Consider the following 144,179-nt stretch of genomic DNA (forward strand, 5'->3'; position numbering starts at 1 on the left):
ACACAGACAGACACAGTGGAGAAACACCCCCCCCCCCTTTTTTTCTATATAGACAAAGTAGGGGAATGATAGAACCCTGGTCAGCTTTTAATGGTGGAATTTCCTTTATCTGGTCTGGTAAAAGGGTGGGCTCAGAACAGAAGTGATAGGAGGTTTCTCTTCCTAATGGAGCTCCACATAACAGGAAAAATCTCATAGGGTTCTAACCTTTCCTCATGCTATCCAAATTTAGTAAAAAAAAAAAGTCTTGGGTATAGATACGCTTTAAACGGTCCCCAAACTAAGCAGATCCCTAGATATCAATTTTTTAGCATAGGTGAACAAGCAAAGGAAACGTGTGATTGGTTACAATTATTGATTTTATTTTACAAAATAGTGACACATTGTTTAAAAGAGAACATTTAACATGTGTAAGTCCTGCAATGCAGTAGGTTGAATTATTAAACCTACTGAAAAGGACTATAATAAAAGGCACCCACACAACCTAAACACCTGCTCCACTGCCATCTGTTCTATCATTTAAAACATAAGGTAGATACAAACTTTTTAGGTGAACATCGAAATATTGTATCAGTTAAAAGAGTTTAACAAAATAAACCAAGAAAAAAATGCTCTTCGGTCATCTGTTTATAGACATCACAAGCTTGTTCATATCAGCTAACAACAGCACTCCATGCTCCTCAATTACCTGCATCATGATGCTGGAGAAGCTTCTCTTTCATACACACACAGGGTGGGGGCCTTTTAAGCAAGAGGTCACCACCCCTTATCCCCCATTGGTTGTTTGATGAGAAAAGAAGCTCGCACAGCATCAGCAACTCGGTGCTCTAACAAACTGTACAAAGTGAATTACATGTTACATGTTACATTCAATTACAACAAAAAAGAAAGCATTAGGCACTGTATAAAAAGCATCTCATTTTCTCCTTGTAAATAAAGAAAAAAAAAACAAAAAACAATCCATAAAAGTTATGTCCTCATCTTTCTCCTTTACAGTTGTAAGCTGGGTAGTGCAGAGTGCACTGTAAACTGTTTTGACATTGGTTGGCACAGCTGGTGAAAACTTTATAGGTTTCTGGAACTTGGAAAAAGTATTTGTCTCAAAATTTCTATTCTCTGTTCCTTCCAGTTTTGCCAGTCTGTCGTCTTCGCTGGGCTTTGCTTGTCCGTCTAGTCGGTCGGATTGATTGCTTTTTGACATCTACGTTCTTAGGCGGCCGTTTCTGGGGCTTGCGCTGACTGCGAGCATGCAATGTCTTTGTAAGGCTGCAGATTCTGAGGGCAGCACAAAGCTCATTTCAGTATAAACCCAAATTTCATCATTTCAAAAGATAAAAAATGTTTGCCAAGTTAAGGCTCTTACTCAAGGGCATGTAGAAGGGGTTATGGCTGTGCTGAGTAAAGTATACCTGCATTTATAGCTCCCAAGATTTGGAGAAGCTGAGTAATTCTTACCATAGACATGCATTACAGAATATTCTGTAAGCACATTAACACTCATATGCACATATTTCTTTGACTGTAAATTTCTATGTTTGCAGAAATATGTTCATTTGCGTGTGCATTAAAATGCAAGTACTTAGTGTTTATGCATAAATAGAAGATTCTGTAAAGCACATCTGTGGGTAGAATTAAGCAGCAGCTGTGGCTCCAGTGCACCACAAATACAGGCATATTTTACCCTGTACGGCCATATATCGATATATGCTATTTGGGGGGGGGGATAAAATAAAGGTTTATACATTTACACACATTTACACACACGAATAAAAATGTATAGCAGCAGCACTGGTATGTGTAAAATGTTAAAACAAAGTAAAACAAAATGTTTAGCAATGTTTAGCAGAAATAACTATACTTTCACCAAAAACAGAGCTACAGCCAAGCACTGCACCCTATATCCCAAATACCTCTTTGACAGAAGTGGGTCTCCAGCTTTCTTGGGCAGAGGAGCTGTGAGTTTGGCTGAAGAATCTTCCTGGTTGTCATCATCATCCTGAGGAATTATAACAGAGTACAGGGCTTTGCATTACTACAAACACATAATACGTGATGGAAAGAGTTAACATGACATGTTCTTTTTCTAAAGCTGAGCTCTGGTCTACTGTAAAAAAAATTAAAATCAGGAGCTACAAAAACTGCAGCTGCTGACCTAAAAAAAAAAAAAACCCCCCAAAAAAAAAAAAAAACACAATAGCCACTCTCCTGTCCCCTCATCCCAGCTGGGTTCACCGGACCTACTCTGTCCCCGGCATCTTAAGTGTGGGCACTCGGCAGTGACAGCTTGCGGCTTCACAGCCAGGTGCCCAATGCGCATGCACGAGCAGCTCTGCACATTGTGAATGGTCCTGCAGTCTTCTGGGACCTGTCAGAAGAGAACCTTCGCTTCCAATCACCTAGGCGGTCAGAGCATAAGTTGGAGTGGGTACCTGCCACCCCGCTCCCCAAAGGTGCCAATCCTTAATGGGGAGTGGGGTCGAGTCGTTAAAGCAAAACTTACCCTTTTGGGTGGAGTTCCGCTTTCATATGAATCAAAAGCTTATTTTTTTAATAGAATAGGTAAACAGATCATTTAGATTTTCTTTGTACTCATTGGGCAGGTTTTCCTTCTCTTTCTATTCTGGCGATGGTGGTTACCAAGGCATGAACAGAGAAGAAATCTCCTAATTTGGAAACATGCAGCAATAAAAAACTGACTGATCTTCTGATCCTTTTATGCTCCATCTAAAACTAAATTTAAAAATAACATGTCTGGAGTACTATTTTAAGCTTGGCAAAATGGGTTCAGTCTTTGGTGTAGAAGATTTTGTAAGATGCATGGCAGTATTATTGATCTGACCAAACGGAAGTTAAATGTTGCTTGTACACATATTTCAAGACACAACACTTCTGTACCTTTACACACATACAATCAAGCTGCTAATTTGTACAAACTCATGTACAGGTCACTGTTCCTATTCTTGAAAAAATATAAAACTAAATAAAACTAAAGATAAAACCCAAACTTTACTTTCATCTGAAAAAAAAAAAAAAAAAAAAAAAAAAAAAAAAAAAGAGCTTAATCTCTCATTGCCAGCCCAAAGTCACATGCAAAACACACCAGGTTTAACTACAGCCAGATAGCCTGCTTCTTAAATGGCATTAGTGTTGAATAGAGAAGGGAATTATGTGTTTTTGACATTGTGTCCCATAGGGGAGATTTGCCTTTGCATCCTGTCCTAGGGACACAACAGTAAGTGACATGAAATCCTCTCAAACATTAGTCACAGAACAGGTGCCCCCAACTGTAAAATTTCCCCTCAGCTACTGAAACAATTCCCTCCACTTTCTATACCAAAAACAATGGTCACCAGATCAAATAAAAATGGTAAATCTTCCGAGCAGGGACACGAGCAGCAAAACCCTGACAGGTATTTTAACACTTCCTCACTTAGAAAAACTATAAAATGATTGTTCGGTTTCTGACCTGTAGGAGGCTGCACACAACCAGGCAACTAACTTTTTATAGACAGCCAAGAATGGCTGCCCCTTTACTTTATTTTTCCCATGACAGAACTATTTTTTTAAAAATATTTAAAAAAAACTCTGGGGTTGATTTTCAGAAGAAATAGAGACTGTTCACTTAGCAAAAAGTTACAGTTTACGAAGCTTAGATTAAAAAAATAAACAAAAAAAACCCAAACTGGATGTTTCTGTGCTCACTTAAAAAAAACAAAAATAGATTTAAAAACCCTAACCACCTTCAGCCCCAAGCCTATTTGGGCACTTCTATCCTACATGTAAAATTCTACTTTTTTGTCTAGAAAAGTACTTGGAACCCCCAAACAGAGTTTAAGCAGAGGCCTTAGAGAACAAAATGGTGGGTGTTGCAATTTTTTATGTCACGCGGTATTTATGTAGCGGTTTATCAAACAATTTTTTGGGGAAAAAAAAAAAATACACCTTGATGAATTTTAATGTAAAAAAACCACAATATAATACCCAATTGTTTGGTAAAGCTTAAAGATGATGTTACAGCAACACTCGACATGACACGTTTTAAAATTGTGCACACTCGAACGGCAAAAAAACTATGGTACATTAAATTATCTATAGACAACACTTTAAAAGCGTTTATAGGTTACCATTTTAGAGTTACACATGAGGTCTGGTGCTAGAATTATTGCTCCAGCGATAACATTTACAGTGATACCACACATGTAGTGTGAACACTGCTTACATGTGTGTGCGAGAGCTATGTGTGCATTTGTGCGCAAGCACAGGGGCTCTTTAAATTTTATTACTTACATATTTTTTTATTTTTACACTGTATTTTGGAATTTTTTCTCCAAAATTTTCGGTCTTTTGTTTATATAATAAAAAACCCAGTGGTGATCAAATACCACCTAAAGAAAGTTATTTGTGTGAAAAAAAATTATATAAATTTAATTTGGGTACAGTGTTGCATGACCAAGCAATTGCTAAAGTAGAAAATTGCTGAATAGCAAAAAATGCTATGGTCATGAAGGGGGTAAAATCTTCCAGAGATCAAATGGTGAAAAGTGAACACAGGTTCCCTTTATTTATGAACATTCACTTTGCTAACAAAGTAGTGGCGCACTGTGAGTGTTTGTTTTGTAATTCCCAGTTCAGTTTTAAAAAAATGTTCAGAGAGCTCCCTTTTTTGTAAAGTGTATTTCAGCTTGGTGACTTAACAGTAATACGTGGACAAGCTAAATTATAATGGTACCAACTAGAAATTAAAAGGATATGTCAAGGAAAGGCAACTTAAAAAAATATTTGCAGTACATATACAAATCATCTTGTTTTAACCCTTTACCCTCCCTAGCGGTCTGATTATGTCCATATTTCTGTGCTCAAAGCGGTACATTTTCTTGCATGGAAATAAGTATTTTTTTTATTGTAGGCCTGTAATTTTTATGAATAACTCACTGAAATCTGTCCGAACAAGAGTCTAGTCTGGGCAGCACAGTGGTTAAATGGTTAACACTTCCGCCTGGCAGCACTAGGGTCATTGGTTCGAATCCCAACCACGGCACCACCTGCCTGGAAGTTGCATGTTCTCCCTGTGCCTGCGTGGGTTTCCTCCGGGTACTCCGGTTTCCTCCAACACTCCAAAGACATGCTGGTAGGTTAATTGGATCCGGTCTAAATTGGCCAATGTATGTATATATGTAAGTTAGGGACCTTAGATTGTACACCCCTTGAGGGTTAAGGACTGATGTGAATGTACAATATATATGTAAAGCGCTGCGTAAATTGACGGCGCTATACAAGTACCTGAAATAAAGAAATAAATAGTAAACATCCCGGGTAGGATAAAACTTGAAACATGAAATCATAAATTAGAATTTAATAAATAATCATAAAAAATATTATAATATAATATATAATAATAATAAATTTAATTCAATAATATAATCAAACCAAAAACACTGAAATTTGAAATATAGCGCCAAGTTTGCACATCGCTGAGCAAAGTCGCAAAATTGTTTTCAGTGTCTGATGACGAATTTCCCCACAAGTCATTATCACTCAATTCTGCAAGTGGTTCTGATTTACTATCGCTGTTCTCTAGCTGGTCTAAAACCGCTTTTGACCTAAAGGGACACTTTTTGGACTTTTCTAAGTTTCCAGGCACAAAGAACAGTCAAAATGCAGACAGGGCACAGGACAAAGCATTAGGGACAAAATGTATGTGAAATGGTTTGATACAGTAATGTTATACTATGTGATTTTAGTGAATGTCACTTTGTCATTTTCAAATTTCCTGCCGTTCCGTCCCCCGTACATCCCGACGCTCGCAAGGGATGGAACCCAGATGACAGATGCTGGCATCCACCGGATTACATTGCCGGGGACACTGCAGGAGGGACATCGGGGAAGCGCAGGACAAGGCAAGTGATCGAGGGATCGTGGAGCAACACCACATGGTAAGCCCGAGTGTAGCTTGGGGTTACCGCTTGTGGTACTGAAACTTTACCCCAAGCTACACTCGGGAATACCGCCAGGGAGGTTAAAGACCCTGCAAGTACAAAAAAAATAGGCGTTGAGTGCATTTCTGGCAGATTAAAATGTAAGTCCTGTGGAGGGCTGACAACACAGGCAGCAATGTCTTAGCCTGAGGGCTAATTCACAAACTGTGAGGTGACGGTATACTGCATTGTGAAATGCCTGTCACTGCAAGGACACACAGAAAACAATTGTTTCATGTGTGTCCCCATTCACACTGCAACGCAGCCCATGGTTGATATGCTATATTTTATTGCACCACATTGTACAGCAGCTGTTCACTCTAGTATGAACCCAGACTGAGTGTTGTCAGCCCTGCCCAGTGTTTCGTCCTGAACTACTCAACTACATTCACTCTCAGATCTCCAAAACATAAAGACTAAATATTCTGTAGCAATAGCAAGACTGACAGCACTACCACTGTGTTCATTATCAACCAAGGTACAATACCTTACTAGTACCCTGCTGAAAGCCTCTGCAAGCTGTAGTAATGTGAAAGTTGATGTGTTTCAGCCCATGCAGGCCTTAGTCATAAGCCATGACCAAAGCCTGCATGGGCTGAAACATGTCAACTATTTTTCTTGTATTTTATTCCCACATCACATTTTAAATAAAGGCTGGATTTTAACCTCCCGAGTTGCTGGCTCTTTTGAATATCTAATTATTCTGTGGTCCAAAATAAGAAATAGGAGGGCTCTAAGATGACACACAAAGTTTGTATGTATCAAGCAGATATAACAAAATGTTTCCAATGGTATATTAAACACATAAAAGGGAGCAAATAGGAGATGATGCTCTTTGGGGATTACAAACACTTTAACCTAACGGTTAATTGAAGCTATTTCAGCACTTAGATGTTCCATCTACTGAGCTCTCTTCATGTCACCCCGTGAAAGGTATTCCATTCTATACCATCAGGGAGACTTCCTTCCTACATAAGAAGTCATTCTTCAAAAGAGTGTTACATTCCAAGACAGCGGCCATAAAGGAACAATGCTATGCACACTGTGTGTTGTGGATATAAGAGATAACCAAATGAAGTCATCAGGAAATGTTTATTAGGAGGTGTGGGTTTCTTCTACATCTCCATACACTGGAAACTCTAGCCAAGAGATACATAACCTGTCCTGTATAGACACAACAGTCAAACTTGCATTCTTACTTTGTTTTCATAACTGTAAGAAACACGGAGTTGTTTGAAAGAAATTTAATAGAGAGCATAAACTAAAATCAACAGCGGCTGTTCCCATACAGGGCAAAGTAATAACATTTTAAATTCTAGCCCAGAATTGGGCTTTAGGATAACACAGAAGTGTGAAGAAAACACAGAACAGCTCTGAAATTCTTAGTTCAGCAGATTTTGTTTTTTTGCACTTCTCAAACATTAGAAATACAGTGCCATACTATGGGGAATGAATGTACGTTGCCACATCCTGTATCGATATGTTCAGTCTTACAAGTACACAAAGGGTCAAAAAACGGGGAGACTTTAAAGGCTCCGTACTGAGGCAGAAAAAGTTATGTTAAAAAAAAAAAACATACAAGATGTTATTAATCACATAAAACTTTAGCTCAGGTATCTGGCAACTTCCACACTATTGCAAAAAAGGATCACATTGGTTATTGGCCTAGTGTGGCCCTCGCCTTTTTCCTGAATATTCCATAGCCCGAGACACCGTACTCTGAGCTAGTTGAGCTGGGGGCCAAGCGGACACAATTGGCCAGCGGTAACCTCATGGTGCCCTGGGTGGAACTATATGTCTGACAACTCTGTATTGTGACATTTCCATACAGTCCCTGAAAAAGCACCACTCTGAGCTGCAAAATGCACTGGACTTTGTATAGGATTTTTTTTTTAGCACTTTCTAGTGTGATTCCTTTTGCAGTAATGTGGAAGTTGCCAAATACCTGGGCTAACATTTTATGAGATTATAAAATTTTGTATGCTTTTACATTTATGGTGTTCTTTTTTCTGCTTTAGTATGGAGCCTTTAAAATCGACCCTTTTTTGCCACGTTGTGTACTTGCAAGACTGCACTTATCAAAGAGAAAAAAACAAAAAACACTTCCAAAAATATATTAGGCTCCATACACACTGGGCATTTTAATAACACTGGTAATGTTAGCTGTGTATAGTCATGCCAAAAACGTGAGTTTTTTAGCATTTTTGCATTAGCGTTTAGCCGCTTTTTTTGAGTTTGTGGTTTTTAGCATTTTGGATTTGTTTTTAATAAAAACGTCCCTGCCAAAAAACATTTATTACAGTCTATGTGTGCATGGACACATAGGATAACATGCTGGGGAGTTGACTGGCTGTAGAAAAAAACGCCAAAAGCCAACAGCAGCTGTAAAAATGTCCAGAGTGCATGAGGACTTAGATCAGAAGAGAGCAAACAAGAAGTTCATTCTTGGGGTTTACACACACTTTCACCCTTAGCGATAATATTCTGGTGCTGTTTACAAAATATAAGTGGACACTTTTTTGGCTTCAGTGGGAACCACCATTCCTGTGGTATGATTTATATACAGCTCCATAGGGAAGTTTCAAGAAAGACACCTCCTGTTTACTAGTATTTTGTTACTAACTATATATTTATTGAACCAAGAGTTACCATAAGATCATGGGTTCTGATTAGATTTCAGGCCTGAATGGTATCTAGTTAATGACTTTGGTGCCTAGTTAATGATTTTGTAACCTTTGAAAAGAAGTCTGTAAGATAAAAATTGTTCTGTTTACACAATTAGTGCATTTTAATAGGGTTTCTAGCGATTCTATTAGAATGTAAATGCTAACCCTAACTGAATGAAATTTACTTTGCTAGAGCACTGTGCTTCGAAAAAAAATCAACATTTTAATAACAATAATAATAATAACAGTTTAGTTTTTTTTTTCTGTGTAAATAATACAGTTTCGTTTTCTTTTCTGTGTTCTAAGATGGCGGTGGGAGCGGACACGCTTTAGGAGCTCCTGCGCTCCTAGCCCCAATCCGCTGCCATCCGGGCCGCAGTGGACCCCGGCGGGGCCCCTAAGACACTCCCGGCCCAGCCTGACCACCAGGGACCACTTCTGGACCTTTTCCCGGAGCTCCGGGAATCGCGGGCTACCCGCGCACCCAAAGCCGCGGCCTCGATTTTTGCCGCGGCCGAGCCGCGATCGGACCGGGTCACCGGACATCTACCCGGACCGTCTCCGCTCTGCCCACCGGGTCCCGCCGACCTGCCTGCCTGCCCAGGGCCCTCCCCAGTAGTTCATAACACTGCCCCTGACTACCTCACCAACCTGATCCCCAAGTACCACCCTACCCGTACCCTTCGCTCTTCACAGGACCTCCTTCTATCCTGCTCCCTGGTCTCCTCCTCCCATGCACGACTGCAGGACTTCTCCAGGTCCTCCCCTATCCTCTGGAACTCACTGCCCCAATCCATCCGACTGTCGCCTTCCCTCCCCACATTCAGGCGCTCCCTCAAAACCCATCTCTTCAGGGAAGCCTACCCCACCCTCACCTAACAGCTGTTCTCCCTCATTCCTCCCACCACTTCATTCCCCTCAGCCACTTCCTATTGTTCCACTACCCCCTCCCTCCTAGATTGTAAGCTTGAAAGAGTAGGGCCCTCTTACCCCTCGTACGCTGTCTGTTTTTGTTGTACTGTGCCATGTATTGTCCCCCCTATTGTACAGCGCTGAGCAAACCCTTTGGCGCTATATAAACTCGATGTAATAATAATAATAATAATAATAATAAAAAGAAACCTTAAATCCATTTTTTTTTACATCCTTTCTTGCTGCAGTCTCTTTGCAGGCAAAAAGAACAATACATCAAAATGCATATAATTGCTAATGGGCTCGTTTCACAATTTTAATTAACTGTGGCACAATGGCCTATGAATCTATTAAATAAAAATGTGCAATATGCCAGTGTAGGGATAGCAACCTTTGAGAGGTAGAGATCTACCTGAACAATATGGAAGAGATAAAACATTTTCAGGGTGCGGAACCATATTTTTAATGGAAAAAAAAAAAAAAAAAAAGAAGAGAAAGAAATTAACTTGCAAGGCCCAAATAAAAAGTAAAGAAAGCACGAAGTAAACTCAATTATATTGAAAACAAAGAGTGCTGTAAAAATAAAAACAGCCTACCTAAAGCATTATTAAATCTATTATAAATCTAATATATTGCAGCTTACCAATCATTAGATGTGGTGGCTGCAATAGTTTTCTTTTTTAAGCATTTTCCCTCTGTTTCCACCTGGTAATCTGGGCAGTAACACACCACCTGTTTCAGAAAGATACCACTTTGGATGAAGGAGAAAAGGAGGCCCCTCTGGACAGAAGCATTGTCTGGCTGGGGGGAGGAGAGTGTTAGATGCACTGCAGATTTAAAACTAACAAACTGAAGCCAAACTCCAGCTAACACTTTATAGGCAGTTACAGCAGGATTTTTTCCTTTTGGGATAAAGGTTTTAAAAAAATAAAGATCATTGTAAGCACTTCTATCAAAGGTAAATCATTTGTCTCAGCCCTGTAACGGATACATCTTGTTCTAGAGCTTGCTCTTTTGAAAAACAGTCTTACTGGTCATATCACCAGGTGAAAATAAAAGAAAGCCTAAAAGAGAAAACTAATGCAGCCATCACAGCAAAGAATTGGTTCTCTGTTATATAATAAATGTTGGGTTTTGGGTTTAATACTGCTTTAAAAAAGATAACTTCAATGAGAAACATGGCATTTACTTTCAATAACAATTTCTTTCATGAGCATTTTGTCACCCCCTAGTCTGATTCATATGATCACCAAGAGGGCAAAACAACTGGTACTGCAGGCTGACTTGCTTGACAATTATTAGGCCAGGCTTTCTAGGCTGTGTTCTGGACAGTGGTATGTATTGGAAGTGTACAGGGGTCAGTAGTATGTAGGGCAGAACACAGGGAGACAGCAGGGCAGAGAGCAACAGTCAAAAGTCTGTAGCACAGAAGTGGTTTCCTCCACTTGCAGAGTGGTGCAAGGAAGCACTGATGACACGCTGTCTGTTTTTCCGCACTGTCCTCTGTTAGTCTTCCTCTCTCATCGATCCCAGGTGATGTCACATACAAGTACTTGGGATGGACAGGAGAGGAGGGTCAGCAAGGATCAGTATAGGACCCTTAAATATGTTGCTTCCCTGCGCCGCTCTACACTTAGGAGGGGACTATATCAGTCGGATCAGCTAGGTGGGGATGCATTCTACTCATCACCCGACTGTGATTTAAGAGGTGGACTGTGACCAACAGCTTGCCGACCCACAATGCTAATGTCAATTTTAAAAGGTGCAGACTCCAAAAAAAAAAAAAAAAAAAAAAAAAAAAAAAACTTATCTTGCTCTTGGATTTACTACCTTACCTGATCTAAAACAAGCATACAGTCAGGTCCATAAATATTGGGACATCGACACAATTCTAACATTTTTGGCTCTATACACCACCACAATGGATTTGAAATGAAACAAACAAGATGTGCTTTAACTGCAGACTGTAAGCTTTAATTTGAGGGTATTTACATCCAAATCAGGTGAACGGTGTAGGAATTACAACAGTTTGCATATGTGCCTCCCACTTGTTAAGGGACCAAAAGTAATGGGACAATTGTCTTCTCAGCTGTTCCATGGCCAGGTGTGTGTTATTCCCTCATTATCCCAATTACAATGAGCAGATAAAAGGTCCAGAGTTCATTTCAAGTGTGCTATTTGCATTTGGAATCTGTTGCGGTCAACTCTCAAGATGAGATCCAAAGAGCTGTCACTATCAGTGAAGCAAGCCATCATTAGGCTGAAAAAACAAAACAAACCCATCAGAGAGATAGCAAAAACATTAGGCGTGGCCAAAACAACTGTTTGGAACATTCTTAAAAAGAAGGAACGCACCGGTGAGCTCAGCAACACCAAAAGACCCGGAAGACCACGGAAAACAACTGTGGTGGATGACCGAAGAATTCTTTCCCTGGTGAAGAAAACACCCTTCACAACAGTTGGCCAGATCAAGAACACTCTCCAGGAGGTAGGTGTATGTGTGTCAAAGTCAACAATCAAGAGAAGACTTCACCAGAGTGAATACAGAGGGTTCACCACAAGATGTAAACCATTGGTGAGCCTCAAGAACAGGAAGGCCAGATTAGAGTTTGCCAAACGACATCTAAAAAAGCCTTCACAGTTCTGGAACAACATCCTATGGACAGATGAGACCAAGATCAACTCGTACCAGAGTGATGGGATGAGAAGAGTATGGAGAAGGAAAGGGACTGCTCATGATCCTAAGCATACCACCTCATCAGTGAAGCATGGTGGTGGTAGTGTCATGGCGTGGGCATGTATGGCTGCCAATGGAACTGGTTCTCTTGTATTTATTGATGATGTGACTGCTGACAAAAGCAGCAGGATGAATTCTGAAGTGTTTTGGGCAATATTATCTGCTCATATTCAGCCAAATGCTTCAGAACTCATTGGACGCCGCTTCACAGTGCAGATGGACAATGACCCAAAGCATACTGCAAAAGCAACCAAAGAGTTTTTTTTAAGGGAAAGAAGTGGAATGTTATGCAATGGCCAAGTCAATCACCTGACCTGAATCCGATTGAGCATGCATTTCACTTGCTGAAGACAAAACTGAAGGGAAAATACCCCAAGAACAAGCAGGAACTGAAGACAGTTGCAGTAGAGGCCTGGCAGAGCATCACCAGGGATGAAACCCAGCATCTGGTGATGTCCATGCGTTCCAGACTTCAGGCTGTAATTGACTGCAAAGGATTTGCAACCAAGTATTAAAAAGTGAAAGTTTGATTTATGATTATTATTCTGTCCCATTACTTTTGGTCCCTTAACAAGTGGGAGGCACATATGCAAACTGTTGTAATTCCTACACCGTTCACCTGATTTGGATGTAAATACCCTCAAATTAAAGCTGACAGTCTGCAGTTAAAGCACATCTTGTTTGTTTCATTTCAAATCCATTGTGGTGGTGTATAGAGCCAAAAATGTTAGAATTGTGTCGATGTCCCAATATTTATGGACCTGACTGTATAGCCAATGAAGTTTAAAAATGTCTGAACTGCTGTCCCCATTTTGTTTTCTTCAGTGCCATCCCTGGTCTGCGAAAGCCCTGCTGCTTAAAAAAATTTCAGCAATGGCAACTCCCATATTTCTTTTCTTAACTTTAAAGCAGCTGTGTGGACATTTCTGACAAGTTCTACATGAGATTTTGCAGGTATCAAAAGGTGTCATTTAATAACTCCTGATTGCACACAGTCGTCCTCTGCTAAAAAGGTTTCTTGACTTTAAACTATTGTTTTTAATAAGTCTTTGTAGTTCTGGGGTACTCTAAAGCCTGAGAAATGCATAATTGCTCGAAATACTGGATTATAGATAATGTTAGGCTTGACTCCTGACTAAAAATACAGTTCCACAGCTGTCCACTGGAGGGCACAGTTACACCAATGTCTTGCATAGAGACAGCAAAGGTTACAAATATTACAACAAATATTACAAGAAAAATAGAACTAAAGAACTATTAGTGCTTCCGCAAAAGGGGTTGATCTGAACTGCTGTCCAGCCTTGGGGAAATCTATATATTTTTATATGCCTTCATCTATTGCTATTTATGTATTATCTGCAATATCTAAAATGTTACATGTTCCAAGTGAAACACGTCATGTGTCTGTACTGGTATTGCTACAAGTCTGTGTTTGCAACCTATTATCTAACGTATGGCACTGTTTAATATGTTGGTGCTTTATAAAGGGTATTAATCATATTGCAGATATGAATTTGTGCCAAGTGACACACTGTTTAAAATGTTCCCCTTAAAGAAGATCTTGGGTCACAGCATACACTTTCATTGTATAACATCAGCATTGTAATAGCCATACCATCTCCTATGGATCACAGGCATGCACTTAATTCAGCACTCTCCTGTAACCCAGATTCAGTCGAAAGGCAACTGTTGGCTGTTGTCACAGAGCCAGTTCAAGCTTCCGCCGGATGCCTGACTCGCAGCAGTCTCACCCTCCTAGCATGCTGCTTGGAGACTGGCCAGCTGCTCCCATTTTCCCCCCGCAGCCTGGCATTCCAACGAACGTGGAGGGTAAACAGAGCAGAGTTGGTGACCGACAGTGACCAATGTTTGCTCACTGAAGACTGAGAACCAAGCGATCTGCAGTCTTTGATTGCTCAGTTCTCTGTCTTTCAGGCAGCTGGAGGCTGATGCTGCATTCACCTAGATGAGTATGATTGTTTTTTTATAACCCGCACTTCTCTCTTAAAGAATAACTAAAGGTAAGTCTTTTTTTTCGCTTTGAATAAAGTGGAGAGAGATTAGAAACACTCTTAGATTTTTATTGCTGTCCGTGTCCCCGTTAGGGAGATTCACCCTCTCTGTTTGTCCAGTTTACTATTATCATTGAAAATGCAAGTAAAAGAAAATCCCAAATTTTGGGCTGTCCCTAGAACAGCAACAGAAGAAAAATCCTCTTGTGACCTGGGGGATTCAAGGGAATACCTTCATTCTGTTTGGCCATAGGACAGAAAAGTGAAGGTAAATCTCCCCAATGGGACACAGAAAGCAAAAATACTTTAAATAAAAATCTCCTGTCTGCTGGCCATCTCTTTCCAACAACCTCCTGGATTCCCTGCATGCTTTACAGCAAGGGTCAGTTGGAATAGGAAAGGGACATCCCCCAAATTGTTCCCACAAAGTTGGTATGCGGACGCCTTAAGAGTTCCCTGCACTGGAATTAAGGGACTAAACCCAACCCCTGAAAAACAACCCCACACCATAATCCCCCCTCCACCAAACTTTACACTTGGGACAATGCAATTAGGCAAATACCGTTCTCCTGGACACCGCTAAACCCAGACACGTCCATCAAATTGCCAAACAGAGAGGTGTGATTTGTCACTCCAAAGAACATGTCTCCTCTGCTCTAAAGTCCAGTGGTGGCATGCTTAACACCACTGCATCCGACGCTTTGCATTGGACTTGGTGATGCAAGGCTTGGATGCTGCTGCTTGGTCATGGAAACCCATTCAATGAATCTCCCTATGCACTGTTGCTGTACTAATCTGAAGCCCACACTAAGTTTGGAGGTCCTTAGCTATTGACTCTGCAGACAGTTGGCAAATGCTGCACAATGTGCACTTCAGTAAGCGCTGACCCCGCTCTGTCATTTTATGTGGCCTACCACAGATGAGTTGCTGTTGTTTCCAGTTGCTTCCACTTTTTGATAATACCACCAACAGTTGCCTATGGAATAATTAGTAGAAAGGACATTTTACGGATGGACATATTGCACAGGTGGCAACCTATCACAGTACAACGCTTGAATTCACTGAGCTCCTGAGAGCGACCCATTCTTTCACAAATGATAGTAGAAGCCGTCTGCATGCTGGAAAAGTGTAAAAGTGGGGAAGGGAGGGTTTGAGCCAAGGAGGGGTATGGGGAGACAGTGTGCCAGATGGAATGGATTCAAACCAAAGACCCATTGTCCAGGCTTTCAGGGTGGTAAGCATAGATGGGGTTAAATTGTACATTTAGGTTGCAACCACCAATACGCTGTAACCAATTGAGAAGCGAGGTAATACTTGTAGCACTTGGGCGTGGCCAATCCTCCCCATGAAGAGGGTCTGGTAAGGGTAGAGAAATTATATCTAGGTGGCTTAGCGCCCCATAAAAAAAAAAAGAAGCAAATGGCTGATTTGAACTGTGCAAAACATTTTTGGGGGAGCCATTGAGGTGAATTACAAAACAAGTGCATTTTGGGAGAATTTTCATTTTAAGCAAATGAATGCAGCCAATTAGAGAGAGGGGGAGATTGCTCCATGCCTTCAGTTTACCCCTGACCTCATCTAAGACTGGAAGTAAATTAAGTACCTTAAAATCAGAGGCATTATGGGAGACCACTATCCCCACATAAGTGAATGTGTCCATCCACTGCAGTGTAAGAGCCCCAGAGGACGACTGTTGCACCTCAGCATCCACAGGTAACAATTGTGATTTATGCCAATTAATATGCTGGCCTTTAAATTCTCTAAAAAAATTTAAATCATCTGGAGCTCCTTGTAGGGAGGGCCCTGCATCGTTCAAGAATAGGAGAAGGTTGTCCGCGTAAAGCACTACCCTCTCAACCAGCCCACCTGTAGGCCTCTGATATTAGGAGAAACTCTGAGGGCCTCAGCAATCGGTTCTATCGCCAGAGCAAACAAGGTTGGAGAGAAAGGACAGCCCTGTCTCATACCTCTGTAAAGGGAAAAAGGTGATGAGATTAGGCCCCCCCAACCGCACCCAAGCCCAGGAGTTGTGGTAGATAGCTTTCAGCCAGTCAATGAAACAGAGGGAAGCCCATCCTCCTCAGCACCTCCCACAGATATAGCCATTCAACAGTACCAAAATCCTTCTCTATGTCAAGTGTAGCTATCATTCAAGTGTAGCTATGGTTCATATGTTGCGCATGAAAATTGGAGAATAACCGGCAGATATTAATATCCGTAGATCTGTGCGGCATAAAGCCTGTTTGATCCTCGTCTATGAGGGAGGAGATAACATTACGTACCCTAGCATTTAGCATTTTAGTAAGGATTTTAAAGTCACAAATGAGTAAAGCAATGGGCCGGTAGCAGGCACATAGAGTGGGGTCTTTCGCTGGTTTGAGAATAAGGATTATGTGCACCTCTTGCATAGATAATGGTAAGGATCCAGAGTTGAGGACAGGTATTATATAAGGAGGCCAGCTGCGGAGCCAATAATTCCACATGTTCTTTGTAAAACTCAATTGGAAGGCCATCAGGGCCGGGATATTTGCCATTAGAAAACGAACCTATAGCAGCCATAACTTCCTCCGAGGTAATCTCGTGAACCAGAGGAATACGCTTCCGATCGGACAACCAACCTAACGCTAAGGGATCCAAAACGGAAGCCAGTGATGCTGGGCGGACGTCCGATGAGAGAGAGGAAGAATATAACAGTGTAGAATAGGATAAATTCATCTTATATGGCTTCTTGTGCAGAAACAGTTTCCCCAGAGGACTTACGGAGCTCAAGTATGATAGTAAGTGGATGTTCATGCTGTGCCAACATAGCCAGGAACCTGCAATTTTTATCTCCCTGTTAAAAAAAAAAAACTCTTGCCTGCAACTGCTTAGGGCAAATTGCGTTACCCCAGACAGATGAAGATGGAGTTCCCTCCTTATCGCCATAAAATGGTCAAAATTGTCGGGTGAGGGGGACTCAGAATACCGTCGGGCACTGTCCTCTACCAAGTCTTGCAGAGTAGAGGTATGGGCAGATTGTTCTGCCTTTATAGCAGCTATGGTATAAATATACAGCCCTCTAGTCGATGCCTTAAAAGGCATCCCAAATGATGTCTGGAGAAGCAGAACCAACATTAGCGGGCCAATAGTCTTCTAAAGGCAGATGTTCTTGAGAATTAGGGTGTCGGATCCACTGAGGGTGTAAGCGCTACAGAGCTCGGGAACGTAGTTGAGTAGTGCACACCTTAAGAAAAAGGGGACAATGATCAGACAGACCAGCGGGTAAAAATTTAACCTCCCGCAGATCAATAAGGTGGGATGGGTTGGTGAAAGCCAAATCAATTCTGGAGGTTTTATAGGTAGTGGAGAAGCAGGAATTTGCTCTAGATTCAGGGTTCTTCCAGCACATTATCTTAGTAAGTACAGCTGCCTGGGCCCACGTGGAGAGATCAGTAGTGTAGGTTGATGAGGGAGTAGGTCTGTCCAGATCGGGGGAGAGGGTGGCATTGAAGTCTCCCATAAGGAGGAGTTTAGCAGGGCAAATGAGGGGTCAGCTTCTCCAGCAACATGTACAAAACTTCTACCTTAAATGGAGGTGATAAATATACATTTACTATGATACATTTCTGATTAGATACAGTAAGTACCAACAGCACAAACTTGCCCTGTGGATCAGTGACAACCTCTTCTATCACACAGGAGAGGAATCATCATCTAATGAAAACATACACCGCTCTAGAATAGGAGTATGTGGCATGAAATGCCTTTTGGATCCAGGGGCGCTTCAAAGCTAGAGTTTTGCTGCCCATCAGATGCATTTCTTGTAGCATAACTATATGGGGATTATGAGTTATAAGATATTGGAACATAAGAGCACATTTGTGTTTGGAGTTTAAACCTCTCACATTCCAGGAGAGGACAGAGGTGTTGTGTAGGTTTACTATAATAAACCTTTTCCTTCACCTATATTCCAAAGCCCATATATGAAATAAGATCAATAATATAAATATACCCTATTCCAATCAAATCAAATAAATGCTCCAAAATATAAAAAAAAATAAAATAAAAATGTCCAAAAGTAATAAAAGTCCAATAAATCAATAGTCCACCAAAAATATCTCAATCCAGTGTGCTGAACTTTCAATTTTCATTCCAAACCTTGTGATACCTCAAAAGAAAATAAACTACAAAAGTGTATTACCTTCTAAATATCAAATAAATGTATATACCTTAATCGTATGTATATACTAAATCAGTGCAAACAATAAATAAGTGCACCAAAAATATAATCAGATTCAATTGAGTGACACGTGAATCATGCAAAAATCATTCCGTGTACACTCCAACAATAAGTGAAAATTACGTGAAAATAGTGTACACTACAAACAAACAAAAAAACCTTTGAATTATTTAAAATTATAAAGAAAAATAAATATCCGATATTAAAAAAAAAATACTGTGGACATCAGTAAAGGACCATCTACTGGACTTCAGGAGAAAAGTTAGGAAAAATGGAAATCTTGGAGTTTTCGTAGATCAGGTCTGGCTTGCTCCTCGCAGCTGCAAGGAACATGTCTCGATCGCAGTAGTTGAGAAGTTTAACAAGAACAGGCCATGCTGGAGCACCTGGAATCGTTGGGGCTTGGGGGACTCTACAGGCTGTCTCAACCACAAATGTGGGAGGTAAATCTTGCAGGCCTAGGAGATTGGTGAGGAATTGCTCCGCAAACTCGGCAAGTTTAGAACCTTCTGCCCACTCAGGAATACCCAACCACATGTAGGTTATTACGACGGAGTCCATTCTCCATGTCCACATATTTCTCCTGGAGGGCTTTCACTTGTCACTGCAGTGCACGAATCTCCCTAGAATCTGCGTGCACTGTGTCCTCCACGGTGGGATTTGGCCTCCGAGAGTCTCTCCAGAACTTCTCCATAACATGGTGGATGAGGCTGATATTCGTAGACTGTTTTAGAGGTGAGGGTCTCTTTGCAGGAGGTAATATCTACAAGAAGATCAGCGGTGCTCAGAGCAGCATACTCCATATCTGCTGAGGCAGTATGCGTACCCACAGAGACTAGTGTGAGGAGACCTCATGCCCAAGACTGCCTCCGGCGGCGGAGTGCGGGAGGAGCCCGCCGGAGCTTTGATCAGTTTGGGCTTACCTGGAGACATCATGAGACGCCGGAAGATGTGCCCTAGGGTAGCAATTTGATGGCGCAGGATGTTAGCCAAGATCAGGTAGGAGCGGATCTCAGGCTGAACACGTCTTCCTCGGTACAGATCCCGGCCAAGCCGCCCGTGCCAGGTGATATTTGACTTCTACCAAGTTGTTCAGGTAATCCCCACCCCTGCTTTACATCTTCTCCTCTGTGGTTTACTTATGATTTTTAAGGGCTACATATCCCACGGTACCTTGCTGCCTGCAAGCTGTGATTCCTGTACTAACACTGCCTCCTGAAATTCCTCCTCTCAACACCTCTGTAGTTCAAATGATAGGCTCTGTGAAATGTGTGAAACAGCAGTGCCACTCACAGGGCAGAGTGAATATGTGTTACAGAATACAAATTTTTCGATTGTTCAGATAATAGGAGTAGGCTAGAAATCATCCAAATACATTGTGGCATTGTCACATTGGGAGGGTGTTGCTAATGTAAAGGGGGGGGGGGGGGGAAGAGAGGAGTGAATACAGTAATGTAAAGGGGACACTGATATAAAGGTTCCCCCTTATACAGTAACCCCCCTTACCTTAGTGTATTCACTCTGCGAAAGGTGGTCTGTGGTCACTAGAGTCCCCTCTATATCAGAGTTTCCAGAGTTCCCCTTTACATCAGAGGTCCCCTTGCACTGTATGAAAGAATCCTGCAGACTCTTATGTAAGGGGGGACTCTGTGCTGGTTGGGTTATATTAACCTGACCTTCATGTGAATGGAGAAATATGGTTTTTGACTTTTGTTATAACTTAAACACATTTGTACTAGCACTAGTTACATGTTTGTAGCTTACATATTGATATTTGCACTTAAAACAGGAATGTTAAGTAATTTTTGAAGTGTCAATAAAAATGTGGCTGTCAGTATATTTCATGATTTTGGTCAGAAAAAAAACATTTTTGGTGCCATTTGTAAAATTTGGGCATCCTGTTAGTAAATTTCACTTCGGTGGTTGGCAACACTTCTCCCAGGAAATAAAGGTGGTGGAGAGGACCTATTTACAGCACAAACATACACAGAACAGATACATCAAGGAACATACACTCCAAACAGTATAGAACATGACATACAGTGGGGATCGAAAGTTTGGGCACCCCAGCTAAAAATTTGTATTAATGTGCATAAAGAAGCCAAGGAAAGATGGAAAAATCTCCAAAAGGCATCAAATTACAGATTCGACATTCTTATAATATGTCAACAAAAGTTAGATTTTATTTCCATCATTTACACTTTCAAAATAACAGAAAACAAAAAAATGGTGCCTGCAAAAGTTTGGGCACCCTGCAGAATTTATAGCATGCACTGCCCCCTTTGCAAAGCTGAGACTTGCCAGTGTCATGGATTGTTCTCAATCATCATCTGGGAAGACCAGGTGATGTCAATCTCAAAGGTTTTAAATGCCCAGACTCATCTGACCTTGCCCCAACAATCAGCACCATGGGTTCTTCTAAGCAGTTGTCTAGAAAACTGAAACTTAAAATAGTTGACGCTCACAAAGCTGGAGAAGGCTATAAGAAGATAGCAAAGCGTTTTCAGATGTCAATATCCTCTGTTCGGAATGTAATTAAGAAATGGCAGTCATCAGGAACAGTGGAAGGTAAAGCAAGATCTGGAAGACCAAGAAAAATATCAGACAGAACAGCTCGCAGGATTGTGAGAAAAACAATTCAAAACCCACGTTTGACTGCACGATCCCTCCAGAAAGATCTGGCAGACACTGGAGTTGTGGTACACTATTCCACTATAAAGAGATACTTGTACAAATATGGTCTTCATGGAAGAGTCATCAGAAGAAAACCTCTTCTACGTCCTCACCACAAAAATCATCGTTTGAACTTTGCAAATGAACATACAGACAAGCCTGATGCATTTTGGAAACAAGTGCTGTGGACCAATGAGGTTAAAATTGAACTTTTTGTCCGGAATGAGCAAAGGTACGTTTGGAGAAGAAGGGGCACAGAATTTAATGAAAAGAACCTCTGTCCAACTGTTAAGCATGGGGTTGGATCAATCATGCTTTGGGGTTGTGTTGCAGCCAGTGGCACAGGGAACATCTCACGAGTAGAAGGAAAAATGGATTCAATAAAATTTCAGCAAATTTTGGATGGTAACTTGATGCCATCTGTGAAAAAGCTGAAGTTAAAGAGAGGATGGCTTCTACAAATGGATAATGATCCTAAACACACCTCGAAATCCACGGGGGATTACATCAAGAGGCGTAAACTGAAGGTTTTGCCATGGCCTTCACAATCCTGACCTCAACATAATTGAAAATCTATGGATAGACCTTAAAAGAGCAGTGCGTGACAGACAGCCCAGAAATCTCAAAGAACTGGAAGACTTTTGTAAGGAAGAATGGGCAAAGATACCTCAAACAAGAATTGAAAGACTCTTGGCTGGCTACAAAAAGCGTTTACAAGCTGTGATACTTGCCAAAGGGGGCAGTACAAGATATTAACTCTGCAGGGTGCCCAAACTTTTGCAGACACCATTTTTTTGTTTTCTGTTATTTTGAAAGTGTAAATGATGGAAATAAAATCTAACTTTTGTTGACATATTATAAGAATGTCTAATCTGTAATTTGATGCCTCTTGGAGATTTTTCCATCTTTCCTTGGTTTCTTTATGCACATTAATACAAATTTTTAGCTGGGGTGCCCAAACTTTCGATCCCCACTGTATGTAGCAAAGAAAATTCCATTGGTCATGTGATATATGTATACAAGAAGGCATATAGTTAGATTGCTTAGTATATTAAAAGTAAACAGCTGGTAGGGGGTGCTGCAGCTCTTAGTTGACTTCTAAAAGCGTCCTTGCTGAAGAGTGTATGCAAAGTATTTTCAACAGTACAGGTCAGCAATGGCAGCATCCATATGCTTTTAGTAAAAAGTAAAATCCCAGTGGTTCTTAAGTACAGCTAAAAAAGGCTCTGTGAAGAGTACTTGTCAGAGCACAAAGCACACTAAAAAATGTCCTGGACATGAAAGATGTAACATGCTGGTACTGACGTGGTTAAACTAAGAAAGTGTCCATTAACTACTTCCCTCCTGCCATATAGTCATTATATGGCATTGGGGTGGTTCTTTACTCTGAGGGAAACCAGGGACACTCTCCCAGGAGCGCTTCATGACACAATCCTGTGACCACCGGAAACTGCAGATCACAGTGCTCGGTATGCAGCTGGTTAGAACGATCAACAAAAACAAAACTGTCATGAATAGCTTCCATTCATATACAGGTGTACCTCGATTAACATAATTCGCGGTTTACAAATGAAAATCCACTGAAAAATAATGTCTTGGTTTACACATTTTTTTCATAATACAAAGTGTATGACGGTGCCGATTTTTATATCCAATTGCCGGCTTTTTTTTTTCTTCACTATAGCTCACAAAATTAGCTGTCACTTTCCCCGAGTTAAAAGAAAATGTTTCTTTTAAAAAACTAAAAGGAAACATTGTTTCTTTGAACTTGGGGAAATAAACTAAAAGGAAACTTACTTTCTTTTAGCTGGGGGAAAGTGACAGCTGAATCTCAGCTATAGTGAAGAGAGAAAAAAAAGCCAGTAATTACATTTAAAAACCAGCACTATAATAAAATAAAAAAGCCTTTTTTTTTTTAAATTCTTTTTTCGTGGTGGTGGCGGATATCGTGATTGATGTTGGATCTACTGCGAGGGACATTCTTTTAATAAAGGACATGTCAAAGAACCGTGTCATGTCTTTTCACACTACACTTTTTTTTTTTTTTGTGAAGTAGCGGGACCATGTACACCATACTCATTCACATAGGGAAGGGGGGCTGGGAACTCGGGGCCCCCCCTTCTTAAAGGGGGCTTCCAGATTCCGATGATTTCCCTACCCGCAGACCCCAACCACCTGCCAGGGTTGTGGGGAAGAGACCCTTGTCCACATCAACATGGGGACAAGAAGCTTTGGGGGGGGACCCCCCTTGCCCCAAAGCACCTCACCATGTTGAGGGCATGTGGCCTGGTATGGTTCAGGAGGGAAGGGGGGGGGGGACCTCGAACCCTCCCCTTTCCTGCCCTGCCAGGCTGCATGCTTAAATAAGGGTCTGGTATGGATTTTGGGGGGGCCACGCCATTTTTTTTTAAATTTTGGAGTGGGAGTTCCCCTCAAAATTCATATCAGACCCAAAGGGCTTGGCATGGATGGGAGGGGGGACCCCACGCTGTTTTTTTATTTATTTTTTTAAATTGCCGGCAATTCTTTTACATTCAGCTGTCAGTGGGGAACCCCGCTGACAGCTGAAACATTAACACATGGTTGTCAATACTAAAATACCACGACTTGATAAAATAACTCATGCGGTATTTTATCAGTGTTTACTTTTTTCTGACCTCTGGAACGGATTAATTGGTTTTCAATGTATTCCTATTACGCTATTCGAAAAGTCCCTCAGAACAAATTAGATTCGTAAACCGAGGTATGCCTGTAGTTACATCGTTATTCTGGCTGAAAAAAGACAAAAGTCCATCCAGTTCAACCATTAAAAAAAAAAAAGTTATAATCCCATACCCACAGCTGATCCAGAGGAAGGCAAAAAAAAAAACCCAGCAAAGCAAAATCCAATTTGCTCCTGCAGGGAAAAAAATTTCTTTCTTATCCCCTGTGAGGCAATCGGATATTCCCTGGATCAACTTTATCTATAAATGTTAGTAACCAGTTATATTCTGTGTATCCAAGAAAGAATCCAGGCCTTTTTTAAAGCAAGTCTATTCCACAATTTCACAGCTCTGACAGCTTGCTTACTAATATGACCGATCACATAGTACAAGGCCATTCACAGCAGCTTTGTACAATGTGATAGCTGTAACCAATCACAGCATCACAATAGTAAGCAAGCTGTCATGAATGACAGCCATTCATGACAGTTAAAACAATTGCTTATAACAGTGATCATCACTGTTATAAGAAATTACTGTATAAAAAAAAAAAAAAATCCAGATTACCTTCCCAGAGTAGTAGTGTCACTATGGTAACACTGCACTACTCTGGTCACAGTATGTAACAAAAAAAAAATTTATTTTTTTTTTTACAAATTGTCACCAGTCAGTATCCCTGATCACCACCACACCCTTCATATGATGATGCTGTACTGCACTGGTGACATAAGTTTAAATGAAAAAAAAATATTTAATTTCTTCATTTTCCAAAAATTTTTTAACAAAAATTACAAACTTCAAAAAACTCACCATGCCTCTTACTAAATACCTTAGACTATCTACTTTCCAAAAAGGAGTTATTTGGGGGTATATGTATTGCCCTGACATTATAGGGCTTCAAGAAATGAGATAGGCCGTCAATACATAAGGACAGATCAATTTTCAAGTATACAGTATATACCTATGTTTGTAGATTAACTTTCACACAGACTAAATATACACGGATTTGGGTTATTTTTCCTAAACTCATTCGAAAGGTGATAGTGCTGAAAGCTTAAAAATGCCCTGGGCAGGAAGGGGTGAAAGTGTCCAGTATTGAAGTGGTTAATGGAACCCCCTGATTTAAACTGTAATCCCTCACATATATGGCTCATTACAACATTGTGACAGTTAATCCTTAGATATGGGAGCTTTTAGCACAGGTCACACAATTCAGGAGGCTACATCAGGGTATTGTGCTGTACACAGGTACAGGACGCTATGCTATGGTAACACTGCAAGCAAATATGGGGCAGAGACTTGCATCAAAATATCACAAAAGCCTATAATTTGCTGTGAAGGCGGTGTCCATTGTTAACCCCTTAGCACCGAGCGTATGCAAATTAGTGGTCCCACTGGACTGGGTTTTTTCCCATGGGGCTGCTAATTTGCGTACCTGTCTGTGTGCTGGGAGCGCGCCGCACAGCGCACTCCCAACACAAAGAACGGGGTGTCAGTGAGAGCCCCGGGTCCTATTCTAACGATTGGGATCCGGAACTCCCGATTCCGGGTCAAATGATTGTGTGACAGTCTCTGATTGGCTATCACAGTGATCAGTCACTGTGAAGCCCCCCCCCACTTTGTTTTCTCTCTCTGAATGGAGGAGATTGATATATTGTATCTCTCTCTCTGTCCTTTCAGAGAGGAACAAAAAGTGTTTGTAAAAATAAATAAATAAAAATACCTAGATCAAGGTTTGATCTAGGTCAGTGCCAGAGTTAGTGTTTGGGTCAAGGTCAGGGTCAGTATTTTATTTATTTTTTAAATTTTAAATTAGTATCAGTGTCAGTTAGTGGCAGGATAAAAAAACAAAACCAAATGAGCACTATTCTTTCTGGGCCGTATTACGGGTACAAACAACTAACATACACATGTGGTATTGCGGCGATTGTCAGTTTTTCTTTGAGAATAAAAAACAAACAAAATAAATAAACAGGAGATATCCATTACCAATTACCACCAAATGAAAGCCCAATTTGTTCGGAAAAAACAAGGTATAATCCACCTGGATGCACAAAGTAGCTGTGATGATATGTACAGTTTTGCTAACACATCGGCTTTAAGATCTGTTTTACCCTTAGGCGTGAAGGGGTTAATTATTTGGGCTTATGCAAACATCCCCCACGCTTGTGAAATCTATTAAAACCCATAGCACATGACTAATCAAAGATGGCTTTATGATTCTCTGCCATAGCCAGTGTCAGTTGCAGCCCCATGTGTTTTATAAACCTTACGTAAAACATTGTTTACACTGTATTAGAATACACTATGCAAGCTTAAAAGCGGTTTTAAACTCAAAAATAAAAATGTAAAAATTGTTGCAGTTTACCAATCTATAAATGTGGTGGCGGCATTTGTTTTATTTTTTAAGCTTTTTTTCCTGTTTTTATTTTCACCTGGTGATCTGGCCAGTAACACACTTTGTCTTTGAGTGTCTCCACTCTGGAGGGAGGAGCACCAGGGTTACACTTGAACAGCAGCACTGTCAGTCTGAGAAGGTAGTGTTGGATGTACTAAAATAAATTAAATAAATAATAATAAATTAAATGTGGAGCTCCACACAAAAGGGGAAGTCCTGCTTTAAGGACTGGTCCCCTGTTCCCCGTTCAGGATTGGCACCTTTGGGGAGCGGGTACTGGAAATTCACAGGTACCAGCTCACACTTCCGCTGCGATCGCCTAGGCCATCGGAAGCGGAAGCTGAAGTGTATTCTGCTACATGCCTTTGGTAAAATAAAATAAAAATCCCATGAAGTGTATATTAATTGGTCTGTGCAAAAGTTATAAACTATGGGATAAATACTGGAATTTAAGCAACTATAGACGCTATACTGTAATGGTAGGGATCAGCAACTTATAGTGGGACTGCCATAGGGTGGCAAGCAATCTGGCACTAATGGGCACTATCTGGGAGGTTGATTAACTGACACTGCTAGTGGCCGAATCACCAGGTCAAAATAAAGGGGAGGAAAAAACTAATAGAACCATCAAATTGGTAAACTGCAAAATTTCAGTTTTTGGGTTTAACACTGCTTTGAAAAATAATGCCCCCAAGGGCTCATTCACACTACTTGTGGCGACTTACGTTTTTTTCTTTTTGCACTTGAAAGACAGGTCTCAGCAAGGGCATACAGAAAAACAATTGTTTTCTATGTGGCCCACTCACACCTCAGAAGATTGGAAAGGTATGGAAAAATGTAGCATATCATTGGGAACTGAGTTTTTTTTCCCCATCGGGGAATGATTACATCTCAGGGAAATGGGTAAAAGATAGAAATGCACGGTTGAAAGATATTGTAGATGAAGGGAAATTATGTTCCTATCATGAATTAAAAAGAGAAAGAATGTTTATTTTTCCACATTAGATGAATAGCATTTAGGACGGAGGAAGGCAATAGGTGATGGGAGTAAAAATGTGTTTTTTTATTGTTTGTTTTTTTGTAAAAGGTTTATTATGATGATTTTTTTAGTGAATAAAAAACTTAAAGATAATAAAAAAAAATAAAAAAAAAAAAAGAAAAGAATGAAATGTCACTTAGTGACGTATGAGTTAGTCATTCAAGAAACAAGCCCAGTTTTGCTGAAATATACAGTGCCTTGAAAAAGTATAAATACCCCTTGAAATTTTCTACATTTTGTCATGTTACAACCAAAAACAAATGTATTTTATTGAGATTTTATGTGACAGACCAACAAAAAGTGGCACCAATTGTGAAGTGGAAGGAAAATATATGGTTTTCAAAATTTTTTACAAATAAATATCAGAAAAGGGTGGCGTGCATTTGTATTCAGCACCACTGAGTCATAAAGGCTAGATTTGTGGAGTGCACAACTAATAGTTATCCACAGCTCAGGTGAGAGAATGTGTTCACAGGATCTCTGTAGCACCTCCAGAGTGACCATGGGCTGCATCTCTGATTAATGTTCTCCTTGCCCGGCCTGTCAGTTTAGGTGGACGGACATGTCTTGGTAGATATGCAGTTGTGCCATATTCTTTCCATTTTCAGATGATGGATTGAACAGTGCTCCGTGAGATGTTCAAAGCTTGGGATTTTTTTTTTTTATAACCTAACCCTGCTTTAAACTTCTCCACAACTTTATCCCTGACCTGGCTGGTGTGTTCATTGGCCTTCATGATGCTGTTTGTTCACTAATGTTCTCTAACAAACCTCTGAGGGCTTCACAGAACAGCTGTATTTATACTGAGAATAAATTACACAAAGGTGGACACTATCTACTAATTAGGTGACTTCTGAAGGCAATCGGTTTCGCTAGATTTTAGTTAGGGGTATCAAAGTAAAGATGACTGAATTCAAATGCATGCCACACTTTTCAGATATTTGTAAAAAATTTTGAAAACCATTTATCATTTTCCTTCTACTTCACAACTATGAGCCACTTTGTGTTGGTCTATCACATAAAATCCCAATAAAAAAAGATCCGCCTTTAACAACTCTACCCAAACACAAATTCAAACTTCAATGGACTCGCTGGTTACAAAATCCTAACTGCTCGGTACAACTCTGATACTATGCATACCACTGCATTACCCACCACCTTTAGACTGGTACCCCCTTTCTCCACCCAGTTACATTTACCCCCCACCCGTTCCCTATCCCCCTTATTCCATACCCCATTATCACCTCATACACCTTACCAAGGTTCTACACAAATCCAAGACTACCTCTGATGTTAATGCCTTAAATCCTGCTATTAGCCCCAGCCAATTGGTGTCTCTATCATCTTGATGCTGTATAGATACATTTGCTATTGAACCGAATACTCCTATGTTCTGTTCCTGAAAATCTTCAATAAAAATATTGAAACATAAAATCCCAATAAAATACATTTACGTTTTTGATTGTAGCATGAAAAAATTGGAAAATTTCAAGGGGTATGAATCCTTATTCAAGAAACTGTATATAAAATGAAGTAGGCATTCAGCTCCCTAAGAACCCACGAGACCTCTACAGTAAGAATTATCTACCCATTCTTCGAGAGTTAACGAATGATTTAAACCGATGGAACAAACCTATCTTTTCCTGGTTTGGCAGAGCCGCTATCCTCAAAATGAATGCTCTTCCGTGACTCCTCTACCTATTACAAACTATACCCATCCACCTACCTCACAATTTCTTACAGGAGCCTCTGCTCCAATTTCCTGTGGAATAATCACAGACCACAAATTAGTTACGCTAGACTGGCGCTTCCCAGACACAAAGGGGGAATAGGCCTACCCGACATCCAGAATTATCTCCATGCATGCCATCTATCCAGGATAGTAGATTGGAACACTCATGTCACTGTTAAAGACTGGGTCTCTCTCGAGGCTCCTTTCTTACCCATGCCTCTTGCTTACTACGGCTTGGTTGCATGTTCACCATACTCAAGAAGCAAAGACCCACCCTTTAATTTACCCAACCCTTCGCATCTTTAGTACTATTTGCAAAAGTTCCAAGTTGATTTCATCGGTTCCAGGGCCTCTTACCCCTCTACGTCAAAACCCTGATTTTCCACCAGGCTTACACCCGCGATTCCTCAAGGACCATTGGCGTTTCAAAAAGATGATAGCCCACCAATTCTTTAACAGAAACACAATGCTTTCCAGGGAACAGATAGCCTCCAACCTAGGAACAAACCCTATACCACCATGGCTATACCTGCTTGTACAAAATTACCTACACTCACTTGATAAAAACCGACAGGTGTCTAGACTTCTGACCCCATTTGAGAAATTGTGCTCTAAACAATCGCCTCAAAGTCATCTAATCTCCACCATCCACTCTCAACTGAGCTCCGACCACCCTTCTAATAGTGGCACAGCTTACGCAGCATGGGAAAGAGACCTCTCGATTTCTTTCACTCAAGATGACTGGGAACGCATTCATCTGAACACACTCAAAGGCTCGGTAAATGTATCCACCCAAGAAAATGGTTACAAAATTCAATCATCCCACTGGTATCGCACCCCTGCTCTTCTCCACAAATTTAACCCAGATACCCCTGACACTTGTTGGAGATAAGAGGAGGAGGGAACCCTTCTACATAACTGGTGGACATGTCCTAGAATTAAACACTGCTGGTCTGAAATACACCGAACTACCTACACTTTAGATTTTAAGCCTGCTCAGTTCTTACTGCACCATTCCTCTCTTCCCCAGTCAACCTATTTTAAGTCTCTAGCCATGCACATGGTTAACGCAGCTAAACAATATCTTCCAGTTCACTGGGGGTCCCCACAACCTCCGACTACAATGGCTCATCCGCATACGTAAAATAGTGGAAATGGAAGAACTCATTTTTATTGCCCGGAGACTCTCCTGCCAAAATTGCTTCTAAATGGGCTTGTTGGACACCTTTTCAGACAACCAAAGAGTTCGCTCTATTGATTGACAAACCTTCGCCCCAATAAAGACATTACAGCCCACCTATAAGACCACCCGTATATAACTGGTTCTCTCCAGGCTACTCCTCTCTGAGGAAGGGATTGAACGTTGGGATCCTATCTGGTTGCGCTCCTTCCCCTTCACCTCACGGCCTTCTATGGTGTGGGGGGGGGGGGGGGGGGGGGGGTGATGCTTCGGCGTCCGGCGGAGAGGGCGAGAGACACATGCTACCCCCCTCTGTCATCCTTCCTCGATAACTTAAGTTATGTTTCGAAACACTCATCTTCCCCCTCCGCCTTCCCTACTCTTCCCCCCTTCCCTACCCCTCCCTCCTCTCTCTCCCCCTGCCCCCCCATTTTTTTTTTTCTTCTCTCTCTCTTCCCTTTCTTTTGCTGGGATGGTGCTTCCGGCATGCTAAACTGAACATTTCATACCTGACCTAGAATCACATTATCAATCAACGTACCTCAGTGTAATTTCTCCACATCCACCGTTCTCAAATATGTTCTCTTATGTCAATGATTCTATGTTCTGGTCTATCATGAATCTACGCACGATATTGACAATAGGTTCTTATGACCACAGTTACTCAAAACCTGTTTATTTTTTGTCCTTCTAGATACACATTTTCCTCTTAGTTCTCTAAGTTGTTGTTTGGGGTCTGCCCCCTCATTCTTCTGTTTTCAACTTCCATGCCAAGTTGTTTTTTTTTTTGCTCTCTTTTTGTCTGACTTACTCTCGTTATAAGGCTAGATGCTTTTTACCAAACTGTTGTATCGATACAACCCATGCTTTTGTCTATGTTTATCGATGCTCAATAAAACTTTATTGGAAAATAAATAAAAATGAAGCAAACCTCTATGCTGCCAGGAGGCAGAAGACCTACTCCAGACAGGTCCAGATCACTAATTGTTGTCACGGTTACAGTGTGATTGGGATGGTCATACAAAACAGACTCTGTTTTAGCAGTCACCAGCCTCTCTACTTCATCAGCTTCCTCTGAAAAACAAAAATCATAAAAAACTGAATATAACACTATACACATATAAACAGATTTCTAATACAGGAAATAAAATGGTCTCAAATATGGAGTGAGCCTATAATATGTTAGGCCAACATTTAGGGTGAGCTGTAACATTTGTTTACACATCAGAACTTGTCAAAAACTATGCGCCTAGAGTTTCCTAGCGCTCAGTATTTCTCATTGTCCATTACCTGGCAGAATTTCTTCCTATATGGTCCAGGCAGATATTAGAGGTATGGAAGATATCAGCCTGAACCTAAATCTTATTTATTTAAAGAAGTAAGAGTATACTTTAGCTTCATCCTATTGCTTATGAGCTGCTAGTACATAAAATCTTTCCAGCCCTCTGAGAAGTGCACCCTTACGGTTAAAATCAAGGTAAATACCTATGAGAGGGGCTACAGTCTTCTCTGGATTTTCATGCTGACAATCTTGTTGGGATCCATCCCCTTTCCTTCTACAGTGTTTGATGGATATCGACTCTGGGCTGTCTGCTTGCTCCCGGGACTTCACATGGCACATCTCCTCTCTCCCTTCCTCATCCTCTCAGACAGGTCAGATCGATTCTCTTACAGACACCTTTTACCTGCACACTGTGTAGCTGGATTCTATGCTGCACATCTGTTTTTATCTGGGAACTTCAAAGGTCAGAACTGCAGAATAGAAGGCAGCTACACAGCGAGCAGATAGAGGCTGTAAGAGAATCAATTTGAGCTGTGTGAGAGTAGGGGGGGGGAAGAGGGGGAAAAGAGCTGAGCTGCCTGAGTCCAAACCATGTACAGTGCTGGGATGTGAGAAAGAGCCCACAAGACAGAGCATCCATGGAGGATGGGAGGGCCACAACTGAAATCTGTGGTGAGCACAGCTGACCCCAACACCTCCCCCTAGATCCAGCCATGCCCATGCCACTTATGTATCTTTCACTTTTACGTACAGCAATGGCATAATGCCTGAACTTGTTTACTCCTCATGTGTTTGTCTGTTCAGTAGGCATGGCCATATCTCCCAGTGGAGGAAGGACAGGAAGAAGGGGTGGATTGCTGACGTTGCAATCATCTCCATCTAAACTTTCAAATAGCAAATGGACCATTGCTGGGACCTACATGACAGATGAAGTGCCTCTGCTGGGAAAACTAGAGGAATAAAAGCCGAGGCATGAATCTGGTAATATTTGTTATTTAGCCTATCCCACACTTCTCCTTTAAAGAAGAAAATCAGCGATGAGTAGAAGCACATTGCTATAATGGGTACTATCTGTATACTTTTATGCTGAGGGAAGAGGATGAAGGTACAAATATCAGTGGCTGACAATTTTAAACACTTACTTGCAGTGTGTTTCCTTTCCATAAATGATTTTTATTTACTTACAATATGTCACTTAACTAGAAAATCTGACTACTGCAGAACAGTCAACATGGCCCAGTATGTCAGCCCACCCCTTGACTCTCTACATAAACTTTTAGGTAGCTTCCAGGGAAAGAGTGAAGGGGAATACCACAGAGTGTCACTTGAGTGACAGCTCTGAGTCTGCTGGGGGTTACAGATATTTTCAATTACTTGCAGTGTTCTTCCTTTCCATAAATTATTTTCATTCACCTGCAATGTACCTTTAAACCTACTAGACTTTGTGATGCTGCAAGAGTTCATTCCCCAGCACAGCCCCCTTCCTCCTTGCATATCATAGGCTTTTAGCCAACAGTAGTCAAGTCATACTGAATCGGAGCTGTTCAGTAAATGTTGAAGACATTTTTAATACTAGCCATGCCATGAGCTGAAGAACCCTCTCAGTACTAGCTTCCTCCTCTTCTGAGAGTCTTTAATTGTCCAGCATCCCCACCACTCCCTACATAACGATTTGATAGCTGCTGGGGGAGGAGCAAGAGGGAATACTACAGATTGTCACAAAAGTGACATCCAAGATGGCAGTGCCCAGCTGCAGTCTCAGGCTTTTGGATGTATACACAATGAAGGTTTTTACAGGTACAGCATTGTACTTGCATATCGTAGGCACAAGTTCAACCTCAAAAAGTTTACTTCTGCTAGAGCACTACAACCCTGTCACCATTATAAACCCCATGCTATTTCCACCTGGAAATAGAATCTTCCCTCTTTTGCCGCTAGAGTTTAATAAACTCAAATGTGCATTGCTACTGTAGTGTGCACCCAAGTAAATTCAAATTACCTAAGTCTATGCAAAACTAAAATAATGTGAATTTTGAATGTAAATGCCTTATCTTGGAAAAAGTACAGGACTTGTCACCATAGACTGTAGAAGCCTGCATATAAAACAAAATGTCTATGACTATAAGTTTGCTTATACTGTACAATTAAGACTTTAGGTTTTGGTGAAAAGAGGAAAGCTTGTTTCCAAAAACACTTTTCTTTCCTATGCAACTTTTGTGGTGAAAGGTTCAACTTAAAATAAAGTTATTCCAACTACTGCTTTAATGTTTACAGATTGACAGCAGACACTATGTGCAGCGCTCACACTATCACTTTATGCCATTTGTTTTGCATTATGTTGATGGACAAACAACTATCTTAACTTGTGCTGCAATCACAATTTACATGAAGTTCAAAGCTTTGTTTAAATAACAGAATGGGTATATGAAGGAATTTTCTTAAAGTGTTCTAGAGTCTAGTATCTCCTACCATCCCTCCGTTCCAGTGCTGAAGCCTCTGTAAGAATCTTTAGCATTTAATATTTTCAGGAGGGTAGGTGCCTCTAGCCACCATTGTGCAATGTGGTTCCACACTTCATCCCCTACATCAGTACAAGGTCTAGCAGTTGAGGAATGAGACGTTAAGCACCAGCAAGCTGGTGGAAAATACTACCTACTGGCAAATAAAATCTATCCAAGATGAAAACAATTAACACATTAAGAGGGATTTATTTAAGTCTTTAACCACTTAAGGTCTGCCCTACAGCAGTAATACTGTTACAGGGCGGACACTCTATGCAAAAATCACGTATATGTATGCGACTTGCGCTCCTGCTGTGATCGTGGACCGGGGGCGCGCACGCCTATGGTGCCGTGATTCGGTGCCCGACAGAACAATCAGCAGATTCAGACCAGTGATGTTCAGCCTGGATCTGCTGATTGATCCCTGGCCGATCACACATCATCCTGTACCTGTGTTTACATTTACACAGGTATAGGAAACGATGCAATCTTCTCTCCCTGGGCACATTCCATCCCAGAGAGAGAAGAAAGAAGATCCATGCGAGTAAAAACAGCACACACACAATAAAATCACACATAGGTCACATTTAACCCCCTGATCGCCCCCCGTTAACCCCTTCACTGCCCTGTCACCAGTGTCATTAGTACAGTGTACAGATTTTTTTTACTGATCACTGCACTAGTGTCAAGGGCGACTTATTATTATACAGTATTTATAAAGCGCCAATAGTTCGCTCAGCGCCGTACATTACAAAGGGGGACAGAACATGTGACAGAACAATACCAATACAATGTGATACACGAGGGGTTCGAGGGCCCTGCTCTTTCCAGCTTACAATCTAGGAGGGAGGCGATGGTGGCACAGGAGGAGATAGCTGTGGGGGATGGAGTGGTAGGAAGAGTGGAGGAGGTCGGCAAGTTAGCAGGGGGTGGGGTAGGCTTCCCTGAAGAGATGGGTTTTCAGGGTGCGCCTAAAGGAGAGGAGAGTAGGTGATAATCTGATGGGTTGGGGCAGGGAGTTCCAGAGGATGGGTGACACCCTGGAGAAGTCCTGGAGGCGGGCATGGGAGGAGGAGACCAGGGAACTAGAGAGAAGGAGGTCTTGTGAGGAGCGGAGTGTGCGTGCTGGGCGGTATATTGGATATTAGGTCAGTGATGTAGTTCGGGGCAGTATGGTGGACAGCTTTGTACGTCAGCGTTAGGATTTTGAATTTGATCCGTTGCGCAATCGGAAGCCAGTGGAGGGATTGGCAGAGGGGGGTGGCGGAGACAGAGCGGTTGGAAAGGTGAATGAGTCTGGCAGCCGTATTCAGGATCGACTGAAGCGGGGATAGCCAGCGGCGAGGCAGGCCAGTGAGGAGGGAGTTGCAGTAGTCGAGTCGTGATATGATGAGAGAGTGGATGAGCTGTTTAGTGGTTTCTGGGGTTAGGAACGTGCGGATTTTGGCGATGTTGCGGAGGTGGAGTCTGCACGAGTTTGTTAAAGATTGGACTTGGGGCTGGAAGGATAGGTTGGAGTCCAGAATGACACCCAGTACTCTGGCCTGCAGGGCGGGTTTGATGGTAGCGTTGTTGGATGTGACGGAGAAATCAATGGGGGGGTGGTGTCCGGGCTGGGGGGGGAAGACAAGAAACTCGGTTTTGGAGAGGTTCAATTGGAGAGGTTCAGTGGAGCGACATCCAGTCTGATATGTCGCTCAGTAGGTGTGTGATTCGGGCTGAGACCAAGGGGGTGAGGTGGGGGGTTGAGAGATAGATTTGTGTGTCGTCGGCATAGAGGTGGTAGTTGAAGCCATGAGAGTGTATGAGTTGGCCAAGGGAGGAGGTATAGATGGAGAAGAGAAGGGGCCCAAGGACAGAGCCTTGAGGGACCCCAACAGAGAGGGGGAGTGAGGGGGAGGTGGTAGCATTATAGGTAACGCTGAAGGAGCGTTGTGACAGGTAGGATGAAAGCCAGGAGAGAGCAGAATCTCTGAGGCCGAGGGAGTGTAGTTTTTTGAGGAGGAGGGGGTGGTCGACTGTGTCGAAGGCCGCAGAGAGGTCAAGGAGTAGGAGCACTGAATAGTGGCCATTAGCTTTGGCGGTTAGCAGGTCGTTGGAGAGTTTGAGTAAGGCAGTTTCGGTGGAGTGTAGGGGACGGAAGCCGGACTGTAGGGGATCGAGGAGGTTGTTGTCGTTGAGGTGAGAGCATAGGCGGGTGTAGACTAGGCGCTCGAGGAGTTTAGATGTAAATGGGAGCAGGGAGATGGGTCTGAGGTTGTTCGGGTCATTGGGGTCCAGGGAGGGCTTTTTAAGTATGGGGGTGATGTGTGCATGTTTCAGAGGGGAGGGGAAAGTGCCTGAGGAGAGGGAGAGATTGAAGATGTGGGTGAGGGAGCGTAGGATGGAGGAGGAGGAAGGTCGTAGGAGTTGTGAGGGGATAGGGTCGAGGGGGCAGGTGGTGAGGTGGGCATCAGAGAGGATCTTGGAGACTTCCTCGATGGTAGTAAGGTCAAAGGTGCGGAGTGTGGGGGGAGCTTCAGTATGAGGAATGTAGGGTGGGGTGGAAGAGGAGGTCAGAGCAGTGGTGGGGCCGTGAGAGAGGGGTGATGAGGGGGTAGCTGAGTGAGGGTGAAGGGGGTTGGAGAGAGTTTGAGCAGCGACGAAGTCCCTGCGGGTTATGTCGAGGGGGAGGGGGGATAAGGGGGTAGCTGTGTGAGAGGGGACGGGTTGAGAGGGTGTGTGAGTTGCGGCAATGTCCTTGCGAATTGTGTCAATCTTGTTTTTGAAGTGATTGGCAATCTCAAGGGCAGTGAGTGAGGTGCTGGGTGGAGGTGGGGGTGGAGAGAGTAGAGAGTTGAAGGCAGAGAAGAGTCGGCGAGGATTGGAGGAGAGGGCCTTGATGAGGGTCAAGAAGTAGGCCTGTTTGGCAGCATGGAGGGAGGAGGTGTAGGTGTGGAAGGCAGATTTGTAGCGGGTGAAGGCTTGTTGGGATTTGGTTTTGCGCCATAGTCGCTCCAGGGCACGACTATGTCGTTTGAGGGTTTTGGTGTGATCAGTCTGCCAGGGCTGGAGCGGTCGGGGTCTGATGTTGCGTGTGGTTAAAGGCGCTAGTGAGTCAAGGGCTGTTGAGAGCGCATTGTTGTAGGCGGTCAAAGCCAAGTCAGGGCAGGACAGGGGGAGGATGCGGTCGTGGAGTTGATCAGCTGCAGAGTGGAGGGAGGCAGGGTTAAGGTTGCGGAGGTTACGGCTGGTAGTAGTGTGACATTTGGAGGGGTAGGCGTTGGAGGACGAGGAGATAGAGAAGGTGATCAGGTTGTGGTCAGAGAGAGGGAAGGGGGTGTTAGTGAGGTTGTGGGGAGCGCAGCGGTTGGAGAAGACAAGGTCCAGGATATTTCCGTCGGAGTGGGTGGTGGATTGTATGCACTGTGCAAGTGCAAAGGAGGAGGTTAGGTGGAGGAGACGGGCTGTGTCTGGGTTGTCGAGGTTGACAGGGATGTTGAAATCCCCAAGGATGATGGTGGGTAGCTCAGAGGAGAGGAAGAAGGGTAGCCAGGAGGAAAAGTCATCCAGGAAGCGGGGTATGGATCCAGGAGGCCGGTATATCACAGCAATCTTCAGGGGGGTTGGGGAGAATAGTCGGACGCAGTGGGCCTCGAAGGAGGAGAAGGATAGGGAGGGGGGGTTTGGGAGGACTCGGAAGGTGCTCTGCGGTGACAGGAGCAGACCAACCCCACCACCTTTACGACCGTTAGGCCTGGGTGAGTGGGTCCAGGCGAGACCTCCGTAGGAGAGTGCAGCAGGGGAGGTAGAGTCAGTGCGCTGGATCCAGGTTTCCGTGATCGCTAGGAGGTTGAGGGAGCGGGAAACAAAGAGGTCGTGGATGGCGGTAAGCTTGTTGCACACCGATCGGGCGTTCAGGAGTGCACATGAAAACGGGGGGGAGATTTAAGGGAGCAGGGGGACAGATACTAAGTTGTGGGGGTTGCAGTAGGACGTGGAGGTGGGAGGGTGTTGAGCGGGTGAGGGAGGTAGAGGGCCAGGATTCGGGGAGATGTCCCCCGCGGCTAGGAGGAGGAGAAGGGTGAGAAAGGTGGCATGGGAGCGGGATATGCAGGAGCGTGAGAAACTACTAGTGGAGGTGTTGGGGTCAGTGGGAGAGTGGAGTAATAGGAGGAGGTGGTGGGTGCCATAGAGGGGCGAAGGAAGCAGTGAGGACACAATATACAATTGTTTGGGAGGGGCAGAGGGATATAGTGAATGGATTTTGGGAATAAAGGAGAGGAAAATGAGAAGGAGGAGTGGAAGAGGCATTTTGGGGAGGTGAAGAGAGCAATAGTAGGGAGATGATAGTAGTGAGGGGGAGATGTACAGGTTGTGGGGTGGAGCAGAGGGGTAAAGAAATGAGATTTAGGAACAGAGGATAGTAATATGATAAGGAGAAGAGGGGCGTATTATATAAAGGTACACAGAGTGGGTCTCAGGCATGTAAGAGGTTTCCCAGGGTGTTTGCTTGCAGTCTTCCAGCATGCAGTAGAGCTTCTTGCTGTTTGTCTTCCTGCTGCTTAAGTTCTCCTGCTTTAGTTCAACTGCTGTGTTTAACTGCTTCTTCTATGCACTCCTTCTAAGCTGCACTCAATCTGAAGCAGCACCCCCATCAGAGACTGTGCCCCCCATCAGAGATCTCCCCCATGAGCTGATCTAAATTTATAGGGAGATGCTCAAATGAGCATTCAACTCCACCCCAATTAGAAGCTGATAAGGATCACATGAATAGTGGGGGATGATTCTCAGGAAACAGACAACAATCGTAAAACGGGTGCAGCTAGAGGTGAGCACTGGTCAACATACACAAATATAAATACACCATTTGTTCTGAATATAGCAGGAGTCAATGCGTTTTGGAGTTAAGAGTGGAGGTAGGAGAAAGGTGCATTTACCCAGGAGGAAGGCAGCAGGAGTCAATGCGTTTTGGAGTTAAGAGTGGAGGTAGGAGAAAGGTGCATTTACCTGACTTCAGATAGCGTTAGCGTTCCTCCCAGATAGTAGACACCCAAAGAAATTTTATAAGAAGCATGGTGAGTATTTTGAAGATCTAATTTGTTGCCACAAGTTTTTGGAAAATGAAAAAAACAAAACAAAACAAAACCCAGAGGTGATCAAATACCACCAAAAAAAAAAAAAAAGACAAATTTAATTTATGTACAATATTGCATGACAGCACAATTGTCAGTTAAACTAGCGCAGTGATGTATAGCCAAAAATGGAGTAAACTGCAGTATCTATACCATAGATTGTAGACGCTATAACTCTTACAAAGCAATATACACGTATTGGGATTTTTTTTTTTACCAAAGACATGTAGCAGAATACATTTTGGCCTACATTTATGACTAACTTTGAGTTCATTATATATTTTTTATAACCGAAAGTAAAAAATATTGGAGTTTTTTTTTCCCAAAATGTTTGAGTTTATTTTTTGTGGTATAAACAAAAAAAGACCAGAGGTGATCAAATACCACCAAAACAAAGCTCTATTTGTGTGAAAAAGGACACAATTTTCATTTTGGTAAAGCGTTGCATGACCGCGCAATTACCAGTTGAAATAGTGCAATGCTGTAATGCAAAAAGTGGCCCGGTCAGGAAGGGTGGTAAAGCCTTGGGATGCTAGTGACTGGCCAGCATGGTTACTTGGGTAGTAATGCTGCACAATAAAAACCTGTGGCATTGTCCAAAGGCAGGCTGGGTCCACTCACTGGCTTGTTAACAATTTTGGGGCAATTTTTAGGCATTTTGCCAAGGCACCCCCAAGGAACTCAAAAGGCACCCTGGTTGAAAAAGGCTGGTCTATAGTATAGAGAAGATTTGTCTTACCTAAAGCTTCTTCTCTTTCCTTAAGCATCTTCATGTATTCTTTGTGCCTCTGTCAGAGAAGAAAATAATCTGAGCAACAGTTGTGGAATAGGAAACTAGATGGTGTCTCAAAAAAATGGAACTGCTTGAATATTTTAATCCAATATATCTACTGTACAGTGTCGGGTAAAACACACTTTAACAAAAGGTTTTTTTTCCCAGATTTAAAAAATACAGGGATTTTTGCTTTGGACCCTGCCCTTTAGTAACAAAAAATGTTCATTCCACAGTGCCCAAAAAGGAAAAAATTCCAAGAGCAGAATCTACAAAGACTGGAGCAGCTGTGTATGGCAGCCAATCAGCTTCTATCTTTGATTTTCAGAGCTTAAAGTGATATTGTCTTGTTTTGTTAAAAATAAACATACTTACCTGCTCTCTGCAGTGGTTCACACAGCAGCCCTGATCCTCCTTTTCTCTGGTTCCCCGCCACCACTCCTGGCCCCTCCCTCCTGCACCCAAGCAGGTGCACTCCTGAGCCACGGCTCTGCGTGTCCATTCAGAAACAGAGCTGCAGCTCAGCCCCACCCCCTTCTGATTGGCTCACTGGCTGTGATTGACAGCAGCGGGAGCCAATCAGGAGTGAAAGTGCCTGGAGAGTCCAGGGTCTCATGGACATTGCTGGATCGAGAGGAAGCTCAGGTAAGAATAAGGGGGACTGCTACACACAGAAGGTTTTTACCATTGAATGCATTAAGGTAAACACACTTCAGCCTTTGGAAACAGTTTAACTGAGATTTCAAAAAAGATTTAATCACCGGAGTACCAAAATGATAAGACACAGACACACACACACAGACACAGACACAGACACAGACACACACAGACACAGACACACAAACACACACACACACCTAAGAACAGCTATTTAAAGTGGTTGTAAACCTCAGACATCAACTATGAAAAAAGCACATCCTTGTATACGGTGTACTTGTCTCTCTCCAAAGCTCTGAGTGTCATCTCTCTAAGCTTTCTTCTGTCATCAGCATGAATCACTTCTGGTAGCTTTTCCCAACACCAAGAGTTAAAAGGTGATGGAGGAGGGAGCTACAGCACTTAGCCTGTAACTCAAAGGTCTTATTTAGCTTATGGTTGGGAGGCGGCAAAAATGCGCGGTTGAGCCGCGTTTTTGCCAGCCGTTCCCAATTAGCTGCAATAAACAGCGGACGGTGGTGTTTACATGCCGCAGCACCTTCGCTTTATGCTTACAGCAAATTTGACTACACATCTAAGTCAATGGGATGCACGTGGTTGTGGCCCATTTGTTGGCAAAAAAAGGGGTTAAAACATGTGCCTGTCAGTAGCCTCTGGAGCATGATCCAAATACGAATCAGGCTCTGGAGGCAAAGAAGATTTAGAGGCATGTCTAAATCTACCCATGTTGGTACTCTGGGAGCAGAGATGTGTCCCTACCCTTCAGTCAGGGCTCAGAGCTATTGGCTCTTTGAAGACTTGAGATCCCCATCCCTTGCTCCTAGATCAAAGAAAAAAAAATCTGTGCCTGGCACCCCACCTGGGTGATTCTGTCAGAGGACTGCATCCTCACCACTGGGACACAGGACCAAGGTATTATAGCTAAGTATCACACCTACGACTAGGTGACACTAGCCTAGGTGCCAAACTGGAACTCCTTAATTCCTAAACTCTTAAACAAAAATACAGGTTTTTACACACTTCAAAAATAGGGACAGTCCCCATGTGAATAACAAAAAATACATATTGGGATAAACATCCCACACTGATTAGGTAAGAGCTTGATCCCATTATTTTGTTATTACAGCGATCTATTTAACAGTAAGCTCATCAACAGCAAGGCACCCAGGCAAGCAAGGGAACCCACCTCAGACAGTCCGGCACCCTCAACCCTGAATACACAAAGTCCATTACACATGCTGTCTTTCAGGTGTCTGCTTTAACTTGTATAAATCTGTCCATCACAAGACAAAACTCATACAATATTCCAACAGTCTGAAAAAGTGGAATTCATCTATCTTCAGATATTTCTTGAGGAAGATTGTTGATAAATATTTCTCTCTCTCAAGTAGAGGAGATTCTCCAACCCAGTCCGCAGGAGTGCCCCATATTTCCTCTAACCATTAACCTGTATAATATTAATATTACACCTTTCAGTCTACTCCAGAAGGGAAGCTTTATTGTCTTTATTCAGAAAATGTATCCAAGCTTCACTCTCAGCGTTCATTATTATCCATCATCACAGACTGATCCACTCTCTCCATGTGATCAGAAGCTGAATTGAGCTCTTTTCCGTGCTCTGAACGGGAGAAACAGACAAAATCCCCGATCTCCTCCATGGGCCATAATCAGTGGGTAGAAGGCTAGCCCCTGGTTCCCTCCAAAAGCCCCCGCCCTGGTTAGGTTTGTCACAAAATAGTTTTCCATTTGTGGTTTCAGACCAATCTATAGAAGAAATTAATGTAGATAAACAGGTACAACTCAAGGAGGAGGATTGGTTTCATTTCTGTGTAGCACGTAATGCTGGTCACTTCACTGGGTATATGTAAGGGGTTTACAACAACTTTAAACGTGCAGTGATTATGAGATGTCCTAACTACAAAAAATAAACCCATGGAAATAAACACTGGTATAAACATATCTTACCTCTAACTTCATCCTTTTTTGCTCCTCTTTTATTTTCTTTTTTATTTCTTCCACAGCAGCTTTTCTTCTTTGTACTTTCCTTTTATGGAAACCAGTCAAATATTCTCTATGCAAAACCAAAAACTAGTAATTTATATTTCTGTGGTTGCTGGCAATTTGAATCATATAATATTTATAAAATGTTAAAAAATGTGCATAAATCACAGGTGTGTTAAAAAGTAATTCCACTTTTGTTGAGGAAAAAAAAAAAATACATTCCTGTCTGGGTGATCAATGTACATTGCAAGGATTTTTAACAAATATTTTTGCGGATTCCTACATTTTGGTATTCTGAAGAATGAACGGTTTGTGCCCATGTGGAAAGTACATCTAATGGGAGTGGTTTTATAATTATCAATAAGGTGCAGCACTTGCAGGGCTATAAAAGGAGGAAAACTGTAGGGATTGCACCCCTTTAGAAGTGATTTGCTATTGAGAGTATCCCACCAAACTGTCATTTTTGTTGCAGGGGATGCGTGAAATCTGACTCGTATCTTAGTGCAGACTTCTGGGAAAATCAATGAGCCAATCACGCAAACAGGAAATTATGTTTCAGGGGGGAGTTCTGTGCACATTCTGTGTACAGAGCACCTCCAGGTAGCCGCATTGCATTTTACAGAAAATTACAGCACTGCAGATTGAAAAGGAAATTTTTTTAACAACATTCAATTACAATATAACTTGTGTCACAATATAACACTGTCCCAAATTACATCACCGATCTTGTCTCTAAATATCACCCAAACCGTACGCTCTGCTCCTCGCAAGATCTCCTACTCTCTAGCTCCCTTGTCTCCTCCTCCCATGCTCATCTCGAGGACTTCTCCAGGGCTTCCCCCATCCTCTGGAACTCCCTACCCCAATCTATCAGACTATCGCCTACTCTGCTCACTTTTAGGGGATCTCTGAAAACCTCTCTCTTCAGGGAAGCCTACCCCGCCCTCAGCTAATACTGGAATCCTCTACTCTTCCAACCACTCCATCCCCCACAGTTATTACCTTTTGTACCACTATCCCCTCCCTCCTAGATTGTAAGCTCCAAGGAGCAGGGCCCTCAAATCCCTGTTGTATTGAACTGTATTGTTACTGTATTGTCTCCCACCATAATGTTAAGTGCTGAGCAAACTGTCGGCGCTATATAAATTCTGTATAATAATAATATTAATACTTATATATGCTATATTATTTTTATTTGCTATTTTTTCCCCACAAAAGTGGAGCTACCTTTTAATATTATTCTGCCTTAGATTAGACTAATAAGTTTACGCAGAAATGACACCTGTCTACCCAATGCTTTTACTTTCCTAAAACCATCAATCTATTTTCCAGTCTGCCTACATATACCCACAACCAAAAAAAAATAACATTCAAAAGTGTTTTGGTGGCCATACAGGTTTCAATATTGTTGCATTCGTATCTGTTTCCACTAGGCAACCTCATAACCTGATCGATCAAAAATATGAACAAATTTATGACTGAAACATCCCTGGCTGATTCTTAATCAAGTCGAAGGCTTGGTTCACACTGGATGCGATTTAAAATCTGAAGATTTGTTTGAGATTTCCCAAACTATTTCTTGTGTTTTCCATTGCGTTTTGCAGTGATTTCTATTGTAGTCTATATGTGAATTCGCAACAAACTGCAGAAAGAGTTAGAAAAAGAACTATTTTTGAAATCATGCTGCAGCAAATCGAGTATGTTAAGACTCTCACAGTCTAAAGGTACAATTTCAATTCCCAAATTGAAAAACGCAAGAAATCGTTGGGTAATCTTCACAAGTTGCAAACATATCTTCAGAAACATGGTGAAGTCGCAAACAAAATGCGCAATTTTAAATCACATCCAGTGTGAACCAAGCCTAAGTCCTGGTTCACACTGGATGCAACTTGTAATGCGATTTGCATGTCCTGCAACTTGCAAATAGCATGCCAAGTCGCACCCTATTGTCCGCAATTGGAGGGTCATATCGGTGCGGTTCAGACTTGGTGGGAGCTACACGGATTTCAAAAGTAGTACATGCACTACTATTGGTGCGATTTGCATAGACATCTGTATCAGATGTCTTGCAAATCACACCTGAAATCAGCGGGTCCCACGACTGAAATTGTGCGACTTCACTGTAAGTCGCACAATTTCAAAGTCGAGCTTGATGTGAATGGAGGGTATTCTACATTTGCACAGGAGGCTAGCGCCAGTGTGAATGACAGTGCCAGGAACCTGCCGATTCCAGCACCAGTTGCACCAACCTGTGACCACTAAGCCCTGTTACACTTCAATGATATGGCTATCCACACAGCCAGCGATTACCTGCAGTGATCACTGATGGAAGCACACAAGTGCAGCTAACCGCTCACAGGTGACAAACAGGTGCAGCTAACCGCTCACAGGTGACAAACAGGTGCAGCTAACCGCTCACAGGTGACAAACAGGTGCAGGAATGAGCAGATTCTTGCTGCAGTCATTCGCAAAAGCAATAATCACCTGCATGAATGTAGCCTAAATTGATCAGAAGGGATGTTATGGCTGTTCAATTGGTATCCGATTATTTTGATGACCGCATATTATTATTATTATTATTATTATAATACAGTATTTATATAGCGCCAAAAAGTTTGCTCAGCGCTGAGCATTATAGTGGGAGACCGTACATGAGAACATACAGTAACAATACAATACACGAGGGGTTCGAGGGCCCTGCTCCTTGGAGCTTACAATCTAGGAGGGAGGGGATAGTGGTACAGGAGGAAATGGCTGTGGGGGATGGAGTGGTAGGAGGAATGGAGGAGATCGGCAGTTAGGCGAGGGCGGGATAGGCTTCCCTGAAGAGATGGGTTTTCAGGGTGCGCCTAAATGTGAGGAGGGTAGGTGACAGTCTGATGGATTGGGGTAGTGAGTTCCAGAGGATGGAAGACCTGGAGAAGTCCTGGAGTCGGGCATGGGAGGAGGAGACCAGGGAGCTAGAGAGTAGGAGGTCTTGTGAGGAGCAAAGAGTACGTGTTGGGTGGTATTTGGATATCAGGTCATATCAACTGGATAATAAAATTACAGCGTATGGCCACTATTAGGTAAGAAGCTATTAACAGCTTGTCCAAAGCAAAGGATTATAACAATATACAAGCTGCCTGGTGCAATACAGTGACTAAAAGGTTAACAAAAAAAAAAAAAAAAGTACAGGATACATATATACAGTTGTGTTCAAAATAATAGCAGTGTGTTGAAAAAAGTAAATAAAGCTTAAAATCCATCTAATAGCTTTTATTTCCATACACTCAAATGCATTGGGAACACTACACATTCTATTCCAAATCAAAACATGAAGAAAAATATCAAATTTGTGTTGTTCCTCTAAAAAAATTGAAGAAAAGTGAATATTACACTGTTCAAAAATAGCAGTGTTTGTATTCTTCTTTACAAACTCAAACATTCACTATATAAACTGAAAAATGTTTGAAGATTTTGTTTTCCTTTGAATGACTTAATATTTAGTTGTATAAGCACTGTTTCTGTCAGGAATCACGCGATGCACGAGTCTGCACATGCGCAGGTGTCCGACAAGACATGCTGGGCGGGCTATTTAAACCAGCCCTGCACAGACACAAGTTGCCGTTTGGTCTTATTGCTTCCTGTTGCCGACCTCTGCATTTGATCCTGACTCTGCTGATTGTCTCCTGCTTGACCCGACCATTCTTCTGCCTGATCCTCTGTACCACGCTGCCCATTAATTGCTGAACCCGGCTCGTGACCCTGACCATTCTCTGCCTGCTCCTCCGGTACCTCGCTGCCCGCACGTTGCTGACCTGGCCTGCCTGACTACTTCTTACGCTACCCTGACGATCCATCCATCCCGCACGGATCTGTCCCTGTTACCAGGCCTGCCAGCCTCTTCATGCCAGGCTCTATTTCCCACACACCCCTGACGGTGCGCTCTACCACTGCCGGACGTACTCGGGGGTCGCAACCTGGTCTCAGTCTGCTCCAAGTCCATCTCCACCATCAGGGGCCCTGGTGAATAAGCAGATTGGAACTTAGACCCCGCGCCCTGAGGAACCCCGCGCTGTGGGTTGCTAGAGACTCCGCCAGGCGGTGCATGACAGTACCAAACGGCCAAATGTCGGAGCCTGGAAGAGGACCATCCCCGTTGGAGGACATATTCCAGCACTTGGCGGCACTGACCCAAGCAGTAAAGACGCTGCAGGAGGGATATACCCATTTGGAAGGACGGATCCAGGACGTTAACTACATCCACCCCTGCATCCCTGGACTCGGGTCCCTCATTGTCGGCCGTAAGTCCCCCGGAAGCGCCTGCCGGAGCAGCGGCCTCTATGCCTTTACCGGAACCTCATGTGCCAATACCGGAATGGTTCAATGGGGATCGCACTAAATTCAGGGCCTTCTGCAATGCCTGCCAGCTATATTTCAGTTTGCAGCCACGGACATTTTCCACGGAATCCGTGAAGGTGGGATTCGTTATTTTGCTGCTGCAGGACGAAACCCAGGCCTGGGCCCACTGTTTACTGGAGACCCGTCAACCACAGTTGGAGTCGGTATTGACCTTCTTTGAAGCTATGGCGCTTCTCTATGATGACCCACAACGGACAGCATCGGCCGAATCGGCCCTACAAACACTCCAGCAGGGTCGCAGGGCAGCTGAAGAATATGCTGCGGAATTCAGACGCTGGATGGGGGATACGCAGTGGAACGATGCGGCCCTGCGCCACCAGTTCCGCATAGGTTTGTCCGAGCCATTGAAGGATGAATTAGCCAGAGTGGGCATACCAGCACATTGGAGGACCTCATCACTCTGGCTATCCAGATTGACCGACGGTTGCGGGAACGCAGGATGGATAAGTCCGGCCAGGGTCAGAGGCCTACATGGGTGTTACCCTGCATCCCAGTGCAGGCCGCTCTGCCGACTGGGAATCGATACCCGGAGATAGACGCGCCTGAACCCATGCAAGTGGGGTTAACTCGTTCCTCATTGACATTCGAGGAAAGCCAGAGACGCCGACTCAACAATATTTGCCTGTTCTGTGGGGAAGCGGGCCATATGGTACGTTCCTGCCCAGCAAAACTGGGTAAGTGTGCATCTGTGTTTTCTTCCGCATCTTCCACTTTCGTTAATAGTTCTAACTACTTAGCAGTACCTCTTTCCAGCTTCCCGGAAGGACCGTATCAGCGACGGCAATCGTTGATTCTGGAGCCTGTAGTTGCTTTGTAGATCTAGGTTTTGCAGCACAGCATCAGATCCCCCTACAAACCAAAGAATGTGAATTGAATATCTTTTTGGCCGATGGGTCCCGAATCAAGTCAGGGGTGGTAGACCGGGAGACCCTACCTCTCTGTGCTACAGTGGCTGGTCACCATCAAGAGTTCCTTCGTTTGGATCCCATCGCATCCCCTCGGTTTCCAATTATTCTGGGGCTTCCTTGACTACGGGCACACGACCCCCAGATTAATTGGAGAACCGGTACTCTTCAGATCAGCTCCCCATACTGTCAGTAGCATTGCTGTCTTCAGGCTCCTTTAGCTCCACGCTCTCTGTTATGCTTGGACACTGACGCAGAACTGACACAAATCATTCCCCCGGCCTACCACAGCTACCTCAACGTGTTCAGCAAACGAGGAGCAGAAAACCTTCCCCCACATAGGACCTACGACTGCCCCATTGACCTGCTTCCAGGATCCGAGGTGCCCTTCGGGCGAATTTTTCCCCAATCAGAACGAGAGTTAGGGGTACTTAAGGAGTATATAGATGAGAATCTCCAAAAGGGGTTCATCTGCCCTTCTACGTCTCCGGCTGGGGCGGGGATTTTCTTCGTTGAGAAGGATAAATCCCTAAGGCCCTGTGTGGACTACAGGGAACTAAATAAGATCACAGTAAAAAACCGTTACCCACTTCCCTTGGTACCAGAATTATTTCAGAGGCTCAGGACAGCATCCATTTTTACAAAATTAGATCTAAGAGGGGCTTACAATTTGGTCCGTATTCAGGAGAGAGATGAGTGGAAGACAGCCTTCCGTACCAGGTTTGGGCATTTCGAGTATTGGGTCATGCCCTTCGGTCTGTGCAATGCCCCAGCCACCTTTCAACACTTCATAAATGATGTGTTCAGAGATTTTTTGGACGTTTTCGTGGTCATCTATTTAGATGACATCCTGATTTTCTCTGCGTCCCTGGAGGAGCATAGAGGTCATGTTAGAAGCGTGTTGGGGCGGCTCCGTCAGCATGGGCTGTACGCAAAGGCAGAGAAATGCAGCTTTGAACAACGCAGCATCTCCTTCCTGGGACTAATCATCTCTACTAAAGGAGTAGCCATAGACCCCCAAAAGATCTGCTATTTTGGAATGGCCGGTGCCGGCTGACAAGAAGGGTGTGCAGCGATTCATTGGCTTCGCCAATTTATATAGAAAGTTTATCAAGAACTTTTCAGGCCTCGTGTCCCCCATCACCCAACTCACCAGACAAGGGGTGCGTTTTAGGTGGACACCTGAGGCACAGATGGCCTTCGAGTCCTTAAAGAGGCTGTTCACCGAGGCCCCCATACTGAGCCACCCGGATTCCTCGTTACCCTACATTCTGGAAGTGGACACGTCTGAGAACGCGGTAGGGGCTGTGCTTTCCCAGAGGAAGGGCGTCAAGGAACTGATGCACCCTGTGGCCGCCTTCTACAGAAAACTCATCTGCGGAGAGGAATTATGATATTGGGGACCGGGAACTTCTGGCCATCAAGGCAGCATTAGAAGAGTGGAGGTACTTACTGGAAGGAGCCACACACCCAATCCTGATCTTCACTGACCACAAGAATCTGGAATATCGGAGGACGGCGAAGCGCTTGAGGCCACGTCAGGCTAGATGGTTACTCTTTTTCTCAAGCTTTGTGTTGCATATCACATACAGGCCAGGATCAAAGAACACAAAAGAAGACCCTGAAGAAACCCACAAACCGGACACCATCCTGTCTACAGGGAATTTCCTTGCTCTACAGACTGAGCTACAGTCCCAGCTACAGGATGCGTCCGTAGGATGCCAAGTCCACCCGAGGTTTCTTTACAAAGTAAGGAAGAACTTTTGTGGAAGGAGGGACGGATCATGGTGCCCGAAGAAACCCGTACCGCAGTCTTGGGCCACTGCCATAATCACCCTCTGGCTGGCCACTTCAGGGTACGAAAGACCTTGGAACTGCTGCAACGTGTGTTCTGGTGGCCAAGCATGACGAAAGATTGTGAAGCGCACGTGAAAACCTGTGCAATCTGACAGAGGAACAAGCCCACCAGGAGCAAGGCCTGGGGTCTGCTATAATCCTTACCAATACCTAACAGGCCATGGGAGATGATTTCCATCGACTTCATCGTGGAACTTCCACCATCCCAAGATCACACTGCCATTTTCGTGGTTGTGGACCGCCTGTCCAAGATGGCCCACTTCCTGCCCCTGAGAAACACGCCATCGGCTGCGGAGACAGCACAAGTCTTCGTGAGGGAAGTGGTGAGACTTCATGGGGTCCCAAACGACATTGTCTCAGATAGAGGGGTCCAGTTCACTTCTAAATTCTGGAGAACACTGTGCAAGACCCTGGGAATCAAGCTGTCGTTATCATCGGCATATCATCCACAGACCAACGGGCAGACGGAACGCACAAACCAGACTCTGGAGCAGTATCTCAGGTGCTACACCTCTTTCCTTCAGGATGATTGGCTGAATCTCCTGCCACTGGCCGAATTCGCATACAACAATGCAAATCATTCTGCTACCCAACAATCTCCATTCTTCGCCAATTATGGATTCCATCCCACATTTCTACCCGACACAATTCCGGAAAGTCCAGTGCCAGCTACACAGGATATGCTACAGTTTTTCTCAGCAAACAACAAGGTCTTACAAGAAGCTATCACAAAGGCCCAAGAAGATAATAAAAAGGCCTTCAACAAGAGGAGGAGAGGCGAACTCGTTCTGCACCCTGGGGACCTGGTCTGGCTAGCCACAACAAATCTGAATATGTCTTGCCCATCAAGAAAATTAGGACCAAAATTCATGGGTCCATTTCAGGGTGAAACGAAAGATTAATGAGGTGGCGTACGAACTCGTACTTCCGGAATCTTTTAGAATACACCCAGTCTTTCACGTGTCCTTGTTGAAACCCGCAACACCGGATCCATTCCCAGACTGGAGGTCTAGACCCCCGGAGGCCATAACCATTGACGAGGAAGTAGAATTTGAAGTAGAGGCAATCATAGATTGCAGGAAAAGGGGCGGGCAGACAATTCCTGATTAAATGGAAGGGTTATGGTCCAGAAGAGAACTCATGGGAGCCAGCCAAAAACGTTCACGCCCCTAGACTTGTCCAAGAGTTTTTTCGCAGCCACCCACAGAGGAGAGATCAATTGGGCAGCCGGAGGCTGCCCGTGGGGGGGGGGCAATGTCAGGGATCACCGCAACGCACGAGTCTGCACATGCATAGGTGTCCGACAAGACATGCAGGCAGGCGGGCACTAGGACCCAGGCGTGCCTGTCAGCTATGACGGCGCTGGCAGGCACTAGGACCCAGGCGCACCTGTCAGCGCCGGGCAGGCTATTTAAACCAGCCCTGCACAGACACAAGTTGCCGTTTGGTCTTATTGTCCTGTTCCTGTATTCTGATCCTGTGAAGCTTCCTATTGCCGACCTCTGCATTTGATCCTGACCCTGCCGATTGTCTCCTGCTTGACCCGACCATTCTTCTGCCTGATCCTCTGTACCATGCTGCCCGTTAATTGCTGAACCCGGCTCGTGACCCTGACCATTCTCTGCCTGCTCCTCTGGTACCTCGCTGCCCGCACGTTGCTGACCTGGCCTGCCTGACTACTCCTTACGCTACCCTGACGATCCATCCATCCCGCACGGATCTGTCCCTGTTACCAGGCCTGCCAGCGTCTTCACGTCAGGCTCTATTTCCCACACACTCCTGACGGTGCTCTCTACCACTGCCGGACGTACTCGGGGGTCGCGACCTGGTCTCAGTCTGCTCCAAGTCCATCCCCACCATCAGGGGCCCTGGTGAATAAGCAGATTGGGGCTTAGACCCCGCGCCCTGAGGAACCCCGCGCTGTGGGTTGCTAGAGACTCCGCCAGGCGGTGCGTGACAGTTTCTGAGAACTGCTGTACATCTGTGTTGCATGGAGTCAACCAACTTCTGGCACCTGTGAACAGGTATTCCAGCCCAGGATGATTGGACTACATTCCACAGTTATTCTCTATTTCTTGGTTTTGCCTCAGAAACTGCATTTTTGATGTCATCCCAAAAGTTTTCTATTGGATTAAGATCCGGGGATTGGGCTGGCCACTCCATAACGTCAATCTTGTTGGTCTGGAACCAAGATGTTGCACGTTTACTGGTGTGTTTGGGGTCGTTGTCTTGTTGGAACACCCATTTCAAGGGCATTTCCTCTTCAGCATAAGGCAGCATGACCTCTTCAAGTATTCTGATGTATTCAAACTGATCCATGATCTCTGGTATGCGATAAATAGGCCCAACACCGTAGTATGAGAAACATCCCCATATCATGATGCTTGCGCAACCATGCTTCACTGTCTTCACAGTGTACTGTGGCTTGAATTCAGTGTTTGGGGGTCGTCTGACAAACTGTCTCTGGCCACTAGACCCAAAAAGAACAATCTTACTTTCATCAGTCCACAAAATATTGCGCCATTTCTCTTTAGGCCAATGTGCTCTTTGGCAAATTGTAACCTCTTCAGCACATGTCTTTTTTTCAACAGTGGAACTTTGCGGGGGCTTCTTGCAGATAGCTTGGCTTCACATAGGCATCTTCTAATTGTAACAGTACTCACAGGTAACATTAGACCTTCTTTGATCTTCCTGGAGCTGATTGTTGGCTGAGTCCTTGCCATTTTGGCTATTCTTCTATCCATTCGAATGGTAGTTTTTCGCTTTTTTCCCACGTCTTTCAGATTTTGGTTGCCATTTTAAAGCATTTGCGATCATTTTAGCTGAGCAGCCTATCATTTTCTGCACTTCTTTATATGTTTTCCCCTCTCCAATCAACTTTTTAATCAAGGTATGCTGTTCTTCTGAACAATGTCTGGAACGACCCATTTTCCTCAGAATTTCAGAGAGAAATGCACTGTAACCAGCATGTACAACATTTGCTGCCTTCCTTAAATAAGAGGAAATTATTCTTCCTTAAATTCCTCACTAATAGAACTCCACACTGCTATTATTTTGAACATGCTCCTTTCAATTAGTGATTCAATTACACAGAATCAGCAGCATGCATGTCATGTCTGTTGGATTTCTATTACTCTACTACACCTGCTAGTAAATAATTTGCCATGTAGAAATATAATTTCTACCAAAAACAATGATTGATCAGGTTAGTGATGTCTGACTGCTATTATTTTGAACACAACTGTACATATATAATTTATTTATTTTTATCCGAAGGGATCAGCACTCTACAAGCTAAGTTAGATGGTATGTTGAGAGCGCCCCAACATCACAGGAAGGAATGTGGTGCTGCTGATGCTCGTCAACAAATTTACACATGCGCAGAGTGCTCTCCCTCCCCCACTGAGCTCAGCGCTGCTGTAGCAAGGGGAGGACAGCTTGCTACGCATATGTGGATTTTGTCAAGAGCAAACCTCTTGACGTATCCTTATAACTGGACAATTATGGTTCATTCAAACAGGTGGCAGCCCTTGCCACCCCTCAGAAAAAAGTGTTTCAAAGTGGATCACTTTTCACGCAGCTTTAAGTATGAAAAGTTGAAATTGATGAGGAACTGAAAAATCTGCACCACGCTTTGCACTGACAATTCTAGTTTCCTGTAGAAGGTAGAGTGGGAATACTATTTATGTAGAAATTTTACTAATTTAAGAATCTGCAAAACTAATTTGTTATAACTAAAGTTCACCACTCACCTTCTCTTCTCCTCATCAAAAACCAGCTCTCGTCGGCTAGAAGAAACTTTCTTATTTTTTCTTTTCCCCATATTTTTTACCAGTAAGCAAAAAGAACAATACTTCCTTTCCAGTTAGGATATCTAAAGGAAAAAAAACAAAAAACAAAAACAAAATCAGAAACATATACATTTAGAGTGGAGTACCAGTGCCAACTGCTTTCTTGTAATATTCAGCTAGAGGTAAGGGTCAATACCTGTCAGGTTTTTATTGCTGTTCTTATCCACCTTAGGGAAAAATCCATCCTTTGTCAGTTGCTTCCCCCCCCCCCCAAACAAAATATACATACATACATATATATAAATATAAAAAAAAAAAAAAAAAAAAAACTCAGTTTAGGAGTGACTGTCCTTGGGAAAGTTAAAGTAGCATAAATGTTAACAGGGGTGACAGTTTGCTATAGAACTGTACTGTAGAAGCTACAATTTTTTTTTCCCCATTTAAAAAGAATACGGTCTTCACATTTTGTGTTTCATCTCAGTGCAGCTGAGCTCTCCTGGCTACTTCTGGTTGCTTGTTGTCTATATTGCTTTGCAATGTTTGTTGGTTTGGCTGCAAATAATTGTCCATATCACAGGGTGACCATGCAGGTGAACAAAAGAGAGACAGAACATTTTACCTTGAAGCACTACACTGCTCTGGTAACCTGGTAGTGACAACAGTGGATCATGTCTGTGCAGTATGGTAGATTGTAAAAGTGATCTGGGTGTGCAGCCAGCAAATGGACCCTCCCAGGACCGCTGGAAGCATTTAGGATGGAGAGCAAGCTTTAGGAAATCGAAACAACCAATACCAACCTCCCCCAGCTGAGACTTAGCCCCAGGAGTGCTCAGATCTGTCTAGCACCACCAACAGATACTAAATGCAGAAGTATATACAGATGCTCTGTCCCTCTCCTTCAGCTAGTGACAGGGGACACATTAGGGTTCTATATATTTTATGTGTTGGGCCCCAAATGTCAACCCCATCTTAAAGTCTAACTAAAATTTAAAAACTACAGACAGACATTTCTTTGCACATGCAATGTGTCTTTTGCAATAAAATCCACTTACCTCCCTGTTTGTTATCCCCTGTAAAATGTACACTGAGCTGTGCATGTGTAGCTCAGTTTATTTTCTGACACACTGCCTATATGCCGGTATAACTACACTCCTGAGCATGCATAGGAGTGACATCATCCTGTTCTGGTTAAGGTTAGTTCGCGTTTGATCCGTTTTGGTACATGCATTTTTGCAGCATTTTTTTATTTTTCTTGTTGCTAGGCAGATTTAAAACGCATCAAAAACACACTACATGCTTTTCTGCAGTGTCTCCATTGAATTCTATAGAACAAAAAACTTTTTGCGTTTAAAAAAAATCCTGACCCTTTCCAAAAAATGCATCGGGTGAAAATGTGGAGATGTGAACCTGTCCCATAGGAAATCATGTAAATGGTCCGTAGGGCGTTTCTGCAAAACGCTGCGGAAACCACTTAGGTGTGAACCTAGGTTTATCAAGACAGCTGAAGACCGGAACCCAGAAGAGGCCGGAGACAAGATGGCAGAGCGGGACTTAACAGGAATCATTCTGTTGGAATTAAGGTACTTTTACCTTTAGGGCCAGTTTACAACACAAAAACACACTCTGGATGCATTCCAGATATGTTTTTGCTTACAGTTCACACCACACTCCATTTCAGTGCATTTTTGCTATGTTCCAGTACAGTCCTGTGCAGAAAAAATGCAGCATGTTCTACTTTTATTTCTGCACTGGAAACTGACTGGAACAGACTAAACTGGTGTGAACTAGGGTCATTGGAATACATGGAAAACACTGTGCAAGCATTTTTGATGCAGAAAAAAACAAAACAAAAACACACTGGACTGCATCTGGTGTGAACCAGCCCTTAGTTTCACTTCAAGCTGGCTATACACTAGAGAAATTTTATTGGAAAACTTTCATTTCTATATAGTTTGTTTGATTTTCAAACTGTTAGAGCGGTAAAATCAATGTTCATTTTTTACCACAGTGAGACAAAAAAAATCAAAGGAGCAGAGAGGAAAATTTTTCTTGAACAAATTAATTTCTAAGTGCCAGTTCATATATATGCAGATTGGATGTGGTTTGAACCGCATCCGACCTGAATATGTGAAATAACATTGCTTCCTATAGTACCTGTTCACATATGTCCGATGCACTGGGAGTGCGGATTGAAAGAGAGCCCTGTCCAATTTCTAAGCAATGCCATTCAGCTCAGGTGCAGATTGCAGGCTATTGACTTCTGTGGGAACCGTTTCTAAACTGCACGTCATCAGTTGTGAATAGAATAAAACCCTGACCTGAACTAAACCCATCCTGAACCGCTGAACAACTAATGTGTCAGTTAGCTGTGAAACTTGAGCTTCAATCTGGGAACTTGGTTTTTTCTTTGTATGGAAAGGTTTTTTTTTGATTTGTTAAACTGTTAACTTTTTAAATAAAAGAATTTAAAAAAAACTTGAGCTTCAATCTGCATCGCACCTGTGAATCAATACTACATGTGCTTTTCACTCCAGAAATTACATTCACTTCAAAATCAAAAGTTAAAAGCACTTTTGAAGGATATTTGGAAAGTCATTGAATATACTGATGAGAATTTTGGTATTTTCATTCATAAATATACTATACAGCTTTAAGAACTTAAAAACGTGCTTGTCATCTGCACATCATGTAAGAGTGAGTGGACCTTTCACTTAAATCTCCAATAGGGATTATAGCTCAGGCATGTTCAGATAAACACCAAGCCCACCTGAGCTATCCCGTGGGGACACTGTGGACCACCAATCATAAGTGGCCAAGACATCCCCCAACAACACATATACAAGTGGCATGTATGCATGTGATTGTGGGATGGGTCATGCCTCAGCAGCTTATGACTGGTGGTGCACAGTGATAGCTTCCAGGCAGGATAGTTCAGGTGGGTTCATCCCTGGTCCTCCCCACTCCTCCTAGCAACTTTGTAACATCGAACACATATGGTGATGCATCCCTCCAGTGCAGGGGCCTACACTGGTCACATAGGAGAAACACTATGGTGAAGCCAGGGATGGCCTTGATCTGTATATATATCAGGGGTCTCCAAACTTTCTAATCAAAGGGCCAGTTTACGGTCCGTCACACTTTACGGCCAGACTGTAGCCAGCGGGAGTAAAGAAATGTCAGTGGAAGCAATAGTGACCCATCACTGGTGTCACTTGGAGGAATCGTGGGTAACAGTAAAAAGGATCTCCCAATCATCGGTGTCACTCGGAGGAACGGTGCCCCGACGTCGGTGTCACTCGGAGGAACGGTGCCCCAACGTCGGTGTCACTCGGAGGAACGGTGCCCCAACGTCGGTGTCACTCGGAGGAACGGTGCCCCAACGTCGGTGTCACTCGGAGGAATGGTGCCCCATAATTGGTGTCACTCGGAGGAATAACGTCTCATCGTCAGTAATAGTGTCTCATCGTCGGTGACAGTGGGAGCAATGGTGCCCCATCGTCGGTGTCAGTGGGAGCAATGGTGCCCCATCGTCGGTGTCAGTGGGAAGTATAGTGCCTCATTATTGGTGTCAGTGGAGGGAATATAGTGCCCCATTACTGGTGTCAGTGGGAGGAATAGTGCCCCATTACTGGTGTCAGTGGGAGGAATAGTGCCCCATTACTGGTGTCAGTGGGAGGAATAGTGCCCCATTACTGGTGTCAGTGGGAGGAATAGTGCCCCATTACTGGTGTCAGTGGGAGGAATAGTGCCCCATTACTGGTGTCAGTGGGAGGAATAGTGCCCCATTACTGGTGTCAGTGGGAGGAATAGTGCCCCATTACTGGTGTCAGTGGGAGGAATAGTGCCCCATTACTGGTGTCAGTGGGAGGAATAGTGCCCCATTACTGGTGTCAGTGGGAGGAATAGTGCCCCATTACTGGTGTCAGTGGGAGGAATAGTGCCCCATTACTGGTGTCAGTGAGAGGTATAGTTCCCCATTATTGGTGTCAGTGAGAGGTATAGTGCCCCATTATTGGTATCAGTGGAGGGAATATAGTGCCACATTACTGGTGTCAGTGGGAAGTATGGTGCCTCATTATTGGTATCAGTGAGAGGTATGGTTCCCCATTATTGGTTTCAGTGGAGGGAATATAGTGCCCCATTATTCGTGTCAGCGGGAGGAATGGTGCCCCATTATTCGTGTCAGCGGGAGGAATGGTGCCCCATTATTCGTGTCAGCGGGAGGAATGGTGCCCCATTATTCGTGTCAGCGGGAGGAATGGTGCCCCATTATTCGTGTCAGCGGGAGGAATGGTGCCCCATTATTCGTGTCAGCGGGAGGAATGGTGCCCCATTATTGGTGTCAGTGGGAGGAATGGTGCCTCATTATTGGTGTCAGTGGGAGGAATGGTGCCTCATTATTGGTGTCAGTGAGAGGAATAGTGCCTCATAATTGGTGTCAGTGGGAGGAATAGTGCCTCATTATTGGTGTAAGTGGGAAGAATGGTGCCCCATCGTCGGTGTCAGTGGGAGGTATGGTTCCCCATTATTGGTGTCAGTGGAGGGAATAGTGCCCCATTATTGATGACAGTAGGTGTAATAATACCTCAAGGGCTAGATAAAAGCAAAGGACCGAATGCGGCTGAGACCACCGATATACATCATACGTCAGAACACACCATGAGCACCTGAGACCAGAAACCCTGCACCAGCCCTGCAAATACGTGCCATGTGATTCCATTCACTAAGTGGCTGCCCAGGGAGAGAACATTCTTTACAAGTAAAGTGACTAACAAGATCCGACAATCAGCTGTGTACCCGGCACCCGTATACCGCCGGGGAGTCTCAGCCTGCCACACTATACAATGCAGCCCCCCCTCCCCCAGGTTACCCAGCACAGTGCGCCACTCACACACACAAGTCTCCAGCAAACTCCTCCAGCCAAGCACGCACACACACACGCGCCCGCTACCCACTTCATGCTTTACGGCGATGACGTCACATGAACGCGCCGAGCTGTGAGATATAGGGGGTTGCCATTGTGGCATGTTTTGTTACAGACTCGTGTTTAGTTCAGCTTTGTAGTGATACACTCTACACCTGAAAGCTTTATTTTAACATCCAAACGCTTTTCCAAAATTAGAGCAGAGAGGAGTAATGGTGTTTTGCCAATAATCCTTATTCCTCTGATGGAAGGCCAATCACTGATATCTCCTGAGTCAGTTGCCACCTCTTCCCTTTAAAACCATACTGAACACATATTAAAGCAGAGCTCCACCCAAAAGGGGAGGTTCCCCTTAAAGGCTTGTTCCCCACTTCCCAGTAAGGATTGGCACCTTTAGGGAGTGGGTAGCTGAATTTGACAGGTACCTGCTCCTAATTCTGCTGCGATTGCCAAGATAATTGGAAGTGGAAGTTGTCCCTCCACGTTGTCTTCTGGGACACGTGATGTCCCAGAAGACTACAAGACCATTCACATCGCGCATGCGCAGTGAACACCCGGCTGTAAAGCCGCAAGCTGTCACAGCCGGGTGCCCACACTGAAGGTGTCGGGGACACCATGGGATCAATGAACAGGTAAGTGTCCGTTTTTGTAGCTGCTGACTTTAATTTATTTTTTTTTAATTTTGACTCATTTTTAACAATTAGTCTCATTGTAATGTCCACCCATAGTGCTGTTATGTTGCAGCTACCAAGTGACTACGTCATTAGTCTGGCCCATTGACACCTGGGATATCTATGTCATCAGTCCCAGGAGTCTTCAGGCATCTAACAAGGGTATTATCTCAAGATTTCCTGAACGGAACTCACTATAAGGTTGTTATAACAACAGGGCAGGAACGTTCGCTGACTCCGCCATTTCTATAGCAACCTTATAACTACAAAGTGCACCACCCAGTGTCATTACTGCACAGGCGCGAGATCGGGAGGTGCATGCTGTGTAGCCAGCTGCACGAAAACCTAGAAATGAAGGCAGGCTGGCTTCAGCTGCCCACATCTTTCATGGCTGCAGCCAGAATTCAGGGACAGAAAAGAAGACAACTCTGTTTGTAAGTAATTTGAATGTGGACATGGGCAGCAAAATTGATTGGGGTTCTTGTGAATTGAAATGGTAGTAAACTCTTCTTTAATAATTTTACCTACAGGTAAGCTTATAATAAAGTTTACCTGTAGGTAAAATTAATATCTCCTAAACGTGAACCGTTTAGGCAATATTAGCCCAATTTGATATTCCCAGGCATGTGCTCTGAAGAAGCAGCATGCCCGTGCTGTTCCTTCAGAGCACTGTGCCGTGGCCCAGGACTCCTGCACACATGCGTGGTAGTGATGTCATCGTGGCTCGACCAGTCTTCTGGCTAGAGCTCATGAACCCAGAAGACTGGGTGAAGATGGAAGCCCCCGGGGAGCTATGACAGCGCTCTGCTGGAGAGCTTTGTTTCAAGGTAAAGTCCTTCATAGTGTGCTAGTATACAATGCATACTAGCACAATATGCCCTTTACCTTGCAGGGTCTTTTTTTCATGCAGTTTGCTACTGCTTTAAAACCATCTTGATGATATTATTACACTGCTCAAAAAAATTAAAGGAACACTTTTTAATCAGAGTATGGCATCAAGTCAGTGAAACTCCTGAGATATTGATCTGGTCAGTTAAGTAGCAGAGGGAGTTGGTAATCAGTTTCAGCTGCTTTGGTGTTAATGAAATTAACAACAGGTGCACTAGATGGGCAACAATGAGATGACCCCCAAAACAGGAATGGTTTTACAGGTGGAGGCCACTGACATTTTTTTCCCTACTCATCTTTTCTGACTGTTTTTCACTAGTTTTGCATTTGGCTTGGATCAGTGTCACTATTGGTAGCATAAGGTGATACCTGGACCCTACAGAGGAAACACAGGCAGTCCAACTCCAGGATGGCACATCAATACATGCCATTGCCAAAAGGTTTGCTGTGTCTCCCAACACAGTCTCAAGAGCATGGAGGAGATTCTAGGAGACAGGAAGTTACACTAGGAGAGCTGGATGGGGCCGTAAAAGATCCTTAACCCATCAGCAGGACCAGTATCTGCTCCTTTGTGCAAGGAGGAACAGGATGAGCACTTCTAGAGCCCTACAAAATGACCTCCAGCAGGCCACTGGTGTAAATGACTCTGACCAAACAATCAGAAACAGACTTCATGAGGGTGGCCTGAGGGCCGACGTCGTCTAGTGGGCCCTGTGCTCACTCTCCGGTACCATAGAGCTCGATTGGCATTTGCCATTGAACAACAGAATTGGCAAGTCCACCACTGCCCCCCTGTGCTTTTCCCAGATGAGGGCATGTTCACCCTGAGCACATGTGACAGACGTGAAAGGGTCTGGAGAAGCCGTGGAGAACATTATGCTGCCTGTAACATCGTTCAGCATGACCATTTTGGTGATGGCTCAGTAATGGTCTGGGGAGGCATATCTATGGAGGGACGCACAGACCTCTACAGGCTAGACCAGGGGTGGGCAAACATTTTGACTTGAAGGCCGCAATGGGTTCATATATTGGACCCGGGGGCCGGACCAAGAGTAGATGAATGATGTGTATGTGTCATCCATAGTAAGTATAGTAATATTCCCCCATAGTAAGCATAGTAATTAATCCCCCATATAGTAATTCATCCCCCATAGTAATTCATCCCCCATATAGTAATTCATCCCCCATATAGTAATTCATCCCCCATAGTAATTCATCCCCCATATAGTAATTCATCCCCTCTATAGTAATTCATCCCCCATATAGTAATTCATCCCCCATATAGTAATTCATTCCCCATATTAATTCATCCCCCATATTAAGTCCCCAAGTCCCCCCTGTGTCAATTCACTTACCTTTGCTCCACGCGTTCCTCTCGCCGTGTTCCTGCGCCGTTCCGGTGTAGCATGAAAATCTGTCTCCTATGAGGATCTGTCCCCCTCGACGTATCTGCGCATGTGCCAGTTTCAGGCATTAGCAGCCGATCGGCGATCTCCGGCACATGCGCAGATACGTCGAGGGGGACAGATCCTCATAGGAGACAGATTTTCATGCTACACCGGTCTTCAGGGCGGACTGTGAGAGGAGCCTAGTGGGAGCCTAGCTCCGTGGGCCGGATTAAAAGGTCCGCCGGGCCGTAGTTTGCCCATTGCTGGGCTAGACAATGGTCCCGAGTAGAAACCAATTGCTGCACAGGATGCTCCCATATGTCTTCTTAATCCTCAGAGTCCAAATCAGGCACTGTCACGATCGCACGGTCGCCGCCACCAACATGCAACAATCGCACGACCGCGACTAACTAATACGTCACGCCCGCAGCGTCAGACCCCAGACCTTCTCACCAACTCGTGACCGAAGGACCGGCCGATCTAAAACCGCGGTGTGACGCACGTAACAAGGCCACACCCAGCTGCACCCAGCACAGCGATTGCCCAGCTAATGGTCTGCAATCTGTGCCTGCAGCCTGAATGCGCTTGTTATTGGATCGGGTTAATTACACAACTAACCCTCTACTGCCACCACCACTTTTGTCGGAGACTGGGAAACTCCCGTTATCAAATATACACTATAATGATTGAAAAATTGCCTGTCCAATACGGTCACCGCAGGCCGATTGGGCAGAGGATTAAACAAACACAGTAGCGTCTCTTCAAAGGCAGGAATTCGTGAATTGCAAGTAAGCGCTTAGAAACAGTTTAACACTTTCAGAAAGAAAGATTTATTACTAAAAGATTCAAACAGGTGCAAAAAAATATTTACAAAGAGATGTCACAAAAAAAAAAATATAAATATATATATATATACATATAAAGGTACAGCAAAGAGCTAATAGGAAGGAAATTAAAGAGTTAAGTTACTTGGCAATATGCCTTGGTTTGTAAGCAGATCCAAGTGCAGAGCAGGAAGGGTCTTTGATCTCCTCTATTACGATGTTACACTCAGGAGATCTGTTACACTCTAACTTGCAGGCTTGCTAGCCTGTCTCTTTTTTAAAAAATCCCTCTGAAAGGGGGGTTGCTCTGACTACGCTGTTTGGGAGGAGTCAGTGGGGAACTCTGAATTAGAGCCAACATTTGTCATAATCCATGACATGAAACATCGGGGGGGGGAAGCCTGACTTGAGGAATGTTCAATTTTCTTTCAAGTCCGGAGAGAAGCTATCTTATCTTGATTATGATGGGGGAGAAAGTTTACACTTTCCCAGACTGCTGGCACCAACTAGGGATGCCTAACCTGTGGTTGACCCCCCCCATCTGTCAGGAGATAAGTTTGCCTCACAGGAAGGGTGGGGGTAGGGAGTGTGAGGAATAAGGAATACTTCCATTAAAAGAAAAAGGGTAACTCCGCATACAACTCTGATGAGCTAGTTTGCTACAGGCACCTCTGAGTGCCATTATGCAAAAAGGTGCTCAAGACCCACATGGACTGACAGGTTCAAGGCTTTGTAGATAGAGGAGAGGGGTTTCTTCAGGGAATCATCTCATAGGCGTGACGTAGTTGGATGTATCTAAAAAAATAGGAGTTGGAAGAGCATAATGAACCTTTAAGGAATCAAATGTTCTGAGCGTGCCACCCTCACATATCTGTTGTAAATACTTAACATTTTTTGATGCCAAAACCTGGGGATCAGGAAAGAGAATTCTTTTAATGAGGGGTTCAGCCATAACGGAGCGTGAGGTGACCAAACTAGGGGTTCTATAGGAAAGTGCAACCACCAGGCTTTAAGGACCGCTCTCGTAGCCATTGTAAGGGGAGATGGTGTGGCTGGACCCCTGTATAGTAGGTTACGAAGGGCTTCATAAGAGCCCATGAAAGCTGCCTCTAATACCACAGCTGCATTGGTCTCATCAGCTGCTATCCAGTTGTGCGATTGAGAAAGTAACACTGTGAGGTAATAAGTATATAAATCCAGGCAAGCCAATCCCCCCCAGTCCAGGGTCTCTGCAACACCCAAATTTGAATCTTGGCTGCTTCGAACCCCACAGGAAAGAGACCACTGCGGCATCAAATTGTTTGAAGTATTTCCATGGAATCCAAACCGGAATATGCCAGAGTACATAGAGGAAGGAGGAAAGGAGTTTCATTTTGACTAAGTTAATCTTACCTATGAGGGAGAGTGGAAGGTTAGTCCATGCTGCCATACACTGTTTTCCCCTCAAAAATAACAGCAAAAAATTCAGCTTACAGAAGTCTAAGGGGTTTGATGAGACCATGATAACCAAGTATTTCACTATGGAGGCCCACTGCAACGGGATGTCTGAGTTGACCTCAGCCCTGACAATGACGAAAAATCAGAAATCAAGGCTGCCTTAAGGGATGAACCTGGGTCATGGATAAATAACACCGAGTCATCTGCGTACAGAGCCACTTTCTCGATAATAGTGCCCACCTATATGCCCTGAACCTCGGGGGACATCCGCAAGGCCTGAGCCAAAGGTTCCATAACCAACGCGAAGAGGGCAGGGGAAAGAGGGCATCCCTGTCTTGTCCCCCTACCCACAGGGAAGGGGTCAGAAAGATTGCGACCTAGTTTAATCTGGGCTTGGGGATCACTATATAAAATGCTTATCCAGGAACTAAAATGTTGGCCAAAGCCCTTCAACTCTAACACTTTAGACATATGAACCTAGTTGACAGAGTGAAACGCCTTTTCCACGTCAAGCATTACCATCACCCGGGAGGATGACTCCGCCGAAGGGAGTTGGATATGTGACAAAACGCGTCGCAAATTAATATCAGATTTCCCAGGGACAAACCCAGTCTGGTTTATACTTAGGAGAGAAGGAAGGTGTTTCCTCAACCTCTGTGCTAAAATTTTGGTCAGAATTTTTAAATCATAATTCAATACTGATATATGTCTTTAGGGGGATCCTTACCAGGCTTCGGCATCAAGACAATATGAGCCTGATATATGGAGGGAGGGCACCCTGAGCAAAACTTTCCCTGAAGAGATCATAAAGATGCTGCACCAGATCTGAAATGTGTAATTTATACCAGTCACCAGGCAATCCATCCAGCCCAGGGGTTTTATTAGGTGGGATTGAATGGATAGCTGCCTCAATTTCAGGGATGATGATTTCTTTGTCAAGAATTTAGAAACCATATTGGCCACGTTGAGTCCTAGCACTGAGGTGATGCTGGTGAAATCCTTCCTTGCAGTTTTAATGGCCGAGATATATTGCCTTCGTTTATAAGCTTTAAAAGCATCCCACACTAGCAGAAGAGAGGTAGACTAGTCATTACTCTCTTAGAACTGAGAGCAGGACTCAAATGACAACTCTTGAACTTTTTCATTGCGAATCCACTTAGGATCCAGTCTCCAACATCCCGGGTGTTTCCCGCTTCCCAACCTCAACGTCAACTCCAATGGGGAATGATCAGAGATACCTGCCGGTAGGTAAGCAGCTTTGCTCCCCTATTCGGATAATGAACCAGATCCAAATGCAAGGTCAATTCGAGAGGCCGACCTATGAGTTGCTGGGAAACATGAGTAGTAACGTACACCAGGATGTTGAAGCCTTCACAGCTCAGCCAAACCAAAGGCTTGGGACCATATCTCCAAGTCCGGACAGATGGTTTTCCTAGGATTCGAGGAGTCTAAGGAGACGTTGAGTACCGTATTAATATCTCCAGCAATAATTACCTGTGACCTGTATCAAAGACAACCTCTCCTGTACCTTATATAATACCTCAGCAGAGAAAGGCGGTGGCAAATAAACAATGACAAAAGCATATTTCCTTTTGCGAATCTCTAGTATTAAAATAATAAATCTGCCCCCAGGATCTAAACATACCTGCACTACAGTACACTGTAAGGATTTTCTCAAGAGTATGGCTTCCCCTCTTGCATAGCTAGAATACGTGGCATGGAAGGCCTGATGTACCCAGGCCCTAGGGAGGGATAATATGTTATTACCCAGGAGATGAGTTTTCTGCAAAAAAGAATATGTGGTTTGTGAGATTGGAGAAATTTGAACATTAGGGACCATTTGATCTTATGGTGTAAACCTCATACATTCAGTGAGATCACACTAAACCAACTAAGTGATCAAAAAAGGGAGGAGAGGATGGAGGGAAAGGCCAGTAGGGGAAAAAGGCCATCAGCCTGTGAGGGGGGCCACCAGAACCCTTCACTGACCATAGAAACTTCAAATCCCGCCACAACAGAAATCTAAGGAGCGTACGGTTCTCATAATCAAATTTAAACATACTTATCTTAAAACAGTAGTAGAACCACCCTACTGACCGGTAACCCCAGCAATGGACCGGTCAGTTTTATACCCGTAACAGAACTTAAAGTCCTTCCCTACAATAGCACCTAGGCTATAACGAGCGGGCAGTCTCAAGATCCAGACGTCTTCAGGGAAGAACTGAGTGGGGGAGGTGGGGGGGGTTATATCATCAATTAGATGGGCCAAGGTCAAGGAGTTCCAGAATAGAATTATGGGTTATCCACAGAACATTTGAGGGAAGTAGCACGAACAATCCTCCATTCTCATGGGATGGGGGTTCAACGGCTAGACCGCAACTGTTATGAAAACCCCAGGCCATGGCCAAGCTTCATCCGGAGCTTGAAAGAAAATGGGATAGTTGCCAAGAGGGTAATCCAGAAAGATAGAATGTCCGCTATCAGAGAATGAGACTTCGTGGAGATAATGTAAGGTAGAATGTGAAGTAGTGCAAACAAACAGGCACGACAGGGAACCATTAGTTACCGCAGAGTAGAAAGCCATCCATCTGCTTCAGTAAGAGAGTCAAAAAATCGGGAAGATCCCTCATACTGCACACAAAGGCAACTGGGATATAACATACTGTATTTGATATTTTTGTCACGAAGGCGTCTGCGAATATTGGACAAATGATCGTCCATTTTTTTTTTTGCATGCTAGTCTCATATCAAAAGTGAAGAGGTTACTAAAGTTATGAAAATTCTTGTATGACAGAATAAACATTTGGAAGTGATGTAATGTATTGTAATGTATTTTCAAACAAAAACTCTACTGGTTAAATGAAAATTGTACAATCTGGTATCATAGAACAAAAATTTTCATGCTTTTCCCTTCAAGTAATTACGGATGATTGCTGTGTACTAACTATCAGATTATCGTATGATTGCTTTGAAAGCAGCATTTATCGTATGATTTTCTGATCATGTGTACTGGGCTTTAGTGTCTTATGGGCAATACATTAGCCTCAGAACCGGTGTAATTAATATGTGTTCGGTTGCAGTGGCAAACGCAGAACTAAAGGCAAAAGTTGTTGTTTTTTTCACTTTGGATATAGTAACAGAGTTATAACCCCGTCAAAGTTTTATTTCCACTATCCACCCCATATTTCAATAAAGTTCAATAAAAAAGAAAAGTAAACTGCAATGTGCCAGAATTGGTGCACAGTTTTTTCCCTGCACACTCCAGCAGCTGTGCGATTTCTTTCTCTCTCTCTCTCTCTCTCTCTCTCTCTCTCTCTCTCTCTCTCTCCTTCCTTCCTTCCTTCCTTCTCTCCTCTTTCCCTCTCTTCCCTTCTTATTTCCTTACCTCCCTCCCTTCCTTCCTTTCTTTGTCCCTTCTCCCTCCCTCCCTCCCTCCCTTCCTTCCTTTCTTTGTCCCTTCTCCCTCCCTCCCTTTCTTTGTCCCTTCTCCCTCCCTCCCTCCCTACCTTTCCTTCTTTTTTTTAAAAAATGAAGCATGTCTGTTTTCATGGGGCTTCAACACTTGTTAGCCACTTTCATTGATTTCATTGGTAATACTCTGTAACCGCACTTTACCAACACTTATAGCATTTATGGAATGTTAATGAAGTGCCAGCTGCGCATTGAGTGAAAGGCAGTGGAGGTTCCTGTATCTTAGAATGCGCTGCAAAATAATAGAGAACTAGGACAGAGCAACTCCAGACACTTTTTGGTTGTACAGAACAGCTGTTTAGTAACACCATTTGCTTCTCTGTGCAGGCAAATACATCAACCAGCCAGCAATACTGACAGTGCCAGGCAGGAGCAGAGGCAGAGAGCAGTAATGTCAGTGGCAAAACTATTTGTTTTAGATACGTTGAGCTGGACCAAGGCATGCATCAAAGAGGTCAAAGTATATGAATCCATCTTGTTCACAAAAATGTCTGCTATCACACCACACCTCAAAGTAGGTAATTTCCACTACATAATTTCCCTTTAAGCACTTCACAGTAGAAAAGCAATATTTTCATGCCCATTTATCAAGCATTTGTTTAAGCTTTTTCAGTGCTTCAAAAACACAAAATACTCATAATACTCACACTATACACACATGGAGCAAAAATATATTTGAAATATATTTTAAAAATATTCTTCCCAAATATATTGACATATATTTGAAATACTACAATTTTTGCCATAATCAATATATATATGTGTGTGTGTATATATATATATATATATATATATATATACTGTATGTTGAAATGCATTTATGAAAATGCATATATGACAAATATTTTTAAATATACATTTTTACATATACTCTTGGTCTTTAAACATACAAATCTATATTTTTGGAATGCATTTACAAATATATGTAAAAATATATGTTAAAATGACTTTTTTATATGTTAAAAAATTTTGAAGAATATATTTAAAGAAATATATTTTAAAAAATATTTTTCATATATTTTGTCATATATAAAAAACGCATTTCAACATGCAATATGTATATGTGTGTATATATATAAATATATATATATATATATACTGCATGTTGAAATACTGCATGATGGGTGAAGAATTCCAGGGTAGTAGCAAAAAAGAGTGGACTGACTCGCAGTCCTCTCGATGTTAGTGGTGGCTTACTTGAGACCGAATATTTTTGGAGGTCCGGAGTAGAGTTGTCACCTCATCCCTTTAAAAACACGTATTTATTACACAGGTTCTGTGACTGGTTAAGATGGTAATTAAACTCACCTAGTGCCTTATCTACATTAATTTAGCCTCAGAACCTGTGTAATTATTATGTGTTTGGTTTTAAAGGGATGAGGTGGCAACCCTAGTTTGGAGTGATATTTGGGTGGGAAACAGACCTCCACTCCTGACTACAAGGACTCTGGTTCCTACAGGGCTAAACTGCCTCCAGGAATCATCACAAAAGACAGGAAGCTCCTAGTCCCAGGGGGTGAAGTAGGAGTTGTAAGGAAATTTGGCTGTGTACTACAAGTGTGCTGGAAAAAAATTGACAAAACAGAGGCTGAATGCTGCTAATCCTTCGGTAAAGCCCTAATATGAACTTTTATATTTTTAATATTTTTATTTGCGCTGAAGATATGCAGACTTTTGAGTTGTGTGCTCTGAAGTTTTTATTTGCTGCTGGAAGCTATAGTTTGTTTGATAGAAAAATAAATGCCTTTATGCCTAAACAAATGGCTTTGCACATGGTCCCAAGGAGCTTTACCCCTGAACGTTACAATGTGTGTATATATATATATATGTGTGTGTGTGTGTGTGTAGCGCCCCCCCAGGTTTAGCCATTTAGCCAGGGGGAGCTAGTCAGGTTTTTAGGCAAAGGCTGAATAGCAGCCTGGGATGAGTCAGCCTGGGTTGAGTCAGCCAGGTTACTCTGGGTCGGGGCTGAGGGCTCTGAAGGCAGTGAGTGGGGGTGAGAGGGGGTCCAGGATGGGGCCTACCTACGGGCTGGTGCTGGAAAAAGCAGTCTCCACTGTACCACCGGTTCCAGGAAGGATAAACTGAACAGCAGGGAAGGAGCCACCCCAGCAAAAGCCCTGAAGGCAGCCATCTACCCACTGAGCTATCAGAAAGGACAGTGTGAGTAACATTACATCCCCTGAGCTGGATAAGGGGATAGGGCAGTCAGGTGGAGAACCCAGCTAGCTCTTCATCTGGGACTGTTTCTTAAATTGGCAGTTTCTGGTTCCCCTTGCACAGAGATATCCTTAGGCAGCTGGGTGAAGAGGAGGATTCATCTGGGGTCTGAGGAGGTACATCAGAGAGCTGGAGAGTTATTTAAAGGAGAGACATTTTGTCCACGGACTTGTACATAGCTGCTAAGGAGTTTGTCCTCACAGTTCACAGTTTCCTTGGGCATCCCATATACCACTCATCCCTATCCAAGTTCAAAACCCCTTAATAAAATCAGAAAACCAATCTCAAGGACTGTTTACTGTCTTCAGAGTGCAGGTGTGTTGCCTGGCTGTGCAGAGCTGTAGGAGGACCAAAAACTCAGGTTCCAGGTTTTCAGTACAAAACATTTGTACCAGAAAACTTCTGTTTTCTGCATGCTTAATTTAATTCTTATATTTACATTTAAATCTCCGCAATTTGTGGAATATGCAGACTGCCACAGATTACCAATGGGTCACAGACAGAGGGGTTGTTACTTAATTTGTGACTGACTATTATTATTATTATTATTATACAGTATTTATAAAGCGCCAATAGTTCGCTCAGCGCTGTACATTACAAAAGGGAGACAGAACATGTGACAGAACAATACCAATACAATGCAAAACATGAGGGGATCAAGGGCCCTGCTCTTTCGAGCTTACAATCTAGGAGGGAGGGGGTGGTGGCACAGGAGGAGATAGCTGTGGGGGATGGAGTGGTAGGAAGAGTGGAGGAGGTCGGCAAGTTAGCAGGGGGTGGGGTAGGCTTCCCTGAAGAGATGGGTTTTCAGGGTGCGCCTAAAGGAGAGGAGAGTAGGTGATAATCTGATGGGTTGGGGCAGGGAGTTCCAGAGGATGGGTGACACCCTGGAGAAGTCCTGGAGGCGGGCATGGGAGGAGGAGACCAGGGAACTAGAGAGAAGGAGGTCTTGTGAGGAGCGGAGTGTGCGTGCTGGGCGGTACTTGGATATTAGGTCAGTGATGTAGTTCGGGGCAGTATGGTGGACAGCTTTGTACGTCAGCGTTAGGATTTTGAATTTGATCCGTTGCGCAATCGGAAGCCAGTGGAGGGATTGGCAGAGGGGGGTGGCGGAGACAGTGCGGTTGGAAAGGTGAATGAGTCTGGCAGCCGTGTTCAGGATGGACTGAAGAGGGGATAGCCAGCGGCGAGGCAGGCCAGTGAGGAGGGAGTTGCAGTAGTCGAGTCGTGATATGATGAGGGAGTGGATGAGCTGTTTAGTGGTTTCTGGGGTTAGGAACGTGCGGATTTTGGCGATGTTGCGGAGGTGGAGTCTGCACGAGTTTGTTAAAGATTGGACTTGGGGCTGGAAGGATAGGTTGGAGTCCAGAATGACACCCAGTACTCTGGCCTGCAGGGCGGGTTTGATGGTAGCGTTGTTGGATGTGATGGAGAAATCAATGGGGGGTGGTGTCCGGGCTGGGGGGAAGACAAGAAACTCGGTTTTGGAGAGGTTCAATTTAAGGAAGTGGAGCGACATCCAGTCTGATATGTCGCTCAGTAGGTGTGTGATTCGGGCTGAGACCAAGGGGGTGAGGTGGGGGGTTGAGAGATAGATTTGTGTGTCGTCGGCATAGAGGTGGTAGTTGAAGCCGTGAGAGTGTATGAGTTGGCCAAGGGAGGAGGTATAGATGGAGAAGAGAAGGGGCCCGAGGACAGAGCCTTGAGGGACCCCAACAGAGAGGGGGAGTGAGGGGGAGGTGGTAGCATTATAGGTAACGCTGAAGGAGCGTTGTGACAGGTAGGATGAGAGCCAGGAGAGAGCAGAATCTCTGAGGCCGAGGGAGTGTAGTTTTTTGAGGAGAAGGGGGTGGTCGACTGTGTCGAAGGCCGCAGAGAGGTCAAGGAGTAGGAGCACTGAATAGTGGCCATTAGCTTTGGCGGTTAGCAGGTCGTTGGAGAGTTTGAGTAAGGCAGTTTCGGTGGAGTGTAGGGGACGGAAGCCGGACTGTAGGGGATCGAGGAGGTTGTTGTCGTTGAGGTGAGAGCATAGGCGGGTGTAGACTAGGCGATCGAGGAGTTTAGATGTAAATGGGAGCAGGGAGATGGGTCTGAGGTTGTTCGGGTCATTGGGGTCCAGGGAGGGCTTTTTAAGTATGGGGGTGATGTGTGCATGTTTCAGAGGGGAGGGGAAAGTGCCTGAGGAGAGGGAGAGATTGAAGATGTGGGTGAGGGAGCGTAGGATGGAGGAGGAGGAAGGTCGTAGGAGTTGTGAGGGGATAGGGTCGAGGGGGCAGGTGGTGAGGCGGGCATCAGAGAGGATCTTGGAGACTTCCTCGATGGTAGTAAGGTCAAAGGTGCGGAGTGTTGGGGGAGCTTCAGTATGAGGAATGTAGGGTGGGGTGGAAGAGGAGGTCAGAGCAGTGGTGGGGCTGTGGGAGAGGGGTGATGAGGGGGTAGCTGAGTGAGGGTGAAGGGGGTTGGAGAGAGTTTGAGCAGCGACGAAGTCCCTGCGGGTTATGTCGAGGGGGAGGGGGGATAAGGGGGTAACTGTGTGAGAGGGGACGGGTTGAGAGGGCGTGTGAGTTGCGGCAATGTCCTTGCGAATTGTGTCAATTTTGTTTTTGAAGTGATTGGCAATCTCAAGGGCAGTGAGTGAGGTGCTGGGTGGAGGTGGGGGTGGAGAGAGTAGAGAGTTGAAGGCAGAGAAGAGTCGGCGAGGATTGGAGGAGAGGGCCTTGATGAGGGTCAAGAAGTAGGCCTGTTTGGCAGCATGGAGGGAGGAGGTGTAGGTGCGGAAGGCAGATTTGTAGCGGGTGAAGGCTTGTTGGGATTTGGTTTTGCGCCATAGTCGCTCCAGGGCACGACTGTGTTGTTTGAGGGTTTTGGTGTGATCAGTCTGCCAGGGCTGGAGCGGTCGGGGTCTGATGTTGCGTGTGGTTAAAGGCGCTAGTGAGTCAAGGGCTGTTGAGAGCGCATTGTTGTAGGCGGTCAAAGCCAAGTCGGGGCAGGACAGGGGGAGGATGCGGTCGTGGAGTTGATCAGCTGCAGAGTGGAGGGAGGCAGGGTTAAGGTTGCGGAGGTTACGGCTGGTAGTAGTGTGACATTTGGAGGGGTAGGCGTTGGAGGACGAGGAGATAGAGAAGGTGATCAGGTTGTGGTCAGAGAGAGGGAAGGGGGTGTTAGTGAGGTTGTGGGGAGCGCAGCGGTTGGAGAAGACGAGGTCCAGGATATTTCCGTCGGAGTGGGTGGTGGATTGTATGCACTGTGCAAGTGCAAAGGAGGAGGTTAGGTGGAGGAGACGGGCTGTGTCTGGGTTGTCGAGGTTGACAGGGATGTTGAAATCCCCAAGAATGATGGTGGGTAGCTCAGAGGAGAGGAAGAAGGGTAGCCAGGAGGAGAAGTCATCCAGGAAGCGTGGTATGGATCCAGGAGGCCGGTATATCACAGCAATCTTCAGGGGGGTTGGGGAGAATAGTCGGAGGCAGTGGGCCTCGAAGGAGGAGAAGGATAGGGAGGGGGGGTTTGGGAGGACTCGGAAGGTGCTCTGCGGTGACAGGAGCAGACCAACCCCACCACCTTTACGACCGTTAGGCCTGGGTGAGTGGGTCCAGGTGAGACCTCCATAGGAGAGTGCAGCAGGGGAGGTAGAATCAGTGGGCTGGATCCAGGTTTCCGTGATCGCTAGGAGGTTGAGGGAGCGGGAAACAAAGAGGTCGTGGATGGCGGTAAGCTTGTTGCACACCGAACGGGCGTTCAGGAGTGCACATGAAAACGGGGGGGAGATTTTAGGGAGCAGGGGGACAGATACTAAGTTGTGGGGGTTGCAGTAGGATGTGGAGGCGGGAGGGTGTTGAGCGGGTGAGGGAGGTAGAGGGCCAGGATTCGGGGAGATGTCCCCCGCGGCTAGGAGGAGGAGAAGGGTGAGAAAGGTGGCATGGGAGCGGGATGTGCAGGAGTGTGAGAAACTCCTAGTGGAGGTGTTGGGGTCAGTGGGAGAGCGGAGTAATAGGAGGAGGTGGTGGGTGCCATAGAGTGGTGAGGGAAGCAGTGAGGACACGATATACAAATGTTTGGGAGGGGCAGAGGGATATAATGAATGGATTTTGGGAACGGAGGAGAGGAAAATGAGAAGGAGGAGTGGAAGAGACATTTTGGGGAGGTGAAGAGAGCAGTAGTAGGGAGATGATAGCAGTGAGGGGGAGATGTACAGGTTGTGGGGTGGAGCAGAGGGGTAAAGAAATGAGATGTGGGAACAGAGGATAGTAATATGAAGAGGAGAAGAGGGGTGTATTATATAAAGGTACACGGAGTGGGTCTCAGGCATGTAAGAGGTTTCCCAGGGTGTTTGCTTGCAGTCTTCCAGCATGCAGTAGAGCTTCTTGCTGTTGTTGTGTCTTCCTGCTGCTTGGGTTCTCCTGCTTTAGTTCAACTGCTGCGTTTAACTGCTTCTTCTACGCACTCGTTCAAGCCGCACTCAATCTGAAGCAGCACCCCCATCAGACTGTGCCCCCCATCAGAGATCTCCCCCATGAGCTGATCTAAATTTATAGGGAGATGCTCAAATGAGCATTCAACTCCACCCCAATTAGAAGCTGATAAAGATCACATGAGGAGTGGGGGATGATTCTCTCAGGAAACAGACACCAGTCGTAAAACGGGTGCAGCTGAAGGTGAGAGCTTTATTCTCTCTTGTGAAGAGGCAGTTAAGGGGGGATAAGGTTGCCATGTATACTGTACAGTTTTATTCATATTAAGGTCATCACAAAGGACAAGGGGGCACTATATCTGAAGGAAAAGAGATTTAACTCTTACGTACTGTAACAGTGCAGGGCCCTGTCACAGGATAAAAACAGGTAGAAGTGGTCTGGTAATGGACACAGGGTCTGCACATGTGTGGAGTGCAGAACGGCGGAGTGTAGATTTTGAACTGCTGTTGCAGGTTTCTCTGGATTTTGATATTTCTGGATGGGGCTCCGTAGTTTGGAGATATCAAAGTGCCTTGAGAAGGAAGAAATCTCCAATCCAATAAATACAAATGATGTAGCACTAAATAAATACTAACATGCTCATATAAAACAAATATAAATAATGTAAATATTACTAATAATACCGTGTTAACATAAAGTGAAAACAGTGCAACACACAACAATAAATGTGGAAGGGTTCCCCCAACTAGGGGAATCAGACAAATGTGGGCAATATGATCCCACTTGAAATAAAGGTGCAAGTGTACACACTCAGTGAAAATGATAAATGTCCAATCCAAATGATAGTCCACACGCTATACAAATAATAACTCGTGATCCACAACAATGACTCGCGTGTAAAAAATACAGCACAACGTGAATCTAGTGCTAAACAACTTGTGAATCCACAGATAGCCAAAGTGCCCCCTCACCTGCTTGCAGTGACCACAAGGGCCAGCTCGCTTTAGGGAAAAATGCGCTTTTCCAGGAATAATCTTGTCACCACCAAATGGACCCTCCTGGATAATCCTACAGGCCAGTGATCCTCCTGATTTCTCCAATCCCCTGGTACTTTAAATGATAATTCACCCATACAGGCTCATGGCAGAAATAGAGATCCTCCATAGTGTGAATTCATTGGCTGAGAGATTTCAACATTCCTTCCTCCATTCCCAAACTTCAAGGCCCTCAGAAGTTTGGGAATGGAGGAAGGAATGTCCGGGCCAGTGAGGATGTCTGGAATCAAAGGAGTCTGCCTGCCCAAGGTTGCGACCAGTGGTTTCGAGAGCGGTATCCCATGGCAATGGGAGAGAGCAAGTCATTGGGAGTTCTTCTCCAATGGTGAATACGAATGAAAAGTTACCAAGCCTCCTGGCTACTCCTTATCAGCCCTGCTGGTTAGCAGTACCTCTGCTAATATGGGTCTTTCAGACCACTGGCTAGTCCCAGCACACAGCGTTGGACTCCTTAAACGCACACAGCCTTGAGCCCTTTAACGCACACAGCCTTGGACTTCTTTAATGCATTCAGCCTTGGAGTCCTTTACCGCGCACAGCATCTGTCTCACACAGAGACACTCTATGGCAGCCACTGCTCCAACTGGACACCACTCCCCCCTGCAACTCTCAGCAGACCATCATTATAAGGGCACCTGGGCCCACACTCTGCTGGTTAACTTCAAACTTTGGACACTGGATTGGAGATTTCTTCCCTCCCAAGGCACTTTGAAATCTCCAAACTATGGAGCCCCATCCAGAAATATCAAAATTCAGAGAAACCTGCAACAGCAATTTTCTCCAATCAAAATCTACACTCCGCAGTTCTGCACTCCGCACATGTGCAGACCCTGTGTCCATTACCAGACCACTTCTACCTGTTTTTATCCTGTGTCAGGGCCCTGCACTGTTATAGTACGGAAAGGCTTCTTCAAGGTAAGATCTGTGAAAATTTGGAATAAGATCCCTCAAGAAATAGTGCATTGTGTAAAAAGAAAAAAGCTGAATGCATTCATAAATGCACAAACTATAAATGGATACTAAAATGTTTATGTAATAACATAAGTGATTGTTGATCCAGGGAATGTCCTATCACCTTCTGGGGGATCAGAAAGGAATCTATATTTCCCCTGCAGAAAATTGAACCATGCTGTATTTATTTAGGGTTTTTTTTGCCTTCCTCTGGATCAACCATGGCAGAATCTATGACAGACAATATATAAAATTCCAGATACAAAGGCATGGTTCAGTCCAACAACTGGGTGCAAGAAAGATCCAAGAATAACAGTCAGAGCAAATATTCAGATCCAGAATCCAAAAACTGAAAAAGGAAGAAAACAAAAAAGTGCAATGAACAAAGACATCATCGAAGAGGATCAGTATGTGCACTCTGGGATAACGTAGCCCTGCATCCACTATAATTCCCATATCGGGAAAGAGTGTACTGCCCCAATTAGTTTCTACTATATAAAACCAAGTGACAAGATATAGCAGGCAGAGCAAGAGAAAGGGAGCAGAGAGGAAATGTAGGGATGAAGGATAATGGGGGACGAAAAAGGGGGGGGGGAATTATTAAATCCAAGGGAGGGTAGATAATGTCTTCTCATTCAATAGGGCCCAGCTCAATGAGGGCCCTTCTCAGAATAGACAAACATATTCCTCAAACCCCATGTTTTGGAATACACTTCTCGTTTGTGTTGTGAAGTCAGGACCAAGTCCTCCATCTGATTCAGATTCTCCACTTTCACAAGCTATAGCCTGATGGACTGGGGTTATGTACTTTTCCATGTAAGAGGAATGCAAGCTTTAGCAGCAATATGAAGGTGGCGGAGTATTGACTTTTTGTATACTTTGGCAGATATGGTGGAAGCATGTAGAAGGAAAACAGCTGGCACTACATAATCTGTCAATTTTTGAGTCAACCTATAGACCTTTTGTCAGAAGCCAGTCAGTTAGGGACAAGACCAGAAAATATGCAATAGTGTTCCTTGCTCCCTTTGACATCACCAGCATTTATCAGTAGTAGTTGGGAAAAGTTTATGCAAGAGGGCAGGGGTATGACACCATCTAGTGGGAATCTTAAATTTAGTTTCCTGAAATGTTGTGCAGACTGAAGATTTCAAGGCAAAATGTATTATGTTTATCCTCTGAGTTTCACTAAAGGTCCGGCCTAAGTCTGCTTCCCATTTGTCAAGGAAGGGTGGGCAGTAGTACGCAGAGGGTGTTATCAGGAGTGCATACATTTTAGAGTATGAAGTAAAGTGCCCTGTTCGGAGGAGATTTCTTCAAACGGGGTAATTTTGTGATTGAAGACAGATGGAGAGTGTAAGGAGCACAAAAAATTACGTAGCTGAACTGCCCTCCAGAAGTCCAAATGGAAGGAACCCCTGGGATCAGGTAAAATTGAATAGAGGGCCAGTCTCCAGCAACTAAAAAGTGGAAGGCTTGGATCAGCTGTGCATTCTTTTAAGGTAGCTGAAGGGCAGTGAGATGGGTAACACTTGAAACAAATATAGAAATTTCGGCAAAATGGGCATTTTACTATGTTACATCTCCCAAACCAATTTTCAAATAGTGTACATTTTTCCAATAGTATACAAACCATATTGAGAAGCAGAGGAAAATTATGATCAAAGGTACATGGTAAGCTGGCCGGTATATGGGTACCCAAATATTTTAGGGCTACGTTTTATTCTTTTCAAAACATGTCAGAAATGGCAGCCCCATTTTACTCTGACACAAAAAATATATTGCATTTTTCTGTTATAGGGGTTGAAAAGCATGTATGCCAGGCATGTCCAAAGTCCGGCCCGCGGGCCATTTACGGCCCGGGGGTCGGTTTAATACGGCCCTCCAACAGCCCTCCCTGCTCTGTGTAATGTGGCCCTCCCACGGCCCTCCCTTCTATGGCAGACAGTCTTCTGCTTGAGAGCAGAGGGCAGTGCGCATGCCTGACTGCGGCGCGTTCTCCCTGGTCTGTGTAAATGCGTCTGTCGCACGGCCTTTCCTTCTGTGGCAGACAGTCTTCTGCTTGAGAGCAGTGCGCATGCGTGACTGCGCTGCGCTGGGAGCGACAGAGGGCGGTGACGTCAGGGCCGGGCTTCCAGCGTGAAGTGTGTTTCTCTTCCCCTCCCGGCTGCTGAGCAGAGACTTCAGCTGCAGCTACCTTTTTCACCCTTCCCTTAGTGCGGGTAAGTTTTTTTAAAATTTATTTTCAATACATTGGGAAAACTCAGCTGTCAGTTGATCTTAATGTTATGAAATGAAAAGTATGTCGTTTGCAATTAACGTGGCATAAAATAATTTATTTGCATTTAATTGTAATGGTTCAAAGAATGTTCGGAAAAATGTTCGGCCCTCCACCATGTTCACTTCATCCAATCTGGCCCTCTTTGAAAAAAGTTTGGACACCCCTGATGTAGGCACTAGAATTTGACCACACAACACAGTGTACTCTGTAACCTAACAGACATGGTCAGAACTGAGCATGAGGACACGTGATTGCGGTTTAGTTGTTACTCACCTATGCCAGTATGGAGAAATTGTGTGGGGGGCTGTAAGATTGTTTTCCACTAAGACACGAAAAGGTATTTTAAGAGTTTGTAATGTGAAAATATGGCAGTACAGGACTATAACTGGAAAAAGGTGTGGTAAATTGTATATGATATTTACATATTGCCATTCTATAGTTTTGATATTGCAAGCACTATGCCTCCAACATAAGGCTACCCATTTTTCCATTTTATTTGTTAGATATAATCTTCCTTATAGAGACACAGGCAGCATAGAAGTTTAAATCCTTACCCACTCTATTAAAGATTAAAAAAATGAAAAAGGTAGACTTCTACTTTTCCTTTCAATGGATTTATATATTTTTTTTATATATTTTTAAATACAGAGTACAAACTTGACTGCTTTCTAGCACAAAAACAGAATCATGACAATGAACAGCTGTCAACAGCGGTCTTATACAATTGGAATATAACTAGAATAGATAACGTTCAAGATAACTTGTCAAAGGGGTAGAAATAATAGAAATAAATATACATTTTGTGTCGGTCGATTAGGTAGTACACAAAGAGGCTACCTGTCTGTAGTTCAACAGCTGACATCGGCAAAAGGGTTATATCATTTAAGATATGCTGATATGCTAACAGAACAAAAGGTGTGTAAGGCTTCGTGGGGCATCCCTGTGGAAGAGCCAAAAAGCGGGAATCAAAACAAGGAGAGAAAAGGAGAAAGTGGAAACAGATTGGGGGGGGGGGGAACATCTAAAACGCTTGAGATCAGTTTGTAAGGTTGAGTGAGGCTATAGTGAGGAGAAGCTATTCGCTGAAATCTCCGGGTGGGCATATTGGATCCATGGGGTCCAAGTTTTAAAGAATCTCTCATGGGTGTCTGAAAGGATGCTGGATAGTTTTTCGTTTATTAAAAAGAAGTCAAGGCGGCGGTAAACTTCTGTAAAGGATACAAACTGCTGTTTCCAGGCTTTTGCTATGGTTTGTTTGGCCACCAATAGTACATTAGTGACTAGTTTAAATTGGTGTTTAGACATGTCCAGAGGTGTAAGAGAGTGTACCAGGGGTCTCTTGGAAAGGGACAAGTTTGAGACCCTTTGACCAAAATTGGGAAAACATAGGGCATGTCCACCATATGTGTAGAACATTGCCTTGTGTGTTACAGCCTTAGAAGCAAATATTAGGGGCTTATGGGTGAAGAAATGCTAAGCGGGATGGGACTAGATACCATCTTGTCACTGTTTTGAAGGCCGATTCCATAGTGAGGATATTGATGGAGCATGAGGTCAGAGTTAACCACATCTGTGACCAGCGATCTTTGGTGCCTTTAGGGTCTCCTTCCCATCTGGAAACGAAAGCATGATTATTGGAGTTCTGTAAGTTAGTTAATTGTGAGTACAGGATAGAGATAGGTTTAGGAGAGAGAAGCGTCTGGTGGCAGATGTGTTCAAATAAGGATAATTGTGTGGTCGAGTCTTTATTGGTAAGGACCGAATTTATCCAATGTTTGATTTGTAGATATCGGAAAAGTTCAGTAGAGGGGGCTTGATGTTTGCCCCTTTTTCTGCTCAAGTGTAAACTGAGTGGCCCATGAGAAATGAATGGCTATATTGGAAATTGTGGGAGATCCACCAATGGAATGCCGTAGGGCAGGGGTGTCAAACTCTATTTCACAGTGGGCCGTATCAGCATTATGGTTGCCCTCAAAGGGCCGGTTGTATCTGTAACACTAGATGTCCAGAGCACCTCACCCCCCATTACATCAGATATCAAGAATCCCATACCCTCCCTAAAATCACCATGCATCCCCTTTGGGGGTAGAGCTGGAAAGCAGAAAGTGCAGGGACTGGAGGAGAACCAGAGGAGGAGTGGAGTCAGTTACCAGAGTCTGTTGAATGCTGAGACCAGGGGAGGCAGAGATAAGGGAGTGCTGCAGCTGCACTAAGAGGAGTTCTATTCTCCTCTCTGCTGCCGACTGGTGAGACAAGGTGGGGGCAAAGACAAGGGGGTACCTGCAGGAAAGGTGCAGGGGCCACATGAAATGGCCTGCGGGCCTTGTGTTTGACACCTGTACAGTAGGGAATTCGAGGCCGGGTGGAAACAGAGGGTAGACTTCTACTTTTATCTGCACTGACACAAGATACACTGGGGAAAATAATTATTTGATTCCCTGCACATTTTGTAAGTTTGCCCACTTACAAAAAAATGAAGGGTCTGTAATTATTATCATAGGTATATGGCACATATACAATGAATGTTTGCTGTATTTTGCTTAATACGTTTATTTTCTAGGATTGTCAACGCCATCTATTAGCAATAATGCAGTATTTTTTCTTATCGAGGTATTTCAGGAATAATACTGCACTATTGCCACTAGATGGCACTGATAAAGGGCTATAAATGTATTATGCAAATTATGGTGAAGATTTGTTGCCCCTTTGCAATTCATTGACATAGTCCCACAGCTAATTTTTTATACAGAGACTCCCATAGACTTGTAATGTGAGAAGGAACAATGCCACACAATCTTTGTTTAACACTACAAACCAAAAACCAAGGCCTTTGTATACATTGATCTTTCCTAATGTACATATTTAATTACAATATATATGTTGTGACAGTGTGGTGATCTGTCACAAAATAAACAGGATATTTCACCCGGGATTCTCAACAAGGCAGGTTGAGGGGCTTCAGAGTATTTGTTTAATACAGAGGAAACTGGCTTTTGGAGGGATGAAATCTCCAATCCTAGGACCAGGAATGGCCAGGAGACTGATTGGTCAGGTGTGTGTGGATCTCTTCTAATGTCAGGACCAGGGTTCTGGGCTCCACCCTTCCTAGGAGTCCATGTGGGTGCAAGGAAGCAGCCACAAGTGTGCATGGTGGCACAGTGAAGTCTGGCAGAGCAGACAGAGGGCCCAAGCCTGTGGGCTGGAGAAACAGGAGTGCTGGGAAAGGCACTAACCCAGGTGCAGTGTGTTGCATGTGAATGGTCAAGAGGACCGAGGCATGGAGCCTGAGCAGCGGTGCTGCTAAAGAGAGCCAGGAGGCTGAATCTTTGTTTTGTTTGCATTGATGGTGGATACCCCTGCGTGGGAAACCTATGTTGTTTGGAACTTTCCTTTAAATAAAATTGGGCAAAAATGGCCTTTAAAAAAGACGGGAGTGACTGTGTGCTTCAAAAGCTCTGCCCTTGGTGCTAGTTCCCATAATGTGTACAAACAAGGTTTTTATAGCAGCACACAATGAAAAATGTATCTACATGTATCTGATCTCTTCTAAAAGTCTATCTAAGCATTCAAAAGTCATTATTGTGTAAAATCTTGGGCAAAAAAATGAGGACAACGATAATTTGTTTCCAAACATGTACAAAGATACACATAAAATAATGCAAATAAATTTGCAGTATATAGAAAGGCTTCAAAACAATATTAAAATGATATTGGTGTAATGTTGTCAAGTATAAATCGTCTACATACTGTATCCATATATGTAACTATATACTTGTATTAGTGATGGTAATTAAATTTAAGTACATTTATAAGTGAGTGTCCCATTATATGTGTGAGTGTGCTGGTATGTACAAGTCCTGGCGAATACTCTTTAGCCTCTTGCAAGGAAGTCTTGTGGGCCTAAAATGTTGAAAAACAGGTTTACCAAATAAAATTTCCCTCCCCCTTTAAGGAGCCTGCATAATAAGAGTTTGCTCAGCTTTTCCTGGCAGACAGCACTACTGGCCTCGCCCTAAGAGGAGGCAGGTAAAGGTGATCGTAACAACATATGTGCACCTTTAATCTTCCTCCTTTGCATGAGTGTCACATCTGACAGAGGAACCTACGTGTCACAAGAGTGTTAACGTTTTTCAGAAGTATTTATTTTGTTTTATACCCTAAACTGGAATGTCTGAGGATCAGGACTGGAACAAAAAATCTGTCAGGATTTTGGCCAGAAAAGAAGGAAATACAACATGTGCAGACTGCGGAGAGCCAGGTGAGAACCAACTGAAGAGGAAGTGAGACTGGCAAATGTAGTTTAGGGAAGCACAGGCACATAGTAAACTGTGATATCACCAGCTTGGGCAGTTTCCCATTCCTTTATATAAACCTACAGATTGGGTATGTTTTTCAGTTAATTAATTTTTTCATAGATTGTGCAAATACTAGCACTTGCCAGAGCATTTACTGGAACTTGCAGTGAAGGAAGGTAAATGTTACAATAAATATTAAGTGAAGAAAGCCACACAGCTCAGAGAGATTATGTTCATATCCACTCCTCTCCCTAAGGTGAGGAACATGAAATACACCATTCAACGTGTAAGTATAGGTGTGGGTGTTATTCCTCGAACTGTCTTGCCAAAATGTAGAAAATGCTGTGCAACTCCTTGATGCTCAGGTGTCTCCCATTGCTTTAGAGTCAGTAATGGGTTTAGGTAATTAGACAAAATATTATTTGAGTACCTAATGATCTGGCGGCTGGGCATCCCTTAAGGGCCTGTGGTGGTCAACCCTTACTCACAATACACATTGGTTGCTGTGAGTTCATAGGAAGCCACTATTGCTCAACATCCTGTTCACTTAGCAGGGAACCTCTGTGTCTGAAACCTAATTCTTCCTTATGGTTGGGTGTTATAGCGACTATGTGGGGTACTAAGGTTAGGCATAGGCTTCTAATCTTGTTAAGTTTATGTTTGTGGTCAGTTTTTGGTAGACATATATTTGATGAGTACTTTATCAAGTTGTAGAAACCTTCATTACCATAATTCATTTATTTTCTTTTTAGACCCTCAGTGGGCATCCAGTACACTGGGTGTTTTCTTGTGTGTGACATGTTGTGGTATACACAGAAATCTTTCAGACATCAGTAAAGTGAAGTCATTAAGTATGGCCAAGTGGGAAGAGGACCAAATAGAGGTAACATGCCCTTTATTTCTTTGCTGGGTCCATATCTGAAAGTACACAAACAATGCTATTATTTAAGGAGCCTTTTCCTTGGATTTATTTCTTTAGTAGAATTGGGTCATTATTTAATTTAATTATAGTGCTGAGCCTTATCAGCTATAAATTGATAACAGTTTTAGCCCGAGTTTACATATGTGCTGCCATTTTGATTTTAGCCCCGTCCAGTGTGACTTTGTTCTCCGGTTCAGGTGCGATTCAAGTGTGAATTCTTAAAGTATATGACATTGGAAATCACTGGGCTGAAAATTGTTTCAGACCCTTTTGGAAAGGGCCAGCCCGCACATACACTATATTGACAAAAGTATTAGGACACCCCTCCAAATCATTCGATTCAGGTGTTCCAATCTCCTCCATGGCCACAGGTGTAAAAAATCACCTAGGCATGCAGACTGTTTCTACAAACATTTTTGAAAGGATGGGTCACTCTCAGGAGCTCAGTGAATTCAAGCGTGGTACTGTGATAGGTTGCCATCTGTGCAATAAGTCCGTCCATTAAATTTCCTTGCTACTAAATATTCCATGGTCAACTGTTAGTGGTATTATAACAAAGTGGAAGCAACTGGGAACAACAGCAACTCAGCCATGAAGTGGTAGGCCATGTAAAATGACAGAGCTGGGTCAGCGCAGGCTGGGTCAGCGCAGACACAGTGCCAACTGTCTGCAGAGTCAATAGCTAAAGACTTCCAAACTTCATGTGGCCTTCAGATTAGCACAATAGAGTGTAGAGAGCTTCATGTAAAAGGTTTCCATGGCCAAGTAGCTGCATCCAAGCTTTACATCACCAAGTGCAATGCAAAGTGCCGGATGCAGTGGTGTAAAGCACGCTGCCACTGGACTCTAGAGCAGTGGAGTAGTGTTCTCTTGGGTGACGAATCATGCTTCTCTGGCGATCCGATGGACGTGTCTGGGTTTGGCTGTTGCCAGGAGAACAGTACTTGCCTGACTGCATTGTGCCAAGTGTAAAGTTTGGTGGAGGGGGGATTATGGTGTGGGGTTGTTTTTCAATGGTTTGGCTTGGCCCCTAAGTTTCAATAAATGGAACTCTTAAGGCATCAACATACCAAAACATTTTGGACAATTTAATGCTCCCAACTTTGTGGGAACAGTTTGGGGATGGCCCATTCCTGTTCCAACATGAATGCACACCAGTGCACAAAGCAAGGTCCATAAAGACATGGATGAGCGAGTCTGGGGTGGAGGAACTTGACTGGCCCGCACGAGTCCTGACCTCAACCCGATAGAACACCCTTGGGATGAATTACCGCAGAGACTGTGAGCCAGGCCTTCTCGTCCGACATCAGTGCCTGACCTCACAAATGCACTTCTGGAAGAATGGTCAAACATTCCCATAGACACACTTCTAAAACTTGTGGACAGCTTTCCCAGAAGAGTTGAAGCTGTTATTGCTGCAAAGGGTGGGTCAACTTAATATTGAACCCTACGGACTAAGACTGGGATGGCATTAAAGTTCATGTGTGTGTAAAGGCAGGCATCATACACTCCAAGACTGGGAGAGGGAGCTTTGGCAGCCTGAGCCAATCAGGTTTTTTTTTCTTTGCACAGTGCTCCTCAGCATAATGGTGAATACGTTTACAGGGTAGGAAAGTAAAGAGATTACCTTGTAATTGTCCTGCTCATTTATTGTCCAATTATAGGCTGGAGGAAGTATGGTGGCTAAAGAATCATCCTTTTTTCCCCCCTTATATTCGCTGTCAGTTAAGGAAGTGCTATTACCATGATTTCAGAGCTGTTTGCCTAGAGTTCTGCTTTAACCTGTGTATTTGGAATAAGAGTATTTAAAAGAGAGTTTTCTTATTTATTGACATAGTGCCAGTGTATTTTAGAAGACTCGTTTAACCACTTGCCATCCTGAGGATTTACCCCCCCTTAACCTCCTTGGCGGTATGATTATTTCCGATTTTTTGTGCTGAAAGCGGTACCATTTTTTTGCATGGAAATATGTAGTTTTTTATTGTAGGCTGTAATTTTTAGGAATAACTCACTAAAATCTGTCCGAACAAGAGTCTAGTAAACATTCCGGATATGATAAAACTTGAAACACGAAATCATAAATTATAATTTAATAAATAATCATAAAAAATAATAATATATTTAATTCAATAATATAATCAAACTGAAATTGGAAATACAGAGGCAAATTCGCACATCGCTGAGCAAAGTCGCAAAATCGTTTTCGGTGTCTGATGACAAATTTCCCCACAAATCATTATCACTCAATTCTGCAAGTGGTTGTGATTTACTATCGCTGTTCTCTAGCTGGTCTACAACCGCTTTTGACATAAAGGGACGCTTTTTGGACGCCATGGACTTTTCTAAGTTTCCAGGCAGAAAGAATAGTCAAAATGCAGGCAGGGCACAGGACAAAGCAGTAGGGACAAAATATATGTGAAATGCATTGAAACAGCAATGTTTTACTATATAATAATCATTGTAAAAAAAATGAAATTTTTTTAAAATTTCAAATTTGCCGCCGGTTCCGGCGCCCGTACGTCCCGACGTCACAGGGACCGGAACACGGAAGCCGGATGCCGGCATCGGCCGGAGGAGATGGCCGGGGACGCTGCAGGGGACACATCGCGGGAGCGAAAGACAAGGTAAGTGCTGCAGGGACTCCCTGAGCAACGCCGCATGGTAAGCCCGAGAGTAGCTCGGGGTTACCGCTCTTGGTACTGAAATTTTACCCCAAGCTACACTTGGGAATACCGCCAAGGAGGTTAATGACCAGGCCTCTTTTTGCTATTCGGCGCTGCACTATTTCAACTGATAACTGGATGGTCATGCAATGCTGTACCCAAACAAAATTTACATCTTTTTTTTCACACAAATAGAGCTTTCTTTCCGTGGTATTTGATCACCTGTGCACTTTTTGATTTTTCGTGCTATAACAAAAAAAAAAACTAACATTTTTAAGAAAAATTATATTTTTTACTTTCGGCTATAAAAAATATATAGTAAACTGAAAGTCAGTTATGAATTTAGGCCAAAATGTATTCTGCTACATGTTTTTGGTAAATCTCAATAAGTGTATATTGATTGCTTTGTGTGAAAGTTGTAGCCTCTACAAACTATGGTATAGATACTGCAATTTACACCATTTTTTACCAAATACAGCACTGCACTAGTTTGATTGACAATTGCGCGGTCATGCAATACGGTACATAAATTAAATTTACATCCTTTTTTCACACAAATACAGCTTTCTTTTGGTGATATATTTGGAGATGTGTTGTCTGACTTTATTGGTCATAAAGGCACAAAGGGAAAAATAATTATTTTGATAGAGTATAATATTGGGGGGGGGGGGGGGGGGTACTTATTTCAGATGATTGCAAAATGAGCAAACAGTGTGACCATGAGGTGGGAAAAGTGAATAGAATTATATGATCCATCACTAGAGGGTTCACCAGCAGGAGGAAGGAGGTCCTGATTCTCCTATATAGATCTTTAGTTAGACCTCATTTAGAATACTGTGTCCAGTTCTGGAGACCTCACTTACAAAAAGATACTAGGAGTTCAGAGATGGACAACAAAAATGATGAAAGGTCTGAGGTAATAAATTACCTCAAACTGAAATCATACATGAATGCACTATGCGTTCCTGTGTGATTCACATGCATGTTCTATATGGTGTGATTTTAGCCCATTCATTATGAATAGGCTGAAATAACACTGCACCACACCAAAAGAAGTGCATGCTCTGCTTTTGAAAACTCAATGCAACCGCATTGCATGGAACTTCTGTACCATGCAGTCTGGTGGGGGCAAATGCACTGCGCATGACTTGTGTTTGGGGTGTCATTTACTTGATACCCACTGCAGACTGCACCTGCAGTGCATTTTGAACACGGTGCTGGTGCTGGCAATCTGCATTCTGAGCACATTGCTCGCACCACGTTCAAAACCCATTCTGGTGTGAACTGGCCCTTAATGTTTCCAATCATTCCTGTGTAACCATTAGTAACAAACCACAAATGTTTTCATGACTTTGTTTCCTTGTTTGCATTTGCTTACTTACCTGCTTCTTGCTTTCTCAGTTTCTACAAAAGCACGGAAATTATGCAGCTAAAGCAATGTATGAGGCATACGTTCCTGTGTATTTCTACAGACCGACACATCTAGACTGCCAGTAAGCAATCTGACCCTGTCACTTTCTGAATGTCCCACCTACTGTCAACCCTAGGTTCACACCTAAGCATTTTTTGCAGTGTTTTGTGTTTTGCAGAAACTCATTACAGTCCATTTAACATGATTTCCTGTAGGACAGGTTTACATCTCCACATTTTCTGGAAAGAGTCAGGGACTTTTTTAAACGGAAAAAGTTGCACTTTTGGTTCTATAGACTTCAATGGAAACGCTTCAGAAAAGTTTGTAGTGTGTTATTGATGCATTCTTGCCGCGTTTATGATGCGTTTTGCATTTTAAATCTGCCTAGCAAGAAGAATAAAATAATGCAAAACGCGTAAAAATGGCATGTGCAAAAATGCAAAACGCACTGCGGAAACAGATCAAACGCAAGTTGCATAAGTGTGAACCTAGCCATAAGCAGAACATTCACAATATCTTATCATCCACTTCATTTCCTTATTATCTTACTACTTTTTCTCTAGGCTTCCATTACTCTTTGGTTTTCCTGTTATTATTCTCTGTGGGCTCACGTTACATTGTGTTTAACGTTTTTCTCATTTATTAACCTTGTTTCCTTGTTTACAGTGTGTTGCGAGAACAGTGGATACGAGCTAAATATGAACGTAAAGAATTTGTGAAAAAAGAAGGTTCAGATGGCCTTCTTAAGGGTAAGAAGCCGGGGAGTTGGATACACTGCAATTTGCAACTGCAATAGACACTAACATTTATTGTGATTTCAAAGAACAGTATGTATTACCCACGGAAGGTATGACGATGAAAATATCATTAGCAAAATATGAGAATTATATTTCAGAAATGTCATACATTGAACATGTCATAGGATAATTTTTCTTTGTTTTACTCTTATGTTTATCAGATGTTATAGGACAAGCTACCTACAGTTTATTTCCTGTCTTAATCAGTTCTCACTGCACTTTAAATAGGTAGGCAGATATCTACCCTTTTTTAATCTTCTAGGGAATTCTCAACGGACCACCATGAGAATCACCTGATAATATGATAAAGGCCACACACTAAAGCTCACCATCGCCTTTCCTCTTTCCCCCCCAAAAAATGAAAGTGGGCCAGTTATAAATTTCCTTAATTTTAACTAAGGGAAATCTATATGTAAGTGTTTATGTGAATGTAGTCCAGTGTCAAGAACTATTGCCTGGCTTCCAGATATGGAGGACTATGTCACTCACTCTTCAGGGATTCTGAAGTTCTCGTGTAATATATGACTGCCAATCTGTAACTCACTTTTCTTCCTGTAACTCCTGAAACCTAATGAAGTGGTGGGAGAGTACAATTTAGGGAAATATATGCGTCTGTGGTGGGCTGCATTAAAGTGAACCTGTTGCTTTGCCCTGCATGGGCACAGCAAAGATTTACATTAGAATTAACCAGGCAAAATTGGCAATTCAAGCCTTTGATGAAAAAAAAATGCAAAGCACAGGTTAATGCCTGGTTCACTTCTATGCAGGTTTGTGGCCTGTGTTTACATTTGAATGGGTACTATTCTAAAAAAAAAACAGCTTTTGCACCATTTGTTTTCCCTGCAGTTCCTGCACCTGCAAACATGTTGCATTTTGACTGCAGGTGGTGCAGGAATTGCTGCAATACCCACACCTGCAATCACCTGCATAGATGTGAACGAAGCCTAAGGTATATGCAAATCTTGCCCTTTACTCACTTTCCTGTTCCTGTCTATGTTTGGGGTCGCACAACCATATGGCTGTAAAATCAGGAGCAGCGGCTGTGCCCGTTCAGCCGCTGCATCCCAGTTGACACAAAAGGGACTGCCTGCATGAGGACGCATGGGACATCTCTGCATCCCTGTGAGGGCAAACACAGCACTTGCAGAAGTGTACGCTGTAGTCAGCCCATGGGAACAAGGCCTTTATGTGATGAACTGTCACTGACCAGTAAGGAGGCCCAGTGTGAACACAAGATAGATTTGTATATGAGATCAAGATGTAAATGTAAATTCAGCTGCATGTATTTCTGAATCTATGCAAAGGACTTTCCTCTCATTCACCTATTCCTCTAGAGGATTATTTGATGGTCATTCACAGGTTGCACATCTTGATCACTCATCTTAGACCCCCCATGACTGCGCCTCCTATACTGATGCTTCCCATGTGACTTGGCAAGCCTACAAATACATTTGTGAATCTCCTCAGGTGTGTCATCACACACAAGAGCTCCTGCACACAATAGTCTGCTCAGTGATTGGTCAATCATGTCTGGGATCACAGATATTTATACCTCTCTCTGTTGGTGGCCTGTTTTCTCCTGATCTTTGCTGCCATGCAGTCAATGGGGTCAATTTGCTAAAGACAAATAGGGTGTTCACTTTGCAAGGGATAAGTATCCCCAGAGCTTGGTAATTGTGGTGAAATTCACTTTGCAAAGAAAGGGTCTGGTAAATGTGACATATTTACCGGACCCTTCCCCCACTCTCCATCCTGAATGATCCTATTGTTTGCTTGCAGCTGTTGTTATGAAGGAGAGGAGGGAAGCCGGCACTGTGGGGGCCCAGGCAGCTGGGTGAATTAGATGTGCACAGGGAGGATGATCAGCATGGTGGGGGGGGGCAATTACTGGGACCCCTGTATGGCTCTCTCTGCAGCAGCTGAAAACCAGAGAGGGAGAGGAGAAGAACCCAGCTTTCATATGCTGCAGAGAGAGTCATAGAGGGGATTGGTTCCAGTAATTGCCCACCCCCCCACCGTGTTGATCACCCTCCCTTCCCACATCCAATTCACCCAGCTACCCTGGCCCCTCTGCTGGTCTGGGCCACATACAGGAGGACTGGTGGTACCCCCTTATCCATGGCTCTAGTCATGGTAACCTGAACAGTGGTCAACCCTTAGGATCATCTGATTGCTCTGAAATCCTTTGCTTTAATATGGTTTTCATCATATGGTCAGTTTGAAAGTCCACATTTGTGATAAATAGGGTTTTTTGTTTTTTTTGGTAGTATGGCAGCATCTAAATGCTGGAACAGCAATAGCCAGTATGATGGTTTGTGTCTCAGCTCTTGCAGTGGAATCTTACCACCCTAAAACAGTTTGACAACTTTCCACTTGATGTTAACAGAACTATATGTTTGCTTGTAGGAGTGAAGGAGGGGACTCTATTAAAGCGAGGACGAGATAACGGACAGTATTTGGCAAGAAGATTTGTCCTTACATTGATAGATGGCACTTTAAAATACTTCACAAAAGCAGATGTAAGCAACTTCTAAACGTGAGAAATAATCAGTATTAGTAATGGAAATCACATCACATCTGTGTTTTTAGCAACTGTCTTTTAAAATTAACACATAGGGGGTTATTTACTAAAACTGGAGAGTGCAAAATCTGCTGCAACTCTGAATAGAAGCAAATCAGCTTCCAGGTTTTATTGTAAAAGCTTAACTGAACAAGCTGAAATTAGAAGCTGATTGGGTACTATGCACAGCTGCACCAGTTTTAGTAAATCCCCCCATAATGTGGTTATGAACATCAGATCACCATTCACTGATTTACAAATGAAAAACATTGCTTACCTAGTTAAACATCTCCAATATGGCCATTGCAGTACATTGTCAACAGCATCATTTCTATCAATCTTTTTAGTGTGCTGTCAACATATCTCTCATCATCATGGTCAGTAGCATCTTATTGGTTCTGGCTGACAACTCAGTGATTAATTTTTTATGGTTACAACTAGAAGAATGAACAAGTTATATTAGCTTATATATTATATGTCAGTTCTAGATCTACTCCATTGTGCAGTAACCTCAAGCAGAATGGTCACTACCAGTGCTGGGACAAGGTCATCCAGTGCCCAGGGCAAAGATGGCAAACTGCTCCCCTCAAGTAACAGTCTCACGAACACATATAAACATCAGCATAATAATTAAAAAAAAAACACTGAAATTACATACAGTACTCTTTTTTCCACACTAAAAATAGATAGAGAGCTAACACTTTGTCTCTGTTTACCTTAACAGCTTGTGGACAACCCCACACAGATATTCTGCTGCAGGGCAGCCCACTATGTTGGATTACATATCTGATACTGCTCTGGCTGTACTTTGTTTCCTTACAGCACAAGCAGATCAGTAGGTTCCAACCAATCATTTATTGCAGGACCAGCTGATCGGCAGAGCGGATGACAAGACAGAGCTCTGTGATTGTAAACAACACAGAGCTCTGCCCTGACAGAGGCAATGTGCCGACCTTTGTTTCCCTGTAAGGTAGGGAATAAAACTGACACATCCCTTAGTAAAATCAGCACACAGTAAACGTTTAACACAATGTTAGGCATACAGTTAAACCTTTTATTGCCCTAATTTGTTAACCCCTAACCAGCCAGTGCCTTTAGTACAGTGTCAATGTATATTATTAGCACTGTTCACTGTATTGGTGTCCCTGAAGAAGTCAGTGGCAGTTAGTCAGGCCCCACAAACTGTCAGTTAGTGTAATATTGCCCGCCGTACTACCACAGTCCTACTTTAAGTTGCTGATTGCCACCATTACAAAAAAATTAATGAATACAAATTCTAGTTTGTAGACGCTATAACTTTCACACAAAGCAATCAATATACACTTATTGGGATTTCTTTTTACCAAAGATGTGTATCAGAATACATTTTGACCAAAATGTATGAAGCAATTTAATTGTTTTAATTTTTATTGGATATGTTTTATAGCAGAAAGTAGAAAATATTGTTTTCTTTTTCAAAATGTTGTATCTTTTTTGTTTATATCACAAAAAAATAAAAAACCCAGTGGTGATCAAATACCACCAAAAGAAAACTCTATTTGTGTGAAAAAATTATATACATTTTTTTTGCATACTTACATGACTGTACAAATGCAAGTTAGTAGCACCGTGCCAAACTGCAAAAATTAGCCTGGTCATGAAGGGGAAAATATCTTCCTGAGCTCAAGTTTTAAAAAAAGAACCTAATTAAAATAGGGAATGCTCAGCAACCAGTAACTGATGAGCAGGGGCGGACTGACCATTTGGAAACTCAGGCACTGCCCAAGGGCCCGGGGTCAGTAGGGGGCCCCATGAGATGCCCCTGGTACCTTTTACATAGGCTTTTTTGAGTTTGGGCAAGGACACAGGGGCCCCATGATCCCCTATTGCCCAGGGGCCCCATGAGTTGTCAGTCCGCCCCTGCTGCTGAGACAATAAATACTTTGGTGAAATGTATGTAATGTACAATGTAGTGTATATATGCAGGAGTGAGTCTGTAAAGCAGAGTGCAGGAGTCTGGAGTAAATAATGCAAAGAATTCAACTGTCGGGACTATGTAACACACACAGTGCTGCACTCAGTGCTGGATTTAGGAGTATAAAACACAAAGAGAGCATGGGCCAGGAATGTGTAAAGCACCAGAGGGATCAGGAGTACAAAATGAAAAGGATGTAGCACAAATCTCCCCATTCCACCCCTCCAGCACAAATCTTCCTCCCTAAATCTCTCTTGCCAGTACAAATTCTCTCCCCTCTTCTAGCACAAATCTTCTCAATCCCATTCCCCTCCAAGTATAAATCTTCTACCCTTTCCAGCATATATCTCCCCCCAAATCCCCCTTCTAGTAGAAATCCTCTCCTCCAATCCGCCCCCCTCAATCCAACCTCCCAGGACAAATCCTCTTCCACCCTCCCATATCCCTCTCCTGGCACAATCTTCTACCTATTTCCCCTCCCAGCACAAATCCTCTTTCCCTTCTAGTACAAATCAACCCACCTAGTATCCCAGTATAAACCCCCTTCCCCTCCCAGCACCCCCTCCCTCCAAATTTCTCCCAGAACAAATCCTCTTCCCTCCAACTCCTCCTTTTACAAGTCCTCTTCTCCCCCATACCTTTCCACAGTTCCACTGCGCAAATCTTCCTATTCTCCCTTAGCTTAAATCCTATCCACCCTTTCCCAAACCAACAATCGGACAAAATAAAGGGGACCTTAAATATGTCTACAGAGGTAATTCACAAACACCATATATAGAGAGCTTATTATGAATCTCCATATAAAAGAACATTTGGGTAGCAGTGATCATAACATGATTTCATTTATTGTTAGCTGTAAACAGCAAGCATATATGGGAAAAATAAAAATGCTCAATTTTAAGAGAACTAATTTTCCAAGGCTGAGAGCTGCTCTCCAAGACTTAGACTATGAGGAAATATTGGCATGAATTAACACAACACAGAAATGGGCGTTCTTGAAAAAGACTGTATGTGAACAGACTGCAAAATATATTCCCATGGGCAACAAGTTTAAAAGGCTAAAAATCAAACCTATGTTGCTTACGACCAAAGCTAAAAAAGCTATAGATAATAAGAAAAAAGCTTTTATTAAATTTAAAAATGAAAGAACGCTATCATCGTTTAAATATTGCAAAGAATATAACAGAATATGCAAAAAGGAAATAAAGACCACAAAAATTGAACATTGCCTCTCGGGGGATCAGGAAGGAATTTTTTCCCCTGCAGTAGCAAATTGGATTATGATTTGCTGGGTTTTTTTGCCTTCTTCTGGATCAACTGTGGGTGTAGGATTAAAACTTTTTTTTTTATAATGGTTGAACTGGATGGACATTTTGTCTTTTTTCAGCCAGACTAAATATGTAACCATATCATAAAATATTTCTTTTTATTCCAAAGATCCTTTATAAACTAGACCAAGATAGGTGTAACAACATCCGTTTAAATATTTATCATTGTAAAGCGCTGAGCAAACTGTTGGCGCTATATAAATCCTGTATAATAATAATAATAATCATTGTAGGGTGCATCTGTAAGACCACAGAGAACAATACAGAATGAATTTAAAGATGAGAGCCAAGGTCTACGCTTTTTGTGGTTAAACATCCAATTCCTCAGGACTTTTCTGTTTTCACACATGTTGTTATGACAGAAGACAAAGTTGTGAAGGATAGATCACAGTACAAAATAAGATACAATGAAAAAAGAAAAAAAAAAAAGTCATATTCCACATAGCATCAATACACAGTATAGGAGGGGAGAGGGAAGGGGAGAAAAAAAAACACAAAGAAAATAACTCACAACCATAATTATATTGAGTCTAAATCAAGGCAGTAACTCGTACCCCACCAGGTCCACCACATAGATTTACATCCAGAGGACAAAGGCAGAAGCAAAGGTCATCCAGAATGGGGCCCACCCAGCCTGTGGGGGGCTCACAATGTGCAGGAGTTGGCAAAACCAGAGGAAAGGCAATATTGTATACGGAGGCCCACTGTAGAGGGAAATTATCAAAATACAACAATATCCTCTCATAGGATCCTTTCCCAACCTCCCACCCCCCCTTCTTTTACAAATGCCACAATAAATCCTCTTAACCCCTCCAAACCCCACTCCTAGTATACATTCTCCCTTCCACCCCCTCCCTCTTGTGCACAAATCGGCTTATTCCCTCAGCAAATATCCTTCTCATATTCTCATATTCCCCCCCCCCCCCAAGCCCTCCTTGTTGCATAAATTCACTTGCATCCCCCCTCCTTCCTAAGCACAGATCCTATCAACTCCTACCCAACACCCCACCCTTCCTGTACAAATGCCACCATATATCCCTTATCCCCTCCCTCTTTCATCCACAGGCACTCTCATTCCCTCTGTATCTCTTCTCTACTTTTGTGATCCTTCTCTATAAATGTATGCTGATGGTTAGAGGAGATTAGAGGCAGGGGTGTTCAGAGGCATAAAAAAAACACACAGCAGCAAGTCCAGGAGCAGCAGCATTTTGGCTTAACTCGTGTAAACGAGCGTTAAGGCTAGGTTTGTTTGGCAAAGAAATGGCCAGAATAAATTATTATACTAGTCAATACATTGAATTGACGCCCAAGCGCTTGACACACCTAAACGCCTTACACACATTTACAAGTGTCAAGCGCTTTTTCTGCCAAAATGCTGCTGCCAGGAGGAAAGTCATCTAAAAGTGATGGCCAAACATCCAGTGTACATAAGGCCTTAAACTAGGCATTCTGTACATGTCTGTGTTTATTCTGAATCTTTATTGACATCATACAGCACCCACATATACAAGTTCTTTTAACTAAATGGATTTGTAGAAATATACAGTATCTATATTACCAGTTACCATGACAAATTAGGCACCCGTTAAAGGAAACCTGTTCTACAAGTAATATGGAAGCTGCCAATGCTTACCTCCCTTTGAAAATGCCAGTTGGCCAACTGTCTCTGGTATGGCTCCTACAATACAGAATGTCAGCTGCATATAAATAGGAAAGCCAAACATGACTGAATGCTGTTTTGCACCTTCACCTGCTTTAGATACAATGTTTAAAATGTATTCAATGTATACATAATTTGCATAGCAAATATGAATCACTATGTGCTGCATTCCTCTAACTTTCATCTGTCTTCATTTTTAGGCCAAGGAACCAAAAGCTGTAATTAAAATTGACAGTATGAATGTCACTTTTCAGCCAGCAAAAATGAAACACAATCATGGCTTACAGATCACATACATTAAGGATAACAGAACCAGAAATATGTTTGTGTATCACAATGATGGACAGGTAAATTACTGGTATTTTACTGAATGTGTGGCATCATTAGAGAGAACCAGGACTAAGGGCAATGTCCCTGAAATTATTATGGATTAGGATTTCAGGCTGTCCATCCCAAACAGATATGATCAATAAATAACCACTACAATTATGTATTTCCTTTTCCATAACAATGTAATGTACAATTATTTATATTTAAATTCTTTATTTAGTGGTATGACACAGGTACAATAAAAACAGTAACTTCACAAAACTGACAGACAAAAATAGACATCAGGTACAGCATCCAAGAGTAGGTACATTGTTCTATAAATAGGACCACCCAAAATAACTGGTAAATAGACCATTGTCTTTAAAGCAAGGCTACAGCCATCAAGGGCCTCTTACAGCATGTCCCAATGACTACAACAGGAAAAGACGGGTCCCATTAATGGTCATGAAGGGCCGTTGTCAACTGAGGTGAAGGCTAAGGAGAGGTAATCTATCACCATCTGTGCAAACTGAGTTTTTGTGGATATTATAAAAAGAAAAGGATATGAAAAAGAAATAAGAAAAATTATGAGAGGAAAAGGGGGAATGAAGAGAGGCAAAAGTAGAAATAGAAAAACAAAAGGGGGGGAAGGGGAATTGGATAAGGGAGGGGAGTGGTGTTGTGGGGGGCAGGGGGCATGGTAAAAGTGGAGAGGGGAGAAGAAAAAATCCTCTCAGGGTGCAGGAAACTCAAAGGCAGAGCAGGCAGCACCAATCATATGTGTACAGGTGAATCTACTTGTATTGAAGTAATTCATCAGACAAGCGGAAGAGGTCCCAGTAGAACCACCTTTTTTTTTTTTTATGGTCCTCTGATTTATCCCAGAGCTCAGCAGTCAGGTTCTCCATCTGCTCAATATCATACACTCTTGCAAGCCATTGGGCCACTGTAGGTGTGGACTGTTGTTTCTAATGACATGGGATACAAGCCTTGGAGGAGTTTAGGAGATGTTTGTGGAGGGATTTGTGGTAACGTTTCCCAACATTGGGGTAAGATTTAGAATGACAGCGGCTGGGTTATCCCGTAATGAAATGTCTGTAAATTTATGTATAAGTTGGAGTACAGGTTGCCAAAAAGTTTGTAGCTTAGGGCATTCCCCAAAGATATGCAGGATGGTGCCTGGGTGTTGGTCACATCACCAGCAGAGGTCGGTTTGATTGGGGAAGAGTTTTGCAAGGATTGATGGGGTCCTGTACCATCAGATTATGATTTTGTAAGTAGTTTCTTGATACTTGATGCAAATGGAGGATTTCTGTGTGAAAAAGGGGATACGATCCTTTTGGGCATCTGTAAAGATAACTCACAGGTCCCTCTTCCATTTCGAAAGAAAGAGTGGATCTTCTGCAGCATGGAAACCCAGCAGGGTTTTAAAAGAGATAGAGAGTGATCTGCAGATTGAACCCTTTCCTAAGCAAAGTTACTCAAATGAGTGAAGCTTTTGATGGAAAAATTTAGGTTTGAGTAGGGATCCCAAAAAATGGGAGAGCTGAGAGGCCCTGCAGTGGTCAAGCAAGAGAGGTTTCCGGTTAGTTAACATCTCCTGAGTAGGAACCCAGCCAGAGGGATGTAAGAAGTGAGAGGCTCTTAATAACCCCTGCTGGTCTTGCATTTGGAAAGGGGGTCCATCAGGCCCATTGTAAACCCCAGATGGCCCATGATTGGAGACATGGGGGAAGGAAAATTAAGCAGAGAGGAGAGATGGAAGAACCTATTCATTTCATTGAGTGTGGGGCTGATTAGTTGATGGGTAGATAAGAGTGCTGTATGGGATTTTCCTGCCCCCAGGGCAGTCCCGCCGAGGAGAGACGCAGAAAGAGCCTGACACTGACCAACATCAGACACCCTATCCCCCCCCTTACCGGAGAGAGCCTGCCAGTGATCAACAACACCCCTGCCCCCCTCCCCACGAGAGAGCCTTCCAATAACACCCCCCCCCCCCCCAGCAACAGAGAGACACTCACCTTCACAGCTCGGAACGGGAGTCGGGCTCTGCAAACACCATCAAGAGCAGCCCACAGTCTCGTTCGGATCCCACCTGGTCCCCATGCTGCATATGTCCCTCTTTCCTTGGGTATGCTGCATATGTTCCTCTTTCTTTCTACCTATGCTTGGGTGCTTGCCCCGCCAGACAAACTTGATGATAGCAAAGTGTATTTCATGAAAGAGAGCCTGCGGAAGTTTGATTGGTAAAGCTTGCAGCAAGTATAAGAGTTTGACATGACATTCATCTTGAGGACGTTGTATCGGCCAAACCAAGAGAGAGAAAGGGAATTCCACTTCTTTAGATCCGTGGTTAGCATAGCCAGAAAAGGACAGAAATTCAGAGAGTAGGTATCAGACAGAAACACTGGGATTCTGGTACCCAAGTACTGGATTGAGCGGGTAACTCAGTTAAACCGGAAAGAAGGACGAAGAGATCTTAAGGTAAAGTTGGGCGGGCAAGGCCTCAGATTTTTGAAGGTTGACCTTAAATTTTGATAGGGACCTGTACCTTTTTTTTCTCGCAAAAGTGATGGGAGAGATATAAGGGGCTCAGCTATATAAAAAAAGAGATCGTCGGCATAAGCTGCCACTTTGTGTTGGTATCCTCCTGCCTGCCTGCCTCTAATATTGGGGTTGTTTCTGATGTGTTGAAGAAAAGGCTTGAGAGAGAGCAAATAATAATGGTTAAAGAGAGCACCCTTGTATCCTCCCGTTACAGATGGTGAGCGGCTCAGAGTCAAATCCATTCACCCGGACTGTATCTGTAAGATTAATGTATAAGCCCACAATCCTGTCTAGCTGTAGCATCCCTACTGCCCAGAGTGTTCCCTTGAGAAATGACCAGTCAACTCTATCAAAAGCCTTTTCAGCATCGGTGGACAAAAGTAGGAGGGGGGTGCGAGATCTCCTCGCAGTCTCTATAATATTGAATATAGTATGGTATTGTCTCTCTGGATGAAACCTAACCAATCGGGAGTGATCAAGCGCTGCAAAAGCGTGTTCAGTCTGGATGCTAGAATTTTTTTAAATAACTTGACATCACAGTTTAGAAGGCAAATGGGCCTGTTGCACACTGCAGCGGGACTTTACCTGGCTTCAGCAACATAGAGGAATAGTGTGACCTTCCAGAATAGCATTAAATGCCCTATTGAAACAAGAGGTTAAAAGGGTCTGTTATGTTTTGTAATAGGGCAGAGTGAAGCCTTTGGGCCCTGGTGCTTTCCCTGGTTGAGTATTCGATATGGCTAGGGCAAGTTCCTTGGTGGAAAAAGGCTAGGATAGTTCTTCTTGGTCTTTGGCTGTGAGAACAGGAAGGTTAGCCTCCCTGAGGTAGTCCTGGAGTACCGTAAGGAAGGGAGGGGTGGTAAAATTGGGGTGCCAGTTGAGTCTAAGTTGTAAAGGGGAGAATAGTAATCACGGAAAGCACTGGCTATGGTGGGAGATGCTTGAATTTTAGATCCGGAAGGGTTAAGTAGAGCAGGGATGTGTGATTGAGAGTGCTTGGCACGCAATGCATTTGCCAAAATTCAGCGGCATTTACAGTCAGGTCTATAAATATTGGGACATCAACACAATTCTAACATTTTTGGCTCTATACACCACCACAATGGATTTGAAATGAAACGAACAAGATGTGCTTTAACTGCAGACTGTCAGCTTTAATTTGAGGGTATTTACATCCAAATCAGGTGAACGGTGTAGGAATGACAACCGTTTGCATACGTGCCTCCCACTTGTTAAGGGACCAAAAGTAATGGGACAATTGGTTTCTCACCTGTTCCATGGCCAGGTGTGTGTTATTCCCTCAATATCCCAATTACAATGAGCAGATAAAAGGTCCAGAGTTCATTTCAAGTGTGCTATTTGCATTTAGAATCTGTTGCTGTCAACTCTCAAGATGAGATCCAAAGAGCTGCCACTATCAGTGAAGCAAGCCATGATTAGGCTGAAAAAACAAAACAAACCCATCAGAGAGATAGCAAAAACATTAGGCGTGGCCAAAACAACTGTTAGGAACATTCTTAAAAAGAAGGAACGCACCGGTGAGCTCAGCAACACCAAAAGACCCGGAAGACCACGGAAAACAACTGTGGTGGATGACCGAAGAATTCTTTCCCTGGTGAAGAAAACACCCTTCACAACAGTTGGCCAGATCAAGAACACTCTCCAAGAGGTAGGTGTATGTGTGTCAAGGTCAACAATCAAGAGAAGACTTTACCAGAGTGAATACAGAGGGTTGACCACAAGATGTAAACCATTGGTGAGCCTCAAAAACAGGAAGGCCAGATTAGAGTTTGCCAAACGACATCTAAAAAAGCCTTCACAGTTCTGGCACAACATCCTATGGACAGATGAGACCAAGATAAACTTGTACCAGAGTGATGGGAAGAGAAGAGTATGGAGAAGGAAAGGAACTGCTCATGATCCTAAGCATACCACCTTATCAGTGAAGCATGGTGGTGGCAGTGTCATGGCGTGGGCATGTATGGCTGCCAATGGAACTGCTTCTCTTGTATTTATTGATGATGTGACTGCTGACAGAAGCAGCAGGATGAATTGTGAAGTGTTTCGGGAATATTATCTGCTCATATTCAGCCAAATGCTTCACAACTCATTGGACGCCGCTTCACAGTGCAGATGGACAATGACCCAAAGCAGACTGCAAAAGCAACCAAAGAGTTTTTTAAGGGAAAGAAGTGGAATGTTCTGCAATGGCCAAGTCCATCACCTGGCCTGAATCCGATTGAGCATGCATTTCACTTGCTGAAGACAAAACTGAAGGGAAAATGCCCCAAGAACAAGCAGGAACTGAAGACAGTTGCAGTAGAGGCCTGGCAGAGCATCACCAGGGATGAAACCCAGCGTCTGGTGATGTCTATGCGTTCCAGACTTCAGGCTGTAATTGACTGCAAAGGATTTGCAACCAAGTATTAAAAAGTGAAAGTTTGATTTATGATTATTATTCTGTCCCATTACTTTTGGTCCCATAACAAGTGGGAGGCACATATGCAAACTGTTTTAATTCCTACACCGTTCACCTGATTTGGATGTAAATACCCGCAAATTAAAGCCGACAGTCTGCAGTTAAAGCACATCTTGTTCATTTCACTTCAAATCCATTGTGGTGGTGTATAGAGCCAACAATGTTAGAATTGTGTCGATGTCCCATTATTTATGGACCTGACTGTATTACCATACTCATAAAAGGAGCATCTCGCAATAGCATGTGTTTCACCTTATACAAGAATTGTTCCCTAATGGCTGCTCATAGGCAAACAAGTTCTGCCTTTGTGGCCTTGTCTGGTTTGGTTTTATGCTGGTGTTTGAGCGTGTAGAGACTCACTAAATGATCTGAGAGGTTTTTGAAAAGTCATAACTTGGTTGCATGGCCATGTTTGATTATAATGCCCGTGATATAGCATTTATGTGCTGACCAGACAGAAAGCAAGTTAGGCGCAGATTTCGCATTAACGGCAAAGTAAGAGTTGAGCTCCCTGAGAACATTGGCGGCTATGTCCGTGTCTTTAAAAGTGCCTCATTTAGTCGCCATGTCAAAGTCCTAGGGGATGAGTTTGGTAGCTCCATTTCTAAGAAGATAAGAGTATGGTCTGAGAGTGTGATTTTACCAATGTGTGCCTTAGAGGTCAAGGGAATTGACATATGTTTCAGAAGAAAAAAGTCTATTCTAGAGAAGGATCCATGAGAAAAGTAAAAAGTATAATTGCGTTCTTGTGGGTGGAAAATCCTCCAAATATCAGATCGAGCCTGAGCCCCCTAGGGAAGGAAGACAAGTGTGTGGACGAGTCCCTATAAGGGCCCAAAGTAAAATTGAAATCCTCTTTCAGGATAAGAGTACCCTCAAGGAAGGAGTCAAGAGAGGACAGGAAAGCCCCTAGTACCAGGATCTGATTAGTGTTGGGAAAGTACACAGTAAGTTTGCAAGAGTGAATGTGCTTGAACAAATTTTGCCCTTCACGAGCTGCAACCTGCCCTCCTGATCTCTGAGTTCGTCAAGGATTTGCCAGGGAATAAATTTAGAGAGAAGGATTCTGGTCTCTTTGGATTTAGAGGAGGGGGAGTGATTATGGTATACAGGGGGGTAGTTCTTGTTGGAGAACTTTTGGATCTTGTCCCCTTAGAAATGAGTCTCCTGGAGGGAGGCGAGGTGCACCTTATGTCTCCAGAGTTCTGCGAGACAGCTGGTTCGCTTCTCCGGGGAATTCAGACCATTAACGTTCCAGGAGAGAAACTTTACTGCTATTCTGCTTATTGGAGAGCAGCTGAGTCAATCTGCTCCCTGAGAAGGCTGGGGGGAGGAAGAAAGAGAGAGAAAAAAAAGAGGGGTGGGGGGGAGGAAGAGGGCAGAAAAAAGAAGGGGATGAGAGCAAGAAGGAGAAGAAAAATAGAAGAGGAGAGAAGAAACGTTCTAAGTATAGAACCTTTGCAAGGGAAAGCTACTGCCACCTGGGCAGAGAAATCCTAGTGGGGGAAGCAGTAAAGCACAGTCCGGTGTAGAGCCCCGGCCACTGGGTCCCCTGCGACAACAAAGTCAAGATTCCTGATTACCAGGGTACCATGTAGTAGAAAAAGAGTAACATAACTTGTCTCACATAAAACATATAATGATATGAAATGGAAACCATTGAACCAAGTGTACAAGTGCCCCCCCCCCCTTATACAATGGCATTTCCACAGGTCCCCCTGCTGCACCAGCCCCAGGTCTGGCAGCTAGTGATATGCAAAGGCCAGGATGGGGTCTATTGTAGTGGATCCACCCTGATGCAGCGCGAAAGGGAGCACAGAGAAGAGAGGGAACAGAAGGGGTCCCCCCCCCCGGAGCAGCCCAGGCATGTAGGGTAAATGGGGGGGAGGAGGAGGCCAACCACAGGGGTCAGGCTGGGAGATGGACTTCAAAGGGTTCTAGAGAAGGTGGCCATGCTAATATCCTCTCACACCATATGGAGGGAGGCCGTGATGTACATCCATTCAGGGCAGAAAGCCCCTGTAGAAAGTAAAGCTCACTTGACCGACCCCATCTCCAGGCCTCTAGTGGGCTGCATGTGAAAGCAGAAATGTCAGAAAACATTTTTTAGGGGCAGCCATAAGTTAATAGCAGAACTACACCAGCAACTTGAAGGATAGTCCAGATGTCCTCGTCGGGCCTCAGTTAGGTCTGAGTAAGGCCTACATGGGTAGTAAAAGAGGGTACCATGGGCACATAAATGGCTTAAGTCACACAGATGGGGATACACAGGTAACTGCAGACTTCATCCAAAATAAAATATATATATATACAGTGGATATAAAAAAGTCTACACAACCCTGTTAAAATGTCAGGTTTCTGTGATGTAAAAAAATGAGACAAAGATAAATCATTTCAGAACTTTTTTTACCTTAATGTGATCTATAAACTGTACAACTCAATTGAAAAACAAACTGAAATCTTTTAGGGGGGGAAGTAAACATAAAAAACTAAAATAATGTGGTTGCATAAGTGTGCACACCCTCTTGTAACTGGGGGTGTAGCTGTGTTCAGAATTAAGCAATCACATTCAAAATCATGTTAAATAGGAGTCAGTACACACCTGACATAATTTAAAGTGCCTCTGATTAACCCCAAATAAAGTTCAGCTGTTCTAGTAGGTCTTTTCTGACATTTTCTTGTCGCATCCTACAGTAAAAGGCGTGGTCCACAGAGAGATTTCAAAGCATCGGAGGATTCTCATTGTTAAAAGGTATCAGTCAGGAGAAGGGTACAAAAGAATTTCCAAGGCATTAGATATACCACGGAACACAGTGAAGACAGTCATCATCAAGTGCAGAGAAGTCAGTAAGAAAAAAGTTTTATGGGCAGCCATAAATTAACCGCAGAACTACACCAGTGTGCTCCCCCCCCCCCCCCAGCAATAGAACCAAATATATAACAGAAAACAGCAGCTGCCATGTGTATGGTTAGGCATTTAGCCAAAAGAAGGATGTGGTTACCCGTAACAACTTGAAGGATAGTCCAAATGTCCTCGTCGGGCCTCAGTTAGGTCTGAGTAAGGCCCACATGGGTAATAAAGAGGGTACCATGGGCACATAAATAGTTTGTCACACAGATAGGAATACAGAGGTAACTGCAAACTTCATCCAAATATATATATATATATATACACACACAGTGGATATAAAAAGTCAACACACCCCTGTTAAAATGTCAAATGTCAAGTTTATGTGATGTAAAAAACAAGACAAAGATAAATAATTTCAGAACTTTTCCACCTTTAATGTAACCTAATGAAAGCATGTCTTTCTTTTGGCTAAATGCCATATATTATATATATTTATTATTTATATATGGTTTGAACAGGCATCATACACAAGTTTGATATTTTTTTCAATTGATGATATGCATCAAGTGAAATCATTTAGTGAAATGCTAATGTTATTTGGGAAACAATTTTGCAATAAGAAAATGCAGTCAATTTATCTTCAGTTGAGCTCTCTGTAATTTATTTCAGCCAGATATCAGAGAGCTCCTCACATGTAAGGTGGGCAGCCTGCTTCACAGTTTACACATTTTGCTTTTTTTTAATTTTTGAATATTTTCTCTTACAATACCAGAGCTTACGATTTTAATAAGCACAGTTTTCATCCGAAAATACAATACAAATACATTACAACACTTTAGAATTTTTATTCTGTTGTGCAAGACTTTTTGTAACTTTAGAAACCTCTTCACTTTCGATATGAGACTAGCATGCAAAAAAAAAAATGGATGATTATTCGTTCATTATTTTCATCTATGTATGGGGCTTAACTTTGTATAACTGCTTAACAAATGTAGAAATAAAGCATAAAGCGTGCATTGTTTTCAATGGATCATCTGACACATTCACATGCATCTTTATTGATAGCTTTGCAAAGCAGAAAGCAAAGACTGCATAATACCCACATCAAGCCTGACTTTGAAATTGATTTCAAGTCGGGGAACATGCCAATTTCAAGTGCGATTTGCAAGACATCTGACACAGATGTCTATGCAAATCCCATCAAAAGTAGTGCATGTACTACTTTAGAAATCTTTGCTGCTCCAACCAAGTCAGAACCGCACCGATATGACCGCTGTAATTACGGACAATAGGGTGCAGCTTGGCATGCATGCAAAGTCGCACCCAGTGCAATCGGGGTCTGAGTAATGAACAGAGGTCGGCCCTCTGCACATTTATAAATACAAACTAGACAGAAAATAATACATTTTGAAATCATTAAAACACATTATAAACTATACCTTTCCTTTAAATGAGCTCACAATATTACCTGGATTTAGGAAGAACTTATATATATTTTTGCTTTTGCAGGAAATTGTTAGCTGGTTTAATGCTATCCGTGCTGCACAGTTTCATTATATGAAAGTTGCATTTCCCATCGCTTCTGACAAAGAGGTAAGTGAGGAATATAAGGTCGCTGGGTATAATGCTCTTGCCTGATAGGAACTTGGGCATGAAAGCACAGAAAGGGCAAGCTGTATTGTGCCTCTAATGTAAAACTAGCTATAAACATGAGTTGACAATTACCTGAATTCTCAGTTTTTAGCTGGACCAGGTAACAATCACACTTCTTGATGATGGCAAAATCAGTAAAAAAATTATTATATAACTGATAGTTTCCAGTGGCACTTGACAAAGGAATGGCCCTGACGTAAAGCCACCTGAATTGATGGTGAAACAATTAGGTATCGCTTAACCACTTAAAGTCTGGACGCTTTTACCCCCTTCCTGTCCACGCCAATTTTCAGCTTTCAGCACTGTCACACTTTGAATGACAATTGTGCGATCATGCAACACTGTACCCATATGAATTTTTTAGCATTTTTTTGAGACATATAAAACTTTATTTTGGTGGCATTTATTCACCACTGGAATTTTTATTTTTTTTTCCTATATAAATGAAAAAGTCCAAAAATTTTGAAAAAAAGTGTTTTTCTTATAAAATTTTGCAAATAAATAACCCTTCTTCATAAATCTTGGCCAAAATGTATTCAGTTATCTTTTTAGTAGAAAAATAACCCAAATTAGTTTATAACCAATGTTATAATGATTAAACATTTTTTTTTACATTTTTTATTTTTTTATATTATTATTTATGTTTTTTTTTTTTTTTTTAACATAGTGTCACCCTAGTGACACTGTACTACTTGGGGGGGGTGATGAAGATTTTTTTTTTTTTTTTTTACACTGATTGCTTTTACACCCATAAAGGCTGTAAAAGCAATCATGTCTCCTTCTTTCTGGCTGCATTCTTGCAGCCATTGAGAAATACTGTGAGAGCTGTGATTGGTCACAGTTTGTTACATGGTACAAGGCTGTTGTGAATACCCTTGTACCATTTGACCTCTGTGATCATTCACGGATTTCACACGTAGTAAGCAATGATGTCAGAAGTGATTGGCCAATCAGTGATCAAATGATCGGGACCTCATACAGAGGTCTCATACAGCGATCGGTGTCCTACGGACACAACGAGCACCGGATCGCGGTTCCGCACGCTCCCAGGGAGCACACACAGGCTAAAATGGCGGGTGCCATTTATGAACTCCTCCTGTCCAGCCGTTTATATACAGGGGCTGGACGGGAAGTGGTTAAAAAATATTGTCTTTTTTAATTTTAATGGGGTCTAATAGATCCATGATCTTTCTTTAAAGAGTACCTATCACTGTCCAAAGCTATCACAAGGGGTGTTGTTCACCCCTTGTAATAGAAATAAATTTAAATAAAAAAAAATATATAAAAAGTGTAAAAAAAAAAAAAAAATTTAAAACAATTATTAAAGCACCTCTGTGTTCATGCACAAATGCAAATATGGACTTAGGTCCGGCACGCATATGTAAACATCAATTGCACTACAAATGTGAGGTATCACCGCAAACATCAGAGAGCAATATTTGTAGTGTCAGGGCTTACTTTTAACTCTAAACTGATAACCTGTAAAAGCTTTTAAAGTATCCCATATGGATAATTTTAGGTGTCGTAGTTTGTAATCATTTCACAGGCATGTGCAGTTTTAAATCTTGACATGTTTGGTATCTATTTATCTTTTATATTTTAACAAACAAATTGGGTATTATATTGTGTATGTATGCACTAAAATTCAAGTGTATGTTTTACTGAAAACTTGAGTTTGATAAACAGCTACACAAATTGCAACAACCACCATTTTATTCTCTATGGCCTCTGCTTTTGGAAAATAAATGTTTTAGGGTTCTAAGTAGTTTTCTAGCAAAAATGCTGATTTTAACAGGTATGTGAAATATCTCAAAATCGCCCTAGACGGCAAGTGGTTAAATGTGTTTCAGACATGTTTACTAGATTATACTAGATTGTTTACAGTAATTTCAACATAGTTACTCAACTATGTAGACTCTCTTCTCAAGGACATGTTTTGGTTATATTCCTAGGTCTTAATCCGTTTGCCTCAGAACTTCTTAAAAGAAGGCTACATGGAGAAGACAGGACCAAAGGTAACAATAAAAAAAGTGTATTATATCAGGAGTAATAATTATAAAATACTCTAGATCAACTGAAGCTCTGCCGAGAACATCTGGGATTTTTTTAGGTTATAAAATGTTGCAATGCTCTCTGTGGCGATTACACACTCAACCTCACCAAGTGCAGCTCTGTTGCAGCTTTTCGAGCTCTGGGACAAAAACCTAAGCACCAGCAGATTGAGAGTGATCATCACTGGGGCAGGTTAACTAAATAGTTAAGACCCCGTTCATATCTGTGCAGTGCGTTTTTTCTGCATCATGTTTCTATGAGCGTTTTACATGTGCACTATCATTAAATGCTATTAGAACACACACTTTCATGAAAATGCATCAAAGTCCTTCATGCTTTTATAGCATTTACAGAAATGGTATTACAAAACTGACAAAAGGAAAACTAAAATAAATAAAAGATTAAAAGTGAAAAATACATAAGCAAAGTTTATCAGGTGTTTGGTTTTGTGTAGAGCCCAATTTGCTTGCAAAGCAAATCAAACCTGAAGTTTAGAAGAGTCACTGGCCCTTAGTAAATGTGATTTGCTAGTATCCTTAGTAGTTTCAATGTCTAATGAGAGCCCCAGGCTACCAAATGCAGCTTCTCTTCTTGTAAGAGGATGTTCCAGATCTAATTCTATTCAATCAAAGGGTCAGAGGGGTGTGTTGATAGGTGTGCTGGAGTAATTTTATTATGATCAGCCTACACACCCTTATTGCCAGTGATCTTGGGCACATCTGCGTGTCAATATGACAAGGTTTCACAATACAACAGCTTATTATTTAACAGTATGGTATGGAACTTGGATACTCCATAGGAAAATCCAATGCATTTTATTAGTGTTCTGGACCTTGTAGCATAGGTGTGTTCCGTGTCTAACTGGTATCTTCTTAGGCATCCTTGTAACCACTTTTTTACGAAGGTACCGGTAACTTTATTACAAAATAAATTATGGCATGTGGATAGGGTTTGGTTTTGGGTGTTCAGTTTGAGGTAAAAAAACAGACTCACAGATATCTATGGCTCCTAGACTGTTTATATATTACTAATTATGAAAGGCTATTCACAATTTGGCTTCATTAACCACTTCAATACTAGGCACTTTCACCTCCTTCCTACCCAGACAAATTTTCAACTTTCAGTGCTGTCGCACTTTAGAATGCAAACACTCAATCATGCAGCAAATAAGTTTTGTCATCTTTTACACAAATAGAGCTTTTTTACTATATAAATGAAAAAAGATTGAATTTTTGAAAAAAAAAAACTATTTTTTTTCAGTTTCTGTTATAAAAATTTGCAAATAAATAATTGTTCTTCATAAATTTAGGCCAAAATTTAATCAGCTACATTTAATTGGTAAATATAACCCAAATCCGTGTATATTAGTTAGTCTATGTGAAAGTTAGTACACCCCTTACATTTTTGTAAATGTTTTATTTTATCTTTTCATGTGACAACACTGAAGAAATTACACTTTGCTACAATGTAAAGTAGTGAGTGTACAGCTTGTATAACAGTGTAAATTTGCTGTCCCCTCAAAATAACTCAACACAGCCATTAATGTCTAAACTGCTGGCAACAAAAATGAGTACACCCCTAAGTGAAAATGTCCAAATTGGGCCCAAAGTGTCAATATTTTGTGTGGCCACCATTATTTTCCAGCACTGCCTTAACCCTCTTAGGCATAACCCCCTTATACTCATCTGAGCCCCCTCTCAATTCAGCGATGTGCACGGGAGCCTCAGCTGTCCCAGGTCTCTCTCTCCTCATTGGCTGAGACACAGCATTGAGAGTCATTGAATCTCACTGCTGTAAATCACAACCTGTGTCTTTTGGATGCATAGAGCGGGGCTTGGGAGCGAGCATGCACCAGTGCCCCCATAGCAAGTGGCTTACTGTTGGGGGCACTGGAGAAGGGGGAGGAGCCAGGAGCATCGGTGGAGGACCCAAGAAGAGTAGGATCAGGGCTGCTCAGAACAGGTAAGTATAATATGTTTGTTATTTAAAAAACAAAAAAGACCATTTAATATCGCTTTAACCACTTTTTACCCCCATCATAACCAGTCAATTTTCCACTTCGCTACTTTAACTGGTAATTGCGTGGACATACAACACTGTACCCAAACAAAATTTATATTCACACGAATAGACCTTTCTTTTGGTGGTATTTGATCACCGCTGGGTTTTTCCTTTTTTGTGATATAAATGAACAAAGGACGAACATTTTGAAAAAAAAAATTTTTTCTTTCTGCTATAAAACAAATCCAATAAAAAATTTTAAATCAAATTTCTTCATAAATTTTGGCCAAAATGTATTCTGCTCTTTGGTAAAAAAAAATCTCAATAAGTGTTTATTGATTGGTTTGTGTGAAAGCTATAGCATCTACAAACTACAGGATATAAATTGGATTTTTTTTAAATGTGTTTTTTACTGCTAATTGCAGTGATTAGCAACTTATAATAGAACCTAGATAGTGCAGCTGGCAATCTGTCACCAACTGATGCTGAGGGGAACTGACTATCTGCCACAGACATCTCCAGGGACACTAGTACAGTGATCAGTGATAATATTATACACTGTCACTGTAATAATGACACTGGCTGGAATGGAATTAACATCTAGTAATCAAGAAGCTAAGTGTGTGCCCAACAATGTGTAATGTGTGCATTATGTGCTTTACTGTACTAAAAGATCTTTGTTTCCCATCCCTCTTTGTTTCTCATCCCTCAGTACAGAGCTCTGTGTTGATTTTCATTATAGGGCTCTGAAACATTGTTTGGGACCTGCTGACAGGCTCCCACTGTGTACAATCACTCTGGGCGTCAGCAGGGAAGCACAGGCCCTTATCCAGAAAGCAGGATTCAATGTACCAGTGAATCACTGTGCCTGCATGGGACGCTCATCCGCAGTACATTGCAGGTGGGTGGGCCAAAAGTAGTTAAGTTATAAATGGACAGTCAGTGATCAGAACCTTCACCGCTCTCCATCCTGACCCTGAAAGCAACATCTACAATATATAACATCATATATGGTTATAATGTATTGATATATTGGGGTCAATTCACTAAGAGATAAATACCGCATTAATTTTTTTGTTAAAATAGCGTTCATTATCTCAAAAGTAGTCAGTTCACCAACAAACATGCATTATTTACCAAATGCGTTAAATATTTTTGGTTTGTGATATTTATCACTTAAATTTAGCAGCGTTTTGGCATTTTTTTTCTCCACAATTTTTTTTTACATGCTAACTGTCAGGAATGGACTGGCCAGCAATGGTGGGACTCACCTGCCTTTTGATCTGCAGTACCAGGGCTGGCCAGCGGGTGCTCCCAGCAATCAGAGACTCAACCTTTCAGCCAGCTAACACCTGGAACTGATGATACTGGTGTATTTAAGGGATGGCCAGACTTGCAGACTCTGCCTTGGTGTTGTGTTTGTCCTGGGCCCTGTATCTGTCCTGCATCCTGTTTCTGGTCCTTTGCTACCTGTTCTGATCCCTGGCTTGTGACCCTGACCATCCCTCTGCCTGACCCTCTGTACTACGCTGCTTGCTACCTGCTGAACCTGGCCTGTGACCCCGACCATTCTCCGCTTGCTCCCCCTGTACCTACCTGCCCAATTGATATTGACTCGGCCTGCCTGACGACGCTTGCTTGTATGTACTGTTATCTGTGGGTGGTTGGTTGGGTTTGTTTGCACTGTATTATGTTTAGTATTGCACTGCGTTTATGTTTGTATTGTTAGTGTTAATAAATTACATTGTTAATCACATATCTGAAGTCTGCGTTTCCCTGCTTCAGTCACACACCTCTGGTCATACCTGGGAGCCCTGACACTAACACTGCTCCAGAGGAAGAAATAAATTCACACAGAAATACAATGAAATTGTGAGAACATTCTAGTGTTCTTCCATTCACAGAACGACCTCCCTCTGGTGAAATGTTACAATTTATTTTCATTCCTGAGCGCAGGGCAGAACATTTCCACATTGATACTTTGTATACTTTTTATTTACTGGTCAGTGCAGAGTTCCCCTCATTATTTTGTACATTGCTAAAATACTGACTGCCTACTAACTAATGTGTGCATTCTTTAGTGAATTGATTTTAAAGTGGTTCTAAAGTCTCAAGGTTTTTATACCTTCATGCATTCTATGTATGAAGGCAAAAAAACCTTCTGTATATAGAAGCCCTCCCAGCCCCCCCAAACACTTACCTGAGCCCCATCCCAATCCAACGATGTCCATGAGAGCCTCGGCTCTATGGGACTCTCACTCTTGATTGGCTGAGGCACCAGCGGGAACCACTGTTAACCACATGCCACCCAGCCACTGTATAAATACGTCGGCAGGGCGGCACGGGCAGGCAAAACCACGTTTTAAACGTGTGTTTTGTAAACAGGTAGGGGACAAGCGCGAGGCGCACCGCCGCCCTACCTGTCCTGCCGATTACAGCCGCGGATGTTAGTCGCCGGGTCACAGCCGGTCCATACCGGCTATCTCCTGGCGATCGGCAGCAATCAGTGACAGAGAGCACAGCTGTAGTAGCAGTGCTTTCTGTCACCTCCCTGACAGCTCGAGGACAAGCTGATCGGGACAGAAGAGTTTCTCTCTCCCGATCAGCCTGTCCCCATCCAGCACACACCCCCGCCCCCCAGTAAAACACTCCCCCTCAAACAGATAAGCCTTCCCTGAAAAATAAAGTTAACCCCTTCCTCCCCAGTGCCATTAGTACAGTGTCAGTGTTTTTTTTTTTTTGCACTGATCACTGTATTGGTGTCACTGGGGATGTCAGTGACCCCAAGTCAGTACCCCCCAATGTCAGAATGTCCACCGCAGTCCCGCAGTCCTGCCATAAGTCGCTGATCGCCGCCATAAGTCACTGATCGCCGCCATAAGTCACTGATCACCGCCATAAGTCGCTGATCGCCGCCATTATTAGTATAAAAAAAACCTAAAAATCCCAGCAAAGACATGTCGCAGAATGCATTTTGGCAGCAATTTATGATTAATTTGATTTTTAATTTTTTTTTTTACTGGACATGATTTTTAGCAAAAAGTCCAAAATATTGTTTTTTTTCCTCAAAATTGTCAGCCTTTTTTCTTATAGCGCAAAAAATAAAAACTGCACAGGCGATCAAATACCACCAAAAGAAAGCACAATTTGTGGGAAAAAAAGGATGTAAATTTCATTTATGTACCGTATTGCATGACCGCGCAATTGTCCGTTAAACTAGCACAGCGCTGTATAGCAAAAAAAGGCGTAAATTGCAGTATCTATACCATAGATTGTAGACGCCATAACTTTCACACAAAGCAATCAATATACACTTATTGGGATTTTTTTTGCCAAAAACATGTAGCGGAATACATTTTGGCCTAAATTTATAACCAACTTTGAGTTTACTATATATTTTTTATAGCTGAAAGTAAAAAATATTGTTTTTCTTCAAAATTTTTGGCCTTTTTTTGTTTATAGCGTGAAAAATAAAAAGCGCACAGGTGATCAAATACCACAGAAAGAAAGCTCTATTTGTGTGAAAAAAAGGACGTAAATTTCGTTTGGGTGCAGCATTGCATGACCGCGCAATTATCAGTTGAATTAGTGCAGCGCCAAGTAGCAAAAAGAGGCCTGGTCATTAAGGGGGGTAAATCCTCTGGAAGTCAAGTGGTTAATTACAGAGAGTGAGACAATCAGGAGAAGGAATGGGCAGGACCAAGCCGCGGCTTTGTGTGTGAATGGACACGCAGAGCCGCGGCTCGGGAGCGTGTCTGCTCAGGTGCCCCCATAGCAAGCTGCTTGCTGTGGGGGCATCTGACAGGAGGAAGGGGCAAGGAGTGCCGATGGAGGACCCGAGAAGAAGAGGATCTGGGCTGCTCTGTGCAAAACCACTGCACAGGTATGTATAACATGTTTGTTATTTTTAAGAAAAAAAACAAGACTTTAGTATCACTTTAATTATTTATCTCAGTTTTTTTTTGTGGTATTTATCTCATTTTTTACAAATATGTGATATTTTTCTCACATTCTTTTACTGTATTATCTCATGCAATGTTTCTGGAAAAGGAGTCATGTGACCTTGATATCATATGCAAAATCCTTTAGTGAATTGACCTCATTGTCTGAAGGGGTAAGAATTTTTCAGCTGCTTGGGGCGTGAAGGAGTGGATTGATACAGTGTTAGAGCGCAGGTTTGTATATTTACATACAGGTAGTGTTGCAGCTTCTGCAGTGCTCACACTGAAAGCAGGGACTGGAATCATTGGCAATAACACAGCAGTAGAAAATTCTAAATCCTCAACCTAAGTCACCGGTCACACTGTTGCAATTTAAAGTTGCGAGAATTGTGTGCAATTTTAGTGCGATTTCTGAAGACTTTATTACTACTTGTGAAGATTTTCAATGCAAGAACTACTTTAGAAATCGCGCTGCAGCAAATCACAAATGTTAAGACAGTGATATTCACATTCATGAGATGCAATTTCAGGTGCGATTTAAATTCCCAAATCGCACTGGTATGACTGAGCATCAAAGGTCAAAATAATGGTACAAGTGAACAGAAAAGTGTTAAGTTTTGTCCTTGTTACTAAAAATAACCATTTCTATGCTGATGTGTCAACACAAAGCTGTTTATTTTTAGTAACCAGCACAAAACTTAACCTATTTGTACCTGTATTTTAACCAGCCCTCAAACTCGCTATAGCCGAAGGACGGCTACAGCGCGGTTTGATTGCAGAATGTAAACAAAACAAATGCGGATTTAAATAAAAAAAAAAACAAAACAGTGTGGGGGTCCCACCCAAAGGCCCTTCAGATCTGGTACGGGTTTTAAGGGGAACACCATGACAAAAGTGAAAAAAAATCTATACCAGACCCTTATCTGAGCATGCAGCCTGGCAGGAAAAGAAAGGGTAGGGGGACAAGCAAGCGCCCCCCTCCTGAACCATAGCAGGCTACATGCCCTCAACATGGGGAAGGTGCTTTGAGGCGGGGGGGCTCTCCCCCGAGCACCTTGTCCCCATGTTACTGGGGACAAGAGCCTCTTTGCCACAACCCTGGCCCAGTGGTTGTGGGGGTGCGGGGGGTGTCTTATCGGAATCTGAAAGCCACCTTTAACAAAGGGGCCCCCAGGTCCTGCCCTCCCTTGTGAATGAGTATGGGATATATAGTACACCTGCTCATTCACCAAAAAAGTCAAAGATAGTAAAAACACAACAGTTTTTGACAAGACCTTTATTAAAAAACACATAAAAATACTGACCTGAACAAAAAAAAACACTGCCGAACATGACTATTCCCATCCAGGGACACAGCTGTCTGACAGGTAAACACGGGGTGGGGCTACCCGGTGACATCACTGGGTGACCCCGCCCCATCTACCTCTCATTGAATAAGTGTCATTATGGGGTGGGGTCACGCAGTGACATCACTGGGTAACCCCACCCCCATGTTTATCTGTCATTCAGGAATGACACTCACCCAATGATAGCTAGACATGGGGACTGGGTCACCAGGTGAGGTCACTTTGTAAAAACCCTTTTGATTCAATACTTTAAGTTGCTGATCAAGAACAAATATGAAGCAGAAGAGGTCAAACCAACTGAGCTTCATATCAGTGATCAAACTATTAAAGCCTGTAGATAAGTATGCCAGTCCTTCACTAACTGTGAATGAATAAAAGGTTCCTTTGATTGGCTGAGGTGGAGAGACAGACTGATGAGATCATGCTCTCTGACTCAGCCAATCAGAGGAAGGTTTATATTAACTCACAGAACACAAAGCTGCCTTTATATTGCTGACTCAGTCTGACTGGAAGTCTCTGTGATAGAGTCACTTTGGGTGGGGGGCCCATGGAACTCAGCTCACTTTGGAGAGGTGGGGAGACCCCTGTCTCAGCTCCCCATATCCCTCTTATGTGTAAATCACCCTGTGCCTGTTAGGGGTACAGGGTGATCTGTCCTAATATTGTGTGGGCTTTGTCTCAGACTGTGTAAACAAGTTTAGGAGATAGGTGGGGGTTGTTGATTGATTAATGTCATGCCATTGTTCTATGTTTGTCTGGCTTGGGAGCAAACTATTATGGGATGCATGTGTTTATGTGTATTAGCTTAGTGGGGGGGAAGGGGGGTGTCTCCAGTAGCCCTCCCTCCTGATGGGACTGTGTGTGTGTGTGTGTGGCTTGTTACTAAATGTAGATTGCCCCACCCTGTGTCATTATGCAGGGAGGGGGATTGTCCCCTGAGTGTATATATCTTGTATCTGTGTTCAAATAAACTAGTCTACCTCCTGGTTTACTTCAAGACTGGTGTTGTCTAGTCTTGTGTGGTCGGTTGTGAAGCGGTATTCTAACGGAAGTACTCAAGCATAGTCTGAGTCGGTTCCAATGCAGTCTGTCTCACAGCCAGAACCCAGCTCTGTGTACTGTATGTAGCTGAAGTTCATACAGCGCTTAGAGCCAAGGCAGCAGTTAGTGAAGGATATAGTTCATTAGGACCATCTTGATCCAAACAAACTATTTAAAGTGACAAGAAACCTGGAGATCAGCTTTAAAAAGTTGAGAACGGCTGTATCAGAATGTCCATATATTCATGCTTCTTAAAGCGGTAGTAAACTCCGCTGTAAAATTTTTATTTTGGGGCCCCCCCAGGTGGGTTATGCCATAGCATGCTAGTTTGCATGGCATATTAGTACATTATGGCAGACTTACCTTTCAAACGGTGTCCTGAAGTGGGTTCGACCTAGAGAGCCCCCAGCGCTTCCATCTTTGCCTGTTCTTCCTTCCGAGTCTTGTGCCTTCGGCCTTGCAATAGGCCAGGCCATGATGACATCACTCCTGCTCATGTGAATGGGAGTCATATTGCCGCGGCATGGATAGGGGCCGTAAATGTTCACTGAGCTGAGCTGTACATGACAGCTGACAGGCTTGAGGATGCATTTATGGCAGAAGAGATCAATAAGGTCTCTTCTATCATAAATACCCTGCCTGTCAGCAACTGTTAAAAAATTAACTTTACTTCCATTTTAACTTCCCTGCAGCTGATCACTTGGGGTGCTAGGATTATTGTGGATGCAGATGGAAAAATCTGTAATCTGCTTTGTGAGGACTGTGTCTACAGAGTAACACCTGAGGTTTACCTTAGAAATGTACAGATCCCAGAAACAATATCTATGTGCTGCTATAAGAAAATATAACAATTAAGGTTATGGTGAAAAGGAACTAAAGGAATAAACAAGCCCTCCAACAGAATACGTGCATAGAACATTTTTAGAACAGAAGGTATTCACACTGTAGAATAATTTCAGTTTATCTTCCCTTAGTATTTTCACCAATTTCCAAATGCAATTAAAAATCCAGTTAGGTCTTGAGTTTCATAATTAATTTAGGCCTCCCTTATCATTGAGATTGTACCCTGTTAGATCAAAGATTTCAAGAAAATGAGGGTAACCATTGTGAGCTACTTGAATAATCACACATTAGTATATTGTATAGTATAAATCGTAAATTACCAAAGTGCTAAGGTGTCTTATGTTTTGTCGTTTGTAGCCAACTGATGCATTTAAGAAGAGGTGGTTTACTCTTGATCAACGCAGGCTCATGTACTTCAAAGACCCCCTGGTGAGATCTTCAATTGAATTATAGCTGCTAAATTAAGTAGAAAATATAGTACATTGTAAATGTTTCATTAATGTTAGCCTATATTTGGTTTCAGACTTGATTGTGTCCGGTATTCACATTAAAAAAAATTATACAGTTTCTTTTGGCCCCTCTCTTACTGTAAAGCTTTCTTTTTCAGTCATATCAAATATTCAAGGCATGCCAGAAGAACCCTCTTAGGCTTCTTTCACATGCGCATTCCGATCGGGATTTGCAGATGTTTTACAGACGGACCCAATCGGAACCTCCATTCTCCTTTATGGAGTGGAGGGTGTAAAGGGACATGTGTCTGTTTACACCCGCTGACATCCAATCTGATCCGACCCGCAAAAAAGGGACAGATGGGGATCCAATTCCCCAGGCAATCTGTTTTCATCCAACCACCCATTGAGGACAGCCAGCTGGTCTGTGTCTACTCTGCAGCAGCTGAGTGGAGCGGACACAGACCTGTCATCCGCTTGCTCAGCAGGGATCAGTGGTGGAGAGATCCCCGCTGAGCAAGCCGATGCGCTAAATGGGTCCTCCCCATGTGAAAGAACCCAAAAGATGGTCGGTCGAGACAGTTGAGTCGTCATTTCATGATCGGCAGAGACAGTTGTGAGTCATCCAGAATTTCCACCTAACGGTCGTTTCACATGGGTGTTCCGATTTCTTTTTCATCAGTTCAGTCACATTTTTTAAAAGAAAAAACGATCAGTTTATATCAGTTTTTCATCAGTTTACACCCCTTTTTTACATCCTTTACCAATGCAAAAACGGACCGTATGTCCATTTACATCCATTTTTTGTCCGTTTACATCTGTTTTTCATCCATTCCAGTTTTTTTACGGAAAAAAATAGGGTTCTTTCACACAGGTGTTCCATTTTTTTCATCAGTTCAGTTATGTTTTTTCAAAGAAAAAAACGGATCAGTTCACATCAGTTTTTCATCAGTTCACATCAGTTTTTCACGAGTTTACATCCATTTTTATCAGTTTACATCAAGTTTTACATATGGACTGTATGTACGTTTACATCCATTTTTCACCAGTTTACTTCTGTTTTCATCCATTTACATCTATTTACAACCGCTTTTTGGCCATTCAGTTTTTTATGGAGAAAAAATAGGGTTTTATTCTGTTCAGAAAAATGGATGATCATCTGCTTACATTCACTAGTCCATAGACATACATGGGTGTCCGTTTTTGACAGATAAAAAATAGACATATGGAACACCCATGTGAAAGGGGCCATAATCTCTCAAGGCCAGATCTACAAGTTAAACTCTGTCAGAGCACAGAGACAATAGTAAGGCATCCAGAATTTCAACCAAAATCACTCACAGATCCTGTCACAGGATCTTTAAAAGTCGCAAGCAAATACATAAGAATATCAAGTGTTTAAAATGCTTGCTTGTAGTGTTTTCCTTTCCATTAATGATCTATTCACTTGCAATGTGCCTTTGAATGTGCTAGAAAATTTTGCTACTTCAGGAGAGTCAATTCCCTAGCACAGCCTTCTGTCTTCTTTCACGTCACAGCCTTCTCCTCTTCTGGGAGTGTTTAATTACCCTCTGTGTAGAGTTAGTTCCTACACCCCTCCATTCAACTCCCTACATAACTTCACATGTAGCTGCTGGGGGAGAAGCAAAGGGCAACACTGTAGAGTGTCACTTGAATGATAGATCTGAGTCTGCTGGTACTGATGACATCACATCCAAGATGTTGGTATCCAGCAACAGTCACCAATCTTTTGGATGTTTGCACAGGGTAGACAGAAGGTATTAAAGTGGAACTTTACTCATACAACTTGATAAAAAAAATAATGTTCTTCGGCAAGGAACGTACATTTCACATTAATAATTATACTACTAAAATTGCATGTTGTAAATTGCCTGCGGTGTTGTTCCTGTTCCTTCTTGCTGGAGGCTGCCATTTTGTTGAAGGCCAGAGCTCCTGAGCAGCAGAAAATCTTTAGGCTGTCGACAGATCGGCCTCTAGTGGCTCTTATTTTAGGCAACTGAGCATATGCAGAACAGTGTGAGACAGTATAGGCAGTGATGTTTTAGTAATTGGCATTATGTATTATGGGCAGCACAGTGGCTAAATGGTTAGCACTTCCGCCTGGCAGTACTAGGGTCGTCGGTTCAAATCCCAAGCATGGCACCACCTGTGTGGAGTTTGCATGTTCTCCCTGGGCCTGCGTGGGTTCCTCCAGGTACTCCGGTTTCCTCCCACACTTCAAAGACATGCTCGTAGGTTAATTGGATCCTGTCTAAATTGGCCCTAGTGTGTGTATGAATGTGAGTTAGGGACCTTAGATTGTACACCCCTTGAGGGTTAGGGACTGATATGAATGTACAATATATATGTAAAGCGCTGTGTAAATTGATGGTGCTATATAAGTACCGTATTTTCCTGCGTATAAGACGACTTTTTACCCCTTGAAAATCTTCTCAAAAGTCGGGGGTCGTCTTATATGCCGGTAACGGCATGCTGACACTTTTTAGGGGGGCGGCGCGGTGCCGCCGCCGCCCCCCCCCTTCCAACAGAAGGGAAACTAAGTACAGGGGTGGGCAGGGGCTGCTGTCTCTTACCTGGCTCCGGTCCCACGACAATCCGGTCCAGGAAGCGCGGCTGCTCCTTCCTTCGGTTCGTCCACTGGATGTTCGCGCGGCTGCTCGGCTCCGCCTCCTCACTGGTGATTGGCCGCCAGAACTGTAGCTCAGGAAAGGCACACAGGCGGCCAATCACCGGCGAGGAGGCGGAGCTGAGCGGCCCCGCGAAAATCGAGTGGAAATGCAGGTAAGTGTGCCGTGCTTAGGTGCTGCTGCAACCACATATGCTGGCTGCAGCAGCACCGTAATGGAACAGGGGTCAGCAAGTGTCAGTGGGAGGAATAGTGCCCCATCGTTGGTGTCACTGATACCAATGATGGGGCATTATTCCTCCCACTGACACCAATGATGGGGCACTTTTCCTCCCCCCCACTGACACCAATGATGGGGCACTATTCCTCCCCCCCCACTGACACCAACGATTGGGCACTATTCCTTCCCCCCCACTGACACCAACGATGGGGCACTATTCCACCCCCCACTGACACCAATGATGGGGCACTATTCCACCCCCACTGACACCAATGATGGGATACTATTCCTCCCCCCACTGACACCAACGATGGGGCACTATTCCTCCCCCCCCCCACTGACACCAGGTCAGGTCAGGACCTGGTCAGTCCTGAGGAAGTCACGGGGTCACGTGACGCAACGCGTCGATGGCACTACGTGGTGACGCACTTCCGGCGCGGCGCCATCTTGGTACACCCTTCAGCCACACGCTTACACCCATGGTATGGGAAACAGCCTGTATTTCATCTGGCAAATGTGAGTGTACTATACATTTATTTTCTGGCATTTATTAAAACGGTTTACACTATGGAGGATGTCTTTTGCTTCCTTTATCCTATTGGGGCTTGAGCTGGGGTCCATCCTGCTCAGCCAACCTCGGAGGATACTATAGGAGAGGTGGAAGCTGTATACTGGGGATATACTAAAGAAGCCATCTACTCAAGAGGAAGCATACCTTGATTCAGTGGGGATCTGTTATAGTTCTGTGGCCCTGCAGGGTCGCAGGGAGGAGGTGAGAGGCCATTTCAGCTGGTTTTGGATTGCACGTGGTGGTGTGCGGGTCCACATACAGTCCATGGACTCTGTTTGAGTGGAGAATATTGATACAGGATCACTGGACTTTATATTTATATAAGTGCACTGTGTGCAGGGGTTGCACATCTGTTTTCCATCTTCATCTTGCTAGTATCATCACGCACATATATGTATTTCCTCTTCACGTTTATACAGGATCCCAATATTATGCTATATGTCCTAAGGTACTGATTCTTTCATTGTGTGTTTTAGCGCTACATCATTCTTCACTTTCTTCTGCATTTCGTTTGATCTTGGGGTATTGGATCAGATGTTAGCAGCTTCACACGTTTATTAATTGTTTTTTACATAGGAGCGCAAGCAGATTTCAAATATCGTCTTATACGCCCAGTCGTCTTATACGCCGGAAAATACGGTACCTGAAATAAATAATATTACAATGTTTAACTATACCTTCAAAAGGGGCCAGCATGATGTGATTTAGCAGAACTTAATGTTATGACTAAAGTTCCACTTTTAATGCACATGAAATCTTATGGGAAGGTTTTAGATTAAATGAATGGTCTGTCAACAGGATCTCTTTAAGGCCAGATCAGAAAGATGACTCCTGTTGAAGCACAAAGACAATAATGAGTCATCCAGAATCTCCACCTAATTCTCCTAAAGTGGTTTTTCATACATAATACTGTCATAACCTAAATTGCATGGTTGGTACCACTGTAAAAATCATCCTCATTTGATTGTAGTCCTCGAAAATATGCCAATTTGTGGGCGTGGCATAGCATTGGCGCCTGGGGCGGGGATGTGAGCTCACACTATCTTCTCCCAGCTATCTTCTCTATCTCTCTTTCTATCTCTCTATGTCTCTGTCTCTCTCTCTCTCAAAACAAAAGGGGAGGGCCGTCCCCATATCAATCCAGGTGTCAGCTTTAGGACTCGTTAACACAAGAACATGTGTTCTCTGCGCGTTTCTCACATCACATTTAAAATGTACTGGTTGTGCATTCTGCTGCGGGTGTCAAGATATATAAATTCCTAACAACATCCCAAATGCAGGTCGCAAATGCAGTGAATTTGCCTGCATCAGATTGTGTGGTATCACAATATCATGCAATTTGGTGCAGTGTGTTTTTAAAAGTAAGTACATGCACTACTTTTTGTGCAATCCAATGCGATTTCAGTCCATTCAAATGAGTAGGCTGAAAATCACACTGCACCGAGTTGCACAGGAGTCTCACAGGAACATGAATTAAATATAAAGTAGCTTATAGAAGGAAAGTCTAAAAAAGAAAACTAATGCAGCCAAGAATTGGTGAAGTGCAATGATCAGACTTGTCCTGACACTCCACCCCCCTGCACAGCCATTCATTTGGAAGACTAGTGAGCTGCTGTTTCTCCTCCCACGGCTCTCTATGCAGCTGAGAACAGAGGGAATGTGATCACTTACACAAAAGGAATTTAAAATGTTTAGATGAGGGTTTACAACCACTTTAATGCGGTAATAAACCCAAAGTGTAGCTAAACCCAAAAACAAATATAATGTATTGCAGATTACCAGCCCTTGGATGTGAAGACTACATTTGTTTTCTTTTTTCAGCCTAAGAACATTTCAACAAGTACCTATTGACTAGAAATGTCCTTGTCACTGTGAGCTAAAAAGACTGCAATATTATCTTTCTTGTGTTAACTAACTAATCCCACCAGTTACAGTGTATAGGAGATTAACCACTTGAAGTCTGCCCTATAGCAGTTTATATACGTATATGTACGTGATCCGCACTCCAGCTGTGTCCCTGGGCCAGGCTGTGTGTGCCAGCCCAGTGCTGGTGTGATTCGGTGTAGCATCGATCACTCACCAGATCCAGGCCAATGATGTTTATAATGGACGTGCTGATCAGTTGCACCGAATCAGAGAGCATCCTGTGCCAGTGTTCTGTAAATGATACAAACTTCTCTCTCTGGAGCACATTCTGTTCCAGACCAAGAAGAAAGCAGACCTATGTGAGCAGAATCAGCACGCTGACACCTTAAGCACTTAGTTAGGCACATTTTTTTTTTCTTCCATAAAAAATGTATTGAATAGAGAAAGATAGGGTCATAGACAGAAACTTATGTTACATCTGATCAATATATTGCTAGGAGCATCTAGCATATACAAAGAGAGTGTGTCAAAAGTAAAGCACAACATGTAGCACAAACACACGTAAACTGGTGGGGCGAACCCCGTAGAAAAACTTGGAAAAATAAGAGGAAGATGTAAGTCCAGAAGGGAAAGGAAGAGGAAAGGGCACTTGATACATTACACGCAAAACCGCAGCATTAGTAAGATCAAGCCTGATCTCTGCTAGAACTAGCCAGGTCCTCTTTTTCCTGTGAGTCGCACTAGGTACCTGTAAATTTAGTGGCCAAACAACAGGTACACTAGTGAAGAGGCCTACAGGATTATGAGCATGTGGGATGAGAGCAAAGGCGGAAGCTGACAGATTCTGCCTCAGAATACGAACCTGTGGAGAGCATTGGCACCCCGACAGATAGCTCAGACGTTGGAGTAGTGGTCCCTGCTATGGTCAGGCATACCCGACCCCGTGCCAAGCTTGCTGAGGTGTCAGAAATGCATAATGATTCTCATATACCGCAGAGTGCCAGTACTAGTGCCACACTACCTTTTGATCAAAGAATAAATGCTGAGCGCAAGACAAAAAAAGGAAAAAATAAAGCAGCTAGCACAACGTTGCAAACACTCTGTCTCCTCCAAAACAAAACACTGTAATATCGATGTGCAGCGTTAATAAAAATCTGTGTTATAATCAATGATGACCAGTGTGATCATAAAAGAGAAAGGAAACATCATAAAAACGAAATAAAGAATAGTGAATACCTCAATGAAGAAACAAAATAGACAGTATAACAAATGAAAATAAATAAGTCGTCTAAATATCATAATAGTCCCAAAAATAGTGATGTGATCAAATAACAAAATGTAGTGACTTCTGTGACTTCCGCACTGTACCTCCACCATAATGCACTCACCAGAAGTAAGTAGCAAGCAAGCAAGCCCAGAGCAGAATGCCACTAAGGGGTGTTCCTGCTTGTTTCTCCTGCCGGTGACCTGGTTGAAGGTGGGATATCTCCAGAAGCCAGTGATGCACCAAATGAACAATCAAAAGTAGAGTAGCCAAGTCTCCATCTCCAGCCCACGGTGAACCAAGGAAAGGGATTCCTCCTAGAGGGCAAGCTCATAGACCGAGCCCAGAGACAGTATCATATAGTGTAGTATGTTAGATAGCAACCACATGGAGCATAAAATCAATGGATAAAAAGCACTTACAAAGATGGCCACCAGACCATCACGTGGACACGGCGGCGTGACGTCAGCACGTTGGCTCCTCCTTGACGCGTTTTGTGCGCACACACATTCTCAAAGGGATCCACACTAACTTTTGGTGAACTGGTGAGCACCAGCGGCCTAGTACATCCTGGTATTTTACATACTAGCACTGCAGTATCACTTGGTAACGTCCCATAAGTGTAGTACAAGCTGGTGCGGTGGTTAGCACAAGTAGCGTCCTCCAAGAATTTAAACACAAGCCTAAACATTTAGCCCATAGTGTCCTTCTGGATGTGCTTGCAAATCCTGATTGGCAGCCCACAAATTCAGTAGCACCCGTACTTCCCCAATTCACTGTTCAACCCCAAATTCAGGTGGAAACAGCAAATATAACTACTCGCTTTGATTTTTTGGAATTGTTTTTCATGGAAGATCTGTATGGATTGTAGACCAAAGCAATTTATACGCACAACAATTTATTGCTGCCAACCCAAATTCAAACCTTGCCATACCATTTGCATGGAAACCTATCATGGTTTCCTAGTTTAAAATTTTTTGGGGCCTAACCCTAAACGTGGGCATTACTAAAGAGAATGAGTTGCAGTCATGTTGGTCCACAGACCCAATACATCATATGCCCGTGTTCTCTGCTGCCATGGCCAGGCATAGATATGATAATATAATGCGATTTATGCATTTTAATGACAATACACTATCGTCTTCGGGGTGAGCCTGAATATGATATTCAGCCCCTTGTAAATCACCTTAACCAGAAATTTCCAGATGTGTATATGCCCCATCAAAACATCTGCGTTGATGAGTCCCTCACTAAGTTTTCTGGCCGTGTTGCATTCAAACAGTTTCTTCTAGGCAAGCCTGCCAGATATGGGGTCAACATGTAAAAGGTCTGTGAGAGGGCAAAAAAGAAAAAATACATTTTCGTTTTCTTTCATCATTTTCCAGAAACTTGTGTCAACAAATGAGATCTGAAAAATACTCACCATGCCCCTTAGAAAATACCTGGAAGTGTCTACTTTCCAAAAAGGGGTCATTTGGGGTGGGTGTACTATTCTGGCATTTCAGGGCCTCCAAAACTGTGATAGGTAGTCAGGAAGTGTAATGAGGAAATAAAGCCTTTTAAAAGCCTGAGGGTGCTTATTGGATTTTGGGGTCCTGTATGTGGTTAGACTGCCAAAAAGATTCTCACATGTGGTATCTCCATACTCGGGAAAAGTAGCAGAATATATTTTGGTAATTAATTCCATATACCAATGCAATATATAAACAATCGTAATAATGATAAAAACAAAGGTTTTTGTCATGTTCCAAAAACTTGTGGTAAAAAATTAAATATTCCATTGACTCAGCATGCCTCTCATCTGGCATATCAGAGCCTCTGAAACTGTTTATAGGTAGTGAGAAAGTGAAACGAAGAAATTACACACCTTAAGGCTTTCAAAGGGGTCATTGGATTTCAGGCTACTGTATGCGGCTAGGCTCCCAAAAAGTCTCACACATGTGGTATCCCTATACTTGGGAGAAGTAGCAGAATATATTTTGGGGTGTAATTCCATATATACCCATGGCATGTGTGAGCAAAATATAATTTAATCGACAACTTTGTGTACAAAAAAATTATATTTTTTTTGTCATTTTCCAAAAACTTGTGGAAAAAAAATTAAATCTTCCATGGACTCAATAGTCCTCTCAGCAAATAGCTTAGGGGGTTTACTTTTTGAAAAGGGGTAATTTGAGGGTTGTTTGCCTATTTGAGGTACTAAAATGCCAAGGTAGTACAGTCAAAATGTAAAAACTGCATACTTTTCAGTATCTATACCATAGTTTGCAGATGCTATAACTTTCACACAAAGCAATCAATATAGACGTATTAGGATTTTGTTAACCAAAGACATGTAGCAGAATACATTTTGGCCTAATTTTATGATGTAAATTTATGACAAAAGTAGAAAATTTCGTCTTTTTTTTCCCAAAATTTTCTATCACACAAATATTAAATTTGCATTTATATTGCAAAAAATAAAAACCCAATGGTGATCAAATACCACCAAAATAAAGCTCTATTTGTGTGAAAAAAAAATATTATAAATTTTGTTTAGGTACCATAATGCATGACCGCGCAGTTACCAGCTAAAGAAGCACAGTGCTGAAAAGCAAAAAATGCCCTTGTCAGGAAAGGGGGTAAAATCTTTCCGGAGGTCAAGTGGTTAACAAAGAAGAACATATTTGAAATTCAAAAATGCCTCCCTCATTACATAGTGGATAAGTGGATGTACACAAAGGGACAGGAAGTATGTTGTTTGTAGGCTCACTAGATGAAAATAAAGGGAAAAAGTCTAAAAAAAAGCAAACTAATACAGCCACCACATCTAAGGACTGGTAAATTGCAATATTTTACATTTTTCTTTTTTAAGTTTAGATAAAATGTAAGTGTCACTTACCACAGTCAGCATTCTGTGTTGGCTTATATTGCAATACAGTTGCCTGTATAATGAAGTCTTTATCCTTATGTATGGCAATTTTGATGGCTTTCTCTGCTTCTATATTGAGTTTGACCACTGTTTGGTTTCTCTTTCACTCAGGATGCCTTTGCCAAAGGTGAAGTGTTTTTGGGAAACAGTGAGAATGGATACCAAGTAAAGCCAGAAACAATTTCAGGTACACAAGGCAACCTGTGGAATTATGGTATATCCATTAGTACCCCTGAGCGTACTTACCTATTTACATGTGAGAGTGAGACAGACCGAGAAAACTGGCTCAGTGCATTCAAGAAAGTGATCAGCCTTCCTATGAATATTCGAGACTATGCAGGTAACATTTCTACTTTTTTAAAAATATGTTTTATTCCTTGTGAAGCAGAGCTTTTTAAATTGTATCTAGTTTAAAATGTCTAGTCGTTATTGATCAAAAAAACAGTGTGAAGGATCCTGGCCAGTAGGGGTATTCTGTGCTGTCTTTGAGACCTCGGGGCCTAAAAAAAACAAAAACTAAGGGATAAAGGAAGGAAAAGAAAGATAGAGGTAATAGAAGTGGAATGTAAGGCAGGGTCATGTGCTTACATCCAACCGTATTCAATTTTTTCTGTGTTAAAGTCATGACAGTTGTTCTGTCTCTCCAATCTAAGCATTGAAAGTGTGATCTCTGTAACTTACAGTTGTGATGAGATAGCGATAACTTCAATCTTAGTTGAATAACACAGGCAGTGACTCGATCTAGATGACACCTTGTAGATCTTGTGAAGTTTATTCCATAAACTGAGAGAATCTTGCAACAATGAACATCTGATAGGTCAAAAGATCACAATGTGATCTGCTTCATGACATTAGGCTTGAAGCTGAAATTCCTTACTGGGAAAAAGGGTGGGCTGTCTATACAGCATGAACTAAATCAAAGGGAAGGGAGGAGCAGAGACAAAATACAAAGAACACTTAAAGGCATGACAGTCATGTGAAACATGACAACAGTTATGGGACAAATGGGCACAGTTTTATCCAAACAGGTGTATCATTAAGTGACCTCGTCTTGAGGTGACATTATTATTGCGGCCTAGACCTCCAATTCTGACTTTGCCTGGAGGCTTTTACTTCGCAGTAGCAAAGCTTGTCTGTGAGAGGCTGCAAATGCCACCCAAAGCAGAGGCTGGGTGCACTGCACACAGCTTGTCTAGAAAATAAATAAATGGCCACATCAACAGTGCTGCTGTGCTAATATGAAAAATATAGGATGATTATATTGATTCTTCTAATTAAGGTCTGATATTCTAGTTGTGGGGATTGATGCAATTCCAGTGATTAAACAGATTAAATCCACAGCAGAAAGAATAATTAACGAGCGCTTGGAGATGGATAGCAAGCAGCTGGCATGAAAGGCACAAACCTCAAACCTTCACACTATAATAACAACACATGCAGCGCTACAAATGGTTAATATAAAGTAACATATAAGGTAATAAGTGATGGGCTACTGGTGCTTAGTGGTGATTGATAAGTGTCCTCATAACATGATACAATAGTCCCAATAAGCCGTGCAAAAGTGGTTGACTCCGTGCTGAAAACTGTCTAATATTATGCACTCACCAGAAAGCGCATAATATGCGCATTTGAGTTGTCAGACCACTCCTGGTCCTAGAAAGCTGAACCTGTGTGGATCATCTGGCAAGCTGTCACTCTGATGGGGATAACCTTTTCCTTGGCCAGCAGGGGCATTGCAGACATCCAGAGACCCTTAATAGCACTGATCCAGGTTCCTCACCCAGGGGGCACTCATATGAGGTATCCACCTTAAGAGAGGGGGGGCTTGACCAAAAAGCCCACCCCAAAAAACACTGATAGTGTAGTACGTTTCAAAAAAATCCTTTATTGCAGAGTAAAAGACAGGTCACTCACAGGGTTTCCCAGAGTCAAAGATGGCCGCCGGCCTCCACGAGGTACGGAACGGCGTGACGTCACCGGCTAGGCTCCACACTGACGCGTTTCGTGCGGACGTGCGCAACATCGCCAAAATCCGCACGTTCCTAACCCCAGAAACCACTAAACAGCTCATCCACTCCCTCATCATATCACAACTCGACTACTGCAACTCCCTCCTCACTGGCCTGCCTCGCCGCTGGCTATCCCCGCTTCAGTCGATCCTGAATACGGCTGCCAGACTCATTCACCTTTCCAACCTCTCCACTTCCGCCACCCCCCTCTGCCAATCCCTCCACTGGCTTCCGATTGCGCAATGGATCAAATTTAAAATCCTAACACTGACGTACAAAGCTGTCCACCATACTGCCCCGAACTACATCACTGACCTAATATCCAAGTACCGCCCAGCACGCACACTCCGCTCCTCACAAGACCTCCTTCTCTCCAGTTCCCTGGTCTCCTCCTCCCATGCCCGCCTCCAGGACTTCTCCAGGGTGTCACCCATCCTCTGGAACTCCCTTCCCCAACCCATCAGATTATCACCTACTCTCCTCTCCTTTAGGCGCACCCTGAAAACCCATCTCTTCAGGGAAGCCTACCTCACCCCCTGCTAACTTGCTGACCTCCTCCACTCTTCCTACCACTCCATCCCGCACAGCTATCTCCTCCTGTACCACTATCCCATCCCTTCTAGATTGTAAGCTTGAAAGAGCAGGGCCCTCGATCCCCTCATGTTTTGCATTGTATTGGTATTGTTCTGTCACATGTTCTGTCCCCCTTTGTAATGTACAGCGCTGAGCGAACTATTGGCGCTTTATAAATACTGTATAATAATAATAATATGGTGGTGATCAGGGTGCTGTTATGGCATATGGCAGTGATCAGTACACTGGTAAGGGGTGTGGCAGTGATCAGGATGCTGGTATGGCCATGACCAGGACATTGGTATGGTGTATGGCGGGGTTTTTGTGACCACTGGGACAAGTGACAGGTGCTGGCTGCATTTTTTATTAGGACTACACTAGGGCAGTGATCAGGGACACTGGGGTGCTGGCCCTGCAGTGAGTGTACATACAGCCTGACAGGCTGCTGTACACTCACAGGCTAAAGCATTGATTCTCTCTGCCCTAACAGTGAGAGCAGAGAGAACCGAAACTTTCAGTTTCTATTGTTTGCTATGTGATTGCTGTGATTGGACACAGCAATCACATGGTAAAACACCATGTTATCACCCAGACACAACGGTAACATGATCTGCTCTGTGAGCCACACAGGAGCTACTGATGTTGGCATACATACAGGTATGTTATCCTGCATTGGCACTGCTTTCCAACAGACAGAAAGACGTTAAAAAAGGTGGAAAGGGTTGGTGTAGTGCTCCCAGCCATTTTGCACAGTTGTACAAACACCTCTCCTGTACTAAATTTGTTTACTGTCAGATCAAGTCACACAGGTAGAGTCTGCCTCATTTTCAGGTTGGAATATGTCCAGCATCATCTCACTCTTTCCTCAACAGCCTCTTCTTTCAATCATGGAGGCTTAGCATTACATGTGGGCGTTACATGGGGCAGTCTGCATGCAAATGCATTCTGCCCAGGAATGCACACTCATCTAGACTGACATTCACCCATCAAGACCTTTTGATATTGATATAGCTCCTTTCAAGAGCCAGTCCCTTGCTTGCATCAGGGCTGAGGGCTCTTGAGAGGAGTACTGAGGCAGGGAGCTGTGATGTTTTATTAGGAAGCTACATACAGAACCCTGTTATCCCCTCCCACCAGCCATAATCTCCCTTCATTGCATAGAGAAGAACAAAGACCCAGTAATGATGTCACTAAAAAAAATAAAAGTTAAAATAAGTTATCTAAGTAAAACCGGTTTTATGTAATACCATTTTTTTTTTTTGTAACATGTTAATGGGGGCAGGGGCAGGACAAGGCAACACATAAGCATAAAAAGCTTCAGCTTTAAATAGCCTACACTTCAATAAAGGCATCTACTTTTCAAAAATCATAATTGCTGTTCTTTTACCACAACAGCGTAATTATTCATTGTTATATATTGCTGCTAATTCTATTTTTTTCTCTTTCTAGTCCAAGCAAAGTTCAAGCATCATACATAGCATGTTCCTGATCAAGATCCTCCAACTTTTCATATTCTCCTTGACAGCTATCAGGACATCTCATTTCTGGACTTTAATATACATTTCTTCCTTTTATCAAATGTCATGCACCAGCATATGTAATTATGCCTTTGTTTTTATGGCAGTGCATCATCTATGTGCCACATAATAAACATACAGTTCAAGTATGACTAAAGGCAAAACAATTTTTAGATTTGGATAGATTGGGTTATAACCACTTTAAGATGTTGTATTCCTGTCGGTGATGTTGTGAGGGAGATTTACTCTCACTAATTGATCTAAACTCCAGTGACACTGAGAATAAAAATGAGGGTAACTCCATAATTTTTAGTTGCCACTAAGACGGGAATAGTGGAAAAATCATTCAGTGAGGACTCTTGTTCTCATGACAGTTGTCCAAAAGGGCATATCCCTCACATTGGATAGATATCCTCTTACTTCCTGTTGAGTCTACAGGACAGGAATAGAAGGGAAATCTACCTAATGATACACAGATGGCAAAAAAAAAAAGACAACAGTTTTAGTTGATCCGAAATGAAAAAAAAAAAGTTTGTGCTTTAAATATACTTTAAATGTTTTAAGGAGAATGACAATTTGATATATATATTTGAATTAAACCCCATTTAAATGTAGCAAACTGTAAAGCATAATCTCTATCAATCTTAAAAATAAAAATATTGTATTGCTTTTTGCAATAGGCTAGAGATAGTTAAGTCATAACATGAGAAAGTGTAATGAAAAGAGTGTGGGGAGACTGTTAGCAGACCATGAATGTAACAGTTCTGTCTCAGTCTGCACACTTCTTTGTGAATGGGGCTTGTCGCTGTTTGCTCAGCATATCTGAAGCTAAGGTGAGGAATGAGCATAGAGCAAGCAAAGAGAATACTGCAACACAGGCAAAATATATCCTCATTTTTCCAGTGTTAAAGCTAACCAGGATTAAGACTCTTTTGCTAGCTTACTATTATAACAATTAATCATACTGAAGAAACGCTCACACCCTTATTGAAAAGTCGCAGCTCGAAGATGTGGAATGTTTACTACACACAGGAACTTCTTTGGACACCATGACTGAAGCCAGGCAGTGGCACAGGAGATCTGGGATGCCGATTGTAGATTGAATTATTTTTTTCATTGCCACCAGGAATATATGAAGAATTTGTTATATTACTGATCATGACACATACCCATCATGCTTGTGCAGTAGGCAGCAGTAAAGGAAATGGAAGGTCATTATGAGGCAAACGTGTCTATGGAAACTCCAGGTATTTTTGGTGGAGAAGTTCTGGTGACATCCAGCTTGAGCGCTGTACTTGGTATTATGTTTGTCTTAGGCTCTTCTGGAAACATTTATGTACTTGTGATTACTGCCTTGTCACCCAGGCCAGCAGGTTCCCTGTGTATCAATGTCATAAATCTTGCTTTGGCTGATCTACTTTACCTTTTAACTATTCCTTTTGTTCTAAGTACCTACCTGGCCCAAAACTGGTACTTTGGGGATATAGGATGCAGAGTTCTTTTAAGCATGGACCTATTAACCATGCATGCTAGCATCTACACCCTCACTGCGATGAGTCTACAGAGATATCAGGTAATTGTGCGACCTTTTAAGGCACATATTACCCAGTGCCACCAAAAGGTAACAAGTCTGGCAATCTGGCTTACATCATTTTTTCTCACTTTACCAATGATATGTATGATACGGCTACAGGACAGCCATTATGGATCTGGCAAGAAGATTTGCTTTCCCACGTGGACACAAGATTCATTCAGAAATTACTTAACGGTTCTTTTCTGCACCAGCATACTAGGTCCTGGCTTCATCTTAATATATATCTATAGTTGCCTAGCAAGGGCATATTGGATGTCTGACCTAGAAGTCCATCAATCAAGGCGAAAACAAAAGCATTGTGTTGGGCTGCGTATATTCACAATTATCATTGTATATTGGGCTTGTTTTGTACCTTTCTGGGCATGGCAGCTAGCCAAATGTTATCAGAAGGAACTTTCAGCACTTGGTCCTTCAGCTGAGATTTATCTAAACATTGGAGTTACCTGCTTAACATATGCTAATAGCTGTGTAAATCCTTTACTATATACTATACTAACTCGTAACTACTGGGAATATTTAGCTGGCCGGAGCCGGAAATCCAGTGGGAAAGGGATGCAGAAGAAAAATCTGGAGATGTGATTGACATTGATGGATTGTTACTTTCACAGGTGCATTGGATGTATTTTAAATCATCAAATATAAAAAATCATAAGAGTAAATTAATGAGTACAGTTAAAGCTTCTGGGTCTTGTAATTGCACAAAATCTTCAGATGAGCCTTTTGTTGACAGATATGTAATTTATATTCTGTTGAATTGGATGTGTTAGACATTAGGTGATGGCAGTACTAAGGTCTCCTTCACATGGGCTTTGAGATTTGGCAAAATTACAAACAAGGGTTAAGTTACAGCATTAACCCATGTTTCAACACAGCCTATCTGTTAGGCTGCATTATTAAATGGTGCTCAATCACCACAATTTCCATTTTGTTTTGTTTTTTCACAGGAGGAAGTGAACGCTGTAATTTAGCAGTATTTAACCCAGAAGCAAACATTTTGTTATATTGCAGTTTACCGATTTCTAGATTTGACGGCTTCATTTGCTTTCCTTTTTAGGCTTTCTTTTATTTTCACCTGGTGATCTAGCCTTAAGTCTGTTATTTTTCAACAGAACAAGTGGTCCTGCAGATGCAGCAGTTAGGGGGTTTAGACAAACCATTAAACACTGACAGGGGTGCTTACAATTGTCAGCTTTTATTCATTCATGTTAAACCTTTATCCCAAAAGGAGCAAAACTGTTGCTGGAGTTTGGCTTCAAAAGTGTATCTAAATCTGCCAGTACATTTAACTCTCCCTTCCCCCCAGATTAACAATGCTGCTGTCCCAAGGTGTCTCTGTACTCCTTTATCCAGGGTTTAGGTAACCTAAGGGTCGATTCACACTATAGAAATGCATTCTGAATGCATTTCCACGTGCACTTTTTTGACATGTCCCAGTGCGTTTTTTATGCATTCCAGTTAATTTTGTCCCTCTTTTTCTTCAATTTAAATAGGGACATGTGCATACCGATGCATTTTTGGTGCATTGCAGTGTATTTTTGATGCATTTTATCACATTACAGTACAGTTCTGTGCAGAAAAGGGGCAGCATGTTCTACTTTTTTTTTCTGCAATCAGAACGCACTGGAACTGGAAGCACTGATGTGAAAAAGCAACTGATAGTGTGAACTGGCCCTAATATAGGAGGTGTGTTACTGGCTGGATCATCAAGTGAAAACAAAGGGTAAAAAGTCTTAAAAAAACAAATGCATCCACCACGTCTATTGATTGGCAAGCTGCAATATGTTACATTTTTGGTTTTGGATTTAATACTACTTTGTATTTTAGGCCAAAATAAACTCTAACCTATTAAGTAAATTGTGATTTAATGCTTCTTGACTCGGCCATTCGTGAAAGTGGAAGCATACAGTGGTAAGAAATAATGTTACTTACAGTATTAGTAAACAGAGCTAGGAGCAAAATAATTTTTGCATAATTTGTCATTTCATTGCTGGTGTTCATTTTTTACTTCAGTAATAAAACAACTAAATAAAGTTAAATGATTAGCTTTGCAATCTGATTTAGGTGTAACAGTTATTACATAGTGTGAGGGCTTACCTAACCTGTCCATTTAACTTTATATTTATTCAGGCAAGCCACACTACTTAAAGGGGGCTATGCACTCATGGAGGGTAGACCTTTTCTGAATAGACATCTTCAACATGCTGTAAATTTTAAATATTTATTTATAAAATAGGTAGTTTTAGGTGGCAAATTATTCTGGCGCAAGGACAGCTTTCAGTGCCATTAGTTTGGTGGTAGGGCATGGTTAAAGGTACACTCCATTCAAAACTGAAAATTAAGTATTGAGATGGAAGAATTGATTGAAGAAGAGATTAAAAGAAAATTGCTCAATTCCCCCATTAACACAGTCAGTGTTGATGGAGGAATGTCTACTGCAGTGCTATTTTCTGCTGGTGGGAGAGCCTTCCTGGCTGGCAGATCACAATGATTACTTCTAGTGGCTATAGCCACTGGCAGTAATCGCATGTAAAAAAAAAAAAATCAGGCTGGCTGTACTCAAGTCAATTGATGGGTGGACTTGGGTACAATCAGCCTGCCCATACGTGGACTGAAATTTGGACAGTTCAGCAAGGATCATGTATGGCTGGCTTAATAGCATGGCCCAGTGATTGTGCATAATTGTACTTTTACTTTCAGTGCAAGTTTAGGTGCCTGGTTTACCAAATGGTGACATTTCATGGAGTGAAAAGAGAAGAGTGCAGTAACCCATAGCAACCACAGTTCAATTAATTGAAAACCTCAGTACAAGATAGTGTTTAATTTATTTGTAAAAGTATTGCACTTTACTCCTTGCACTATTTTACTTAATAAGCCTGAAAGTTTGGGATAGAAAATATTGAATTTAACAAGAATTTCACAGATTCTTCCCAAATGCCAAACGCCCAAGCTAACATATGAGGAAGGCAGTGTATTTGACAGTGCAGTGTAAGCTGACAAGATATAAGAAGATTTCAGAACACAAACTTTCATTAAAGGCATACTGCTGTAACACAACATATCTAAGCTAGCCATTATATACCAGAATCATTATATACATCAAAATTATTTTAACAGAAGGATACTGTGACAAACTAGGAGCACAGAGACAGAGCAAATGGAAGTCAATCACAAGGAACCTGATGTGTGGGTGTTTATTGGGAGGCTCGGGGGCACAAGAAGGGCGCGAGTAGGAAACAACACAGAAATAGTCCACAGGTCAGCAATGTATCACAGCACTGATAAAGTGTCTACGGAATGGCAATAGGGCACAGCAACAAGAAAACAGTCCATAGGGTGACCAGAAGGCCCAGGAAGAGGCCCAGAAAGGGAGAACGATCCTTAGGACAGCAATATGGGACAACAAGGGGGAAATAATTCACAGGGCAGCCAGAAGGTACAGCAGGGGTTGAATGATTCTCAGGATGGAAATATGGGATAGCAAAGGGAAAATAGTCCACAGGGCAAACACAAGGCATGGCAAAGGTTGAATCTGGCACACAGGGCAGGATTCTGGGGCAGAGTGGAGTTTGGCATGGCCGAGGTTAAGTCCTTAGCACAGAGAGCAGGGCTTCGGGCAGAGCAGTACTTGGCACAGCAGGAGTTAAATCCAGCACACAGGGGCCAAGCAGACAGCACAGAAGAGTAGGACTTTGATACAGTTGGGTTAAGTCCTTACCAGCCAGCAAAAGAGAGCATCCCGGCAGAGAGGGCTAGAGGCCACTAGCAGAAGCAGAGTAGGCAGGGGTTAAGTCCACAGGCTTATGGAAAGGGGGCTGTGGGGGTCTGGCCTCAGCACAGAACCTCAAACAGCAGCAGCAGCAGACAAAGGAGCAGAGTGAGCAGGGGGAGGAAATATGGTACAGCAACAGGTAACAGTCCATGGGGCAATAGTAGGCACTGTGTTGGGGCAGGGATCTTCCAGGCTGTAGCAGGGAATAGCAAAGGTTATGTGTCCATGGAGGGGAAATATGGTACAGCAACAGGGAACAGTCCACAAGGCAACAGCAGGCATGACAAGGGGCAGGGATCCTCCAGGTGGAGATAGAGCACAGCGAGGGTTAAGTGTCCGGCACACAGGGCAGAGATTCTTCACAGGCAAATGGTGGGTCATCATAGGGCTGAATGTCCTTCCTGGCTGCGGCTTCAGGATTGCATAGGTAGCAGTTGTAAAGGAAGTAGAGGCACGGCAAGGAGAAATAGTTCACAGAATAGCAAGAAGAAATAATCCATAGGGCAGTAGGTACAGCCAATATGGGTGCAAGTCACAGTATCCAGAAAGTATCACACAGTCCATTCAGGGAGCAGTTCTAAATGCTTTCTAGTTTTCTTCAAGTGGAACATCCAGACATAATTTCCCCTGTATCCATCACTTGGGGAAGCTCAGAAAACTCTGATCCTTTTCTGCCAGAATAGGGATACTATATTGTACTATGAATACAGCCAAGACCTAAGAACCAGATGGCCTGGTGCTGAGGTGTCTGGCTTTATCCAGGTACACTATACAATGCTGTCTGCATTATCTGCTGAGATCCACGTCATATCACCTGTGGGGCACAGGAACTCATAGATTAATTATACAGATAAACTGACTGCTTTACACACTGGTGGTTTCAACAAAACCAAAATAAACAAAAAATAAAATAAATTGAATTTCTGCCCTGCTACAGATACAATAAACCTATAAAAGAAAAGAAGCTTGAATACAATACATGTAATGGAAGTCAGGTGGCTTCCCTTACTCTTTCAGTTTTAAATTAGCACTTTCAGACTCCATTCACATATAGACGTTTTGAATCGCGAGCGGAATTTCTGAGATTCTACCCATGATTTCACAACGAGCTGTTAAAATGTGAAATCGCTCATCAGCGTGTTTGGGTGCCATTCATCTCAATGGCACCTGAAAATGGGGTGATTTTGCTACGATTGCTGTGCGATTTTCAGAATGACAAGTGTGCTGCAATCACACAAACAAAATTGCGCGACGAGTCTCACTCAATTAAGTTTCAGAACTTCGTTTGGGCAACACACATTGTGCGATTTGTTTGCGGAACCGCAGCGCAATAGTCATGCTAAATATCATGTGGCAGAATCACCCAGCATTGAATTAATGCCACCTGAACATGCAATTTTACATTTTAACAGTGTGTTTTAAAATCACAGGCAGAAACATGGCAGTTCTACCTGCAATTCAAAACACCTATATACAGTTGTGTTCACAATAATAGCAGTGTGTTGAAAAAAGTGAATAAAGCTCAGAATCCTTCTAATAGCTTTTATTTCCATAAACACAAATGCATTGGGAACACTACACATTCTATTCCAAATCAAAACATGAAGAAAAATATATCAAATTTGTGTTCCTCTAAAAAAATTGAAGAAAAGTGAATATTAGACTGTTCAAAAAAATAGCAGTGTTTGTATTCTTCTTTACAAACTCAAACATTCACTATATAAACTGAAAAATGTTTGAAGATTTTGCTTTCCTTTGAATCACTTAATAATTAGTCGTATAACCACTGTTTCTGAGAACTGCTGTACATCTGTGTTGCATGGAGTCAACCAACTTCTGGCACCTGTGAACAGGTATTCCAGCCCAGGATGATTGGACTACATTCCACAGTTATTCTCTATTTCTTGGTTTTGCCTCAGAAACTGCATTTTTGATGTCACCCCACAAGTTTTGTATTGGATTAAGATCCGGGGATTGGGCTGGCCACTCCATAACGTCAATCTTGTTGGTCTGGAACCAAGATGTTGCACGTTTACTGGTGTGTTTGGGGTCGTTGTCTTGTTGGAACACCCATTTCAAGGGCATTTCCTCTTCAGCATAAGGCAGCATGACCTCTTCAAGTATTCTGATGTATTCAAACTGATCCATGATCCCTGGTATGCGATAACTAGGCCCAACACCGTAGTATGAGAAACATCCCCATATCATGATGCTTGCACAACCATGCTTCACTGTCTTCACAGTGTACTGTGGCTTGAATTCAGTGTTTGGGGGTCGTCTGACAAACTGTCTCCGGCCGCAAGACCCAAAAAAAAAAAAATCTTACTTTCATCAGTCCACAAAATGTTGCGCCATTTCTCTTTAGGCCAGTCAATGTGCTCTTTGGCAAATTGTAACCTCTTCAGCACGTCTTTTTTTCAACAGTGGGACTTTGCGGGGGCTTCTTGCAGATAGCTTGGCTTCACATAGGCGTCTTCTAATTGTAACAGTACTCACAGGGAACTTTACACCTTCTTTGATCTTCCTGGAGCTGATTGTTGGCTGAGTCCTTGCCATTTTGGCTATTCTTCAATCCATTCGAATGGTAGTTTTTCTCTTTCTTCCACGTCTTTCCTGTTTTGGTTGCCATTTTAAAGCATTTACAATCATTTTAGCTGAGCAGCCTATCATTTTCTGCACTTCTTTATATGTTTTCCCCTCTCCAATCAACTTTTTAATCAAGGTACGCTGTTCTTCTGAACAATGTCTGGAACGACCCATTTTCCTCAGAATTTCAGAGAGAAAAGAACTGTATCCAGCATGTACAACATTTGCTGCCTTCATTCCTTAAATAAGGGCAATAATTGCCACCTGTTTTTCAAAGAATTAATGACTTCACTAATAGAACTCCACATGCCCCTTTCAATGAGTGATTCAATTATACAGAATCAGCAGCATGCATGTCATGACTGTTGGGTCTGTTGGATTTCTATTACTCTACTACACCTGCTAGAAAATTATTTGCCATGTAGAAATATCATTTCTACCAAAAACAGTGATTGATCAGGTTAGTGATGTCTGACTGCTATTATTTTGAACACAACTGTATGAACAGAGTCTCATACTTACGGAACTGAGCTTAAAACAAACAAGGACAGCTCTTTAACTAAGGCTAGGTTTACAGAGAATAGAAAAGGCCCTAACGATTACATATACCTCTCAAAACATTATACATTTAGAAAGAGAGAATAATGCAGGCCATAGACAGGGAGAAAACTGGACGTTTTTTTTTAGAAAAACAAAAAATCGGTCGTTCAATCAGCCGACGTTACCACCATTGGTAAAAAAAAAGTCGGCTGATTTTCGTCCCGTCTACGGCCGGAAAATATAATAGTGAAGTGTCCCTGCAGAGAGCTCTACTATTATATTTGACATTTAAAAGTATAGCAAACTTGCAACATTGTATCTATTTGTATCCATTTCGGATACAGATGTTTCTATTCAGATACAAATGGATACAATGTTGTAACTTTGCTATACTTTTAAATGTCAAATATAATAGTGGATAGAGCTCTCTGCAGGGACACTCCACTATTCTATTTGACACTTAAAAGTACAGATGTTCTTTTTCTTTTGTCTTCATCTTCTTCTGTTTCTTCTTTTTCCTCTTCTTCTTTCAGGTCACGGCTCATGCGCATTTTTTTAATCGGTAAAAAGATCGGCCGATTTGCCCATCATTGCCGTGAAAATCGGCCGATCAGCAAATTCAGTCGATTTTTTTCCAACTTCACCGATTAAAAAAATGTGTCAGAATCACGAAAAACTGGCGACAAATTCACCCACTAACGATCCGAAAATCGGCCGATTATTCTCTCAGACGAATTTTCGGCCAGTTTTCTCCCCGTCTATGGCCTGCATAAAACAGTGGTAGGTCCAATTTTTTACATCACATGATATTAGCATGACAATTTAGGAAATGCAAACTTTCAGTAAAAATGCACTTTGAATTTTAGGGTACACAAACACAATAAACTATCCAATTTTTTATCAGTTGTAAGGGATGATGTTGCACCGAGTAAATAGTACCCAACATGTCAAACCTTAAAAGTGCATATTTTCCATAGGTGAGGCTTTAAAAGCCCCTAAACCCATCACGTTAGATTTAACTGTAAATAATGAGCCTAGAATTATTGCTCCCACTTTGGCGTGCGTGGAGATATGTAACATGCAGCGCAATCAGTGTTTTCATGCATACATTTACGTTCGTACATGCATGTTTGTGGGGTGAGGGGGGCTCATAAATTTTTTTGGGGTGTAGCTTCAGTTTTTACATTCTTTTTTTTTTAACTAAACTTTTCATTTTTTCGCGGCAGATTCTCTTTAAAAAGACATAAGGAGTCCTAAACACCCCTGATGTCTCACCTTCCAGTCAATGAATGTAATGGAGTATAGATCGTACTCCATTAGCTTCTCACCAGCAATACTGACTGGGAAAATTGAAACGGGGACTCAGAAGTGATGATCTTCACATCCAGGTCAGTAACAGGAAGGGTGATCTTGGTGCAGGGGACCTAGAACACCCCACATGAGATTCAGGGGAGCTGCTAGTGTGCCCCGTAAGGTGAATTAGTAAAGCAAAGTTCCAGAACTCATTCTGGCACTGGCTCTGGAACCTCAGCCCAGATCCACGGAACACTGGGATTTAGCTGAAATCTCAGGGCAGTCCTACAGAATCCGAGACGATTGAGAGGTGTGCATTGGGGAAGAGCAGTAAGGCTGCTGTTAACCTTCACAGCACGAGAAGCCATCCAAATCCAGTAATTGAAGGAGACACTGCAGTCATGATTTTTAGCAGACGCAGCTGGTAGGAAGGGGTTCTTCTTTAGGGTGAATTCACCTGCATTCCAGTTAGATGCAAGAACTCTGGTAGGGGCTCTTGCAATTAGCTGCAGGAGGCATACCCATTTAAAGTATGGATGCATTCGCAGGTGTTACTGCACCCTAATGTGGGGTTACCTCCCTCTAAAGCGTGAGCTGCTCAGTTGCTCTGTCCTTTTTTTTATAAACTGGGAGAAAAGCTTTTCTAGGTTTGTGTCCATGTGCAGAGAGAAGAGCAGGATGCACGGCTAGAGTTGGAACACCTTCCCCTCTGGAGTAAGGATGCCTTGAGGCCTGAGGCCAAGAGAGAACATGACCACAGGCTTATTAACATGACCACAGTACTTATTAAGTACGTGAATAACCCCCTTCAGTAGAGTTAGTGGGACTTTTGTAACTTGTAGTCATACTTTAGGAAGTAATGCTATGTTGTTTGGACTCTGGGCTACCAGTATTTGCAACTATGTATTACAGCCACTTGCATTGGAACTGTAATGCCAATCACATGGTTCAATCAAGTACATGATATAAATTAATATTTGTGAACCGCTCCAGTATGTTCAATAAAGTTTATGAAAAGCCACTATAAGTCCTCATTGCTGACCCAGTATGTAAGACAAGCCAAGCAATATGTTTAAAAAAAATTGAGACGCATAGCCAAGGCAAATAAAGCAAGTAGTTGAAGATATACTTAAAAGTATAAAGCAGAAATCAGATTAGCCCTGGAGCTGATTGTGGTTAGGGGGTCGCCCTCCAGGTGGTGCAAGGACTCCCCCCTCTATGTAACATGCGCCAGGTGGCTTGGGCCCCTGTGTCTCATGGACCTCAGGCGTTCACCTAGACCAGCCTTTCTCAACCATTTTACTATGAGGAACCCCTAAGATAATTTTCAGATCTTGGGAAAACCTTGCTAAAGTTAATTAAAGCATATTAGTAATTTTTAGTAATATTTAGCCTGCTTCATAGTTACATAGTTAGTCTGGCTGAAAAAAGAAAAAAGTCAAAACAGTTCAACCATAGAAAAAAAAAAAAAAGTTATAATCCTATACCCACAGTCGATCCAGAGGAAGGCAAAAAAAACCCCCAGCAAAGCATGATCCAATTTGCACCTGCTGGGAAAAAATTCCTTCCTGATCCCCTGAGAGGCAATCGGATATTCCCTGGATCAACTTTACCTATAAATGTTAGTATCCAGTTATATTCTGTGTATCTAAGAAAGAATCTAGGCCTTTTTTGAAGCAATCCACTGAGCTGGCCAGAACCAACTCCTGAGGGAGTCTATTCCACATTTTCACAGCTCTCACTGTGAAGAAACCTTTCCGTGTTTGGAGATTAAATTTCTTTTCCTCCAGATGTAAAGAGTGCCCCCTTGTCCTCTGTGTTGACCTCAGGGTGAATAGCTCTACACCGAGTTCACTATATGAACCACCGATGTATGTATACATGTTGATCATATCCCCCTTATGTATTATACATGGAGATCATATCCCCCCTTATGTATTATACATGTTGATCAATTCCCCCCTAATCTCCTCTTCTCAAGAGAGAATAAATTTAGTTCCTCTAATCTTTCCTCATAGCTGAGCTCCTCCATGCCTCTTATCAGTTTGGTTGCCCTTCTCTGTACTTTCTCAAGTTCCCCAATGTTGTTTTTGTGAATTGGTGCCCAAAACTGAACTGCATATTCCAGATGAGGTCTTACTAATGATTTGTACAGGGGTAATATGATATCTCTCTCTCTGGAGTCTATACCTCTTTTAATACAAGAGAGGATTTTGCTCGCTTTAGAAACCGCAGCTTGGCATTGTATGCCATTATTAAGCTTGTGATCTACCAGAACTCCCAGATCCTTCTCCACCATTGATTCCCCCAGTTGTACCCCCCCTAGTATGTATGATGCATGCATATTCTTAGCCCCCAAGTGCATAATCTTAAATTTATCAACATTAAATCTCATTTGCCACATAGTTGCCCAATTAAACAGTGCATTGAGGTCGGCTTGTAAATTGAAGACATCCTGTAAGGACGTTATTCCACAGCACAGCTTGGTGTCATCTGCAAAGACTGAAATGGGATTTTTAATCTCAGACCCTATATAGTTTATAAATATATTAAAAAGTAAGGGTCCCAACACTGAACCTTGGGGTACACCACTGATGACCCCAGACCATTCAGAGTATGATTCATTAACCACTACTCTCTGAATACGATCTTTTAGCCAGTTTTCTATACATTTACATATGGATTTTTCCAAGCCCGTAGACTTTACCTTACACATTAGCCGTGTGTGGGGAACTGTGTCAAACGCTTTTGCAAAATCCAAGTATACCACGTCCACCGCCACCCCTCTGTTCAAGGTTTTGCTTACTCCCTCATAAAAAGAAATCAGATTTGTTTGACAACTTCTGTCTTTCATGAATCCATGCTGTCTGTTGCTTAAAATATTTTTTTCCAGCAAGAACTCATCTATGTGGTCTTTTCCCAACTATAGAAGTTAAACTAACAGGTCTGTAATTACTTGTTAAAGATTTTGACCCCTTTTTAAATATTGGCACCACATTGACCTTACGCCAATCCAGTGGTACTATGCCAGTCATTAAAGAGTCCCTAAAAATTAGAAACAATGGCTTTGAAATGACAGAGCTCAATTCTTTAAGGACCCGTGGGTGTATGCCATCCGTCCAGGTCAGGGGCGGACTGAGAGCTCATGGGGCCCCCGGGCAATAGGGGATCATGGGACCCCTGTGTCCTAGCCCACACTCAAACCACACCCAAAAAAGCCTATGAAAAAGCCTATGAAAGGTTCCATGGGCATCTCATGGGGCCCCCTACTGATCCCGGGCCCTCGGGCAGTGCCCGAGTGCTCGAATGGTCAGTCCACCCCTGGTCCAGGTGCTTTATTCACCTTTATTCTGTCTAAATATTTTTGGATCATATTTTTGGATCATATCAGTCACTGTAATTTATCAGTCATAATGGAATGGCTGTCATGGTACACATAGAACAGGGGATACACAGCAACAACTGTACCACACTGTTTTATATCAGATTTTTCTTTTCTCTGAGCAAAAGTGTATGGAATCTGAGAGTACTTCACACTGCCAGTAGATTACAAAATTTTAGTAATATGTTCACACAATGTTTCCTCACCAGTAACCTCATTTCATACAGTTTAGTGGTCAATAACTACAATCCTAGGGGAGCCATCAGAAATTTTTGGTCCCCTTACACAGC

The 144,179-nt window shown here is 42.8% G+C and overlaps 3 protein-coding genes across 4 annotated transcripts; 2 read left to right on the top strand and 1 right to left on the bottom strand.

Annotated features, from left to right (window-relative positions):
- Window positions 1-341: 341 nt before the first annotated feature.
- Window positions 342-58,456, bottom strand: NOL12 (nucleolar protein 12). Of its 2 annotated transcripts, none has more exons than XM_089674279.1 (7): window positions 58,421-58,456; window positions 53,491-53,612; window positions 42,537-42,642; window positions 39,882-39,930; window positions 31,177-31,319; window positions 1,911-1,996; window positions 342-1,275 (listed from the first exon to the last, which is right to left on the bottom strand). In XM_089674279.1, the coding sequence occupies exons 2-7, from the start codon at window positions 53,559-53,561 to the stop codon at window positions 1,110-1,112; spliced, it is 621 nt and encodes a 206-aa protein (XP_089530405.1). In that variant the 5' UTR covers window positions 53,562-53,612; window positions 58,421-58,456; the 3' UTR covers window positions 342-1,109. The 2 variants fall into 2 exon arrangements, with proteins under 2 accessions (XP_089530405.1, XP_089530406.1); XM_089674280.1 differs by lacking the exon at window positions 58,421-58,456 and adding an exon at window positions 53,726-53,805.
- A 23,590-nt stretch (window positions 58,457-82,046) lies between these two features.
- LOC149464678 (arf-GAP with dual PH domain-containing protein 1-like) lies at window positions 82,047-130,882 on the top strand. Its single transcript, XM_089674281.1, has 11 exons — window positions 82,047-82,303; window positions 83,093-83,223; window positions 87,327-87,418; window positions 88,003-88,085; window positions 90,540-90,652; window positions 95,836-95,982; window positions 105,331-105,414; window positions 107,427-107,489; window positions 117,056-117,127; window positions 126,738-126,966; window positions 130,658-130,882. The coding sequence occupies exons 1-11, from the start codon at window positions 82,213-82,215 to the stop codon at window positions 130,684-130,686; spliced, it is 1,134 nt and encodes a 377-aa protein (XP_089530407.1). The 5' UTR covers window positions 82,047-82,212; the 3' UTR covers window positions 130,687-130,882.
- Window positions 130,883-131,030: 148 nt separating this feature from the next.
- LOC149464679 (urotensin-2 receptor-like) lies at window positions 131,031-134,370 on the top strand. The gene has a single exon (XM_089674282.1). The coding sequence runs from the start codon at window positions 131,930-131,932 to the stop codon at window positions 132,896-132,898; it is 969 nt and encodes a 322-aa protein (XP_089530408.1). The 5' UTR covers window positions 131,031-131,929; the 3' UTR covers window positions 132,899-134,370.
- The last annotated feature ends 9,809 nt before the right edge of the window (window positions 134,371-144,179 follow it).

This window comes from Staurois parvus, unplaced genomic scaffold (assembly GCF_062004578.1).
Source record: "Staurois parvus isolate SC_StPar_1 unplaced genomic scaffold, SC_StPar_1.0 ptg000149l, whole genome shotgun sequence".
NCBI classification, from domain to species: domain Eukaryota; kingdom Metazoa; phylum Chordata; class Amphibia; order Anura; family Ranidae; genus Staurois; species Staurois parvus.

Coding starts and splice junctions, on each gene's coding strand:
- LOC149464678 (XM_089674281.1), top strand. CDS start 82,213: ATGTCTGAGGATCAGGACTGGAACAAAAAATCTGTCAGGATTTTGGCC. Junction 82,304..83,092: donor TGCAGACTGCGGAGAGCCAG/GTGAGAACCAAC, acceptor TTTTCTTTTTAG/ACCCTCAGTGGGCATCCAGT. Junction 90,653..95,835: donor AATACTTCACAAAAGCAGAT/GTAAGCAACTTC, acceptor CTTCATTTTTAG/GCCAAGGAACCAAAAGCTGT.
- LOC149464679 (XM_089674282.1), top strand. CDS start 131,930: ATGGAAGGTCATTATGAGGCAAACGTGTCTATGGAAACTCCAGGTATT.
- NOL12 (XM_089674279.1), bottom strand. CDS start 53,561: ATGGGGAAAAGAAAAAATAAGAAAGTTTCTTCTAGCCGACGAGAGCTG. Junction 42,643..53,490: donor TTTGATGAGGAGAAGAGAAG/GTGAGTGGTGAA, acceptor GGTTTTGCATAG/AGAATATTTGACTGGTTTCC. Junction 1,276..1,910: donor GACCCACTTCTGTCAAAGAG/GTATTTGGGATA, acceptor TGCTGCCCTCAG/AATCTGCAGCCTTACAAAGA.